The sequence below is a fragment of the Callionymus lyra genome, chromosome 7 (genome assembly GCF_982586985.1).
Source record: "Callionymus lyra chromosome 7, fCalLyr1.hap1.1, whole genome shotgun sequence".
NCBI lineage: Eukaryota > Metazoa > Chordata > Actinopteri > Syngnathiformes > Callionymidae > Callionymus > Callionymus lyra.
Window position 1 is genome coordinate 10559220 of NC_141824.1, and position 144179 is coordinate 10703398.

Below are 144179 nucleotides of genomic sequence, written 5' to 3' on the forward strand. Positions count from 1 at the left end.
TTTAATGAAAAGAGTTTTGTAAAAACAGACACTCATGATACAATAGTGTTCAACATCTATTTAGGACACACTTAAATCAACACATTAGTTGAACTTTAAAGATAAATAAATGGCTTAAGTTAGATAATTAAGACTCAGTAAGTAGGTTGTTATTAGAGTGTTATAACTATGCTAATAGCCATTTTTTGTTAGATCCTTTTTGTGTGAAATGATCGATAAATGCTGTATTGTGCGACTGTATTCTCCGAAATGTCACATTTTTTATTTGATCTTGGCACAATAGATGTGTTTAAGTCACACACCTGCCATTATCTTAACCTGGTCAAATCACATGATCAACTAAGGATGTGGAAGTTCTGACCATAACTGGCCTAAAAACCAACAAAGAATTCCTTATCGGATCATTTTAACAGTGTGATGCTGCGGTCACCTGTTGTGTAACCATTAATAATAAACCTCCTTCTCTTGGCAACAGTCCACGTCGTCGGATCAAAGTGCCCGGGTCAGCAAAAACTGGTGTCATGATTGCATCCATTTATCGCTAATAGACGATTGGATGGAGGGATGCGCGGTGACCAGGAGAGCAGCTTAAAGACAAGCCATGTTGACTTGACTAAATAAAGCCTGGAGAAAGTGCCTGCAAATGCTGTTATAGGGACGAAGAGAGGATTGGAAGAGAAGCCTGATCGATACAGAGGAGCTCCCAGATTGAAGGAGCGGCTGGAAGGTGAACGAGGGATACATGGAGGTCAATGTGGAACGAGAGAAAAAAGGAAGAAAAGGGGATGTGTATCAGCTGACAAATAGGAAGATGTTGTCACAACATGATCTGGATGATTTTGTGTCTTCTCGTCTGGACTGTTGTAACAGTTTGTTTTCTATCTAAACAAGAAGGATCTGTCTCGCCTGCAGTTCATACAAAACTCTGCAGCGAGAATTCTGAGCCGCTCTAGTAGAAGAACTCACATTTCCCATGATCCATACAACTCTTCACTGGCCTCCAGTTTATTTCAAGATCAATTTTAAAATTCTGGTTCTTACTTTCAGATCTTTTCATGGTCAGACCTTCCATCAGTGATCTGATCCAGCCTTACACCCCAGCTCGGGCTCTGAGGTCTGTGGATCAGAATCTACTGATGGTTCCTGAACTTACGGACCAGAGGAGAGAAATCCTTCCAGGCTGTTGCTCCTAAGCTTTGGAACCATCTCTGTGTTTAGGTAAGGTAAGGTAAAACTTTATTGATCCCTGAGGAGGTCTCCTTCGGGAAATTGTTTAATTGTTTGATGATCTACTGACTCCTTCAAGAAACATCTTAAGACATTTTTATTCGTGCTTTTCCTCGATTTTCTAGAACTCCTGTGTTGTTTCCGGTGTTTCTTGATCTTTTAAGTATATCTTTTATTCAGTATTGTTTTGATTGTTTAAACACAAGCGCTCTATAAATATAAATTACTTACTTACTTACAAGTCGGTGAAGACCCAACAATGACTCGACAGGTCCTTCACCCGTGCATGAAGTCCACCCGTGCATGAAGTCCACGAGTCCGGACCGGCGTAAAAAAAAAGCTTCTTTTAACCCTCGCTGGACGGGTCTTCATCCGGACGCCGCATGACGCCCGGTCATGTGGTTACTGTACTTAGTCATCTGAGCCCGAGATAAAGCAGCCACTGGACGTGTGTGTGTGTGTGTGTGTGTGTGTGTGTGTGTGTGTGTGTGTGTGTGTGTGTGTGTGTGTGTGTGTGTGTGTGTGTGTGTGTGTGTGTGTGTGTGTGTGTGTGTGTGTGTGTGTGTGTGTGTGTGTGTGTGTGTGTGTGTGTGTGTGTGTGTGTGTGTGTGCATCCATGTGTGCGACGTCCTTCCTTCCAGCTTGTATTACGGTACACTTTAACAGCCGGCGTGGACATCAGGAAATAGGATTAGAGCACATTCATCCACTCCGCTCTCTACCCTCCTATAGCATCGCTCCAGATGTAAAGTACCTTTAATGTGTGTAATATCCGCCGCTGGATTAGTGAAATACTGTCTCTAGATTCAAGGCTTACCTCGGGATCGCCATCGTGGCTGTTTTTTTTTTGGTAACTTCCCTGTGAGTGATTTACACGAACAATGCCGCTGGACGTTCGCCGCCAGAGCACATTAAAAGGCCTTGTGGTGTGTTAACACCCGGCGGCGGGGCATTAAATGTCGATGAGAGATGATACGGCTAATACGTGTTTATGTTCTGTCGGACAGCTCGGGCGCTGGTGGTGTGTGTGTGTGTGTGTGTGGAAAGGGAGAGTGGGAGTGAAGGCGAGGGCGTGAAAGCCCACCATCCAAACTATGTCAGCTATTTAATTCCATCCCCTCAGAGAGCCAGGACATCTGTCAGAGCCTCATCCAGCTGTCCTTGGCTTTTCAAGTTTTCCCAGGACTCCACGTCTGCCTGCCCACCGTGTGCGCCGCTGTGACTCCACTTCTGGATCCGCATCCACTTTTTGCCTGGTTTACGTTAGAGGCTCCGAACTATCGTCGACTCGGTAAATTTATTTCTTACGATGTCGAGAGAACCATCATGAATCCTAAGAAGAACCAAAGCAGGAAAGATGTTGAGGCTTTAATTTTGGCGATTTCACGCCAAAACTTCCTGTTGATTTTTTTTTAGTTGAACGAAGTAACATCGAGAGAATGACTGGGTTAAAATAATTGATCAATTTGTTATAAGTGTTCAGACAAAATGAACACCAGCAGCTGATCCGCTCTATTCTACAGTTCAACAAAAAACAATATATGGCGTCATAAAGTTAAACTGAACTTCTCTATGTTTAGAAATGTTTATTCTTTTTCTTTTCCATTACATCAATTTACAGTATAAGTTTTATACAAAATATGATGTATTAATTGTTTTATCGAATCATACATCAAACAGTTGAACGGTATTCAAACAATTTTCAACTAAAATCAAACTATTTTCAACTATAATCAAACAATTTTTAACTATAATCAAACCATTTTCAACTATAATCAAACATTTTAACTATAATCAAACAATTTTCAACTATTATCAAAAAATGTTAACTATAATCAAACATTTAAACTATAATCAAACAATTTTAACTATAATCAAACCATTTTCAACAAACATTTTCAACAAACATTTTTCAACTATAATCAAACAATTTTCAACTATAATCAAACAATTTTCAACTATTATCAAAAAATGTTAACTATAATCAAACATTTTAAATATAATCAAACAATTTTCAACTATAATCAAACAATTTTCAACTAAAATCAAACAATTTTCAACTATAATCAAACAATTTTTAACTATAATCAAACAATTCTGACTGAAATCAAACATTTTTCAACTATAATCAAACAATTTTCAACTATAATCAAACAATTTTCAACTATAATCAAACAATTTTCAACTATTATCAAAAAATGTTAACTATAATCAAACATTTTAACTATAATCAAACAATTTTCAACTATAATCAAACAATTTTCAACTAAAATCAAACAATTTTCAACTATAATCAAACAATTTTTAACTATAATCAAACAATTCTGACTGAAATCAAACAATTTTCAACTATAATCAAACAATTATCAACTATAATCAAACAATTTTCATCTATAATCAAACAATTTTCATCTATAATCAAACTATTTTCAACTATAATCAAACAATTATCAACTATAATCAAACAATTTTCATCTATAATCAAACTATTTTCAACTATAATCAAACAATTTTCAACTATAATCAAACTATTTTCAACTATAATCAAACTATTTTCAACTATAATCAAACAATTTTCAACTATAATCAAGAAATAAAATGATACTGTAAAGTTTTTAAAATGTTTTCACAAATTGAAATGGAAATACATTCTTATATCTTATCTTTTTTATCTCTGTGTTTTTCATCTTTTACCAAACCTTATCTTATCATGAATCCACTTTGAATAAGAATCACATTCAAATAACACTTAAGTCTGAACATTATTATCTACAACTATATGTGACGTTGACTTTGTTTAGAGTGAAATTAAAACTATAATGATAGCTTCCTGTTTTCAAATCCAACACCTATTTCACTGACATTTACCAAGTACAAAAGATGCCGAGCGCACTCAAAAATCTGGAAGGTCGTCCTTGACAACTGGCATCACTCGTCGCCTCTGAAAGCCTCACTTGTGTTGTTTGTGTAATCACTCCGTTGTGTTTGGACGTGTGTGTTAAACAGCAGCTTCTTGTAAGCTGCACTCTATTCCCCCCATAATGCTTCGCTGTCTTTGTTAACAGGGTTGTGTCTCATAACAGTGATTTGTCGCCCAAAAGGAACAGGAAAGCGAAGGAACGATGAGTTCGTCTCGTGTGCGACCGGTTGCGACGCGCGGTGACTCACGGTCACGGAGGACGACCGGGGTCAGACACGCATGTGTCCAGGGGATGATGACTTCATTACCGCGTTGATGGATGGATGGAAGCAAAAGCCTTCGTCCTCTCCTCGAGACTGGATAAGTGAAAACCTCTCGGAGGACCAAACAGAGGGAAATATCGAATCACACTAATCACAATCCGGCATTTGTTTTGGCTCGACCTTATGATGGGGACTCCGCGGGGTGTGCTTTGTTTGCCCGGGCCATTGATTTACTCTCATTGTTTTCGACAACCTCGCCAACCTCCGCGGGCCGCCCGGCGAGCAGAACAAGAGACATGGATTTGTAATAATTCAAAACACCAGTATGGATTTCTGCTTTAACAACACGCTCACTTGTGGAATCGAGACGCATCGATCCGACTTCCCTCGACGCGCCCTCGCCGCTAGAAAAGAGCATCAGAAATCATTTGGTCGAGAACGAGCCATTTCAAAGTTTCACTTTTACTTTCCCCCCATTTTTTTTATGTGCGACCGTCTGGATCCGAACAAAAAAAACTACGCTCGCCCCTTAATCCCTCCATCACGCCCCGTTATTTACAACCGACGGCACTTTGGCCAAGGACTTTTTAAACAATGATATTCGTGGAAAATACCGCAACGTTTCCAAGAATTTTAAAAAACCCTTTCGCTGGCACAGAAGCGAAATAAATGTTTGGATATTATGACAGAAAGAAGCAAACACTGGATGAAGTCGAGATGAATGGATGGAGAGATGGATGGAATTTGGGGTTTTTTTTCCAACTACTGATGCGTTTCATACGTTAAAAGTTGACCTTGTTGCTGTAAAGGAAGTGACTTGATGTCAGGAGGTTTATTGAACTGTTTTTAATGAGGTTTTTTCCAAAGATTTATATCCAGTTTTCTACAGCGAGTAAAGTCACAAGTTATTGAACTTGTCGTTTTCCTGGATTAAGATGCTCGTCCAGAACTCCTATCAATTATTTCTGATAAGCCATCAAAATGACTGGAGTTCATAAGATAAACATGATACAGAGCACGGGTGTCCAAAGGTTTTGAGAGGAGGACCACCTCAGATGACCAGTGACTAAGATACCCGTTGGGTAACCACGGTTCTACGAATGAATGCGAGGCCCTCCTTGATCTATCTCTCTATCTATCTCTCTATCTCTCTATCTCTCTATCTATCTATCTATCTATCTATCTATCTATCTATCTATCTATCTATCTATCTATCTATCTATCTATCTATCTATCTATCTATCTATCTATCTATCTATCTATCTATCTATCTATCTATCTATCTATCTATCTATCTATCTATCTATCTATCTATCTATCTATCTATCTATCTATCTATCTATCTATCTCCCTATCTATCTATCTATCTCCCTATCTATCTATCTATCTATCTATCTATCTATCTATCTATCTATCTATCTATCTATCTATCTATCTATCTATCTATCTATCTATCTATCTATCTATCTATCTATCTATCTATCTATCTATCTATCTATCTATCTATCTATCTATCTATCTATCTATCTATCTATCTATCTATCTATCTATCTATCTATCTATCTATCTATCTATCTATCTATCTATCTATCTATCTATCTATCTATCTATCTATCTATCTATCTATCTATCTATCTATCTATCTCCCTATCTATCTATCTATCTATCTCCCTATCTATCTCCCTATCTATCTATCTATCTCCCTATCTATCTATCTCTCTCTCTCTCTCTCTATCTCTCTATCTCTCTCTCTCTCTCTCTCTCTCTAACGAAAAAAGTGTAATTGAAAAAAAACCTGCCTAATGCAAGGATGATCAAATATGTATCTGATGAGAAAACTTCAATCTTATTACTGAGCAGAGAAATTATGACTGAGAATAATCACTGTCTATGTTTAAATACATGAAGACAGTATTATAATAATGAAAGAAATCAAGTTAAAAGCCATTCCTCATAAAACAGAATCAATAAATAACTATGTTAAAAGTGGAATCTCTTCTTCTCTGGTAATCACCTCCAGTTCACAATAGCTTACAGGTACGATGTCTTTTTTGAAATTGGAAAAAATTAAGCAAATAATGAGAAAAGTTTTTCAAAAAATGGCAAAGATTTATTTCTTATTTTGTACCTTTTTCTTTTTGTTTATTTAATTGTTCTCGTCATATGACTGTTTCTAATCTCGACCCACCTTGTTGTTTAACTTTAAACATTTGTTTTATTTAATTTTAATTTAGTTTAGCTATAACTTTTTATGTATGTATTAGCATTATTTGTTTTTTTAAATTCTAATTGATTTTCTTGTATTTTAGTTTTTCAGCATGAGACTATAGTAGCTGTTTTAGTGCCTTTTACTTATTGTATTTCCTTTAATTATATTTTCTTTGTTTGTGTTTTAAACTGTTATTGTGTGCAATGTTTTACCTTCTCTTGTTTAAAAGTGATATATAATAAAGTTGAGAAATGGAAAAGTGAAATTAGTAACTTAATTCACTGCACATTAAAGGAATTATGTATATAATATATATATACATTTATTGTACTTAAATGTATCGCATTCTTTCACCTTTTTGTCTCTGAATCTACCCTTTAAAAAACAATACATACAATATAAAGTAACATTTGTTTTTTAAACCTCAAACCCACAAATGATAAAGGAAAAATAAAGAAAAAAGAACCTAAATATGACGATATTGCTCCCATTATTTTCATTTTTTTCAGGTGAACAGAGACTAAATAATTCTTAAACTGCAATCTAAATTTAGGAAAATGATGTCACAACATGATCTGGAGCTTATAATCCATGAGTTTCTGTCTTCTCGTTTGTACTATTGTTTATTTTCATGTCCAAACAAGAAGGATCTGTCTCGCCTGCAGTTGATACAAAACTCTGCAGCGAGAATTCTGAATCGCTCTAGTAGAAGAACTCACATTTCGCCGATCCTCGCCTGCCAGTTTCTTTCAGTCTGGAAAAGTGCTCTACAAATATAAACTACTTACTTACAAACTTACTTGTGCATCGATGCTGCTACTTAGATATGAAAACAGAATCTTGAGTATCGCTGAGAGTCCGATGTGTTCGTCTCTCTCACTCCACCCACAGCGACAGAAGTGAACTTTTGCTTGTTCTTGTTGACAAATCTGGTGATGTTTTTTTTCCTCCCAACTAGCAGCGTGACACAGCCTTGTGTGTTCCCGTCTGCAGGCATTGTTTGTTTTTGCACAAAGAACAGCAGGCGCAGCTTCTCTTCCGTTGAACATGCAGAGTATGCAGTAATACAGCATCAAGATACAGGACAACAAATCAATCGTACCAGAGGCCAGGATTTTAACCACAATCAGGATCAAGAGCCAAAATATAATGTACTATGTATTTGTTTTCTAGTCAATAAATGACTCTTTTAAAAAGAGATATGATATATTGTGATTTCAAATTATTTCATGCTGATAAATCATACATTTTGGCCCATAGAGGTTATACTTTCTTCATCTTTTTACATTTAATTTAATTTAAAATGTTTATTTTAATTTATCCTTTTTAAGTTAAAAAAAATTACTGGTTCGCACACAAAGAAAGTATTATATAAGTAGAAATATAGTTTAAGTTCTATTGCAGGGGCATTTCTTCAGGGGCCACATTTTATACACTGGCTGCTGTAAGGGGCCGGAAAAAAATAAAAGGAGCAAAAAGCATGAAATTAAATAATAAAATAAATCAAATATTATTATTTTTTAAATTGTATTTTTATTTAACTTATTTAACAATAAAATAATTTGATATGAAAGCACTTTTTTTTCAATACATTTTTTATGTTCACTTGAATATTTTTTGGGGGTAAATAAATACAAAAAATTACAAAAGAGGAAGTCAAAACTCATATTTAGAGAGAGGTAATAAATAATAGAAATAAATACGATACAAAATTGTTAGTTTCTACATGAACTTTGACCTCACGAGGGTCACATAAAAACAATCAAAGGTTGTTGTTGTCAAGACGCTCGTTTCAGTCAAGTTTTACTAAAAAAAAAAAAACCTTTAAGCTAGTGAAAATTACCTCCATTTTAAAATAATGTATTTTTACCGTTTTTATTTATTATTTATTTTATTTGGAGGTTGGTCCGCGGCAGTGACGGCTAATGAAAAATATTCTAGGTGCGGCTCTTCTCCACTACATTTTCTTGCCTATACCATTGAAAGCATCAGTTGAAAATATTCTTATATTAAACTTAGACAATATTAATTACATGTGGAAATCAACAGTTGACAGCAAATAATGAATAATAAATATTTATTATTCTTCTTTGAAAACTCATTTTAATAATACTATAATATAGATCATACAGAATAAAACTAAAAAACTAAAGGTAAACTATTAACAACCTGTCCTCTGCACCAGGATATCAGAGATATGTTCTACTCACTCATCAAAAACTGACACAAAGACACTGCAAATAACAAATAATTATATTTTAAAACTAGTAAAATTGTCGAGAGCAGGGATCGAACCTCGCTTCCTTAAAGTAAAAAAACAAAACAATGCGTGTTACCGTGTGAACTAACCGAGCTACTGACGAAGTGTGAAAGTTAAACCTTCTGTATTTCAACTACCAGGGTCGCTTTTTCCAGCACCCCGAAATCATATTCAAAGAAGGCGCTTTTCTGTTACATTTGCGGTGCATATGATCTACAAAAACGTGATATCGAAGAAGGGCTCTCTCGATCCCTAGGTACACGGATATGACGAATGAGATAACAAACCAAGATCTGAATATATATCAATGGAAATATAGTTTATCAATGTGAAGAATTCTATAAACATGATCAACGTTGATGATTATTTTCAAACTTAAAAAAGGATCAATTATAATAAAGAATTCAAATTAAATTAAATATAAAAAGATAAAGAAATGAAAAATCTGCCAGATGGGTGTGAGTGTTCTGCAAAAAAAGTTTAGGGATCCCTGCGCTAAAGGAACCTCGCTGTACAATCAGTAACACTTTTGAACTTCCCCCCCTCTATTATCTATTTAAGCTGCATCTGTCCGAAATTTTAAAGTCCAAAAATCTTGCCGAACCAACACCGAGATAATAGATAATCAAGAGAATTCTACTGGACGTGATAACAGTTTAGTTCCCCCCCCGAAAAGAGGATCTCATTCCCACTCCCACTGGAACACATTACCATTCGGTAAAAAAAAAAAACCCATTCCATCTTGTTCACCTGTGAGCACGAGGTCAGGAAGTAACAAGAAATGTGGCATCAATCCGACTCCCCCCACCAAACCACCACCACCTTCCCCCCGACTCCGTAAGAGCGAAAATCACAGCGGCCGTATTGGCTTTTCTGGAGCGCCCGTCAGCTGTGAAAGGGAAGGTCACCCACGGCGCCGACAAGTGAGATTCAATTTAAAAATCCGTGCGGCTCGCCGAGGAGCGCTCGTCCTGTGAGGCCGACACCGTTGCAGTGCACTCCGGTTCAAAATCCTGATTGGACGGCGGCTCGTAATGAAGGCCATTCAGATATTAGTTGTTGTTACTCGTGCACACAATGGCGCCGTCTGGGGCTGCTGGGTAACAGGTAGCGTCGGGGGGGTTTTGGGGGGGGTGGTAGTTACGCTCGACCCACCAAGGGGCCGGTGGGGAGATTGTCCCTCTCGGGCCAGGAACCTGCCCACAAAGACAGGAAGCGGAACCCTTCCATCTGATACGACGGCACCACAGTAGCGCCTCGGGGGGGAAATATTTCAGCGTGACGCCAGTGATGGATTAGCTGCTATTTCCCCCCAAAAAAAAGAACGTGTTTACCTCGCAACGTATGCTGGTGACTTGCAGAGTAATACTCGATGACTTACAGAGTAATACTACAGTGACTTACAGTGTAATACTACAGTGGCTCTTAGAGTAATATTACGGTGACTTATGGAGTGATGATATGGTGACTTATGGAGTAATACTACAGTGATTTACAGAGTAATACTACAATGACTTACAGATTAATACTACGGTGACTTACGGAGTAATACTACAGTGGGTCGCAGAGTAACACTACGAAAACACGCAGAGTAATACTACAGTGACTCGCAGAGTAACACAATAGTGACTTGCAGAGTAAAACTACATTGACTTACAGAGTAATAGTACAGTGACTCGCAGAGAAATACTACGGTGACTTACGGAGTAATACTACAGTGATTTACAGTATAATACTACAGTGGCTCTTAGAGTAATATTACGATGACTTATGGAGTGATACTAGAGTGACTTACGGAGTAATACTATGGTGACTCAGAGTAATAGTACGGTGACTTATGGAGTAATACTACAGTGATTTACAGAGTAATACTACAATGACTTGCAGATTAATACTACGGTGACTTACGGAGTAATACTACAGTGGGTCGCAGAGTAACACTACGAAAACACGCAGAGTAACACAATAGTGACTCGCAGAGTAAAACTACATTGACTTACAGAGTAATAGTACAGTGACTCGCAGAGAGATACTACGGTGACTTACGGAGTAATACTACAGTGATTTACAGTGTAATACTACAGTGGCTCTTAGAGTAATATTACGATGACTTATGGAGTGATACTTGAGTGACTTACGGAGTAATAATACAGTGACTTACAGAGTAAAACTACGCTGATTTACGGAGGAATATTACAGTGATTTACAGAGTAATACTACAATTACTTGCAGATTAATACTACGGTGACTTACGGAGTAATACTACAGTGGGTCGCAGAGTAACATTACGAAAAACACGGAGACGTACCGCGGCAAAGACGGCAGCAAAAACCGAGACGAGAGTTTAGCAAACAAGAGCGAGGATTCTAAAGGAAGGCGAGTCGCGGGAGAGTCGTCAAGGCTTTGTTGTGGGGTTGTCAGGTGGGATTAACCCTTTCATCTCCTCGAAGTTTCGCACTTCAGCGACGGCCCGGTTTCATCTGCTTTTCTTCTCCCCCCCCCCCCCACCCCCCACCACCACCACCACTACCCCTTCGCTCTCGCTTTGATGCCATTTCATTCCAGCAAACAAACCCACCGTGTCCTTTCATCAGGCGGCAGCGTAGCGTGGAAGGCGGCGCACCGTGGTATGCGTCGGGCGAAACATGAACCACATACCGTACCGCCACCAGATCCTTTTGTCAGCCGCTCACCTCGGGTGGTTCCAACGACACGTCGTCGTCGAGGCAGGTGAGCGGTTGAAGTGAAGCGCAAACGAATCAGTGTCGTTGCGTTGTTGTTCAGAAACTGTACGGATGTTGTCGGACAAACGTTCTCGTCAGTAAGTATGTCAAGTTATTCGCTGACATACGATGAAAGTGTTGGGAATGTTTGGTAACGTGAGAAGAAACTGAAAGAAAATGAATAGACACTGATCCAACTCATACTTCCTGTTATAGACAGAGGTTCGATTTTGTTTAGTCGTCTACAATGTAAACTGTTTGACAATCTTTAAAAGAGTTTAAAATCACTGGACTGTCAATAAAGTTTTGAGACTTTGGCAGCGACCACTCGCTAGCTTCCATGAAAGATTGTTAAAAGATACGACAAGTACAACAATTGTTGTGTTTATTATACTTGTACAGGGTTTAAAATTATGGATAAATAAAGATAGTGCGGCTTTGTAGTATAACTCTGTGGCGTACTACTATGGAACTTCATGGAGTGATATTATGGTTAATTGCAAAGTGTTACTAAGACAATCGCGTAGTAATACTTCAGTGACTCGTGGAGTAATACTATGTTTACTTGGGAAGTAATACAATGAGAATTGCGTAGTAATACTACAGTGACTGTCAAAATAATACTATAGTGACTTACTGAGTAATACTACAGTGACTCACAGTGTTATACTACAGTGACTCACAGTGTTATACTACAGTGGCTCGCAGAGTAATATTACGGTGACTTATGGTGTGATACTAGAGTGACTTACGGAGTAATGCTACGGTGACTCGCAGAGTAATATTACGGTGACTTATGGTGTGATACTAGAGTGACTTACGGAGTAATACTACGGTGACTTGCAGAGTAATAGTCGATGACTTACAAAGTAATACTACAGTGAGTTACAGAGTAATACTACGGTGACTTGCAGAGTAATTATACGGTGACTAACAGAGTAAAACTATGCTGACTTACGGAGTAATACTACAGTGACTCCCAGAGTAATACTACGGTGACTCGCAGAGTAATACTCGATGACTTACAAAGTAATACTACAGTGAGTTACAGAGTAATACTACGCTGACTTACGGAGTAATACTACAGTGACACCCAGAGTAACACTATGGGGACACGCAGAGTAATACTATGGTGACGTACGGAGTAATACTACCGTGACTCGCAGAGTAATAAAATGTTGACTTGCGTAGTTATACTACAGTGACTCGCAGAGTAAAACTACATTGCCTTACCGAGTAATATTACAGTGACTCGCAGAGTCAGTGACCTACGGAGTATTACTACAATAACTCACAGAGTAATATTACGGTGATTTACAGATTAATAGTACAGTGACTGGCAAAGCAATACTACGGTGACTCACAGAGTAATACTACAGTGACTTATGTATTATTACTACAAAAACTCATAGAGTAATACTGCGGTGATTTACAGATTAATAGTACAGTGACTCGAAAAGAAATACTACGGTGACTCACAGAGTAATACTACAGTGACTTATGGAGTAATACTGTGGTGACTCGTAAAGTTATACTCAGTGACTTACAGAGTAATACTACAATGACACGCAGAGTTATACTACGGTGACTCACAGAGTAATAGTACAGTGTACTTTGACAGAAATCTGGCCATTTAGTTAAGTGGTCTCCAGGTCCAGGTACCAGTGCTGGTCCGTGAGGTATTTGTTTCCAGGACGCACAAAAATAAAACGTATATCATTTCTGTTCTATTGATCATTACTGTCTGAGATGTAGTTTCTCTGAAGTAACAGTAGCGAGTGACTCTTGACACGTCAAGACACTGGTTTTCCTCCGACGCTCACTCGTGTTTAACATCACATTTGTCCTTTTTTTTTTTTTACTTTCCACCGACATCTGCAACCTTCCCCTCGTCTCTCCGTCGTCTGCAGCGAGTCGTACAGTCTGCTTCTATCTCAGGAGGCTCAGACAGGCCTGACCTATTTACCAAACACTTTTATCCTCCTCTCCTCCTCCTCAGACCCGCCACACTCTCTCACTCCGGAGCGCCGTCCGTCCATCCGTCCGTCCGTCCATCTCGGGGTCTTGTTTCGCTTCTAGACTTCTCACCGATTTAGATTTTGTTCGACTCGTTTTCGAGCAGACGCTCCGCAACACACTCAGGCATGCATGGTGTGACCAGCGACTAAAGATAGAAGACAGCTGTAGACGAGCGCTGATAATAAAGACACAAATCTCGGCGGAGACGAGGAAAAAAAAAAAAAAAGACGTCGGGATGGACGTCGAGTGTGTGTGTGTGTGTGTGCTGGGAAATGGAATCAAGAGTGACACACACACACACACACACACAGCAGGCTCTACAGAAGCCAAACACACTTGAGGAAATAGCAAAACAAGGAAATTAGAATTCATGCCGTCACTGGAGTGTTGGTAAGTGTGTGACGGAGTGAGCTCTCCAGACTGAGGCGGTACTGACGGCCCAACTTCATTAGCGCGTCCCGTTCGTGCGACCGGACTCTGGTCCTCGCTCCACGAAGCGTCGTGAATCCAGATTATTTTCGGCGAAACCTTTAGTCCAGTGTTGTCCAAACCTTTTTTGTTTGTTCGAGAAGGGCCACATTTGATGAAGTGGAAACACGTGGGGGCCCTATGCGGACATTGACATCATAGCAGTAGTTATCGCATTGAGAACTTCAAAATAAAAGCTCTTTATAAATAACTTTTTCACAAAACATTTTCGGTATTTATGAATTACCGTATTTTCCGTAGTTTGGCCGGGGCTGCGACTTATACTCTGGAGCGATTTATGTGTGAAATTGTTAACACATTACTGGTCTCGAAAAGCCTATATAAATAAATATTACTTACTTACTTACTTACATTATTATCGGTATATCATTTCACATGTAATTTTCACTTTAAACCGCAAGAGGGCGCTCTAGGCCTGTGTTGATTATTTCAGAAGAGGAAGCGCCGCATCTTCTACCTCCGGAGTTAGCGGAGTTGTTTAAAAGTGACACCGAGGATGAAGATTTCATTGTATTTTAGTTATTTGGAGTTACACGGATGGTTTGGTAAACTTCTTAGCATGTTATTTATGCTATAGTTCTCTGAATAACTCTTAATATGTTATGTTAACATACCAGGTTCTCAGTTGTGTCATGTAACGTAACGTACAATTATTCAGCCTGTTGTTGCCTCTATTCTATTTTTATTTTAAATTGTCTTTCAAGATGACATGTCTGTTCTTGGTGTTGGATTTTATCAAATAAATTTCCCCCAAAAATGCGACTTATACTCCAGTGCGACTTATATATGTTTTTTCCTTCTTTATTATGCATTTTATGGCTGGAGCGACTTGTACTCCGGAGGGACTTGTAGTCTGGAAAACACGGTACAATCTACAATCTACAATTGGCAGCGTCACTTTGGGGTGCTTTTATTTGACTCGTGATCTTGTGGGACATTTCAAAAGTACTATATTTACAACTTAAAATGTTGTGTATCTTAAATTCTCCAATTGGGCCGCGTGAAATCTGCAAAGGCCTAAAAATGACCCACATTCTTGACATAGTCATTCCCATTTGTGCAAATTATCACTAACACAACCTGATAGACACACGCACACGCACACACATATATGCTCACACACAGACAAACACATTCTTACACAGACACACACATGCTCACAGACACACATGCTCACACACACATACATGCTCACACAGACACACACATGCTCACACAGACACACACACATGCTCACACAGACACACAGGCTCAAACACACACACATGCTCACACACACACACATGCTCACACAGACACACACACATGCTCACACAGACACACAGGCTCAAACACACACACATGCTCACACACACACACATGCTCACACAGACACACACACATGCTCACACAGACACACATGCTCACACAGACACACACACATGCTCACACAGACACACACATGCTCACACAGACACACACATGCTCACAGACACACATGCTCACACACACATACATGATCACACAGACACACACATGCTCACAGACACACATGCTCACACACACACACATGCTCACACAGACACACACACATGCTCACACAGACACACACACATGCTCACACAGACACACATGCTCACACACACACACATGCTCACACAGACACACATGCTCACACACACACACATGCTCACACAGACACAAATGCTCACACAGACACACACATGCTCACACACACACATGCTCACACACACACATGCTCACACAGACACACACACATGCTCACACAGACACACACATGCTCACACAGACACACATGCTCACACACACACACATGCTCACACAGACACACATGCTCACACACACACACATGCTCACACACACACATGCTCACACAGACACACACACGCTCACACAGACACACACATGCTCACACAGACACACATATTGCTGTTTGCTTAGGAAAAGAACTTAATAAAGCCTTACATCTGAGAAAACACACCGGCAGCACAGTCTAGACGTTGACTGACAGGACACACACTCACACACACTCATACACACTCACACACAGTCCACAGACCCTCAATTAGCCGACCCTCGGATTTACACACAAACACAGCCGCACACAAACACACACACTATAATAAGACTTACAAGATATAGAAATTAGCTGGAATTTATGACGAAATAACGACACTGTACAAACGCACAATCACACTACTTTTTTTAAACCACCAACTAAAAGTTTTCATTTATGAACTGAGCTAAATATAATTACCAATAATTTATTTAATTCAGGTAAATATGTGAGGTTCATTTTTTGGTTTTGGTTAGATTTTTACTTTTCCCTTGATTGATTGATTTTTTATGTTTTTAATGCAACAAAGGATGAAACGAAAGTTTACTTTATCCATAATTAACAAAGAATAATTTACTTTATTTCCATCTTTGTTAGTGAATGAATGTCTGCTGTTTAATTCACTAAAACATTGGTTTCATTATTGATAAATAATCATTAAAAAACTATGTGAAAACTGTGGGAAGTAAGTAATTAAGTAAGAAATCTCTATAAAGATGAACAAATATTGTTAGCGTGACAGAAAAAGACAAAAGAAAACACAAAACAGAAACTGAAAAAACAAGAAAATCAAGATAATTAAATTGATCAAAACTATATATAAACACCTAGTGTTTATAGAAATACTATTAAATGGGAAAAAAGGAAATATTTATAGAGGAAAAGTATAAAGTTAAAAAAAGAAAAAAACACAATATTTAAGTGCAGATAAAATATTTCCAAACTTCAGGACTGATTTCACAATCTCACCTCGACCACAAACCTTCTTTCAGTCCCTGACAGACTCGTCCTCCTAGTGCGTCGTCGACTGTCCTCCCTGCTCTGAGCGACACAACTATCAGGTTAGCATTGATTTGTCAAGTGTCTTGTTTGAGAGTCAATTAATCCTCACGATCCCAACGTGACGAGACAAGAAGAACGATCCAGATTCTGAGCGTGTTGCTAACATTACATAAACAACATGGATTAAAAAAAAATCATTATATATAATACAGAATTTTTATCCATGTTATTTATGCAACACGTTATAGCAACATGGTATATATATATTTATATATATATATATATATATATACCATGTTGCTATATATATATATATATATATATATATGTTATATTTATTTATTTTATTTTGTATGCCCACAGTAGCTTAAAAATAAAATAAAAATGTTGCTAAAAATAAAAGTATTTACTGTTTACTTTAAGGCAACATGATTGAATGAAAGTTTCAGTTTTATAGCAAATATTTTTTTTTTAAATGTCAAGAATTAACTCAGATCAGAATTTAAAAAAAGTTCAGAACGCAATAAGAATTCTAGAGAAAAATATCAAGTAAACTTAATGGATTCATGATTATATTATTATTATTATTGTTATTATTATTAATTACATAGATTTTTTTATTAACTAGGCAACAGGTATTCAGTACAATTCTTTCTCCCCTGATCCCAGATTGCAGTTCTTTTTGCCCTCTGTGGGATTGAGTATTAAACAGTACATGTTTATGGAAAAGTATTTGTCATTCATTCAAAATAAATACAGTTTTAGAGTTTGATTGGATATGATATTATATATGAGTAAAAAAAAAAAGGTAAAAAGTTGGACCAAGTTCATAGAAAAGTATATATTCCTTGCATTATTCAAATTTAATAGCATTAAGAATAAGATTTTTATGTTTAAATCTAAACTAAAAATAATAAATTTAAATAAATGAAAGACAGCTTTGGACTAAAATCACTGCATAAAACTAAGTGGAGACAATAGCAAGACTAAAACAAAATGAAACCAAAATCGACCTTGTAACTAAACAATATTATACGTCAAGATAAAAACTTACGTCATTGAATAAGTTATGATGGATATATATTATGTAAAGGCTCCTCTGAACTTATCTGAACTATATACTCAAGAGAGAGACTCCTGGGAAAAAACAGGACATTTGAGAGGGTCATTCCAGATCTCTGACGTCAGAGGATGACGTAGAAGTATCTCCACAGCTCTGACCAGGGAAAGTTTGCATTAATGTAAGTAAGTAATGAAGTCATTTATATATGTGGTTATTTGCAAACGTTTGCTGAGCTGGACGAGTCTGAGGATGTAACTCACCAGCCCACAGTAATGTTGGATAAAATCCGATAAATATAGAATAAACTTCAGAAAATATCTTCTCCTGGCATTTACTGCAGTAGTTATACTTTTATGACGTCGATATATGACGTTTAAAAGGCGATTTTTCATGAAGACTGGTTTGAATTCATCAGATAAGTTTTTACAACTTTCGAATTGGGTTGAAAACAGGACATATCTTGTGTTTATTTACTGATGGGATTAGAGATTTATTTTGGCTGAAGTGAAAAAAAGATCGAGTGACGGTCGCACTGTGGGTTACATGGAACTTTGCTGCCACCATGCGGGTAGAAAGGGTATGACAAAAGATTTGACTAAAAAGCCTTTAGTTTAATAAAGACTGTGGAGCTGATTTATGGATAATTCGCAATAATACCGGTTTATAATCTAAATATTTGAGCACTTAAATTTTTTTTTATAATAATTGCGTAACTATAAACCAAATTAAAGTCAGTTAAATTATACATTTTTGTGGTGCATTCAATCTTGTGGGACACGTTCATTATCACAAATTTAACTTCAATCTGCATAAATAATAATTATTATCTTTTTATTTTTTCATAATCACATAGCAAACCAATGCATCTTTATCTCTCTGTCAACACGAGGATATTTATAAGTCCAGTTTTTAATGGAGAGCTCGGTTTTTTTTTTAATTCTTGTACCTATTTGTCCTACTTTTAAAGTTGCACCTGAACGTAACCCTTCAGCCAAACGAAAGATGAGCAGAAAGATCTGATTGGTTGAAAGTAATGAGCTGATTAATCATTGGTTGAAATCTTAACGAACAGCCGCTCATTCGCTAGTACCTTATGACGTCAAACTAGCTAACATGATGTAGCATTAGCATGTCACCAAAGTATCAGAGCAAAGTATCGCAATTGTTTGGTGAGTAAACTTGTTTGATATCTTTATTTTACTGATCAGAAATAACACAATAGTAGTGTTTAATTTTAGGTAAAGATTGAAACAAGAATTCAAGTTGTTTTTCCAATAAAACCAGATTTACTGGTTTAAATAAATATGTATATATGTAGTCACTATATGTATACGTTTTGAGATAAGCAAGTGTTCTTGTCTTAAGTTATATTTTTTAATAATATGTTCAATCTATTTTTATCCTAATATAAGCAGATTAAGTTAATTTATGAGCTTTAAAAAGCCCAAATTTAATTTCAAAAGATGTGTGGTAAACTATTCTACTAAACAGGAAAAAATGTGTAAAATTAAAAGAAAAAACTGTAAATAATACGTTATTAATATAATGTTGTTGTTTTTCTATTATTATACTACACTGAGGCATAGAAATGACATTTTGTGAGTTTTAAAACAAACACTTTTTAAATTATGTTGGGTAAAGGAATGTATAAACATGATACTCCTGGTATCAATTAAAATGTTAAAGTTCTTAAATTGCATCCGTCACGTAAACCAATAAATCGACAACTATTTATGAAAACAAACCACAATTTTTATTCAAGCGTCTCATTTGTTTTATTATTCGACAGCAGCATAAACTGGCCCGTACCAATGATACGAATGAAACTAGTCCCTGTTCAAAACTAAACCATGTGTAAAACACTGTGGTGACCACTCATGTTGTGTCAAGTACCGTAACCGTAATATTGTGTAGACATTATTGCAAACGATGACATAAATCCAGCATTCGTTCCCCTCTTGTTCCCTTTTGTAGTTCATATCTTTCCGTCCTATCGAGACAGTGGAATGTAAGATTAAAGTGCCGTTCAGCAGCTGGGAAGGATACATAAAGAAGCATTATTCTCAAGTTAAGACTGTTCAGTACAGCTAGAACTAAACGAGCAGTGTGAAAGTGCACCATTGTAAAGAAGTGGGGGGATCATCCTGCCCCACTCTACGGAGTTCCATGTTTAGGTAAAGCGTCTGGAACAGGCCTCTAGGTATGAAGTCGCGTCCATGGAGCCGAACATGTCTCTCCGGACGAAGGAAAGGAAGTTCTTCAAAGGGCAGAGGGGTTGTCTGGAGTGGCGGTTGTGCGTGCGAAAGAAGGTCGTGTGGAATGTGACATCTTCGCCATTGTAGAGAACCCTGACGAACATCTCCCGGTCCAACACCTCCGCTTTGGTGGCCCGCTTTCTGAGCTGCTCGTGGGGCTCGGGAGGACTCCTCCACAGTTCGAACACCACCCTAGCCGCGAAGCGAGGGAACTTGCTGTCCTCCAGCCCCAGGGCGCTCAGCAAAGGAGCCACGGTGACGTCGTGAGCCGAGGAGAGGCTGAACACCTCTTCGCTCCGTGCTCGGCCGGCGACGCTGGCTCTGGCCACCTTTTCCATCTTGTTGGCGGTGCGGTTGAGATACGGGTGCATTGCCAATATGGCATATTTGTGATAGAGTCCCACCTTTCTGCGGTCCACCTCGTCCTCCAGCTGCTGGCGCCGGATCCCTGCGAACTGCGCTTTCGTCAAACATCCGCCGGAGCCGTCGTCGCCCCGGGTAACGCACGGGAAGGCGAGGCCGTGGCACAGGTAGCACTGCAAGGAGTCGATCGGGTTCGACGCCCGCAGGAGGCGGTTGGGTACGCCCAAAGTACGCGCCATATCGGCGTAGTTCCTCTCCAGCTCCACGTCGGCCACCCGGAGACGGTACTGGCGCCTCTGCTCCTCCTCCAGGTACCTGTTCCTGGCCGGACAGTCGCAGGCGGCGCCACAGAACAGAGTGCTCCACTGGTGCCGTACGGTCAGCTTGGTCCAGTCGTAGTCGGGCGAGAAGCCGTAGAGAAGGGCCAGCCCGCTTTGAAGGGTGCGGCTCCGCCCCGTGGTCTCCACCCACACCTCTCGTGGCGACCAATCGGAAGCGAGGAGACCGTGATGCCTGTAGGCCTGGCGCAGGAGCTGCCCGTTGCGAAGATGTTGCACCACACCTGGAGTAAAACCATATTCAATATCATAGAAGGAACAACCAAAAGTCATTCTTGTAGGTGTCCTACCTGTCTGGGTCAGCTCACCCATCTCACATGCACTGTGATTAGGAAGGCGAGACACAGAAGCCAGCGGCGACTCCCAATGGCCACGACTCCCTTGACCCATGTGGTTGATGAAGGAGGCCAGCAGAGGGTGCGACGGCTCCCTGCGACCCAGCAATGACATAATTTAGCATCTTATTTAAAGCTTCGATGAGGATCAAACTACAGTCAATACCTGCGTTGTTTATTGATCGCGATATGTGCCATCGCTATTTTTGTACCTAGCCCAGGGTGTTGAATTCAATCACACGAGGAACAAGAAGCTTTCCACTGTTTTAGTTGCGGACCAAACATTTTATATCTACCAAACTGTCTTGTGACAGGAAGTGTGAGTTATGATATCTTTGATTATTATCTGTGTTTGTTCTACTTTTATTCAAAGTCTCTGTACAATTTTTGACCTAGAAAGTAAGTAAGTAAGTCATTTGTATTTGTAAAGCGCTTTTCCAGACCAGGGTCACAAAGCGCTTAAACAATCAAAACTTAAATAAAGTATATACTTTAAAGGTCAAGATAACACTGAGAAAAACACAGGAGTTCCAGAAAATCAAGGAAAAACCTGCACGAATAAAAACGTCGAAAGAGTCAGTCGACTCCATCAAGCGCAGTGAGAGGAAGATCGTTCCAAAGCTTAGGAGCAACAGCCTGGAAGGATTTCTCTCCTCTGGTCCTGAACCGTGTGCGAGGAACCATCAGTAGATTCTGAAGCACAGACCTCAGAGCCCGGGCTGGCATTATCTTCAACACTGACAACCTTACAGGTCACAATATCAACATTAATTGTGTAAATGCTGGGAAGCATTCACACAATTGAGATCCTGTTTTCCTCCGACCTAAACTTTGTGCCGCTTCCCACAAATTTGATCCGATTTTAACCATTCAAACTTTTATCAATTAGCTAGTTTCCGAAATGCGGGCTATGTTCTAGCTTTCTGTTATCTCTTCCACTTTTCCTTTTATTCCTCTTTTTCTACCCCATTCATTTCAATGGGGAAAATCTTCTACTACTACTTCCACTACTACTACTACTACTACTACCACTACTTCCACTATTACTTTTACTACTACTTCTACTACTACATTTACTTTTCTACTACTTCCACATTTACATCTTATTCCACTTCTTCTACTTTAACTACTAATTCCACCAATACTTTAACAACTACTTCTAATACTACTACTGGCACAGCAGGGCCAGCATTCACACTGCATTTTCTTGTGGAAATGCACTCTTTCTAGTTCCACTAGATTTGAGGAAACCATCGGGCGGGCCACAATAAAGACTTGAATTGAACATTTAATTTAGTCTCTTAAGCGATACTACAAGTGAGACTCGTGCAAACGGACCAAAGGTACAGACATGAAAATTAATTCTGGGACACGAAACAATAACGATAATCCCAGATTCAATTTTGGATCCATCCAGATACAAAGTTGTGATCAGAAACTGGAGGGATATAAAGATTTAATCCTTTAAAATCTGCAGGGGATTGAAATGTCATTGTGTCAAGTAGTGCAAACATTCGTTTGAAAATTCAACTTCAATACCATTAAGAGTAAACATTCTCCTTTAGAAAGTTTGATCTACGCGTTGATATCGTTCTTTAACTACCTAATTGTTGTTAAGAATCAATCAATATGCGTTAACAGGCTGTGCTTTTCTACACAGAAAACTGCACTTTGCACTTTAACCACCAGGTGTCACCTTCAGTCAAAGTCAGTGGTGGGAAGCAGCTTGAAAACACGTGGGTGGGAATGAGAGGATCATTAAACAAAAAGAATACCATGAATTCCCACATACAAAAACCTGAACTCTGCATCAGAGGACTGACAATGCAGGTTATAAAAAAACAGCCTTTCATCCAGTATAGGACGGAGATTACGATTTCATTCAACTAATCTTTAGGGGATGAATCCCAGAGATTTAAAAGGAGAAAAAAGATTGACGGGGGATTTGATGGATGCTGTCCATAGTGACCACTGGGTGGGTCACTGATAGTACCTTCAATTAAAGTCATACTGACCAAACAATTTTCACCAGCTTTTTCACATTGAATGCTCCGTTTAATAATTCAACCAGAGGGTTCCATATGGATATGGGATTAAGTGCAACTACCAAAATATTGCTCCCAGCAGTGCACTATTGTGCCGAGTCAGCCACTGATGGTATGGTGGAGGTCTGAACAATCTCAATTTAATTGGCTGCTTTGGACAGGCGGGACGTTAGCAGTCAGTGGCGCTTGTGTGGAAAGTCAGGCTGTCTGAGTTCCTCACCATTAAGGATCCCAATTCCATTAGGCAATACTACAGGATAAGGAATAGGGAAGGGATTAACAAGGCATCTTAAGAGAGGGGAGGGTCGTCCTCAAATTACCGAATATATATTCGTTGATAGAGCAGCAACGTTCCCCCTCCCTAGTTACCGATGGAGAATGAGGGACGACCGAGGAGGCGTTCCTCCCCGATGAGAGTGCAGTAAACCGCAGATGGAGACAGTGGGTCTGCAAGCTGCTGCCGGTTCATTCACAACACACATCCCGCGGTCGAGAACCAGGGTATACATTACATTTGCAACTTTAAATTCCCCACACAATCAAAATAAATTGAATGAAACAGGGGCCGTGCTAATGGCTTCAGTGAAATGTACTTTTTAACAGCAGAATACTTTTCTTTTAAAGATGCAGATTGCACTTGGTCTTCTCAACATCTTTTTTTATTTAAATGCAAACTCCATTCAGAATTCTTAATCATCCCCAAACAGACTGTGTGCATCGGTATTAACTCTTAAGGTCTCTTAATACGTTTTACCACTGACTGTGCTCCATCTCTTAAGGCTAACCCAGTAAGAACCTCATTTTATGGTTCCAGTCAGGAACAACAAAAAATGGCCAAACTTGAAACAGAACACTTTATAAATTGTATTTTTAATCAATAAACGTTTGTTTCTATCCACTTAACAGCAGTAAACGACAGAAAACAGGATTGAACAAACATAGCGTCTCAAAGTCTGATTAATTTATCCACCAACACAGATCTTAAACTCTATATTATGACCTCTGTATTTTCTTTTAGATAGAAAGATATTTTATGTAATTTATAATGTAGATGGTGAAGAAATATTCAGTCAATTGTTACTAGGATGTAAACTACTGACCTCTCATTAAGTTTTTAAGGGGGATGGAAACTCCTTCAGGTCATGGAAAAGGGGGCAACAACAAGTTCAAACATGTCATTTTTGATGATATACAGACCATAAATGACTTACAATTGAATATGGATAAGTTCCTTAATTTCGTTTGCATAATTGCTTAATCATCCTTTGTCATGTATATGTTGTCGTTTCTAACTCCTTCCCTTCAGACCCTTCTTAAAGCAAACCTATTTTCCTGAAGTACCCCAAGTAGCTTGTATAAAGATAAAACTTGGTGAGGGGTGTCTTTAAAAATATAGTGTAAAATCAACTTTGGATTCTATAACAGTCTAATAGTATTACTTTAAATACACATTAAACGTTTTATAATAACATTATTTTTACTTTGTATTTACAATTACTGAATCCTACATCCTTAAACTTGATACATTTTTTTTCACAGCTTTACCAAATTCTACTATTCATTGCATTCAAATTTCACTTTGTATGCTTCAACTATAAGAATCTCCAAAGGAAGAGCACAAGTTTTAGTATGTATAGAATTGTATTATTCCCATCCATCCCGGTAACACTGAATTTCAGGTCTGAATTCTCTCGGGTGAATTAAAACGTTCAAGGACACTAAATGTTACCAATAATCAAAACGAGATAAGCGGATTGTGTCGCGTCGCAAGATTACAGACCAGATGCGCAGAGATGGCGAGGAAGCCTTTGGGAAAAGTTTCCTGGCTTCATCAGGTTAAGAGAGTTAATTAAAAAATAAATCATTATCACACCTTCCTCTGATGCATGATGGGATGAGGGACCGGGGACACAATTAAAATACCCAGAACATCTGCCAGCAACACTCACTTGTTAGTAGACAGCGTGCAGTCGATGGCGGGACGTTTGGTTTTCGGGATGAAATACAGAGGGTAGCGATCTCCATGGCGGATCATCACTTGGACAGACAACAGCTTGTAGTCGGCGGGACTATGACCTGCAGCAGAAAATCGAATCATAACACGTCTCTAAGACTTTAGCCCTTCAAATGGCGTAGTATTCAAACTATTGCCGTTAATATATCGACCGTCACCTTCCCAGGCCTGCTCGGTGCGATTGGGAGTGTTGCAGTAGCCATAGGCCTCGGATATCGGATCGGACTCTTGGGTACGTGGCACCAAGAACACTCGCTTTCTGCTCTTCCCCTGAACCAGAGAAATGATTTCATCTGCAGCCTGGAATGGTCTCTCCTCCACTATGGGGGTGACGGGGATTAGATTCACTGTAGAGAGAAAACAGACAATTTCATATGTAGAAACACAAAAAAAAAGTACACACCAAAAACACTTTGTCTAAATCTCCATGACGACTGTAGCCCAACCCCCCCAAATCCCTGACTGCTCCGAGCATGTTGCCTGGACACCAGTGACCTGTGGTCCGTTTGAAATGATCCCCGAGGAGCAGAGGAAGCGCTCGCAACAAAGACCAAACTTACAAGATAAGCAAACCTACTTGCTCCACTTCTTAAATCACAAGCACACGAGAAATCTCCGCTGAAATCATAGAGGAAAAACTGTGCAAACATCCCGAGCGTCTGCTGAGACGGAAACTAAGGCTGGCCTTCTTCACAGACGGAGAAAGAGCCGGTTTCCTGTCGAGTAAGAAGCTTGAAGTCCACAAAGATGATCTACTGAGACTATAAGCATGGGTATTAGGTCTTGGCTCATTGAGTCTTTTAAGTACTTATTCAATCTTATTTAACTTGCAAGTATGTTGTGCTAATGATGAAAAAAGTAAGTAAGTTTTATGGTAAAAGTGGTTGATTTTTGTGATTAAAATACATTATATCATACGTTGAGCACAATTTGAAGATAAATATTGAATTACAAACTAGTGTTGTCATGATACTGACATTTTAGACTCTATAATTATACTTGGAATACTCTGTACCATTTTAGATAACACAAGGATGGAAAAAGACCCTCAAATTAAATTTATTGACATGAAAAACGTTTAAAATAAAGTAACCTCTGTTAGAACATGTAAGAATTAACAGAACAACATGTTAATATTTAAAATAAAATAAAAAACAGTTGAGCAAAAAGGAACTGCAACACTAATACCAGGTTTCAGGTGTAAGGTATTGAAAATAATAGATAAAATAAACAATAACAATTAGATGGTATTGTTAATTCTGAAAATGAGTACCTGGATCCAACCTTTTAGTATAAATACTTTTTGGGTATTGACACAATCGTATTACGACACAAAATAGCTCCTGAGACGAGTGAAGTGCACATTTAACAGTTGTACTGCCTTCCCAAGCTTGTATTAGCCACACTTTGCTATCGTTTTTTAAAGAATAAATATGCATTTATTGCATGCAAATGCATTTGATCATTAACAATTATTATTCTTATACATTTACAGAAAGATGCACTATATTCTATACAGAAAGAAAAGTTAGCATCATAAAGGCTAATCAATAGCAAAAATCTACTGCTAAAATATAAACACAAACAACCGTTAGCATTCCGTGTGTTCAAACAATCTTATTATTGCAATTTACTTATACAAAAAGTAGTTAGTATTGCAGTAAAACTTGTGGCTACACGGTCAAGTAGTCAACCAATGCTATGCTAGCAATGCTATGAGTTTAAACACCTGTAAAAACAAGACAAGCTCAAATGTTGTTAGTTTTTTTACTTAGAAGCATTTAGAAAAAAGTTTTCAGATACAGTGGATTAAAACATAATGTTGAGATCTGCTAGACACAGATCACAAACGTAACATAAATGTATCATAATGTTGACTGCAGGCATTCTCCCAGAACTTACCTACGATAAGGAAGAGAGTGAAGTCTGCAGCCACAGCGAACACCATTTTGACAACTCTGTAGCTACAAGTCCCAACTCACACTAGGGTCCATTCAGTACCAGGTCTGGTCCCCCTTCTGCTCCGTGTGCTCAAAGACTGCCACCCCCTCCTAGCATCCACACGCACACCAGCTTCAGCTCACCAAACTCCTGCAGTCTGGCTCCGGAGCAGGCACAATGGAGCTTTTGTGGCATTACCAAGTGCCTGCCCGGCAGTGGTGAGTAGGACTTACTGAAGGAATTCCAAGGTCTTACTCTCCTATGACACATTAAGTTCATTTTCTAAGATTTAACCATTTGTATTACTTTAACTAAAGCCAAGCTTTCCATAAGAGCTCAAGGACACTCTCAACATTTTCCATTATTCAATGGGTGTCTAAAACCAGCTGGGCAAATAAATGATGTCACCCCGGTTTCATTGGTGAGAAGACGCTTCTTAAACTTTAAAGTAAGGTTTTTGGAATTCACCAAATATTTATCCAAATCCATCCTGCCAGGTCATTTTTGATGGACACAGAGCAGAAGGGGGACAAGTCGATGGTTGGATCAAAATCAAAAATAGATTTATGTTGAAATGGTAATATAAGTGTGTAAGATAAAATTTAAAAAAAAAATAGAATTTCAACAATTATACAGAGAAGTACCAAGGATTGAAAGATGCTTGTGGTGCAAAGGTTTGGTACCCATGCATGATCAAAACTTGATAATGTGTGTATTATTCTGAAGAAAAACTGATAAATGAGAAAGGCAGTGAGCATCAGGTTAATTTGTCACTTCTTGAAAGCAAGTGTTTTTTTTTGCACTGGAATTTTCTTGTTTTTTTGTACTATGTTAGATGTTAATCTCTTTTTAATATAATTTATCTTGTTAAATAAAGTATTGTTCAGGAACCGGTATCCAAATGAAGGGAAGATGGAAACCTTTTGTTTTTTATTATATACTTTTTTGTTTGGCAACTTAGATTGATCTAATATTTTTGACAACCCTGCACTAAATGTGACCATTATAGTTTAGTTATAGGAAAGTCGACTGCTTATATGTGACCGTTTGGTATATTCCTCAGAAATTATGCCAAACAATGGTTCATAAAATGTTATCTAATGTTCTTTTGTTCTATCAACGTAAAAAAAGAGTGATTGATGCTGGACTATCTCTCTTAGCTAATCCATTATATAACCACTTATTGTTCCCTGAAGTTCATCAGTGACTTGGTTGTAACTCTAGTTCTATCAGTACACGGTCAGTACAGCCTTAATAAGTTGTATGTCTCAATGCTGTACCTAATATTCGTCAAGGGTTAAAGTGTAGCCTAATATTTCGCTTGGGTATACTTGATGCTCTTGGATTATCTTGCGTTTCAAAAATATCGTTAAACCCTACTGTGGAATAGGAGTGTGTATTGGCAAGAATCTGGCGATACCATACATATCACGATACAAGGGCATCGATACGATATATTGTGATACTGTAGTATTTGTAGTAGTGTCTGCTACTTGACTCTGGTGTTGCAGAATTTAAAGACCACATGACTCTTGACGAAGTTGTAACTGATTACATTTGTTTTCAAACCAAAATACGTCCAAACATCAGCTTTAAAAGCTGCTGGAGTCACTGTATCCTCTCGTCCTCAGTCATTGTTCCTTCAACTGCAGAGTACCTAACGACTGCTGCCATCTAGGGGCCTGGAAGTTAAATTGCAACCTAAAAGTGGATATTTGCATGTTAACTTGAAATTAAAATAATGTAATTCTTTTATTTTACACACAATATTAAACTTTGAACCACAAAAGAACTATGGTACCCCATAAAATATGATTTAAGACAAAAATGTAAAAAATAAATTATACGGTTGTGTCGAATATCGATACAGTATCAGAGAAAATAATAACATAACAACAATTAAACAAAAATGCTCTTTTAAATTCAAGTAATTCCCGATCTACAGTAACCTGACCTTCAAAACGACCTTGTTATTTTACCATTGTAACACAAAAAAAAATCTTTAAGTGCCTACACATGTCTGAAGAAGCAGTGGAGGAAATTATAATTTATCTAAAAGGTGCTTTTTAGTTACCGGAAGGAAAGGAAAGAAAAAACATTTTGTGAAAAAAGCCAACAGTAAAATAACTTTTCATTTGAAATTGAAATTTAACCATATTTAATTCAAAACTTTCACTCCCATAGTACTGTGTTGTGTGTCGGAATACCAAAGTGATATACGGTCAAGATAATTAATGCATAAGTGGGAAAAAAAAAAAGCTTTAAAATGTTTGAACAGAGTTTTTCGAGCGAGCGAACTCGGCATGCGGTTTAGCCTGAACTCGTGGCGGCATAAGTACACAAACCCTCCACTTCTAGAAATCATCAGTCACGTTAAGCACGCCAAATATTGACATTAAAAGTGTGCTTCATCAAAAGTGTGTTAGCTGAGCTTGTGTGTTCTGAACCAGATCTTATGTGACGGCCGTATATTTTGGAACAGCGGCGCTTTAAAAAACAATCAGTAGGAACCCAGACGTTATCAGGAGCACAGATTAACATCGGCATCAGCACATTTAATTAAGCACTAATGCGTGACAATGTCAACAAAGGCTCAGGAAAAAGCACTTTATACATCCATCCCAGTACGTTTGACCTCATATCATAATTGTGTGCATTTTCTATTCATAGAGGTTCAGAAATGAGCATTTTTTTGCAGGTGAAAATCCTCTGGATTGTTTTCCCCGGAGGATTTAGGTCTTTGAGCTTTCCATGTAAACTCTACTCTGACATAATTAAATACTGCGATCCCTCGGGATGTAGACATCATGACTGCGCTAGGATTCATCAATCTAATGATTTCCCTTTTTAATCCATTTTGTGAGCCCACGGTCGACACAAATAGGCTCAGCCCTTCAATGATACTAATTACTTGTTCAGTGGATGATGCTGTGTATTGTATGGTTTAATACAGACCTGTTCGATGATGTCGGTTTATCTCACGCACTGCTATGTATGATGAATCCTGGGTTATTGATGTACTATATTTTGTAATATGTGAGCGGCCCTGGTTATTGAGGTAGATAAGTTTGCCATAAGAAGAGTCTAAATAAAATGGGGGGAAATGTATTCACATGAATGGAGACAAATTCAAAAATGTCAAAAGAATGATGTCAAAAATTGATTTGAAATCCAAAAACTATTAGGGCGAGGAGAGGCGAGAGTCATTTCAGGAATATTATGGATCTTAAACTTGCTGAATCAATGTGGTGTGAATTTATTGAAATTGGATATATTCGCATTTTCATGGGGTTGTCTTGCCTTCCTTTTCACCCCCTAACAATACAGTTAAAAGTTAATTTAAATTGGATTTGTTTAAATGTTCCATGGGGGTTTTGAGCTGAAATTCTGGAAATCTTTCTTACTTAATATGTAATAGATTTTGCTATAATTACATCAGAATAGGATGCGTTTGGATCGATTTTTAAGGGGGGTCTTGTGCCCCCTTTCCCTTGTCCTGATTGAGTTGCCTTCCCCCCTAAAACATTCACTGAGAGGCCAGTAGTCTACACGACAATTTAAGACATTTTGTCGAGCAGTTTGTCTTTTAAACATTAAGATCAATCAGACACACACAAATATAACCAAAGAATTATGTTTGTGACCCTGGTCTGGAAAAGCGCTATATAAATACAAATTACTTACTTACTTACTTAAATACATCGATATATGGACTCATTTTCAAAAATAAATACCATTTAATTGTTATATTTATTTTATGCACTACTTCAGAACTAAAACTTGGTACTATTGTTGCAGTTTTCGCGACTGTCTCTTATTCTCAACAATGTTGTTGTTCTGTTAATTGTTACATGTTTTAACAGAGGTTATTTTATTCAAGGCATTTTTCTTGTCAGTGTAAATATTTATTTTAATTTAAGTCATTTGTTATCCTTTTAGTATGTATGGTACAGAGTTTCCAATATTATTCCAAGTATAATTATCAAGTTTAAAATGTCAGTATTGTCTCACACACACATATATATATACAGGTATATATATATATATATATATATATATATATATATATATATATATATATATATATACACACATATATATGCAATTTGCTCTTTAAACTAATTATTGAATTACATTTTCTTTTATTTTTAATATAATCTCTGGGAAAATTAAGTACTTTTTAACTTTTCCAAAAGAGTGAGGAATAAAATTATGATAATTATAAAGATTATAATCTAACTGTTTATAACAACATTTGCTATATATTTGAGTTTGTCCAGAGTCAGAACGTAAATGATTGTAGTAAGATCTATCGATTATTATTTTGAATCTATTCGTTAAAAAAAAAGAAAAAAGATGAGAATAAAGAACAAAATGATTACGTAGCACTTTAAATATGAAGCAGTCTGGAGCCAGACTAACATTTACCCTTTTATGGATTATCATCCATCACTTGCTTCCCATGGTATTAATGGTCAATGAGTAACGATTAGTTTCGCTTAAAAGCAGAAGGAAAGACAGGAGTGCAGAGAAGGGAAGTGTGCTTTTTTTTTGCAGAAAAGTGGGACATGTCTAAACGCTGAATATCTATAAAACATGAGGAACCTCCAAAGCTTTCAAGCCATCATTCTTTAAGATAATGCCTCAAATGGGTTCTCAGGTCCACAGTAAATAAGTGATGAATGTTGCCTTCGCCGTGATGTCAAAAAGAACATTTCAGACAAATTTAAGATAGTGTAGAACTGTCTGACTGTAAAGAATAACCAAATTGAAATGAATGTAAGGACTTGTACCTCGTACTGCCAGAGGCTGATACAGACTTGAAAGAAGCAAGAAAAATATTATGCTGCTCTACAGCAGAGAAACTTTTGATGAACCATTCGGTCGCCTTTAATGAGACTCTGCAGGACTGCTTCGACTAATAAAGTGAGATTAAAGGGATTTTTTTTAATGGTTAATAGTGGTTTTGAGGTTCGCTTTACTGAGGGAACGCGAAACATTACGTTCCCTAATGTGTGCCTCGCCCTAAGGTTACACTTGTGACTGATCTTTATCTCGTTTTTGCAGGAAATGAGTAAGCAAGCGGTAGAAAGAAGAACCCTGGGGCTTGCATTACTACTTTCTACAGATAAAACGGATGATGAACAATCGGGTGCACAGAGAGGTTTGCTGGCATCTCCTTATCAATCAATGAAGAAATCCCCATTGAAAATGTGATGTTCATTTTGGCAAAAAGAGAGTAGGAATTTCAAATTATTTCAGCGGTTGATCCCCGAGGGTTTTTTCTAAATATATATCGATAGAGTCTATAGCACATATACATCATTTCCATCTCTAGGTCTGGGTATCGAGCTGTAGCACCAAACTGAATCACAATTAAGGCTGAAAAAATATTGCGATATTGGCACGTGCAATATGCATATTGAAAACATGTACGATAATTTATCTTTTTTTTTATTGTATAAATCAAGCATTTCTTAAATGCACACTTCGGCCAATCAGTGTCACGTGTAAAGTTGTTAATTTGTACTTCTATGTCTTGTTGTCGTTTACGTCTCCGTCTGTCTGTTAACTGTGCGGCGTAGCTTGCTAGGCTCGGTTGATTAGCGAGGCTCAGTATATACACGGAAGTAATACTAACTTGTGATCTACTCAAACACTAGTCACGCCAGTCACTCATCCCTTTCAACCTCCTTATGATAAAGCAACATATTGTAAGAACTTTTAATCTCGTCTCAGTTGTTTACTTTTAAGATCGTGAACTTCCAAACAAGTGTAAAGCTGTCCGTCTTCGTCGTATGCTAACGAGCTAAATTGTTAGCGTCAGGTCATTTGTTATGTGTGCATGTACAAGGAGGTGGATTTGTTATTGATTTGGTGATATCGCGACGCGCCGGCGGCTCCTCTCTGAGGTCGCTCAGTTTCTGAGCGTTATAAGTGATATTTTTCTCCGATCATGTCGGCGGAAATAAACAAAAAGGGAAATATCGCATTGTTTTCCTTCTCTAAACCCCCGGACCTCCCCTACAGTACTCAAACATAGAGTGCATGAGGCCACATTTTTAAGTAAATATAAAAAATATCGCATTAATATCAATATTTCACTTCAAGACCAATATCCAATAGACAATATCGTGCAGCCCTAATCGTAATCAAAATACTAGTTGGTTTTTTCTCAATTGAAATTGTTTTTATCAAATCGTTCAGGCCTAGTTATACGTCTTTATAGTTTACTTTTGTTTCATCTTTATCTTACTACACGGTGCAAAGATGCAATAACCATGTTAACCTTAAACAAACTGCATGTATAATTTCATAAATGCGAGGTTCAAATATTTGATTGAGAAGTAAAATAGAATTTGCTCTTTAATCCCATGTGGGGAAGGATTTCATGGCGGTTCTTTGATGACTCCAGTCGGGACATAAGCAATTCAAATAACTGGAGATATATATTTTAAGCTCCTTATATTTAGTCTTAAGCAGCACCGAGTTTAGTCGGCAACGTCTCGCAGATGGTTTTAGATGTTCACTTATGTTGGGCATTGTATTCCAATACATACTTATAGGAAATGCTCAACAATGACATTATATATATATAATAGCAATGTGTGCCTGTGTGTGTGTCGGCGTCTCTTCGGGATTGTGTATCCAGAGAGTCGTATTTAGAACTGGGTTCTGTAGAAGGTCTGTAGGGAATTGAGCTTTGTTTTCAAATGAATGGAGTCTCTTGAAAGACAGCAATGGGAGGATGTCCAGGCCCACCATGTTATGTTGGCTAAACAATTATATCATTAAGGGTAAATGTGCCAATGCATTGAGGTCCAAAATAAACTCACAGAATTGCAGGCTGAGGCTAATGACGGCCAGAGCTGCCGCACCCACTACCACCAAGAGGAGGAAGCGGTTACGAGCGAGCATCTTGTCATGTAATCGGTCCACGTCCCCGTCTGCCAGCCATCCAGCCTAATGATGCCCTGAGGAGCCTAGAAAAAAAGGAGGGAAAGGAAAAAGATTTTTACAAAAGCTGTATAAAATAAAATTGAAAACAGAATCCAAAAAGCTGTCGCGGCACAGATTTATTTTTGCCACATTGAAAATAGAACTCATTTAAATTTCTCAGAAGGGGTCCCCAATCTCACTCTGGGACGGACTTCCGATAAAAACTTTCCAAATGAACAATTTAAAAAAAGTTTTTGTTGCATTCATACTACTTAACAGGTTTTTTGACGTCATAGGCCAATTTACTTTAATGGAAAATACCTTCTTTTTTTCAAACAAAACCCTTTTGAAAGTAAAAAATAATTGAAACAGAAATTGTGATATCTTGTTGCCGGTTACAAATGACTCGCCGAAAGGTTCCGGTCTCTGGACCAGGTATTGGGGGCCACTGCACAAAATGCCTGAGGCCTGTTTTCGTGCCATTTTATTCGTTTAATCCGGCGATGTTTCAAAATGCCAAATCAACCGCTCAGTTGACTGGATGAATAAAATCTTTTAGCACTCAGACTCACTGGGTGGACCTTATATCTATGGCTGGGCAACATGGCCAGTTTCAGATTATCAATTTGATTTGGATTCATAAGGTTCTGAATCGATTAATTCAATTCAATTTGTTCTCCTTATTTTAAACGGCAGTTCTACTTCATGCATGCTCTGCCCTCTACATGCCGTCATGATGGGTTACCGCCCAATGAAACCCATAGTGACATCCTGAATCATGATGGTTTAGTTCGAGCACCTGAACAAGGTCGATTGAGCCGATTGCAATTTTTACCACATAGATTATGCCATATATTAGCCAATATTTTAATTCCTAACCAGTGAAGGGCTGGTCCAATCAATCCAATCAATTGGAACTTCACAAACTTTTTCACAGGGGCAGTGTAGCGGCAATAAAGTTGGCATTTGTTTCCGTTTAAGTATGTACATTTACAAAATTGAAAACTTCTTCCACTGACAGAGACCTACAAAGGCGTGAAAGCTTGGAGACAGTCAGCAACATGCCTACAGAAAGTAGAAGGGCGATGCCAATGACGAATACAACTAGGAGAACTTGTTTGACCAGTAAAAGGTAAAATTCTTATTTGCATCGCAATCATCCAACCTTTGTCTCGTCAGTTAACAAAAGGACTGCACGGTATTAGAAATACGGCGATATTCGATATTGGTGACTTTAATCGCGATAGATATTAATGCCATATTTTATCCTTCACCTTAAAGTGTAGCCACGCGAGGTCGAGCGCAGATGGAGTACTGTAGGGGAGGTCCGGGGGGGTTAGAGAATTCTGCGCTACGGTGCCGACATGATCGGAGAAAAGAATTACTTAAAACTCTAAGTTTCGCGGGACTTGCATCGGTTTCCTGCGAAACTGAGAGAGATCAGAGAGGAGCCGCCGGCGCGTCACGATATTACCAAATCAATAATAAATCCACCTCCTTGTACACGCACACATAACACTTTATTAATGACCTGATGCTAACAATTTAGCTTATTAGCATATGTCGAAGACGGACAGGTTTACACTTTTTTGTTTGTTTGGAAGTTCACGATCTTATAAGAAAACAACTCACTCGTGTTTGAGTAGATCATAAGTTAGTTTTACTCCCATGTATATACTTCACAGACAGACGGAGACGTAAACAACAATGAGACATAGAAGTAGAAATTGACAACCTTACAGAACGTGACACTGATTGGTCGAAGTGCAGATTTAAGAAATGCTTGATTTGACTGATTGATCAATGAAAAATTATAAAATATCGCACATGTTTTCGATTATGCATATCGCAAGTGCAAATATCGCGATATCGGTATTTTTTTTCGATATATCGTGCAGCCCTAGTTTAAAAAAAAAACTTAAAACATAGCGAAGCAATAAATTAGTTGAACTTATTACTAAAGGGAGGACAAAGGAACACCTTTAAACAAAGGAATGTTTTCTTGTTTCCAAACTTTTTAATCCGATAGTACCTTCAATAAAAGTAATGAACTCAGCAAAATGACATGATCAACTTAAATCAATCTTTTGAATGATTAGATTATGCTTGTGTTATTGTTTTACTTCTCAGAAGTACCTTCAACATATTTTAGTGACTCTCTTGCTTGCACTTGAGCTCTAGTTGAAAGTATGTGCGTAAATATTTGCTGTAGAACTTGAAGTAGTTCGAAAGGTACATTCATCTCCTCAGACATTCTAACTCAGAACACACACAAAAATAACTGCTGTCAATTTGTCGCAGTCTTTTTTTTTTTTTTAGACTATGAAATTCTCCTCAATAACGATATTAATACAAAAAATATTTTTATCTTAAAGTTGTTTAAGTATTTTTTCTGTAGAAGAAAGCCCCTTTCTTAGAGTCGTCATGAATAAAAACTGTGAAACAGTGGAAAAAAACTCCAGTGAGTTCTGCTCTACTCAATATACCCTACCATTAGAAGTTCTAAAAATACACCTTCAAACCTACTCCTGACCAAAAAGACACTGGGGAAGTTAATTATGTGAGGGAAAAACTGGCACTACAATTTGAACAACCACGGGGTGCAACACTAAATATTTGGAAGAAGGTTAAGCTTCGCAGGAAGATCACACAGAATGTTTTTTTAAGTGATTCCATCACTAGTTAAATTTGATCCCAGAAAGAGTCCCAATATCACAAAGTAGTTTTTGTTCTGCTTAAAATAAAAACTGTAGAAATCCATACATGTACTAAAAAATGACTGGCGTGTATGCGATACCATATCTGGATACAGGTTTTAGATCAGACATGGCCTTGGAGGGTCACATGTGACCTTTGACTGTACCTTAATGTCGACTATTGTATTTTGTATTTATTATTGTATTGTGTTTTTCTCGGTGTTATCTTGATATTTTTAGTATATATTTTGCTAAGTGCTGGTCCCTAAGACCCTGGTCTAGAAAAGTGCTCTATAAATATAAATTACTTACTTATTCATTAACTCTAAATACAACTTGCTGAAAGGGATTGTTCACCCAAATTCCACTGATCTTCTACTCGCCCTCATGTCAAAGGGTTGGGATTATTTTCAGAGTAATCTGTTCTTTTTAGAGTTGTTTTGTTGTTGTGAACAAATGTTTGTTCATTTTAATGTAACAACTGGAACTCAGTTGTCTTCATCTTCGTCTAAAAAGACACTTAAATCATCCAAATACTTCATACTGCTCGTCTGTAACGTCCATCTTTTATTGAAGCCTCGACGAAAGGAATTGTTCATAAAAAAAACTAAATAAATCTGTATATTTTAAGTTTGTTTGTAGAAAAAGATCCAAGTCTCTCGGCTCCAACTACTAGTGACGTTAGAGTCGTTACACAGATGGCCTGAGATCTTCCTCTAAAAAATATAGACTTAAAATATATATATATATATATATATATATATATATTTATATTTTTTTTTTTAACTACTCATGTTGAGGCTTCAATACAAGATGGACGTTACAGATGAGCAGTATGGAGGTATTTGGATGTTTTTAAGATGAAGACGAAGAAAACTTCACTACGTTAAAATGAACAAACATTTTTATCTATAACTCTAAAAAGAAACGGATTACTCTGAAAATAATCCCAACTCTTAAATCGACATGAGGGTGAGCATAAAATGAGTTTTGGTTAAACTATCCCTTGTATTAAGAGTTAATTCATAATAACTACAAAATAAAACAGCTGACATCAAGAGGGCAGAATAAATACAAAAGGTCAAAAGGTCCCACATGTGACCTCTAGGTTGCACTTCTTTGCCCTCGTCTGGTCTAGAAACTACTGTATATCCATTATGAAAATGAAAATAAGTGAAGTTTGAATATCTGGTGAAGTATCACTTTAAGTTCTTTGTTTCACACTTTTTTTTTGGTCATTTCTGTCAAGATTTGTTGCGCCTTAAAAAAAATTGAATGAATATTAATTATTATTTTATGCCAGAATTGTTTATTTTCATTTTATGAACGGTATTAACATAATTCAATTGGCATGGTTATGTTTAGTATTATTTAGTATTATTTTAAACTTGTTTTTTTTACTCTGTGTTTAAATATCATCATAACTTTTGGCCCCTAACAATAGTAAGTAAGTAAGTCGTTTATATTTATATAGCGCTTTTCAAGACCAGGGTCACAAAGCGCTTAAACAATCAAAACAATACTCAATAAAATATATACTTAAAATGTCAAGATAACACCTAGAATAACACAGGAAAAGCCTGCACAAATAAAACAATATATATTTAATGCCAGACCCTTGTTCTAGACAGACTTATATACATTTAATATCACAATAACTATCAGATAATAATGAATATTGTGTTACTGTGTAAATACATGGCATCCTTGTATTTTTGTTTGTATAACTCTGTGGTGTGTGTGCTGCTGCTGGTGTACATTTCTCCTCCACTGTGTGACGAATAAATGTGTATTAATGCAATAGTAAGTAAGTAACTAGTAAGTTTAGTTAGTGTACTAGTTGAACAGTGAGTGAGAAGTTCAACTGCTAATAGTTAGCTAGCTACTTAATGTTGTGTCTCTGCAGGGACTCTGAAAAAAAAATGACGGTCACACAACAGCAACAGAAGGTCAACAACACTGTGCACAAACAAAACTAACATCTAAAAAATAACTGTTACTTTAAACCACAAACATTTTTTTCCTCTTGTTGAGCCTTTTTTAAACGACAACATTCCATTCAAACGCCACATCCACAGCTCGCACGGACGCGCGCGTGCACTCCTCGTATCTCGACCTAGACTCTCGAATATAAGATATTTCTTAAGATTTGTGGTGAATGGAGAAGGAACCGGACTCACCGGGAACAGACGCGGAGGACGCACTTGAATCCACCGCTTCTCTGTCTCCGTCGGTGTCGACGGACGACCGACTGGACGTCAGACACACGTCAAGTCACATTAGGTGTTGGAGGGACGCTTCCTGTTGGCTTTTCAAATTAAAACCGCGGCGAAACCTGTTTTCAAAACTTTATTTTACTTAAAAATGCACTCAATTTAAATGACGTAAAGCCACGCATATAATTTGCAATTAAATACTTTCATATAAAATAATAAATTGAGCTAAATGTTTATTCTCTCTACCCTCTACATTTTATAAAATCAAACTTGAATTTCACGCCTTACGTCTTTTTAGATTCAATTTGATGGATATATATCTGCAAAAAATACGCTTTTATAAAAAGACGGAAAACCTTTCTGCGTTTATTTTTTTTTTAACTTTACTGTGGAAGTTAAGCGGATCCTGTTGGCAAAGTCCAGGGAAGTGCGGGATGGATTCCAGCGCTAACTGCGTCATCTAGTGGTCAACTGGCAGTATTGCATAATACTGCTTCAATTTTAATGTTTTGTGTTGCTCAGATTCTTTAGATTAATTTTTTTCCAAGGCCAAATGAAAATCATGGTTTAATGAGTAAATAATAATAAATATATTGAATAAAAGTATAATATTAAAGAAAAAGTAAAATGTTGAATGTTCGTGGTTATATAGTGTCTTAAATAACTTTACACTTAGATAGATAGATAGATATAACTTAGATAAAACTTTATTGATAGAAACCATGACAGTATTTCCCATTGTCATAAATAGGGTGAAGGTATAAACGGATAGACAAAAAAAGGAATGTGTAAAGTATTACAAAATGAAAACCAAAAAATGCCACAGTAAGTAAGTAAGTAAGTAAGTAATTTTTATTTATATAGCGCTTTTCCAGGCCAGGGTCACAAAGCGCTTAAACAATCAAAACAATACTCAAAAAAGTATATACTTTAAAGATCAAGGTAATACTGAGAACAACACAGGAGTTCCAGAAAATCAAGGAAAAGCCTGAACAAATAGAAACGTACAAATATTTATGTTCATGGATGTTTTTGTTCGTGTTAGTGTTGGTTCTTTGGAAGAGATTGTATTGAGAAAATTCGAACAAGGAATTTATCTCTATAAATATGGGGTAAATTAAAGTAAAAGTATTTTTAAAAACGAAAAAATAATGAACCACCATAATATTAAGTTGAAAAAAACTTGGTTGTGGAAGGAAATCACTAAATCAAATTAAGAATAATCAAAAATCTATTCATTGCTCTTCTGAATAGTATTTTTTTTAATGTCATAAGGAACAAAAGTCATACACTTACTTAATCTAATATAGCACATCTTATAACAGACAATAATAGCCATTAAGTTTTTCATTTATTGTTATCTGATTCCATTGTGATCAATATTTAAAAAAAAAAAAAAAAAAAAAACGTTTAAAAAATGCATTAAAAACAAAATGTAAGAAGTTAAAAAAAAAAATAAACGGCAAGGTCAAATCATTTTAACAAATATTTGGATTCACCTCCTAGAATTAATAATAAAAAATAAGTTTAATTTAGTTTGGAAAAAAAATGTTGTTGCTTAATCAGATTAAAGCGTGATCGTCACTGGTGTTCGTCCTCTCTTTGTGAAACATTTCTACCGTCCTGACTCTGGAAAAATAACTGACATTTTTGGAATGACCTTCCTAGTCTCTTATAAACAATGAATTCTTTGCACACTTTAAATTCATGTTCTACTTGTCAACAACAAAGTTTGATATGTGACGCACGGATAAAGTCCTAGACAATTGTAAGGATATGACAACTTTACTGTAATTGATCATCTAGATTTAACACATTTCAAACAATCACTTGATTATTAACTGATTAATTCATATTAAATAATTATTGCCTCTCTTTAGAATTCATGTGCTCAGCTATTTTTCAGGTCAAACACTCGCGCTGAGAAAGACAAAACAATCTCTCGATGGCACAAAACTAGTCAAGGACAAGGACAGACATCTGCATAAGTCAACTGATAAAACAGATCCTCTCTAGACGATCAAACTGCGGTAATTTTCCACAAGTAAAAGAATAAATATTGATACGATCAAAGGAAAATGTATAATTTCCATCATTTTTAAGTCATTAAATAATTAATAAAGAATAAATATTGATACGATCAAAGGAAAATGTATAATTTTTCATTATTTTTAAGTCATTCAATAATTAATAAGGAATACATATTGATGTGATCAAAGGAAAATGTACAATTTTCCATCATTTTTAAGTCATTAAATAATTAATAAAGAATAAATATTGATACGATCAAAGGAAAATGTAAAATTTTTCATCGTTTTTAAGTCATTAAATAATTAATAAAGAATAAATATTGATACGATCAAAGGAAAATGTATAATTTTTCATCGTTTTTAAGTCATTGAAGTCAAGTGTTTAGAGTTACTGACCAATCATATATGTACAAATGACTAGAACCTGAATATTCACACTATAAAAGATACACCATTTCATTAGAACTTTGCGCTTGGCACTCGAAGACGTCTCTCAATAGTCTCTGCTTTGCCAAGGCCCATAAATCAGTTAAGTTGCGTCTCAGACTTCTGCCTGTTTTACTAAACTAACTTTTTCTCTTAAACTCATTCCTGTGTCTGTGTCCTTCTTTACCACCACCACGTATGGAGACTGGGGTAGGTTCGGTTCATCGGAACAAAACCCCAACAACTTGGCGCCGTGACCCATGACGTGGATCGGTAGTCGAAGGCCTATTCCTTGGATCCGACTTTTGATTGGAATTTAGCAAGTTATTTAATCCGTTCTGTAAATACTTCTAAAAAAGTTGTCACGATACTCCTGAACCTGCAGAATCACACGAGGACACTGGCTGCTCCAGTGTTGCTGTATTTGATCCTGGTAAAAACGTAGGAATGTAACCCAAGTAGCGAAGTGCGTGTGCTGATTATCTGTAATCGAATCCAGACGCCACCAGAGTATCAGTCGCTCATTGTCGTTACTCTAATATCTTGAGGTTGGTCAGTCGCATGACGCCAGCCGGTGAACGTGCAACCACTTAATTCTTCTTCTTGCTCTGATGGGAGTCATGGGACGGGGATGAATGAAGTGGCTGATCGGGTAGTGTCATGCAGACTGTTTGGCAATATCACAGAAATCAAGAAAAACCATACATTAAGATTAGATATTGATAAGAAATAAGATATTAAGTGCATAAAAATGCATCTAAAAGAAAAAACGCTGACTCAGCAGGAGCAAGGGGTCGGTACCTCTGCAACACGACGGTCCATAGACCGACCATTTATGTTTAACTCATTTTCTCTACTTATAGCTTTAGTAAACTTGACTGAAATTGTTGTTTTTTCAAAATAAAACACCTATCAGACAGTAATAAAGAATATACAAATTAAATGATTACTTTTTTCTGTCTGTTCAGCACAGTATCACCTTAAAGGCCGGTACTGGCCTCCGGACCTTTAGTTATCGACCACTGCATTATATTTTACAAGTCAAAGAATTTATTCTGGTTACGTTTACACTTTACTTAGGGATCAATAAAGTTTTATCTTACCTTACCTTACTTTGCAAGTGCTGGACGATCAAATCCTAACTTTGTATTAAAGGTGTTCAATCGATGATAAGATATATTTATCTCAAAGTTTTCTTGGCTTTCAATCAGGGGTCTTGACCTGATTTTTACTGCAAACCAGTTCAATGTCAGGGTTATATTCACGGACCGACAAAAAAGTAAAAATACAATAGCATGACCAGCAAAAAACTACAATTAAGTGCTTGAAAAAACACCATAACGCTGAATGAGCAAGAGCTCTGGACTGGTTACAACCAGAAGTTGTTTGTGTATTTGCATCTACTGTATGTATATTTGACTATATGCTGACGATGGTGTTATTTATGTTTGAGTCTACTAGCTTTTAGAGACTTTGTGCCAATGTTTAGCATCATTTATAGGAAATAAAGACTAAACAAAAGTTTCTAAAGAGCTTTTGTTTTACTCATTACTCAGAGAAATGAAACACCCTCCAGGCAGTAACAGAACAGGTGTTTTTTTTCCTGTGCGGTCCAGTACAAATGTTTCACGGACTGGTACCGGTTCTTTTGTAAGCAGTATATTCTTTACAAAAACTGATCTGACAGACACACCAGAAGCTACACACTCAAACTGCAGAACACAAACACGTCTAAAGGTTCAACACACACAAGTAGGTTCATATCAAACCTCTTTCCAAACCAGTCTTATAATCTTAAAACAAACCAACTTAACTCGTGCTAAATGCATCAGTTCTCTCATTGTTTTCCTTTAAATTGACTTTAAAAATGACTAGATAGATGGATAGATACAACTTTATTTATGACTCTGGAGTAGTCTTTATTATAAACAATAAACTTACTTCAACATTTTGTAAAAATAAGTGTCGTATACTAAAACATATATATAAATTACAAATAAAACAATTCAAATTTACTAAGTATTGTAATACTTGTCACAAGAACCTAATTGTCTTCCTATTACAAGCTGTAAGTCAGAAGTCTCGAAGGGTAGAAGAAAAGAAAAAGTGAAGTCAATGGGATGATTCAACACATCGAGTTAATGGAATTTAAATGATGTTTGGAATCTAGTTCTGCACGTGTGACTCTCATGGGATGAGTTCCATTGTCTGCCTCGAAGCATGAACGAAGTCAGCTGCGAGTTTTCAGAGCAAACCTTCAGTTGATATTAAAATGTTTGATTAATTGTATTTCTAAAACTTACTCACTAACTCACAGATGCATCATTTATACTCATCTTATATTTTTACAATTTGGATACGACTATTGCATTCAGGTAGTTGATTTAAATTAAGATATACTTGGATTATTTAGATTAAAACCGTTGTTTCTATACTTAAAATTCTCAGTGTGTATTTTTCTCTCAGAGGAATGTAAGAGATATTAGTCCAAATAAAAGAATCAGTGAATTGAGGTAATCTCACTATTTTCTCCTTATAGTTGTGTTCTAAAAAATATATTGTAATCATTATCATTAAAGAATAAAGTATGCTTTTGAAGCAACTGAATGGAGATGAAAACAATTGTTTGGGGGTTTTTTTAATCTTGAATTAAGGTCACTTGGTGCAATTTCCTTCTGGATTTTCAGTCATTTTGCAATCGTACCGTGACGAAGAAAACAAATCTGCTTATCATGCAAGACGGAACACAGAAGCAACTAGTAAAAAAACGTAAAATAATGGTGTGCAAGTTCACTTTTTGTTTCTCCAATTTTTTAACAGTGTAAAGTACAATCATCTATATAGAACAAGACAAGCTATGACTTGGAAAGATCATTGAAATAAGTTTGTCAATACGACTCCAGTCACAGTTTACTCACGAAAAATGAAATAAATGTTACTACTTCATGGGATCCAAACTGTGAGTAGTGATTGTTTTGTTTGTATCAAACTGGTCCAGGGTTAACGCCCAAATTCAAGTCTTTTCAAGTCATACAAAGGCATCCAAATATTATCCAAAGGTAGCCAAAAGTCATGACCTACTTCGGGTTCAATGATCAACTAAAATCATTGCAATGGCCTTAAAGAAAGATTTTGTCACTAGTTTCCCCAACATTTATGGGACTTTAATAAGCATGATATTAAGTAGGTAAGTAAGTTGAGGTTATTTGTAAAGATATTTCTAGACAAGGGTCCCAAAGAGCTGTAAGAATCAAAAACAATACACAGTTAAAATATTTACTTTAAAAGATCAAGACACATAAGACAAACATAGAGTCCCAGAAAATCAGGGAAAAGCACAAATAAAAATGTCTTAAGATGTTTCTTGAAGGAGTCAGTAGATCATCAAACACAGAGATGGTTCCAAAGCTTAGGAGCAACAGTCTGGAAGGATTTCTCTCCTCTGGTCCAGAAGTGTGTTCAGGAACCATCAGTAGATTCTGATCCACAGACCTCAGAGCCCGAGCTGGGGTGTAAGTCTGGATCGGATCACTGATGGAAGGAGGAGTCTGACCATGAATAGATCTGAAAGTAAGAACCAGAATTTTAAAATCGATCCTGAAAGAAACTGGCAGCCAGTGAAGAGTTTTAAGGATCAGGGAAATGTGAGTTCTTCTACTAGAGCGGCTCAGAATTCTGGCTGCAGAGTTTTGTATCAACTGCAGGCGAGACAGATCCTTCTTGTTTAGAAACCAAAATAAACTGTTACAATAGTCTAAACGAGACTTAATTTAAATTAAATTAAATTAGCAGACAAAAATAAATCATAAAGAATTTGTGTTTAACTAATTTTCACTCATTTACTGGTTTATTTTTGGGTAAATTCGACTGAAACGTGTCAACAGTCACAGGATAATGTTACTTCAGAAAAAGTCAGGTATTTAAAAAAAAAACTGACACATTTCAAACGATTAATAGAACAGAAATTATACGTTTTTTTCTATTCACTGTTCTATATTACAATCTACACGAGGGATCTGGCTGCATTGACTGTAATAAACTCGTCGACTGAAACTTTGACCTGAACTTACGCAATCTTTCTTCGGTCCGTTAGTGAATTACACAACAGCACTACAATAACAACCAGAACCTCGTGTATCTACTCTGTAATGGTTTTGTTCTGCATGAAGTTTGTTCGACTGAAGGTCAGCAAACATTGACTTTTAATGTTGCGTCTGAACATACATCTGGAAAAATATAATACGCAGATCGATCCAGACGGATTTGATTGTACAGTCTTACCAGGTTAAGTCCAACATAAAGGGTGCATGCACTTGAGGTTTTCCTATTTCCACTACACTACAAGGTGACCTCCTCATTTTTGTTTTGAAGGCTTTAAAATGAAAAAAAAAGGCTTGAAAGAAAGAATAAGAAAGCATAATATCTCATGATGACTTGTAACTCTGATTTATTTGTGCTAAAACACTAAAGTGAAGTTTACTTACAAAGTTGAAGGCAAGCTTTTATCTGCACAATAAATGTAAACAAAATGCAGCTAAACCTGACCTGTAGCTCGAGGGCTTTAACGTGCACACACATGCTGCACACACACACAAACACACACAACAAGTAGGAAGAATAATTTGTAAAAAGCTTCCACGCTCTTCAAAGTTATTTGCTTGCCTGTGAAAAAAAAAAGTGGCACATGATCCGTCCTGGTTAAATGGATTCCATAATTAAGGAATTAGGTGGCGTGCTTTTAATCTGTTGCACAAATTGGAAAATGTAATTTAGTCTGAGTGTCTGGTGCCAACAGTGAACAGACGCACAAGAACATAAGACACTTCAATGGAGTTCTGACCTATATTGTGACCAAGTAAGGTAAGGTAAGGTAAAACTTTATTGATCCCTCAACATTTGGAGGAAGAAAGATGCGGAGTTCAATTGTAGGGACAGGTATGATTGTGTCGTTGCGATATGATGCATATCATGATGCAGTATATACTTGTAGTATGGTCGAGTACTTGACTCTGGTGTTGCAGGATTTACAGACCACATGACTCTTGACGAAGTCGTAACTGCTTTCATTTGTTTTCAAACCAAAATATGTCCAAACATCAGATTCAAAAGCTGCTGGAGTCACTGTATCCTCTCGTCCTCAGTCATCGCCAGGATCACAGTTCATTTGTTATTGTATTGATACTGGGCTGTGCATTGGCAAGAATCTACCGATACAATACATTTCACGATACAAGAGCGATGAACGATATATAGTGATACTGTAGTAACAAGTATATATCTGTAGTATTGTCAAGTACTTGACTCTGTTGTTGCAGAATTTACAGACAACATGACTCTTGACGAAGTCGTAACTGCTTCAAACTGTATTGAAACCAAAGTATATCCAGACATCAGCTTTAAAAGCTGCTAGAGTCGACCGTATCCTCTCGTCCTCAGTCATCACTGGATCTCACAGGATTTCATTGTTACTTTAGCTGCAGTGGATTTAATGACTGTTGCCATCTGGCAATTGAAAAAATGCTGTGAATTTTAGCATGGTAATTGTAAAAAATGTATATATATATATTTTTTTTAAACACGCACAGGTGCACAAATGCTCCTCCCATGATGCAACACTAATATACTCAGGGACATATTCATTCCTTATGCTATTATGTTGTTTAATTCTTAGTTTGGGGGCAGGAGTATAAAGATGATATTCTATGTTAATCTTTGTATCCTTTGTCTTTGTTAATTTTCTTTGATCTATGTTCTTTATCTTTAGACTTAGATTGTGTCATCTTGCACTTTCTTTTTATTGCACTTTGTTCTTGTTTCATGAATCTATCGTCTGTGTGGCTGTGTGCTGGAAAAATATCAATCCAGTTTCCTGGAAAAGAATATTGCGATTTATCGCTGTATCGATATTTTCAAAGACCCCTTGTGAGCAGAGGGCTGCGTTGCAGCCTACTCCCGTCAATGTGTGAATGGGTGAGGTTCTGTTAATAGCATTTTAATTGCTGAATAATCAGAGATAGCCCTTGAAAAAAGTATGAACCACTTGTTTGGTTTGGTGACTTTTCCTGGATTTTTTATTTAATCCTATTTGTGATTATCAACAAAGGTTATGATTAAAATCGACAAGTATTTCCTGTTCAGTACGTCTCAAGAAATGGTCGGCAGAGGCTATAGAAGACGCAACGTGAGGGACAGAGAATCACAGTTGAAGTTATTGGATTCCCATCGTCTGCTCGGTTGTAGACGATCTGGCCAGACTACAGAAGCTAAATTGATTTAAGCTGTATAATGATAATAAATTTTATTTAAATGTGCCTTTTTGAACACACAAGGTTAAAAGATATCATCTATTTTTTACATTTTATTATTGTTATTATTATTGTTTTTAAAGATTATGGGGTTTTTTTGGGAGGGTTGGGGGGAATTTTTCTTTAATTATGGGTATGTTGGATGTACATTAAATTATGTAGGAAAATACAATAAATACATGTTTGATTTTACTCATTAGAACAGAAGAAAACGGCAATAAGAAAAAGTTTATTCTTTAAGGAAAAGCCTGCAAAAATATTTGTTTTATTTGTGTTTGTTTTATTGTAATCTCAATAGCTACCTGTCCTTCCTTCTTCCCAACATTAATCCCAATTCTCCCTTGTGTTACCTCTGGGTCAAGGTGACCATAAAACAAAAGAGTTTGAGGTATACATTGTGCCAAAGTAAGTAAGTAAGTAATTTTTATTTGTATAGCGCTTTTCCAGACCAGGGTCACAAAGCGCTTAAACAATCAAAACAATATTCAATAAAGTATATATTTTAAAGATCAAGATAAAACTGATAACACAACAGGAGTTACAGAAAATCAAGGAAAAGCCTGAACAAATAAAACGTCTTAAGATGTTTCTTAAAGGAGTCAGTAGATCCATCAAGCGCAAAGAGAGAGGAAGATCTTGTGTATCTTGTGAATCTTGTGTATTTCTGGAAGCCAATGTTGGTGGTTGACCTTGACCCAGAGACAACACAAGGGTAAAACTTTCTCCTTATTTTTTGTTTTTACTTTTTGTTCGAGCGGAAAGTTGCTGTCGATGTTACTAAAATGTAAAATCATTGCCTTGTTTTTAAATAAATTGCTTGTTTATTTTCCACTTATCTTGCCTTTATTACCACATTTGTGCAGTTGAAAAAAAAAGGAATAAAAGGTGACGGAAATTATTTTTATTGACTTGATGACGTACAAAGAAGGTGGTTCTTATATAAGTATTAGTAGTACTACGCGATATTTCTCGCTGAACGTCAATCCAAAATAAAACGATCACGTGACGAAGTTAGTGAAGAGGGGGGGGCGGGACCACGAGAGTCCCTCGACCAATCAGCGAGTCTGTTTAGCGACGGCGGCGCACTCGACGATAAACAGTGAGCGCTGCTCTTCAGAGGGCATTCAGTCACATTCAGCCTCCACGTTACACGGCTGGAAGGACAACCGGAATAACTCACCATTACATTTTTTTTAACATTTAAAACAAATATATATATTAATAAATAAACCCGGAGCTCTTTTTTTTTGGTTTCCCGCAGCGTCCCCAAGATATCCGCGCTGGATAGCGTGCTAGCTTTATGCTAGCTGGCGTTAGCCGTTACACGTTCCACGCAGCTGACCTCCACCAGAAAAAAACACAATATCACTCGTTTTTTGGACTTTTTTCCTTCAAGCCGGTGATGTTCGGTCATCGTCCCACCACGTCCTTCCCCGTCGTTCCCGTGTCCAGCTGCCGAATATGAGACAGAATGAGTCAAAGAGACACCTTGGTTCATCTGTTTGCTGGAGGGTGAGTAGATGCTAGCACATCTTTGCTAGTAGCATATTATTCAATATCACGGATCGACGTTCGATCCGTTGCTCGGTGAAACTTTTAAAAACATCCTCTCTTTTTTTATATTTGTTATTAAAAATAAATAAAAATAAGATGCATTACGTCCCTGTTTTACCTTTTGAGCTCAATGTCACCAGCTCCAATGACATTTGGATGTGTGGCGGGTTGTGTGGTTGGTATACAATTGTGTAATTGTGAGATTTTTCATAACTTTTAAGCCTAAAAGTTGTTGTTTTTTTTTAATAGAAACATTAGCTGGTACTTCAACCCTTTCTAACACAAATATGTGCTGTGCAGGAATTCGACTGATGCAACATTTTGCCTGCATTGTTATGGCTGTAACCCAAAAGTATAACTTGAATTAAATGGCAGTATTTCTTCATGACTTTATACAATTACTTTATTTATTTAAATGCGATAAGATAATACCCTTTTATTTGTCCCACAGTGTGGGAATTTGTGTTGTCACAGCAAAAAAAGTCGTAAACATACAGAGCACATATCAAAAAGTAAATACGATAATACTGTTAAATTATTACAATATGGGAATAGTTTGTATGTTTTCCCTGTGTTGCGTGGGTTTACTCCGGTTTACTCTCGCAGCCCTAAAACATACAGAGGTTGATCGATAACTTGGGGAAATTGTCCGTTGGTATGAGTGTCTGTGTGTGAATGATTGTATGTTTTGTGTGTCCTGTGACAGACTGGCTCCCTTTCCAGGGTGTCCCCTACCTTTCGCCCAAAGAAACTGGGATAGACACCAGTCCCCATAAACTTCCATAAGGGAATAAAGAGTAGAAAATGAATAAACACATAGGGCTCGAGCAAAGAACTTACAATTACAAATCAACTTATAAAGAGTTTAAAGAAATCAGAATGTAAAAATGTCAACTTCATGGAGAGCTTGGCTTCTGATATAATTTCAACTAGTTTTGAACGATTATAGAAAATAATCTAATTGCGATTATTTTCCTCACGTTTGTGTCAAAATATGCACTTATTTTTTAATGTCATCTTTTCATCGATTTCTTTCTTATATAACACATAGTTATTATTACAATTAAATGTATTTTTAGGTAAAAGTAATTAAGTAATAGTTAAAATGAAAGCAAATAAAGCTTAGATTGGAATAAATTGAGGTTTATTTATTTAATTAAATTACAGTTGTAAACAAACATGTAAAAATAATAATAAATATAATTATAAATCTCCTGAAAAAACATGGTAAAAAGTGTGTTTACCAATCAGTAATGAATCCCACAAACTGCAGTGCAACTTAAACAAAAGTGCAAACACTGTGTCGATCATGTCTGCCTTTTTCTTGTAGCTTCAACATTTTTATGCATATGTCATCCTTAAGTGCATCTCCTGTAATACAAAATAATGGATTGTAATTCATTCATGAAGTCAAATTACCACAAAATTAAATCTCAATCTTTTCAATATGAAAGTCAACTTTTCTTTTTTAAATTGTGATTATATCACAGATGCTTCAGATTCAGGCCTAATTTTAACCGTGCAAAATGGATAGAATTGTTAATAGTTTCGAATCTACATGAACTATCATAAAACCCAGTTCCAAACCGAAGAAGAAAAGAATCCTGTTTCAAGATGTTGTTCATTACCATTGTTTTTCCTTTATTTCCACCAGATGTGGCGGCACTGTCGGAGCCATACTCACTTGTCCACTGGAAGTGGTGAAAACTCGCCTTCAGTCGTCTTCCATCACGCTCTATGTATCTCAAGTCCAGCTCAGCACCGTCAACGGTGCCAGCATGGCCCGGGTGGCACCTCCTGGCCCGCTGCACTGCCTCAAGTGAGTACTTTAGTTTGAGTTTCTCTGAAAGTAATGCTTTTCTGTGCGAGTGGTGAACCTGTACAGATTGAATTTATAACACATAAATATAACAATAGTTCAATGTCCTTATATGCCCTATCAGAGTCAGTCAGTGATATGAGTTATATTCTTTGTGTAAACCTTTTGTCTTATGACTGACTTGTATAACTCATCAAGATCCACCCTAACACTATGTAAACACAACCCAGTTGATTCTGCCTTCAGCTTTGGCCTAAGGTTATGGAAGAGTCTAATTCAAAATGAGTCCTTGAATCCACTTTCATTTCAAGATTAGTTTGTAATATAAAACAAAAAGCCAAGAAATCTACTTTTAAACAACAGTTAGTTGCAGTTCATTTCAGGATTGTTTATATGCTGTAATTGTTACGGTGCCATTAAGCCATAAACTAATGAAGAGATATTTGATTTCACTATTCAGATAACTTCTTTATGGATGTTTTCATATTGTGGAATATAGCACTACTGTACTATACAACTGCATAGTTTTTGAGGAAATGTACAACAAGAAATGCATTCTTTAAAAATGTATTTTTCTTTATTGATATACCTTTTATTCTGGGGGTCATTTGAGGACACACATGCAGTATTAAAAAAAGTTAATAAATAAATGAATAAAAAGAATGAATAACACATTATAACCAATTCTTAAGATGGATAGATACCGTAGATGATAGATAAAAAACTTTATTGATCCCTCTGGAAGTCTCCTTCGGGAAATTGTTTTTCCAGCCACACAACAACACATACGATAGACTCATAAAAAACAAGAACAGTTTCTATAAAAAGAAAGTGCAAGATAACACAATCTAAGTCTAAAGATAAAGAACATGGACCAAAGAAAAAAATAAATGGCAACAATAAACATTTATAACAAGACAATAAATTCCACAACTTTTCTTATTAACATTTTTTATGCACACACTATATAACTATTGAAGAATTTTGTCTCATGCATGTCGCACATAATTTATTAGAAAGAGCAGAGTCTAAAGAGAGAATAGAAATCTGAGACTAATGGCTGACTGTGTATTTAAGAGGGAAATGAAATGAGCCATTTTGATTCATGACCCACCACCAAGACATTAACAATGTATTAACTTGTGTGTTTTTCTTTTTAACTTTATTCAGATTAATATTAGAGAAGGAAGGACCTCGCTCCCTCTTTAGAGGCTTGGGTCCAAACCTTGTTGGCGTCGCACCTTCTAGGTAAGACAACTCTACAGTACTTGTTTATGAATTGATTTGTTTCGTCTTTTATACAGAAAGTAATGAAGTCATTTTGTTGCAACAAAGCATGTGTGGCAGCTGATTGGGTGAAAGATGTGGGGCGTTGTGTTACACCGGAGGTTTCCTAGTTACAAAAAGCATTTGCTTGACAACTTGCAGCCTTATTTATCTACCATGTCGGCTTCTAATGGAAGTGTGTCCCGTCGGACGCGTCCGCGGACTCACTTACGGCTCATTTCCCCCAAAAAAATCTATGAAACAAGACTAAAAGTTAGGTAATGTCACCCCTGGTCATCAGTCAACCTGCAGCGTGCAGTTGAAGGTTCCTAAGTGACGCTAATGACCAGCGGCGAGCAGACCGCCGTGCTTAGCAAAGCAACCGTGGAGGTAATGAGCCTTCTGGTTCACTGACATGGATTTAATCATAGCACGGTTGAACACCTTCCCTTCGGTGTAGCTCAAAAAGAAAGTGTGTCTGTTAATATATTTGGTTTTAATACTAATGTTGCTGTTCTTTTGTACATTTGTCTACATTTGTCAAAATCAGGGTTGCTGATGCACTCGGATGACATTCAGATTTGAAACAATTGTGTTATCAAAAAAGAATACAGATTAACTGACTGTTGACTGTTACACACCCATATATATATATATATATATATATATATATATGTCACAGTACAGATTGGAATCCAGTAGGATAATCCGCAATGGTCCAAATGAATAAGGTCTATGACCTGGACCAGACGGCTGTCCCCATGGTTACACTGTGTATTGACAGAAGGGTTATCGGGTATCTAAAATATGAAGTAATTCACCTTAGATGGTAATGGTGAATGTAGGCTTACCTACGCTGAAATTTTAGGTGTGAAATGATTCAGTCTACTTTCCAAAACATTTTTCATGTAATCTGAATTTCTCCTATTAGAATTGGAGATTGTCCTGGTAGAATTCCCATTTGTCCTAGGACTGATTGGAATTCTAATATTCAGATGCCAGTTCAGTAGTAGGATTCCAACTGTACTGTGATATATATATGTGTGTGTATATATAATAAAATCACAACATCTAAGCTCAATTTTCACCCTAAAACTTGGATATATGTACCAGAATAAAATAAATAAATAATTTGTGGCAAAATATAACTTATTAATAATACCCAGAATGCTCAGCTCTCCGACCTTAATAGATGGCCTCTATAAAGATGCCAGTGTTGGAGAGAAGGTGAAAGACGGATTGTGAACTTGTTTGGTTAAAAATGAAAAACGCAGAGATGCATACGTGTATTAAATAAAGATAATTAATACTCTAAAGAATGCAAAGACAATGTCAATATCATACTTCCTGTAATGGTAAATTGGTCTTTTATTTGGCTGGCAATTTAGACCGAAGGATTTTGGTTCCGTTGATTAAAAGTATTACTACTTTACTACCTTGTGATAATCCAACACAAAGGGAAACCTTTTTATAAATAATGTCATCATCCATGGAGAATCAGTTAAAGAATTTGAGTGATGATTTGCAATCGCAGTTTCTCGATTATTGCCCAGCTTCAAGTTACACCGTCCATGTGAAATGAAATTAAAGCGAGTGAAACCAACAATCATGAGATATCTGACATGTACTTTTGACTTGTGTGTCTCACAGAGCCATCTACTTTGCCGCTTACTCCACTGCCAAAGAGAAGCTTAATAGCGTACTGGAACCCGACTCCACGCAAGTCCACATGGTTTCTGCTGCGATGGCAGGTAACTTGTTTTTGTATTTGTGAAATACTGAATCAGATGCGTTATCTCACCACGCAACGTTAATATTGGCTCATTTGGAATCTCGACACTTTCCCTGTAAATACAGCTCGTCTGGTCTCTGGTGTTTTGTGTGTCAGAGAAGGTCAGCAGCAGCGCTCCTGCCGCTCTGACCCACTTAGCCTCACGATGTGGGTCAGAGAGGTGGTGACGACGACAACTGCGTCCGTGTAGTTCATATCCAGCTGTGTATTTATACGAAGGAGCGTTTGGCTAAATATTCACCGAGCCACATTTAGCTCGCGGCTAAGTCAAGGTCACCGCTTGTGGCCTGTGCGATTGAAAAACAGTCCAGAGGAACCCATGATCGGTGTCCAGCAGTGTTGACAGAATGATATTTTAACTTTTCAGCACGGATTTATTTACGTCATTGGCTGGAGCTGCACAAACGGTTGTGTCTTCTAAACACTAAAGTACTTCAGAGGAACGGTCAACAACTTTTTTTTACTGACCGACGACACCAAGTTTGATAAAACTAAATAAAAACCAAAATGACCAATTTTGAATAATAATAATAATAAAGATGGTAGTTATCATAAAATGTAGTGCTAAAACAGATAATTTTTTCACATTTACATTATTTTATGCGTCAGCTCTAACTTTAGAAAAGACGTCGATCAAAACAATATTCTTTTACTATACACATACAATGTACTTTTATTCTTGGCTAAATGTTGTTCCCCTTGATAAGATTGTATTTAAGCGTATTATTGAAAAATCTAGATATAACGATGGTCTGTATGAGTCACTGTGAGTAACGGCATAACTTGACAAAAGATACGAGCCAAGATGCACTTTAGATGTTTTCTGATACATTTATTACAATAAATTACAACAAAACAGCACAACCGCAAAACAATACACAGATAAAATGTATATTATAAAAGGCCAAGAAATATAAGACACACACAGTAGTCCCAGAGAACCAGGGGAAAGGCCGGCACGAATAAAAATGAGAAAGGCGCTTTTCAAATAACTATTACTTACTAATGTGAAAACCCAACTCTTCTGATTCACTCGCATGTTTCAAATGTTGAATCTTCTTCTCCAAGATGCAGTAAGTTCCTCATCGTGACCATGTTTTGAACTTATCACTTGATAAAGATCTTCCCCAGTCTGAAATCTGGGCGAATGAGAGGTTACGAGAGCAGAGTCCATTATGAATTATTAATGGGTTCACTCCTCCTACAGTAGCAACAAACACAGTACTTGCCCTTTAAGCTCCATAAAGCTCTTCCCTGCCAAGAGGGTGGATGAACGAACGAGGTTAGGAAACAGTGGTCACTCTGTGTCCAGAGCTAATCTGCTTCACTCGCTCAAATAGAGGGAGCCTCGGCAAATAAGTTTACAGGTCCAATGTGACCTTTTTTCTATGTAACCTAGAAGGAGAGAATGAGTACTATTCTTTCCTCAAGCACCACCTTAACTTTATATTGACAATTATGCATCATGACGTGGTCGATGGGAGTATACTCGCACTTCTAACTATATCTCAAAACCAAAGTACCTGCTCTACAAATGTGCATATTTTTCCTTTCCCCAAGTATCTTTCACTTCTGTATAATCTCAGAGGGTTTTTTGTGAAATACTTCTGGATGGTGGTGGAATAGATGCTTGTTACTTTGCTAGACACACACACGCTTGTGTGTCATCTGACCGACTTGTGTAATTCCTCATGATCCACCCTCGCACTATGTAAACACGATACAGTTCTTCTTCAGCTTTGGCCTAAAGTTATAGAATTGTCCAATAAAAAATGGTCTTTTGCTTTAAAAAACACTTTTATGTCACTTTTTTTTTTTTCTAGGCTTTTTGTTTATATTACTGAGACGTCTTTTCAGTCACAGTTCACTTTAGTATTGTTATATAAACAATCCTTAAATGCTGTAATTGTTATGGCGCCATTAAGCCGTAAACTATAGATAATTGATTTGACTTTGCAGTTAAATTCCTTCATATATTACAAAGTGCAATATAGCACTAAAAAAACTATAAAACTGCAAAATGTTCTAGAAAATTAACAAAGAGGAAATTACCTATTTATTTATTTATATACATTTTATTCTTCCCACATTGGGGAAAAGGTAATGGTAAGTAAAGATGATGAACCAATACAATAATAATGATAATTATAAATAAAGCAATAAACTTAAAACAAGTTTTCTAGAACTAACTTTTTTAAATGCACACCATAGAGGTTCAGAAAAGCAGGGGAAAAAAGAATGTGTGTTTATATTATTAAGTAAGTTAGTAAAATGGTTGCATGCCCGTCACTTTGCTACACACACACTTGCATGTGTGTCTGTTTTAGGCCTTTAGCTCTCATGAGACCCCCCCACCACCAGGGGTCTCTAGCTGCATCTGTGAGGAGTTGCTTTGATCTGAGTGAGTACTCACCACAGATCCTACTTTAATCTATCTGGCTCCTCTTCCTTCCTATCTCCTCCTTTCTACCCTTCACTCCCTGCTCATCCAAGTCGAGGGATAAGAGTTTATTTTACCGCACTGCTTGTTATTCGTTTCTCCTTCCTAGCAGTCGTGTAGATTACAGTAGGACTCTTTTGAAAATTGCACTTTTAAAACCTACCTTGTCCTTAAAAAAGCTGTACCTGGTTTATAATATTCTCCCCTTTCCTGAAACGTTTCCTTTTTTTAAATATATTGTCAGGTTTCTACAGATGTGACAAAACAACACGTACACACACCTCGTATCATCGACATGTAACAGCTAGAGATGCGATTAAAATGTTGGATCCTTTGATTCCATCCCATAATTTCTCTTGGTTATTTTGTACAATTAAAAAGCCCTTTGAGAAACTCCAGTATCATGAAAGTATTATTTATAGTGTTCAGGAACCATCAGTAGATTCTGATCCACAGACCTCAGAGCCCAAGGTCTGGATCAGATCACTGATGGAAGGTCTAACTATGACGGATCTGAAAGTAAGAACCAGCATTTTAAAATTGATCCTGAAAGAAACGGGCAGCCAGTGAAGAGATTTAAGGATCGGGGAAATGTGAGTTCTTCTACTAGAGCGGCTCAGAATTTTTGCTGCAGAGTTTTGCGTTAACTGCAGGCGAGACAGATCCTTCTTGTTTAGACACCAAATAAACTGTACTAACTTTGGCGAAAGCTTTGTGAGTGGTGAGGTGAAAAGGTGCCTTTTGTTTCTTGGATACACTTATTTAATGATAACCCTTACACATTGTGATATTTTCTAAGTCATAACAAAGTCGCCCTTTTATATGATGGACTTTATTTGATCCTGGTCTTGTTCAATTCTACAGGTTTTACAGCCATCACAGCAACCAACCCCATATGGCTCATAAAGACTCGTCTGCAGCTGGACGCAAGGTACAGTTCCAGCCTATTATACCTCATGAAGTCACAATCTCAGTTTGTATTGCAGCATATGAGGGTTAAAGTGTATATTTACAAGTATTATTTAGTCTTAAACGTCCTCTTTCTTGGAAGTTCTGTTGATGCTAATCATGCTAGTTAATTTTGTCAGTACAGTATATTATACAAGATACCATTTTTTTTTCATCTAAGACTTGCTGGAAGATTTTGGGCCCTTGTGTGATAGAGTTTGACACGTCTGGCCTAGATTTGTCTGCTGAAGATGGCAGAATATATTTGTTGACTTAACTCTAAAGACTGCCAGGTTTAGAATTTGCGGTGATGGTTATTTTCTAATGCAAAACGTGTGGATTGTCAACAATATATAACGTTTAGTTTAATCAAGAAATCGTACAAATACTTCATAATGAGAATCAGAAGCTTCAATGTACATTATGTTACATGCTGTTCTGAAAAGCTTCTTTGTGCCCGTAATCTGACCCGTAAACCTCCGTCATCAGGAACCGAGGGGAGCGACGCATGAGCGCGTTCGACTGCGTGCGGCGGGTGTACAAGTCGGACGGCGTGCGGGGGTTCTACAGGGGCATGTCCGCGTCGTACGCCGGCATCTCAGAGACTGTCATCCATTTTGTGATCTACGAGAACATCAAGCGGCGTCTCCTGGAAGCCAAAGCGCAGCCGAACCTGGACGACATGGAGGAGGCGTCGAAAGACGCGTCGGACTTTGTAGGAATGATGCTCGCCGCCGCCACTTCCAAGACCTGTGCCACATCCATCGCTTATCCTCACGGTGAGACTTACACACACGTGAACCACACATATTTAAGAGTATGTCATTTGAGTCCCATTATACTTGATAGTCCTTTAGAATTTGCATCAGAAGAACATGTACTTTTTGATACTCCTTTTAAAGGAAATATCATCAATCATTTTTGAGTGCTCCTTTTTGGGATACGTTTGTATTCTGTGCGTATTGTAAGGGCTACGATATGTATCACAATACATTCAAGATTTAAAAGCAGCTTTATTCGCCGGTATATATTGGTACTTATGTATAATTATACATGGAATTTTCCCTTGTGGACGACTCTGGAATTTGTAACAAAATTAGAATAGGGATAAACGATGTGTACAAAATATAGAAGAGAAATAAATAATAATAATAGACACAGTGCAAAAACCGTCAAACAGTGCAATGAATGAAGTATAAATGGCATTGTGGGAATTTATTGTTCTAGAGTGAGATGGCGGAGGGGAAGAAAGAAATACAGAGGCAAAGATATGATATATTGTGATACTGTTGCAACAAGTATATATTTGTAGTACTGTCGAGTACTTGACTCTGGTGTTGTAGAATTTACAGACCACAAAATGCGTCCAAACATCATCTTTAAAAGCTGCTGGAGTCGACTGTATCCTCTCGTCCTCAGGATGTTCATAGGACTTGATTGTTCCTTTAGCTGAGTAGAACATAACGACTGCCATCTAGTGGCCTAAAGTTTAATTGCAACGCAGAAATTAATAAAACGCTGTGAGTATTTTAAATGTGAACTGTAAATTTAAAACCAGAATATGTCCAAACATCAGCTCTAAAAGCTGCAGTATCCTCTCGTCCTCAGTCATCACCTCTATCTTGTTTTATTGTTCGATACTTCCCGACTGCTGCCATCTAGCGTCTGGTAGTTTAATTCCAACACAAAACTGAACAAATTCCATGAATATTAACATGTTCTTTGTAAATAAAAAAAAAGATTTTATTCTATTTTACACACACTTTTTAAAAATATATAACGATAGAATAACTATGATTTGAATAATGTGATTAAAATCCGAAAATGAATGAATAAATGCATTAAAAAAAAAAAACGATATTAATAATGTTGTTGTTGAATATCAATACAGAATTTTGAAATAAATATATTGCGATATTTATTAGTATTAGTATTTTCTCACACCCATAGTGTAGTTTCAAAATACACTCGTTGTATCCGACATGTGACTCTTGACACAAAAGAACAACTGGCTTCATGAGGAAGATTAACTTGAACAAATGTCAAACTGAACGTGGAAAGAAAACGTTGCTTTAAACGCATACATTGTGTTCTAGATGTTTTTTGTTCTCCATTCACCCTCGCTCTCCTCCTCCTCTCTCTGCAGAAGTGATTCGCACCCGACTACGAGAGGAAGGCTCCAAGTACCGCTCCTTCTTCCAGACTCTCACCACCGTGGCCCGGGAGGAGGGATCCCGCGCCCTGTACCGCGGCCTCACCACACACCTGGTGCGACAGATCCCGAACACTGCCATCATGATGTGCACCTACGAGCTGGTGGTCTACCTTCTGAACGGTTAGAAGCTCCTCGGACGGGGGTCACACACACACCTTAGGTTCACCTGCTGCCCGCGGACGAGAAGAAAGAACGTTGTTGACAATGAATTGCACAGGAAGGATAAAAAACAGAAAAGTTCCTCCATTTTTAATTTTGGGAATCGTTTATTTTTTCAAATGAACCTTTATTCTCTCGTATCCTGCCTTTTTATTCTGTCGCTCTGCTCCGAGACAAATCTACGCTTCATCTGACGGAAAAAAAAACGACCCCGAAGCGAAAGCACAACGAAGCTTCGTTCTTCCGATGAAACGACGAGTCGCTCGCTGCTCCTCGTTCGGCGGCGGGAAAACCAACGATCGGAGATGTTCAAACAAACGAGTCCGACCTGAACCGGTTCTGAACATGTGCAAACAATTGTTGTCGTTTTTTCGCCGAGTCACTCGTGTCCAACACGTGAGACGCCATTTTAAACTACTAGAATGTCCAACACTGACCCACTTTTATAACAAAGTAAATCTATTATTTTAACGTTCAATAGATGGCTATATGGAATTTATATATAAATATAAACGGTATATTCATAGATACCTTATGTGATCTCGTGGCATTTCTTCTTCATCATCTTCTGATTTTCTTTTTTTTTGTCAAAGCACTTTCTGTCACATGTCAACCACAGACTCGACAATCCCTTGCAAGTGTCACTCAAGCATCATTTTTCAATTCAGTGGTTTCGTTTGGAAAAAGTGTTTTTAAAGCGGTCATTTTTTTTTTAAACCCGAGTCCATCTCATGCTCACACATATGAGAAGTTTTCGGTTGTTTTTTTTTTTACACAAGACATCAATTGAAAGACGTCTTATTGCCTCGTGTATCGTCCTGTCGTTCCGAGGTCTCTAATAATGTCAACCATGATTAAATACTGACATTTTCAATGCCAATAATGAGTGCGTTAATTCCTCCAGTTCTAGCATAAAGGTTGAATTTAAGACGAGCTCATCAAAATGTATTTGGTCCAGACCTCTGTTGTCGTATTCTGAAGTCTTGTTTGTTTTTTACACCTCTTTCTCTCCATGGTCATGTTTCTGTGTCGGCATGATGGTCCAAAGTGAGTGACGTGAATGTTTTGCTTCCCAGACAATCACCCTCTTTTTCATGTTATTGTCATTGTGTGTGTGTGTGTGAGTCTGAGAGAGTGTGTATGCAAAGTTTCTCCCGACAGTGTTCTCATCTCTCCTCGCGTTTCTTTTCCATGTCCGCATCTGACGGGTTTCAGCTCAAAAGTCCGCCTCCTTTTATGCATTCTGTCAAACAAAAAAGTAAATAAAATGGAAACGGTGCAAATATATATTTTGTTGGTTTTTGGTGTCTCGTCTCTTTAAAAAATGACCACAAAATGTCTGGTTTGTGTTTAGGAAAAAGTTGTCGTACAAAAACATTTAAATAAGGCAGCGACAGTTGATGGTCTTAGGAGGAAAGGCTGTATAACAAATTGTTACTGTATCCTCTCGTCCTCAGTCATTGATCTCGTTTCCATTTTTCAGCCTGGGCGCGCAGATACCTGTCTGCAAAGTAGGGGCCTCAGATTGCAGCTGTGCTTTTAGTCTACACCCACTTTATTAAAATATAAAACAAAAATATGATACAAAAAAGGATTTTAAACTTAAAAAAACAATAATAATAAACATTTTTTTCAACAAGATTTTTGCAACATAGATCAGACCAGATGAATCTGTACCAGTTGTAACTATGTGGACGAATATTCAATGTCGGTTGTGATGTCATAAGTGAGATTTTTTAAATGTTTCTTTCTTTTTTTTGTTCAACCAACAATAACTGTTCAAACAAAGAATCCCCAGAATCTATTGACTATTTCATTGAACCATAATCTATATTTAAACTAACATTTAATCACTTATATATAACATGTATGTGCCAGTAGGTGGCGGTATTGTCCAGCTAAATCCTCGACCCTTTTCCACTGGCACCATCTCACTGACTATTTTCTTTTTCCAAAGTTACATTTCCAGATAAAAATGGAACTCGTTTTTAATAGCGTGAGATTTGTAGTCCAACTATCATTCGATCAAAACAAAGCAACATTTACAATCAATTTTATCTGCTTTTTAAAGCGCATTTTCAGTTGGAAAAGTCTTAAAAATGTGAGATTTTTTTTATTTTTTATATAAAGTCCTTAAAGATTTTTCTTATTTCCGCACTGGACCAAATATACCAACAATTGCTCACTCATTTTGACAGAAAGACTCCAAGACAAACCATATCCTTGGTTCCTGGTCAACCACAAAAACATCAGTCATGGTGTCTTAGGCGTTGGTTCTTAACACCGCAGAACATTTCTCCACAAGAGAGTTATATAATAACTTTTGAAGCCCTGCAGTTTTTTTTTACAGCCCACTAGATGGCAATCTCTGCTATACAATACATTGATGAAGTATTTTGAATTGAGGGCGCCACCTACTGAGTTAAAAAAATAATATAATGTTTCGTGAAGCTTCATCAGACCATCACACCTGACTTTGGCTGTTTCTGAAGCTTTAATACAGATCGTTTTTAGTTGTATTTTACTGTGTATATCTCAACAAAATGTAACTTATCATGAAACACAAATTAGTTTTTAGAGTTGAATTATTGTTGTTTTTCATCATCTCCATTTGTCAACAAACACTTTCAGCTAAAAAAATGTCTCGGATTTTACTCCGACACGCAAATGCAAAACCACACACAAAACAATCACCTTCGTGCGACTAGAAGTTCAGCCAAGTCCAAAACAAAGACGTCCCATTCATTTCCCCCCCTGACTCTTGGGGGATTCGGTGACATCGTTTCTTGTTTTTTTTTTTCACCGTGAGGACAAGTGCCGACTCCAAGTCCGAGCGGGAATGAGCAACGGCGCGCGGACGTGGCTGGACGCGAGCTGGGAAGTGGACAAAGAGAACGGTGAAGGTGGTGAGTTACAAAAAAGAGTGTCGGTCAGTGGATTCGGGCAGGATATCAAATGTGCAGTGAGTGGGAAGTGCCAACACCACGTTTGCACATTTGTGACGGGATGTTGTTTTCACTGCGGGAGAGACGCCAGTGAGCAGGAAAAATTCCCCGTTTTTTCTCGTGTGCACGATAGAAAGTGCAGCTGTGAGTTACATTAGTGGGTGAAATTAAACTGTGAACCAGTGCTAGAGTTATATAAACAAGAGTAGTGATGCATTATGAGGATACAATGTCCACATTTTCAAAGGCCACTAGATGGCGCTCTCTTCGCCATAATCTTTGCTATAAACTAGTGATGGTCCGAAGAAGCTTCATGAAGCAGTGTCATGTTGTTTAGAGGTCAGTAGGTGGCGCCAACAGTATAAAAAAAAGATGTGCTGCTCCATTAGAACGGTTGTTCCAATGGGAAATAGTGCAGAGACCGCCATCTGGTGGACTCTGAAAGTAATGACACAATTTCATCAAACCATCACTAGTATAAATCACTTGTTTACAAACTGCATTTTGAATTAATACGACACTGTATCATGAAACCTCATCAACCCCCAAAACACTGTAGATATCAGTTCCCTTTGTATACTTGACACTCAAATGAAAAAAGCTTTTAATTATTAATAGTTAATTTTTTTTAAATATATATTTTAATCCTTACACCAAATCCTGTTTACAGTTTATGGCTTTTGAGTGAAAATAAGTGAAATATGTGATTATTAAACCGGTTTGCTGTGCAAAAAAAGGCTGTAAAAACCCATTTTTGACCATATTTGACATGGTTCCTTAAAAGGAAAATAATCATATTTTATTTATTTATTTTAACATTAGTTTAGTAAACAAATCTAAAATACAATTAAATCATGTGTTTATTGACATAAACAAGAAGTTACATTTTAGAAGCGGCCATTTTGTGCAGTGCTTTCTCTGGTGTTCCCTTCAAAAATGCTTTAAAAAATAGGCATACTTTTGATGCAACACTTTTATTACATGCAACAAAGTTCATTCATTCATTTTCTTTACCGCTTAAACCCTTATGGGGGTCGAGGGGGGAGTTGTTGAGTCTGAAATCCCCTTAAATGTACGACTTTCTGACGAGTTCTAGTGTTTCCTGCCATTTTGTAAAACTTGAAAATCCATCCAGGGAGATGGACGATGTAGGACGTCAACCGTTGTTACATCTCAGCTGTTCTGATCTTGTTCCCTAAGGGAACTGAGCAACTTCTCTATCTTGGCCAGTTCAGCTTCAGGACCCTTTGGCATTTCCTGGCCCTTTTCTCCCTTCGGCCCCTTTCTGAGATTTGGAGAAAGCTTGAGGCTGGTGACGTAACTCCGATTGTCCCCGACGATGATGAGCGGCTCCACCGGGTTAAACTTTATGGACGTCAGTTTGATCTTCTTGGCTACCACCTGCTGTTGGCAGATGGGATCGTACTTATTGATGCTAAGATCATAAACGCTAACTTTGCCATCGATGGTGACGGCAGCAAAAACAGTAGATGAGTACGGGGCCCAGGCCACGTTAGCGACTGCAGAACCAAGGTCAAAAGTAAGCATTGGGGTGCTGATGGTGTGGTCCCAGATCTTGATGGTCCAGTCTGAGCTGCATGATATAAAAACCTTGGGGTGGTAGTTGTTCCATTTTATTGTATCTACTGGCATACTGTGGGCCTCGTAGGTTTCCAGAAACTGGGTGGAATACATTTTGGAGCACATGTGTATTTTACCTTCTTCAGTGCCAACCAAGAAGAAATTGTCAATTACTTTGTGGAAGTCAAACGCCGTACCGCGGACATTGGTGATGGTCTCAGCATCCTCTGGGCCTTTTGCAAAAGCACCATCCAATGGAAGCCTTATGATGTCCCTGTAGGCCAGTTCATTCTTCACCAGCGTCCACGAGACCACTCTTCCGTCGGCCGATATCGAGCAGAAATTAGGGTTGTCGGCCAAATCGTCAGCTTGCCAACGGACCTCCCAAACTGGATCGGTATGTTTCCCATTCTCAGGAGTACTTTTATACACAGGCTCCATCCCCTTCTTTTGCAAGTTGTAGACTGCCACATAGCCATCATAGAGGCCCACTGCCACAAGGTACGACCTCTTGGGATGGATGTCCAGGTGCAGGACACTAGAAGTAGTAGGGAAGATGTACTCTGGAAAGGTGGAGTTCTTCAAGGTATAGAAAATAAGCATGCCATTGCCTTGTTTACCAAAGTCATCTGAGCCCATGGCTACTCCAAACAGGTCATTGTATTTCTTGTTCCAGCAGACGGCCGTCACAGAAAGTCTTCTGGCTTTGTTATAATGGAACTTCCACAAAGGAAGGAGAGTCCCTTCCTGACCCTTGAAGTCGTCAGCAGCATCCTCGTAGTATTTAAAGTCCTGTGCTAGGTCGTCAAAAGTATTCTGGTGGAGCATTCGTTCAATGGTTTTTGCGATCTTGGCCACTCTGTTGGAGTTATAGCCCTTCTTCAATAGAGCTTCGACATCCTTCATCGGCTCTTTGGCTTTGAGCTTCCCTTTGTCGCTCTGTTTCTTCCGGTAGCAACTGTAGGCGTGCTCGATCTTCCACTGGTTAGCGGTCGCGGCGAAGACGAGGCATTGAGGAGGTAATATTTGGCAGCCCTTATCCCTCAGTGGGAAATGTTGAGTTTGAGTGGCCCTGTCAATCACTGGCGGCGGCTCTTTTTCAATAGAATCTTCATCTTCCTGATCGTCCCCTTCTTCCTCTTCCTCGTCGCCAGAGTCCGCGTTCTCCTTCTCTTTATCATCTCCCTCTTTTTCGGCCTGAGCGTCCGCAGCACCTTCAGAATCTTCTGAGTCCATTTTCGCAAGTTCTGTTGACTACACAAAACTAAAGAAAAATGTTGGGTTTGCCTTCAATCAAGCACCCCTCATACTACTGTACCTGACCAGCTCCATACTGAATTTTTAAATATTCCAACATGAAAGCCAGATTATGAGAAACAAAGACAAAAAGATAAAAGGTCATTTTAATGCCTCACAGCCTTTGAATGTACTTGTCTCCATTATCTCTGGGCTGTGACATCGTTTCTGGCAATAAATAGACACATAAAAACAACTGTCTAATAGAAATTAGAGTGAATCTAGCGTGTCCTGGGTTCCCCCCCAGTTGTATCCCCCACCTCACAAGTAAGGATTTTAGGGACTTAACCGATGTTCAGGACATCTCAAGTGCCCCCTCTCAATGTGGAGACTCTCCCGGTTGACCATCCTCCTCACCCCATCTCAAGCCACTTGTACCTCCGATCATGTTTTTCTGAGCACCACCCACCACTTGGGACCATAGGTGAGGGTAGGAACGTATGTAGATGGACTGGTATACATAAAGCAGGGGTCTCCAACCCATCCGGAAATGGGCAAAGGTTTACCAGTCAACACACATGAGTTAAGGAACTTAACTTATCATAGTCTTCAGACGCCTGATTGGTTCAATATATGTGCTCGACCAGTTGGATCCAAAACCTACACCTGGGGTCTCCGAACTGGTCCTCAAAGGGCCGGGGGGTGGTGCAGGTTATTGTTCCAGCCAATCAAGAGCACCCCCTTTAACCCAATCAGGAGCCTTCAGAGTGTATTCAGCTGATTTTCAGTCCGGTGTTGCTTGTTTAAGCTGAAACCTCATTGGTTAAACTGTACATGCTTGATCGGTTGGAACAAAAAACCTGCACCACCTCGGGGCCCTTTGAGGACCGGTTTGGAGACCCCTGACCTACACCATCTTCTCCGGCATCTTAAAATACCTGACATAGAGATCTTCCTTTTGGCTTAGCTCTCTTTCCAACACCAAAGATTAGTGCAGCGTTCTAATGACTGCTTACTGCCAGGGATAAGAACCAGACGCTCGCAAGTCCACGTTTTTTAAGCAGTCAGCGTAAAAGGTAAAGGTGTATTCTCATTCCTGCCCCAATTGGAGGACTGGGGTTGGACTAGGTTCTTGTTCATGAGTGTGGAATGGATGGATCTTCTGGTGGATTGTAGATAGATAGATAGATGGATGGATGGATGGATGGATGGATGGATGGATGGATGGATGGATGGATGGATGGATGGATGGATGGATGGATGGATGGATGGATGGATGGATGGATGGATGGATGGACGGACGGACGGACGGACGGACGGACGGACGGACGGACGGACGGACGGACGGACGGACGGACGGACGGACGGACGGACGGACGGACGGACGGACGGACGGACGGACGGACGGACGGACGGACGGACGGACGGACGGACGGACGGACGGACGGACCGGTGGATGATTGATGGATGAATGGATGGAATATGGACAGAGTGGTAGAAAGTTGGATGGATGGATGGACACATAGATGGATAGATGGATGGATGGATGGATGGATGGATGGGTGGATGGATGGATGGATGGATGGATGGATGGACGCATAGATGGATGGATAGATGGATGGATGCATAGATGGATAGATGGATGGACGCATAGATGGATGGACGCATAGATGGATAGATGGATGGATGGATGGATGGATGGATGGATGGATGGATGGATGGATGGATGGATGGATGGATGGATGGATGGATGGATGGATGGATGGATGGATGGATGGATGGATGGATGCATAGATGGATAGATAGAGGATGGATGGATGCTTGATGGATGAATACATGGAATATGGACAGAGTGGTAGAAATTTGGACAGAGTGGTAGAAATATGGATGGATGGATGGATGAATGGACGGACAGACAGACAGAATTAGGAATTACTACATGACATCCTAACAAATATAATATTCGGATTTATTTATTTATGTTAATGAAAAGAAGAGTTTTTAATATTTTCACCAATATTGGGACAGTCCAGATGATACTATAGCATGTTCAACTCTTTAGATCAGGATTGTTTTGTATTTATTTATTTTCCTGTTGTGTAATCTGACACTAGTCACCTTCTTGTGATCCCGAGCCTGCAGCCAATCAGCGCGCGTCAGGAACACATGCAGGCGATAATATCCGCGGCTGCAGCAGGACGAACAAAGAACGCTTCGGCTGTTCCAGGGTCTGTTCCAGAGTCAGCCAGAGTCGACAACACGGATCTAGAACTGCTCCTCCATACCTACTTTTTATTCTCACCACTGGACTTTAAACGTTTTAAACTGTCTTTGCTTTTTTTTTTGTACGTGGCTGTTGAAGGGAAGGAAGTCGACTTCGAGTTTCCTTCGGATGTTTAAACTGCGGTAGGTTTTTATCTTTTAAACTGACTTTCTAAACAAAACGACAATATCAATAAGTCTTTAAGAGGATGTTTAAAGTCTTTTTTTTTTAATAAACTTTTGTTCTTAAACAGGGAAACGTTGCTCCTGATCTCCACCCCCTTTTTCCAGGGCAGACCTCGTTGTGTGTTTTTTTTTAGTTTTTTCACTAACAAAAGTAAGAAAAACCCTCGATAAAAACGCATTTAAAGTCTTTATACAGTCTTGTATTTTAACTAGTGTTTGGTTGAAGTGTCATAAACTCACTTGTGTGTTTTAATTTGAATTTAAAGAACTCACAAACCACTGATCTTCTTCTCGTGTTGCGTTCATGGTCCCGTGTGATTTTTTTTTTTTTTTGATGCTGCTTTCAAGTACGTTTGCTCTCTTTTGAACGAGCTCTTGGTTCGAACACACCCTTCAGACAAATGTGCTCAGTCCTGTCTGCTCGAATCCTCGTGGGTTCTGACGTGAATCTGCGTGGATGTGGGTGGACAAGAGCAGATGGTAAGATGGTGACTTGATCTGGTGGTTTTTTTTTACCAACTCCTGGTCAAAAGTATTTGTTACTGAACCCAATGGAAAGAAAAAAGGAATTTATATACTTTATTTTCAATTGATTATTACTTTGAAATTTGTTTACTTTAAAACAAAAATGATGGTATTTTCTCTGAAGTAACAATAGTCAACAATACTCTGGTATACTGGTTGGAGTCAATAGTAAGTAAGTCATTTTTATTTATAGAGCGCTTTTCCAGACCAGGGTCACAAAGCGCTTAAACAATCAAAACAATATTCAATAAAGTATATACTTTAAAGCTCGACAAGACAAGATGCTCGATTCAGTGAAGTTTTACTCGCAAATATACTTGTAAACTTGAAAATAAGTTTATTTATTTAACCTTTTTTGTCTGACTTTAACATAATGCCCACATTTAACCGGTTCACGGGGCAAATAAAGGTAGGGGACCCTTGTTTAAGACCATATTTAAGATGATTTCTAAAAAGATGGAGGAAAAGTACAAATAAAGAAGATTTAAGTGTTTAGTAATACCATAGTTTTTCATTTTATCCTCACATTTGATTGGTGAACGGATTTCAAGTACAATAAATTCAGACCTAGTGTTTGACAAACCTTGTCGATTAAATAAAACAAACAACTGATTAAGATGAGTCACTATTGTTTGTTTTTTTCTTGGACCAAACCCCACAATAATATAGTTTATATAGTGATAACGGTATAAAAATGTATTTCCATATCAATGTATAATATTATATAGAAGAAGTTGATATAGTTCCACCGGCTCATTGGCTAGTAGGGACTAAGTACATGTGGGTAAAACTGGTAACTTTAGGATGTATCTAAATATTATTGTCAGTTCCTAAAATAGTTTATATTAAAGTGTATACCTGCAACAAACTTATGATGATCCTTTAACAAAATTTATAAACTTTTTGGTAACTCTTTTGAATTCATCATATTTTTTCCCGCTTTATTTTAGTGGAATTAAGGGGCCCTGGGCCTGACTCGAGCTACTAGGGGTGAGAGGGTCAGGGACCCCCTGGACTGTTCGCTCATAAAGCCACTCATGCCTACAGGCATCAATTAACCTCTGTGTGCCGTTTTGCTCCGTGGTAGGAGGAAACCGATGCAAGCTCAGGAAAAAAAAGATAGGAATTCCACACAGACCTGGGTCGCTCTTGGATCAGGGGTTGTCGAACTCGACCGTACTAAGTCTTGGGGGCCCAAGAAAATGTATATTTCTCTATCAGGACTTAGAATTCCGATTATAATATCGTTTTTTAATTCATTGAGAACATTTTCTTCTTGATGATCGACTCGTGTAGAACCCCAACTCTCCTCGACTCACTCGCATTTTTCGAATGTTGTAGTATTCCTCTCCCAAGATAGATAGATAGATGGATAGAACTTTATTTATTTATTAAGATGCAGTAAATCCCTCATCATGACCATGTTTTTAACTTTATAAAGTTTGTCCGAAATCCAGGCAAACGAGAGGTTACAAGAGCGAAGTCCATTATGACTTAGTAATGGCTTCACTCCTCCTCCAGCCAGCTGTAACCACGCCCCGCTTTGTTAACACAACGAGTGCCTTGGAGGTGGAGACTTCCTGGATTAATGATGTGCAGTGACAACCCCCAAAACTTGAAATGAACATTAATCTACTTTTGTTAGTTTCCGGTAAAGTTTCGCCACCTTCATACAGTCAATGATTAAAGTTTTAAAGTCCTAATCTTTTCAATAGATGTCTTAAAGGGACGATGTGTTCACACTAGCCTTCTTTTTCTTCTTCTTCTTCTTCTCACCCACACATGCGCTCCCTTCTTCCCAGAGTGCCCCCCCCTTCCATCTCCCCGCCCCCTTTTGCTAAAGCCAAGCTCGTCTGACGCTGACTCAGCAGACTTGTTTGTTTTGAAAATCCATTAAGAGCTTTTGTGGTGCCGAGCTCGGCCGTGCCTGGTTTTGACAGGACAGTGGGTCACTTTAAAAAAGAGGCCTGACCAATAGTCGTGTAACACAACGTAACATCTCTGTCCACAGACGCCAGATTCAATTGGCTTTTTTTTTTTTAAACGACCAAACGACTCGAGAAGAAGCTTGTTTTGCTTCAGTAATTATACGGCCAACATGTTGTCTCATTTATACCAGCTTTTCCTCCCCTGGTGAGTCAAAGATTAAATCACTATACTGTGAATAAAACCGGGGGTACGTAATGGCGAGTGCTTGTGTTTTTGCCAGTCTGGCCGAGATATGATTGGCGTCAAATCGCCAGAAGACTGAAGGATAATGACAGCATTTGCGATGGTTGTTATTTTTTTTTCCTCCCAGGAATCTGACACGTTCAGGGACAGAAGTGAAGAAGCATTAGCATCATTCTGTCAGTATCGATTACAACAGCCCTCAGATCTCTTTCCAGTGGCGTTCCGGAGTGGAAAGAGTAGTTCCTGTTGGGTGAGCGTCCTCGTGGTACTCAGATACATGGCTGCTTCGCAACAAAGTTTATACTATAAAATAAGTATAATTTTCTTTTCTCTGAGCATATGGTTTAAAGCAGGGGTCCCTACTTTATTTAATACTTGAGTAGGATTGAGTAGTAGTGGTGTCAAAATAAATCATTCAATGGGCCTAAAATCTTTAATAGCCGGACAAAATCTACGTTTACCCAACTGTCTATGACAGGAAGTTGAAGATCATTTTGTGACTATTGTTATACTTCCGTTGTACTATAAACACGAAATTATCTTTTCGTACTTGGTTACTTTATTATCCCACAGTTAATCAAAGTTATTTATGGTTAAATCAAGTTTATTCCTAAAACCATGTCATCTTTATACGTCACAATGTGAACCATTATGGGTGGGAATCTTTCACCATCTCAACCTTTTTGAATTGCTTCTCATTTTTGGGGCCCCTGATTCGATTACAATTTTTTTTTGTGATTTTTCTGACTTATTAAAGTACAAATATGTTGAACACAACCTTTGTGCAAATGCTAACAATTTATATTTGTCAGTTACCTAAAGAAATAGTTGGAACAAAGTGTTCTTAAAAATGTATTTATTTTTTGGACAATTTTATTACTTCTGAATCGTAACAAGTTCTTATGAGTATTTGTATTTTTAAAACCCCTATTGAACCACTTCGCTTGTGTACAATATCCGAAAGGTCCATATAAAATGACTTGGTGGACCAGGTTTGACCCTCGGACAGTGAGTTTGACGTGAGGTTGCCGTTATTTTTAACATTTAGTAAAAAGCCAACGCAAAGTACATAAAAAAAATGTATCTCAACATAACGATGAGTCAACGTTGTCCCTGCGCTTGTTTCTCACCAACAAGAAGGTAGATTCTCATTTGTGTTTTGTAGTTTATGAACCTGATTAAATCATTATATTTTAGTTTTTAGGCTTTAATGATCAAAACGATAGAAATGGGATGTTTTTTCTTTCTGTGCGACCCACTAACAAATACCCATACGGCCCCTGGTTTTTGGATCATTTGTGAAAGGGACCTCATAATAGTCTATTTGAGAGTTTTCGTAGAAAAAAGCTGTTATTTAATATTCACATGCTTTCATTTAATTTTGTATAATCAACTACTTCAGTGATGACCAACATTGATTCACAAAAAACACAACTGAAGGTCAATTATTCTGTTTTGAGAAAGTAGTTTCTACTAAAAGTCATGCTTTGATTTGCTCAAAAGCTTCCGTTCCCAGAGGACCGTCTCAGAAATAAGGACGGCCAATGATAGTGTCCATTTTGTTGACGATAATCACATTGTAAAAATTAAGCCGGCGTAGAAAAACAATCTGTTAAAGATGAATGAAGGGGCAACTTGTTTTTTAGGTTTATTGAGCCAGAATTTTCTCATGCCTCTGAAAATCACTTCCCGTCTGAACATTTTGTTTTAGCTTTTACGATTTAAATGGGTTAAATTTGAATCGGAACTTGGATGGAGTAAAACATCAAAATGTGCAAATTATGTTCGTCTACCGTCGGAGCGACAGTTGAAATTCAATTATTTATTATTTCCAGAGTAATCTGTTCTTTTTTTAGAGTTGTAGGCAAAAATGTTTGTTCATTTTAATGTAGCGACTAGAGCTCAGTTGTCTTCGTCTTCATCTTTGGCCTAAAAGACAATTTAAAAACATCTAAATACCTCCGTACTGCTCGTATGTTACGTCCATCTTGTATTGCGGCCTCTACATGAGGAATTGGTCTGAATTAAATTGAAAAAATCTATACTCTAATCTTTTTAAGTATCTTTTGAGTGAACCATCACTTTAACGGATCTTTAATTGAGTAGTTGAGGATACCTGGTTGGATTGTCAAAACCCAAGACTAGACTAGATGCTTGGTCCAGATAAATGGATAAGCGCTATATAAATACAAATGACTTACTTACATATACTTAATTTCCAAATTCTGAGGTCCTTTTACATTTTATTTCTCAGCAAAATGTTCACCATCACTGTGAAACTGTTGCATTTTTGTTGGACTATAATGGACAATAAATGTATATTCCTTTTTATTGGGTAAATTTGATCTATCAGAAGTCAATTTCTGAGTAACGACTTTCCATTTGTGAATTCATGATTGTTTGACAACTTGTTTTACCGCCAAAGTGATGTCTGTCAACGCAAAGAAACTGACAATTTCACGTTGCTGTTTTTTCTAATGACTTGGAGATTCCCTACAAGGTCGTTCTCCACGTTGGTCCAATTTGTTTATGGTTATCCTGAAGTAAACCGTCTTGTTCACTGGTTCCTTTTTGTGAAGACCCCGCCGGCCTGTTTATAGAACCCAGTGTGTTCTATTGACAAAATATTGTCTTACAACTGTAGTCAAAGTTGTTTTTCCAGCCAAGCCTCGTCGTCAAATTTGATTTGAAAGCCGGTGGTCGGATTATCTCGGGAGCTTCGCCGCCAAAGATGTGATATTGAGTCGGATGAAAATACAGGCCTTGATTAAAGAAAAGATGAATAATTGGTTTCTTGTGATCAACGGGGATTAAAAAAAAAAAAAAAAAAGTCCATTCATTTCACAGCGATATTGAGGTTGCAGGAAATTACATGCTTTTCTTCACCAACGGCCGCTTTCAGCGTCACCTCCTCCTGTTATTTCGGGTTTTTCCTGCCAGGGCGCCCTGTCACGCTAGACAATGAGCCGAATGTACGGTCATTGTGCGGCCACAAGCCTTGTGTCTTCCCTGGTGTGAGCTTGGACAGTTTGTTTACTAAATGTTCTGTTTAAAGGAGAAATCAAACTTGCAACTATTTAAAAAAAAAAAAAAAAAAATGCTTGGCTGTAAATTCCCTGTTGTTGTGACAACAAAAAGTATGGCTCCATTAGCCCTATTTTTGTAATAGTTAATGCATCATCGGGGGCTAAGAAGTGTAAGATAATAGGCTACGATTGCGTGCCGAGGCAAGAGGCTCATGGGAAGTAAATGTGTTTTTTCTAAATAAACCATGAGGCCTCTGTGCGACACTGTCGGGCTCGTTTTACTCGTCCACGTTTTGATGTCGTTTACGTGCCGGCGACAACATTGTTAATTCTCTCGTGAACTCAGTCCCTGCATTTTAAAACTGGTTAAACTTTTTCCTTAATTTCTATTGTACTCTTTGGTTTTTACACAGAACCCGTTAACTGGACCTCACCTTGTTTTGTTGGCCCACTGCTTCATGGCTCATTATACATCGAAAAACATACTTTATTTCGTTAACACAAAAAGTAATGACACACTTATTTGCGTCACAACTTAATTGCTCGACTCGCTAGAAAAACTGGATGTGCAACTGTGTGACCTATAAATGGCTTCTACGTAGGTGTTTGAATTAGTCTTGATTTCCCATGGTTCTTTGCTGCCCTTTGTGATCCATTGAGCTGTAGCAACTTCACATTAATGGTTTATTAACCTCCCTGGCCTTTGACCTTAACCCTGAATCTAACTGGAGAAAAGTGTAAACGGTCCCTTGAGGTACAGGTCGTGCAGAAAGAAAAATTGATATCATTATTTTCTTTTATTGATTATTACTGTGTGAACTGTTTTGTTTATTATTTTTCTCTGGAGTAACATTAGTCTGAATGATTTTACTGAAAAATAAACCTATAAACTAATGAAAATTTCTGAAATACAAACTCTATATGATTTATTTGAACTGTTTTTTGTTACCAAGATCAAGTCAGTTTGAGAATAATGCTGAAAGTAAACTGGTCCCACGGTGTTGACGATTCAAATACGGTTAAACAACGCATGTTTCAGCTCTTTTTATTCTACATTCTACAAAAATTGCAACCTTTTTATAGCCTCGCGTCTCATTTCCAACCCACGTTTTGTTTTCCTAAAGTCGCATCAGCCGACGACATCGTACCATTTGTCACACGCATGAATAATTGAACTTGATCTTGTTGCTTTACGAGCGTCTCGATGTGTTCTTGTGGTTTTATGACTCCTAACTGTAAAGGAATTCTTCTGACGACTCATTATCTATTCCTTGAAATCATGGCGATGTTCTTTTTCACGCTCCCTTTTTCTATGGCACCGATAAATAATCACAGCAGTTAAATAATCAAATTCTAGGAACTGCATTGCGACACTAATTTCACCATGAATACCGAAGCATGACTTCTGATACGATCTTTGATGTAACTTGATAAAGACCTAAATGCAGAGTCGGCAAAAGTTCCCCCAAATGTTGTTTAAGATAAAGACGTCAGAAGATTGATGTTGATTATTTAAAAGAAAAGTTCAACCACTATATTAAAAGTCTTGATCTGTCACTATGGAAGTACATCAGTGCCATCAGAATATTGAATTGTTGAATTTATTTTTTCAAATATTTGAGAGGTTGAAATCATTTCAATTATTAAATATTTTTTTTAATTTCAATTATTCAATATTTTTTAATTCGTAGCCTTTTATATTCAATATTAAAAAATGTGAGGCATTTTAAATTCAATATTAATAAATTCGAAGCATTTTAAATTCAATATTTAAAAAAAAAAAAAAGCCAAAACCAAACGAGTACCGAGCTACTGGATCATACTTGCATGAGGTGACGTCATCACTGCAACATCAGCTTAGATATTTTCATGACAAAGTAAAACCTTTGTTTTAATGTCTGGAGTTTAAACATCTGAGATGTAGTTTATCTGGTGGCGCTGTAATGCTGAATTTAAAAGGCTTTGTATTTTTTTAAATAATGAATTTAAAACACTTCGAATTGTTTTATATTGAATTTAAAATATAAAAAATATTGAATAATTTATATTAAAATATAACATATTGAATAATTGAAATGAATTCAACCTTTCAATATTAAAAAAAAGTAGAAAATTCAACCATTTAATATTGTGATGGCACTGATCTACTTAAATTTGTCACTAATACAATTTAGTTAATTGATGCATAACTTCTCCATTCGAGAATCCTCTCCTGTTCCTGTTAGTACCGTATTTTTCTGACTTCACAAGACGCAATATCAGTGTTTTTATTATTTTCATACAAAAGGCAAACTGGATTATTAAGTAATGCTCACCATAGTTGCCCTAAAACATTTTTGATAGACTTGTATCTTGTTTTGAGATCAGTAAGCAAAACCAGAATTGCAGTAATGCAACAAAAAAACGAAGCTTAGAGTCGGATAAATGTATAAAGTAAAATACGTTAGGAATTCCCCAGAATTTGTTGGAATAATGAGTCATTATGGACGAATTTTATTGGTCAATTTCTACTATTTTTAGACGACTGCATTATTTGGCAACTTGCTCTGATTATGTCACCACAGGGTGCCAAAGAACGAGCAAATGAAAAGGGATGGATGAATAAAACAACATTTTCTAGCCGATCATGTTTGCAACGTGATGCCTACAAACTATACTGATACAAGGGTAGGATGAGCAGTAAAATGGTTTATGATGTGCACTTATGTCCGTGCTCTGAGCAGCCTGAGAAGGTCAGTGACTCATCTTGTGCGTGATTAATGTTGTGTTAAGTTGCTGCCAAAAACTTCCCACTGAAATATTGATCAAATCTTTCTGCCAGATGATCTTTTATTTATCAGAACTTTGGGCTCAAATCATTACACTTATTATTTTGGCTTTTTTTGTTTCCATCACATGAAGTTTTTAAAGCTTTTTCTTCATGTTGGCAATTGCCATTCTTACGTGTTTCTATTGTTGATTTTTATCTGGTTATTCAGTGGTTATGCTAATGCTAGCTGGCTTTCATAATGCATAGGCAATTGTTTTCACTCCATTATGCATTTCAACTTTCTTGGCTTCAATCTGTATTTTTTCAGACTATAACGCTTTTTAAGTATTGTCCAAAATGTATTTATACTATATTTATAATTAGGTACTCTTTATATGTGGATTCATTCGGGTTGTGTTTTCTGACCTAGAAGTGTTTTACGCCACTTTCCAGCTTTTAAACTTTGACACTGAATATATATATATATATATATGTATATATATATATAAAGTAAGAATTTGAGGGATTTGTGTACGTGAAATGAACTGTAAATATTGTGTTTTAGATGTTATAACGGAACAATTTCAAGTTATTTCGAATACTTTAATGTTTGATGTTGAGTTTTTATTTTTTTTACTTGTTCCAGCTGAACAAGGTTGAAGTTATTGTGAATACATTTAATAACGTTTGATTTACTGACTTATAGATGAATATAAATGGAGAGATAAACTTTATTGATACCCCTGAGGGTTTCCTTCACGAAATTGGTTTCAGGCACACAGCAACACAGACGATAGATTCATAAAAACAAGAACAAAGCGCAATAAAAAGTGAAAGATTATGCAATCTAAAGATAAGGAACATAGATCAAAGACAAAGGATACAAACATTAAAATGGAATATCATTTCACTTCACTCCTGCTCCCGAACTCAGAATTAAACAGGGACTCAGTCATTCCTCGTTCTTTAAAGCTGAGTCTATTAGTGTTGCATCATGGTAAGGAGCATTCGTATTTATTCATTTAATTAACTTATCTGAATTTTTTTTGTTTTCCTTAATTCTCCTTATAATCCAGTGTGCTTTATATGTGCTGAAAATGCGTTATAACTAAATGAATCCCATGAGAATTCCTTTAAGAAATTGTCATGTACAGCGATAAGGCATCAGCTATACACTGGAAAACAAGTTTAAAGCTGTATTCCAGAACTAACTTACAGAACATAAACGGCTCATTGTTCTCCTTTGTACCAATGACTTATCTTTGTTGCTGTATCTTGATGGTCATTTCATTTGGCTCATCTCAACACCAGTAAAAAGACCCTTTTGATAACAAAAAAAATGACACATTCAGTGTGACTCCATCGCTTCCTGTCACACTGTAGCACTTCAGATGGAGCCAAGATATTTTCTTAATCTTTGTACGTTTAAAAATGTGTGTAATGTATCAGAAACTGTGGTAAATGAAGGTTTTTTTTTTTTCTTTCTTTTTGACTCGACACAAGCCTGAGTGTTTGGAGACGATGTGTTACGGCCTCGTTGACCTCACCTACTTCCACAGGCATGACACGCCACCACCCCTTTCAATGTTTAAACAGTCGTGGTCTAAATTTTTGATGACCATTAAGATTTCACAGACCCGTGAAGATCTAACAGCTTGACTTTTCTTCTTTTTTTTTTCCACTACCCACTGCTATAGAAATATTCTTGTTCTCACAAGGAGTAAATTGTATATATTGTTATAATTATAATTGTTCCAGTTGTTAAAATGGAAAAGATAAAGTACTAAATAAACAGTTTGTTGCTGTATTAAAACAGTTGAGGCTAAATCTTGTCCATTTAAAATACTTTACCTTGCATTCTTTCAGTATCATTTTGAGGTTAAATCTTTAACATCTATCATCTATTAATATTCTGTCAGTAATATTTTAGTGGTTTAAAAATAAAAACTTGACGTTTCTATTTGTTCAGGCTTTTCCTTGATTTTCTGGAACTCCTGTGTTGTTCTCAGTATTATCTCGATCTTTAAAGTATATACTTTTTTGAGTATTGTTTTGATTGTTAAAGCGCTTTGTGACCCTGGTCTGGAAAAGCGCTATATAAATAAATATTACTTACTTACTTACTTACCTTGTTACATTGTCAGTATTTCATCAAAGCTAAATTTGGAAAATTTAAAAAAATCTTGATGTTTCATTCTGTTATTATTTTTGAACAAAAAGCTTAAGCTTGTTCGTCTAATACTTTGTGTTGCATTCTGTCAATATTATTCTGAGGCTAAATCTTATCTGTTAAGTTATTTTTGGGGATAATGTGTCGTATTGAAAAAGGTTTCATTCTGTTAATATTATTTCGTCCATTGAAAAGGACTTTGTGTTGGGTTTTGTCAGTATTCATTTGGGGCTAAATATTGTCCCTTGAAAATGATGTCGTTTACATTCTATCAAAATTATTTTGGGGGGAATGTGTCGTAATGAAAAAGGGGTTTTGTTTCATTCTTTAATCATTGTTTTGTCCATTGAAAAGGACTTTGTGTTGGGTTTTGTCAGTATTAGTTTGGGGCTAAATATTGTCCATTAAAAATGAAAAATGTATCAACTAATTCAAGTTTCTCTTTTCTCAACAGGAGCGTTTGATGTTGTGACTGCCCCCTGGTGACTTGGCAGAGATGTACGTTTCCAAAGAAACTTGAAGTCAAATGGATTAAGAGGGGTAAGCGTTTAAGTCGACTTTATATTTATATATAATATATATTTTTTTAATTGTTAATACTATAATGGTGACAGTTGTTGCCCGACGACTGTAACCAACGGACAAAATGTAACAGATCGTCTGTTCGCTAAATATTTCAACAAGTACTTAGCCTGAAAACAGCTGCTGTATGGAGTTTCTCAGCTTTCATCCTTTGTTGTAGATGTTATTAACCTCGTGACCTCAGGCCACACAAACGGAGGCACACACACACACACACACACACACACACACACACAAATAATAATATGTTATTATAAATAATGCTAACATCTACAGGTAAAAAAATGACATACCTTGATAAATAAACACAATGTTTATTTTCCCCATTTTTCCCCATAATAAGTTGAATAAAGGGCAGTCAAAATGGAAAACACAGTTAATTAAAGTCAAAAATAGGGACAGATGTCGGAGGAAGGCACTGTGACTATCGTGGATCTGTAATGTAAATCGTTGTAATCGCATCAAATCTCCCGAGTCCGTGATGCCGTCGCAGACTGACGAGTCAGACGCTGCTGCTGCTTATGTGATAGAAATCTAAACTAAGATGGATTCTTCCGTCATTTGCCGACATGTTGGAGCCTCCTTTAGCACGAGCGCAAAAGACTGGTGACCTACGAGACGTCCGTCATGTGATTCTCTCTCGACGCAGAAGCTGTAGATGCCGTTTTTATTTTCTCTAAACATATGTAACATGTATTGTCCAAGTTATACTTCACCAAAAATTCAAACTTCACTAATTTTTCCACTCGCCCTTATTCCGACTAAGGGTTGGGATTATTTTCAGAGTAATAAGTTCCTTTTTGTGTAATAGACAAAAATGTTTGTTCATTTTAATGTAGCGACTCGAGTGGTGACTCAGTGGTCTTCCTTGTTGTCCAAAAAGACACTTAAAAACATCCAAATACCTCCAAACTGCTCGTCTGTAACGTACACCTAAACTTTTACGTTGACACCTCAACTAACTAACTTCAAAGTCTATATTGTAAACTCGTTCCTACACATGGTACACAGACAGGAAACGCAATTTCGATGTTTACCCAGAGTGTTTCCTGTCTTCGAAATGGTTTCGTTTTGAAAAAAAAAAGGATTTTCTCCGAAGTAACATAACTGAAACCAGTGTCTTATATCATATCATCAGTTAACTTTACTCAAGAAAAATAAAGCTATAAACTAGAGAAAAATGAGTGAAACACAAACTTTATACGTTACTTTTTTTAATCTGTAGTTGGTCTGTGAAAATAATGTCTACATTAAACCAGTCCACATGGGGGGAAAAAAAGTTTGGGGACCCATAGACATTTAAGAAGTGTTAATGATCTCTTATGGATTGTATTAATAGATTCCATTTCCTCTCTTGTGTGTGGTCTTTCTTCTCTGAATAGTAGATTAAATTCTTAACAGGTTTTCCAGCCCCTGACTTTATGGACAGATAAAGTAGTGTTTCATTCTTTGAGCTTGTTTATTTTGGTGTGAAATCTAAACGTTAATGGTTTTGTGTCAAGTACTCTGCCTTGTGGAACTCCACACTGTTATTTTCAACTTGAAAGTGGTCAGCCAGGACGATAACTGTTTTTTTTTTTTTTTTTTGTACTTCAAAACCATAAAAAATGAAAATGAATTGCAACTTTAAACTATTGAGTGACTTGTCAGTAGCATCTCTGTGCTTAAAAAAATATACAGTATAACGTTCAAACTTAATCACCAAGGTTACTGGATTTTGTGCTTAAAGATTCAATCAATTTTACCTTGTTTGGTTTCGTTTGACACCTCTGTCTTAGAGCCTGTTTTAGAAACCGTTTCCATTTTTTTTACTGGTAGTTAAACGAAGCCAAAACCAACTAAAACTATTTGTTCCACCTTCTTTTTGAATCCGAGTCTTGCACTCTCTGCCCTCCGCTCACACTTTTCCACGAAAATCTGCCTGTCTCCTCTCGTCACACAAGCGAGTTACCTGTCTGGCTTCTGTTGGGTTCAGACACCAGGAGGAGGATTCTCAGACTGTGTGCATTGGCTCCTGCCTCAGACACACTGTTGCCAGCAGTTTTCTCACTTTGGAGAAAATGCAGACGTTGAGACGTCAAACTTGCAACTCGTCTCAGGCTTGAGTGCTGGAGTCGGATGTCAATCATGGGATAAATGAGTTGGTTATTGACCGACGCTCTCTGAGGATCACTACACTCTTTTAGTCTTTTCTTTCTTGATCAAGCATTTTTTATTGGTAATGGCTTAATGGATATTTACAATTGTTTCCTTGACATTTTTCGCCTACGTTTGGCAATTATTGTTGCTTTATAAATACAAGGTAAGGGTCTTCATGAATCTAAGTCAATTTAAGATTTGTGGTGCAGGAAAATATTATTTTTTCTTTGGTGCTCTTTACAGTCAAAATATCTTGAACTGCGTTGCCATGATACTAAAATTTGACTTGATACCGTTAGTCATGAAAATATTCAATACTCTGACCCCAATTTATTTATTTATTTTTAAGTTTTTATTTGCAGGAATGCACTAAAATAACCTCTATTACAACATGTGACAATTAACAGAACCACATGTTAAATACGTGTGAGAAACCTTTGTTTAAGATGCAAAACTAATGCATATGGAAAAAGAAAAAATTGTTGATCACCATCTCTATAATTGAGAGGCATTTCAATGCAGGTCTTCATGTTTGAATCACACAAAACCCAGGTGCTATGAATGATCTCCTTTAGGTCAGTTGGTCCTAATGTTTCATTTATCTAAAGACTTAAAGTGAGAAAGAAATGTCTCAAAAATACACGGATGGCAAACTAAGGTTATGACTCACTACTTCTGTTGCACATTTGAACATTTCATTTGTTAAGAACACAACCTTGACGCACACTTGCATATGTTTTTTATATATACAAATATCTTGAATGTTATTTAGATATGATGGTTTTTTGGGTTTGCTTTTTGATCATTTTACAATTACTTATTCAGTGAAATACTCCTTCATTTATTTATGGTATACATTTTTATTATTTTAATGCTTGTACTGCTTGTACCACAAAAAAAATATATTGCCTTTACAACAAAGACCCTCTTTATCGTGACCCCAATCACCCTGGCTAAAGGTTTGTGTGCGTATTGTCAACTCATGGCTACACTGGCTGATTGTAAGAGGCGACGAGATGTACAAGTGGTGTAAGGATTGTAAAGAAGCACACTTGACCACTGCAGGTCGTTTGCTACTGAAGTATGTAGAAGTGGCTGCTGCAGAATGTTGAGGAGTTTTTATCATCCAGAGAAATGGCTCGACAGGCTTGCAAAACCTTGAAACTCCAGCTGCAGAGAAAGTACCTTCTGTACTAAATCCTGGAAATATAACTATATATATATATATATATATATATATTTCAAGTTTTTATTTAATCTTGAGTCATGCATGTCTTACAATAATGTGAATTAAAATGCTTTTCAAGATTCTAACTAGGGCAGGACAACATTTATCTTTTCGATATTTTTACCTGATATCCCGATCTTGATATAGTTTAACTGGTGAAAACCAAACATTTTTCACAAAAGTTAAAACTTAATATGTGAGAAAGTAAATTGTTACTGTTACGTATTATTGTTACTCACTGTCTGTTATAAACTGAGGTAGATGTCAATAGTTTTAGTCGGTGGGAAGTGAAACAACAGTGCAATATTTTTAGTCTTCAAATGACATTATTTATCTTATTTTTTTTAATGAAAAATTGCTGTATTTGCTGTGGATAATTTGGAAAAAAAAAAAATTCAATATCAATAAAGTTCTACCAAACCTAACCTAACAATGTAACAACTTGACTTAATACACTTTTAATGACGTGTTTAGCACTGTTATATGTGATAGCCTTCTCAACAGGTTAACGTCCTCGTGTCTGAAATGTATCTCCATATTATGGATGAAATCTGTCTTTGCCACTAAATCAGTTCACGATGCTGGCTGTATCATCCGCTCATGTCGATAGTCTTCGCTCTGTGTGCGCCAGAGTGTGTTCCCCTCGGGCATCGCCGTTAGCTGGCGTCAGCTGTCAATCAACCGCAAAGGAGGTTTTTGATTGGCTGGAATGGCGGGTGCAAAAATGACATGCAGGATCAGTAGGGATATCGACTATACTTCATACCATCGTGGACATTTATGATCTTTCTATTGCAGTTGCGCTACATTGCCACCAGAGGGGTTCTGTCTCGGCTCAAACATCTTTTAATCCCATTACGTCAAAGCCCTTCCAATAGTTATCGAACAAAGTTCTGGGATTTGTAAGTAAGTCATTTTTATTTGTATAGCGCTTTTCCAGACCAGGGTCACAAAGCGCTTAAACAATCAAAACAATATTCAATTAAGTATATACTTTAAAAGGCAAGATAAAACTGATAACACAACAGGAGTTCCAGAAAATCAAGGAAAAGCCTGAACAAATAAAAACGTCTCAAGATGTTTCTTAAAGGAGTCAGTTTGTATTTATCTATAATTGAGTACCCATTTAAAGCGACACTACAATTGGTCGTATTTTTACGGACTATGAGGCGCAATTCAAGTTAATTCTTCGTTTGATTCTGGTTGTACTTACTGACCGTTTACTAATTTTATGTGGTCTTAATCTGTCAAAATTTGGAAGGCTACATGAGTCACCTAAGTATTGCTGTGCGGGATTTATTACTATGGATGCTCGCGTAGTAATACAACGGAGCCCTACGATATTTATTTTGTAATTCATATTACATTATTATTTATAGACATTTATATTGACAAACCTAGAGGCTTGTGTTATCACCGTTTGAAATTATCATGTTTAATTTTTTATGGCGCTACTGAAAAAGCGAAAAATCTATTTTTTTCTTTTTTGCATTTTCAACAAACGTCTGTTATACCTGGAGAAAAGCGTTCATGCATCAGAGGCTTGAGAAATGTTGTTTCTTCCTTCAAAGAAACGGATGAGTCTTGGAGTGTTTATCCTCCATGAGCTGTGGAGCTTTCATGGACACGCATCCAAGTGTTTGCCTACGCATGATCTGTCGGGTTCAGCTGTGAGAGGAATTCAACCGAGCTACTGTTCCTCACGAAACGAGGACACGTTGAACAGCCATATTTTCTTTAGAAAGGCGACGGTGCTTCTGTGAGAGAGTGGGTGTTTTTGAGTAGCGCTTGGAACTTTATGCGGTCGTTTCATCTTCCTCCTCCACTTCCTCTCTTCCTCTCTCCTCCTGGCAGCTGTTTTTGTGTCTTCGCCGCTCACCGGGCTGTTGCTTTCCTCGTCCTGCTGTCTCCAGGAGCGACTGGTCACATTTACTGAAACGTACTTTTACTGTGCTGCACTTGCACGGCTTGTTTGAAAGTATCATGACCTCGATCGGGAGTACAGACGGAGGACCGATGAGTTTCTTTGCGGCTGCTGCGTGTTGACTTTGCTGCGTGAGAGGCGCCTCGGGGAAAAAATGCCTTCTTGGTAAGATGCGACTTCACTCTTTCAAGATCGCTTTTGTTCAGTTTTCTGGGACTAATTTGTCTTTCACATGTCTTTACTAGCATGAAAACTGGACGACAGTAGGGATGCTTTGTTCTACTACTTCAGATAAGCCACATGCATGACCTCAATTTAAAAGAAAATTGTTTGTCTTCATGCTAGTTGTCTTGGTTAGTATTATCTTTTATATTTGACAGTGGTGAGATTGAAGTGTGTGCTTGAATGCAAAAAAATGTGTTTTCTTTTAAGGGGTGTAAACGAAGCAGGGCGGGATCACAGTTGGCAGGAGGAGTGATGCCATCATTGCATCATAATGAACTTGTAACCTCTTGTTCGCCCAGATTTCAGACCAACTTTATAAAGTAATAACATGGTCATGATGAGGGACTTACTGCCTTTTGTGAGTGAGTCAGGAGAGTTGGGTTAGTTGATCTTTAAACGGTGATACAATATATCATGATACTCTAGTAACAAGGATATACTTGTAGTATTGTCGAGTACTTGACTCTGGTGTTGCAGAATTTACAGACCACATGACTCTTGACAAAGTCTTGACTTTATATCTTCTATTCTATTTAGATTTTTTCTTTTCTTTTTAATATTTTATTTCTGGGTGTTTTATTTTTCTTCTGGTATATTGCTCTTGCTGTTTGTTAAAAAGAATTTCCCCTCGCGGGACAATAAAGGGATTCTGATTCTGATTCTGCTTTCATTTGAAAGCGAAACATGTCCAAACATCAGGTTTAAAAGCTGCTGGAGTCGACCATATCCTCTCATCCTCAGTCATTCCAGGGGTCTTGCGGGATAACATTGCCTGCACGTTGACTTAGCGCGGCTCAGTATATACATATACATGTTTTCATCGTTCTTTTAAGATCAGCGGACTTCCAAACAAGTGTAAACCTGTCCAACTTCGCCGTATGCTAATGAGCTAAGTTGTTAGCGTCAGGTCATTTATAAAGTGTTATGTGTGCGTATATAACAAGGTGGGATTTATTATTGAATTGGTGATGTTGCTCAGTTTTGCGGGAAACCGATACAAGTCCGAAACTGAGCGTTATAAGTAATATTTTTCTCTGATCATGTCGACACCGAAGCGCGGAAATAAACAAAAGGTAAATTTAGCATTGTTTTCCTTCTCTAAACCCCCGGACCTCCACTACAGTACTCACTCGTGCACATGGCTACATTTTTAGGTGAAAGAAAAAAAATATCGCATTAATATCGATCCTGCAATTCAAGACACCAATATCTAATACCGCACTTATTTCCAATATCGTCCAGCCCTAACGGGAAAGTAAACCTTGTTTTGCTAATAAATAAACATGCCGTTTGTGGCAACTACGCAACAGAAGAATTGTGACATTGCAGTGATACTACCACGAGGGGGAGCCTTTGCGTTGTGCAAAATAAAAATGTATTTAAGCTAAAAAGTCATTCCATTAATGCTTATTTATTTCACTCTAATCAAGTGGAAAACGAAAGTCACGCTTTTTGCCCTCCTTGGTCGAAAACAAAAGGCCACCTGTCAAAGTTTGGAGTCTGTTTATCGCGACTTGGATTGTGTTGTTGGGCTGCTCCAACATTTGTCATCGACTAAATCCATGTGTCACGAGTGCCTGGAGTTGATGTTCCGACTGTATGTAGATAAGTCAGACCGAGTTGATTCTTTAAAGTCGCTTTCATGTCTGCGTCCCTTCTTCCCCAAAACTGTGTGCGTTTTAGTTTGGTCGTGTTGGTTGTTAGATTTGACGAGGATTGATAAGAAAACAACGGTTGTCACGATGCTAATTGCCTTCCATGTGTCACACTTGTCGCAGTTCAATGACAACCACATGGTTTTTCTGCTTTTAATCTGCTCCTCCTGACACGAAGTCCTTCAAGATGAACATCTTAAAAGAATGAAACATGGAGATTTAAGTAAACCAATCACACTTGTTTCTTCATAGAATATTGTCACATTTATAAAATCACCTTTAAAAATCAGATATTTAAATGTACAATCATTTAATTTTAATTAATATTCTTATTGATTATTTAATATTTATTTATTTAATACTATTTAAAAAAAAAAATATCGCATTTTCATTTAAAATGAATGAATTTACGCACAGGAGGAAGTAGAATAAAATGATAAACTTGTCAGGATATTTTCTTCCTGCCTGCGGAGAAACTAGAATTAAAACACGATCCGAAAGAAAATCCAGTTAATTCCTGACACTATATATCCTGACATTTGAATTCTCCGTATATCCCGAGCGCTAAAACCCCTTTCTTAATACACCATTTGTCACCGTGTCACATGATTTACCTGATATAAGCAGACTCCTCAATCCCTCATATTTTATACAGGATAATCCACTCCCCCCCTAAAGTTAACTGTCGCAATCTGAAGTGTTGCAGTTACTGCATAATTCACATCCTTCATTTTTACCTCCATCCCGTTCACACTTGCTCGAGCGCCCGATCAGCATTTTTCCGACTCATCAGTTTGCTCATCCCTCCTCCCTTTTGTCCTTTCATCTGCCACATCCTGCATCCCAAACATCTTCAGTTCAGATTACGGTCTATCCTTCTACGTTGCTTTCCAAAGATATATTTACAGATTTTTTTAAAAAGTGAAATATTTGGATGAAATTGCTATAATTTAAAGTTCCTATTTTAGTAAATGTCTAAGAACATGGTTAATTAAAAAAATAAATGTGTGTTCTACTTGGCCTAAACGAAAAGTCCATTGAATGGAGGAAGGAAACTGGTAGAACCATATTTTTTATCAAACATCAATGTCATTCTTTAGTAAAGCAACTGTGTCAGAAACTCAACTCGTGCTCCCAGTGACTATATTTGAAGACGATCTGTAGTTTAAAGATGCATTTCAATGTATTGCTTTTAATGTTTAAATCACATGGATTTCTAGCGCTGATTCTCTATTTAAATACTCTCTGGCTTGTCAACTATTGTACATTAAATGTTTCTGCGGTCTTTATGAATCTGACTTTTATAAGTTAAGTTAGTTTCTTAAGGACCGTTAAGTTATTAAACCAAGTTTTGGATTAATAAAAGTACCAAAGATATTAATACATAAATTGACTTTACTTATCAGCACCCATGGCTAAAATAATCCATTAAAGATCATTTATATTTTTATTGTCATTTTACATTTTACATTTTTTATATATTTATTTTATAAAAAAGACTGGTTTTCAAAAAGTTTGAATCTCACTTTTGAAAGTTTCATACTGTGTCAAAATGGGGAAAAGAAAGGAAAAAATAACTTTGTCTGAGGACGTCAAAGCTTATCCAGGCAAAAATCAACAAAGGTATCCTTATTTATTATTTTTATAGGGACAAAACCGACGTTTTTTAAAACTTATAATGTTACAATGTTTGTAGGATTGGCCGATAGAGAAGTCTTATGTATATAGCCTTCATTACCACAATCACTTCCATCTTTTTTTTCTTGTTTAAAATGAAATATTAAAGTAAGTGATGGGTAACCATTTTTCTTATTTTCAATGTAAGATATTTCAGAACCCCAAAAAGGGATACTAGGATCCACCATTATTTTAGAATCTTACAAGACTTACTTACAAGAGGACTAGATGACCAAACCAAACAGGTGTAGGGAATTAAACACGCCATGTTATTAGTGCTGACCACTGAAATAAAATCATTTCGTCAAATCCCTCAAGTCTGTTAATTGTTAACAACTAGTTAAGTCGTTTCCTGTTTTGTGTTGCAGGATCTTAAATCAATCTGGCCGGGGAGACTCTCTGCATCCTTCCTCACCGGACACATTCTCTTGCGCCCATGAGGTAACGTCGGGTTCGACTACGACCTCGTTGCCACCCCTCGGTCCATCCAGTTCCTCCCCCTCTGCCCTCGCCTCTCTCTAAACCATGGGTCAGAAGATCTCCGGCAGCATCAAGTCGGTGGACGTCCGTGGGGAGCCCTCTTACAGACCGGTGAGGCGGGAATTACGTGGCCCGGATTTCTGCCGCCCCCCACGGTTGGACCTGCTTCTGGACATGCCGGCGGCCAGTACCGAGGCACAGCTTCGCCACGCTTGGAACCCCGACGACAGATCGTTGAATGTTTTTGTCAAAGAGGACGACAAACTGACCTTCCATAGACACCCGGTAGCACAGAGCACAGACTGTATCCGTGGGAGAATGGGCTACACCAGGGGTCTGCACGTCTGGAGGATAAACTGGCCCGCCAGACAAAGAGGCACACATGCGGTCGTGGGAGTGGGCACCGCCGAAGCACCTTTACACTCGGTGGGCTACACCGCCCTCGTCGGCTCGGACTCCGAGTCGTGGGGCTGGGACTTGGGTCGCAACAGACTATATCACGACGGGAAGAACCGACCCGCCTCGGCGACGCCTCCCACGTACCCCTGTTTTCTAGAACCGGACGAGTCCTTCGTTCTCCCAGACTCTCTAACGGTGATCTTGGACATGGACGATGGAACGTTAAGCTTCATGGTGGACGGACAGTATCTAGGAGTCGCTTTCCGAGGATTAAAGGGCAAAAGACTATATCCTATTGTTAGTGCTGTATGGGGCCACTGCGAAGTGTCGATTCGCTACGTCAACGGACTGGATCGTAAGTACCACACGTTAATGCACACATTCATCAGTCACGAGTTAAGACTGGATGTACTGTATATATGCCACCAGTATATATATTCCTGCATTTTTAAGTGCTTTTTATTGACCCTTTGACCTTTTAAGTATTTATTTTATTGGGTATTTTTTGATTGTTTAAGCACTTTGTGACCCTGGTCTAGAAAAGCGCTCTATAAATACTAATAACTTACTTACTTAGCAACTTTTTCTCACGTGTACATTTTCGTCACTATGACACTGACGGATGTAAAACCAAAAACTAGGACTGAGTACCAAACTTCCGAAAACATTATGCATCTTTCAGTGCAAAGTTTCCTTTCCCAGATCAAAAAGATAACTTCCGATGAATCCAAAGTGTTCTTTTACTTTTTACCTTACTATGCTAGTAAAGTTTACTAACATCTTTTATTAGTAAGTTATAAAGGACATTTAAAAATGCATATTTTATGCACCAACTTTAACTTAATTTTAAAATGTACTGCTATAACGTAATTTCAAAAGCATGGGTTAAGGAAACGGTGACATTTCTTGATTGATACCCAGTCCCGACCAAAAACATAGTCCTTTTATGCAGATAACATTATTAACCTAATTATTACTGAAAACTGAGAGCATAAAACGGAGACCAATATTGAGTTACTTGTATCACATCAAACCTTTCTTTGTTTGGTAGTATCAAGCACACTGCTTTCCCAGTAAAGTTTATGACATGCCTGATCAGAATTTGATCATTTTAAAAAGTAATTTCAGATTTTTACCCTGCTTTAAGGATCTGCTGGCTAAGAAGGTTTAACTTCTTAAGTATCTTTACTAAGGTTTGGTTGCATTATTTAGCAACACAACTATCCCTTTAAAAAAAATATCCTGTCATGCTGTAGCAATCCGATCCGAGGTAAAGTTAAGAATTGAGGTCAAGTCTCACCATTTTTTCTTCTAACCTCGAATATCTCTTTCGGATTTTAAAACATGGATTTGTTTTTGTATCAACAGAGAGAATACATGATCTTCTCGTATTGCATCTGATGCCAGACGAAGCCGACAATCTCGGTCAATGACTAGCCGTGTTCCATTGATTCATTCTCACGGCTCCAGACTTGTTTACCGTGCGATCCCTAAACATTGAGTTTTTGAGTCGATTTGCATCATGAAGTACTTACTTCTGTGTCTACACGGCTTCATTCACGATTAGGTGAGACTCCTTCAAGATGGTCATCGATCTATTGGTCCTTCATGGAAACAACAAGTCATTAATGTGACAGAAATATCTTTCCCCGCTCATGTTGAAAGCATCCACCTCTTCCAAAATGTCACCGTTGGGAGGTTTTTATAGCCCCTCAGATTATGTAATTCCGTCTGCCTCCACTTTCACAAGGATTTCTTGTTGCGCAAACACACCAATGCAAGCTGGGAGTGTTCCCTGAACACCGTGTCCATGGCTGTGAGCCATACGTCTGTGTGCTCTTGACAACAAGCCAAGAGGAGATATTCCCGGTGTGCCAACGGACACGAAGTCTACCATCTACAATTGTAGGACACTCCAATTCCAGTCTGGGTGCTTGTCTAGAGGTCGCTCATCCACTGGATGTATTCAGGACACTCATCAGATTCAGGCAGACGGTTTTAATATATGTTGTAAATTAAAAGGTTTAATTGGGGACACTTTGTTTTAATGAAACTTTTTTCTTTTTTGGTCTATCTTAAGAACACATTGTGTTGCTTAATCAAGATTGAGTGAGGAAGATGAGTTGGTTGATAGAAAGACACGAGTACAACACAGCAGAAAACTGACCAGAAACTGTTTCCTTGAACTGAAAAAAATCACTTAACTTAAAGAAATGATGTCACAACCAATCTGGAGCTTGTAATCCATGCGTTTGTGTCTTGTTTATACTATTGTAACAGTTTATTTTCGTGTCTAAACAAGAAGGATTTGTCTCGCCTGCAGTTCATACAAAACTCGAGAATTCTGACCTGCTCTAGTAGAAGAACTCACATTTCTCCGATCCTTCAAACTCTTCACTGGCTGCCAGTTTCTTTCAGGATCCATTTTAAAATTGTGGTTCTTACTTTCAGATCTATTCATGGTCAGACCTTCCATCAGTGATCTGATCCAGACTTACACCCCAGCTCGGGCTCTGAGGTCTGTGGATCAGAATCTGCTGATGGTTACTGAACATGTGTACTATGATCCAAAAAAAAGGAACACAATTTTATTTTGTGTTGCTCCGAATTTGTAAAATTTAAAACAGAAAGGACTTGTTATTTACTCATAAAGGCGTTTTTCTGTTATCGCATGGTGCAATAAAAAAGGTGTAAATTCACAACTAAATTTTAATATATCTGGTGTTTAAATTCAACCGAAAAAAGTTCAATTCATATTAAATATATTACCTTATACATTAAAATAGTCTTTAAAAATGTCGTCCCTTAGAACGAAATGCAATTATATTATTGATTTTGAGTTCTATACATTATTATATAGATTCTTGGAGATTATGAATTTCTTTCTTAGAAATGGCTACAGATTTAGATCAAGGAAAGTCCAGAGGGAGAAACCAAAGTGTTAAAAGGAAATTAAGTTTTATTTGCAGTTAAACCATACATTGTTAAATGGTAATGCAGTAGGATTGAAGCAGCATCGTGTTCTATACCAGGGGTGTCCCACTCTATTAAACAAGGGGCTCAAATTTTTCTGTAGTCAAGGTCCTGGATCGAACAAACCGTTTTAACGGGTTATATAAGTGTTGTATAAGGCGGGCGACGTTAAATTACTTGGTTGCCTGGTTGGACACATGTTCCCTGTACTGTAATTGAACATTTAGATATATTTTAACTCTGTCCTTGCATTAACTTTTATAACGTATCTGATTTTGAGAGAAGGTGGATCTCCTTCTCCTTTTTGTTTTTTTGCCTCCATTTTCCCTTTAATATTGTGACATTTATAGTCCTCTCATTTTACCTCATTTCCTCGAGCACATGCTGGTTTTGCTGTCTGATCACTAACTGGATATATTCTTTTGCAAAGAACAAAACCATCAGACTCGTACACCCTGCTGCTTCTTCCAATCTTTTCTGGGCTTACAGTACTTCTGTGGCCCAGTCGGCCTAATGGTACCATGCTGTGCCAAACTCATTTACACCTGGAACTTACAGCGCAGTGAAAGAGGAGGTCTTTCTTTTCCCCCTCATGTGCAAATCACTCTTTATAACTAAAGTGATGCAGGCAGATTGTTTACTCTTGGTTTTTCTGCATTCATCTGGATCAGCCTTTTTTTTTTCCAACAACTTTCTTATACATGTGATCCCAAGTAAACTTGGGAGATTAGGTTGAGTTGGATTATGGCCCTTACAATTGCAGAAAGAAGTTGAAACTTTGGAAATATCTCTTGGTATTCATCACACATGGTAAACATTTAATTAAAATTGGACTCGTCCTTGAATCTAAGACGTCAGTGGGATGCATGATCATTTTCGTGATATTTCGTCGAGCGTTTGTGAGTCTATATCGGAGGACTTCTCATTTACTGCGGACCGGTTTAATGATACAGATGAAAACGACTCAAATAAGATGGCAATACCCACAAAAAACAAGAAGTTAAGTGCATAAAAATGAGTAGATTTCACTATAATGCTGAATCCACTGGAGCCACCGACCGGTTTCTCTGCATATAGAGTTGGTATTTTACTCGTTTCGCTTCTTTATTTAACTTTTGATTCAATTTGCACGGAATTACATCTTGACATTTCAACAGTCGCATGCTAATATGGCTTAAAAGAAAATACCAGGGGCGTTAAAAAAAACATTGATACGCCAATCGCTGTATTTCTTTTCACAATACCGAAGTGCTATTTCGACAGCACTGCATAGTTTTTTTTCCTCCAATGTATTCAAAACCTTTCAGACAGAATTGAATCAATAAAAAAATCAATAAAATATGTATTTTCTAGGGCTGTATATTGGCGAGAATCTGGCGATGCGTATCGTGACACATGTGTGACCATACTATATTTTAATGATATATTGTGATACTGTAGGAACAACGATATATTGTTTTTCTGACTTTTACAACAAAGAGATGAGCAAATACTTTCTCTAATCAAATGTGAAAGTGTTTGTAGGAAAGTGCTTGTAAAATATGAACAAAAATGTAAACTTATATTAACAATGACGTGCATTAACATCTCAAACAACCTGGAGCAACATTGCAGTGTCCAGAATCTGTCGGTGTTTATTTTGTTTAACTTTAAACTTTGTTTTAAAGACAAAATGAGTCCAGCATTTAAAGTTGCTGGACTCTGGTGTATCCTTTATTCTCCACTCATTGCTGCCATTTCGCCGGTTTTGTTACTTTGGCATGAAGGAAATGAGGAACTAGTGGCCAGAGGTTTAATTGCACCACACACATTAATAAACACTGTGATATTTGTCTTAGTTTTAAAATACAAAATACAAAATCTAATGATTTTCTTTAATGCACACACAATTTAACTATAAAATCATAAAATAATTGGAATTCAAGTTAAATGTTATTTCAAAGGTAAAAAAAAAACTATCATAAAATAGGATTATATTCGCAATATAATGTTATATTGATATTTTCTTACACCCCTAGTATTTTATTTTTTTTACAAATACTACTAGACACCTGCTATTTTATATATGAAGATGATATATAAGGGCTCATATTGGACCTTTCTTCTTACTTTGTTTTTTGTTCAAACTAAAGTCAAAGAATCAAAGTCTAGACTTTAACATGTACATTTACATTATTATTTGCATATACTGTCTAATTCAGTTACATTGGGGGAAACTTTTGTAATAAACGCAAAACTTCATAACTACCTTTTTGGTGCCCTTTAACCGAATGTTGGCAGTGGATGGTTTCCAAGAGCGTTCCTGCTGTGTCTTTTTATTCAAGTCATTAGAAAAGTTCCAGACCTCCAGAACCTCTAGTTCCAATTTCATTTTCCACAACAAGAGATGAACAAGTTGAGTGCATTTGTTATTCATTTTTGCAAATGGGACTCCCTCCTGCTCCTGCCACTGTCACTTTATCCATTTCAGAGCAGCAGGATAGTGTGTTGTTTACTAGTTCGCTCCAACAATCGATGGATGCACAGACTCCGGAGGAAGAGCCGAGACTAAATTGTGGACCGTCTGGAACTCGTATAGCTTTCGCGGTGCAGAATAATGGGCAGTGGGATAATGTCAGCCGGAGGATGCTCTCGCCGGCAATCGATTTCAAATGCAGGATTCAATTTGAACACCTGCATTTCTGATTGGACATAGTGGCGCTCTATTTCTTCCTTCCTGTAGACGCCATTGTCTCTTTTGTTCCAATTCTGTCTCATTCTGGCTGTTTTAAGCCCATTCTTCTTCCTAACCTTTCTGGACATGTTGGAACTGTTGGGGCGCTGGCTAAAGGTGCACATGCACCATTTAAAAGTGGGTCAGACGGCCCTCAACGCTTATGCTAATGCACTAGATAAGCTGTGTGTGTGTCGAGCCAGCGCCGTCTCCAACCATTAACAAAAGCGTAAGATTCTCAAAATCAACTATAAATTGGAAATATGCGAGTCACAAATACAGGCTATCGCTTGTGTACGTGCGGTTATTCATGGTCGCAACTTTTCCGAATTCAAATCTTCCCTTCCTCGCTTGTCCATTAAGTGCTGGGAATGTGTTTTTCGTCTGCCTTTTTTTTTTTTTTAAGCAGACTTTCCCACAATTATCTCGCCCTCCTTCACCGTGTGCCATAAATCTGTTCAAACCAGTCTACAGCGCTTACCAGCCACGATAAGAAAACCTTCAGCTGCCAGGCTGAAAAAATACAATTGTTTGCAGCTCCTTGTGTAAAAAGTTTTGGAATGTTTTTCTCAATATTGTGTTCATTAGCCGACAGTTATTAACTCTGCGCTGCGATTTAAAAGAAACACAAATAAACATAAAGAATAGAATAAACACATTTGTCATGCACAAAGCTGACCAATGCAGTTTTTCTCCCCACAATCCAAATAAAATCTTACTTTGGACAAATTAGGAGATTATGATGACTATTATAGTAAAGTGATGTTAATCTTTTAGAGAACGCTTGATGTATGTTTGTGTGTAAAGAAGTTTGAGATTAGAGTAGATGGTTTGGAACTGCTGGCTTTGGAAATGGACTTCAATTTTGTTTGTTCTTTTATTAAAAAGCTAGATTTGTGAGTTTGATCCATAATGAACCCACATTTGCAACAGATTATTATAATTTACTCCATCAACCAAGATGGCAAACATGTTCCCACAGTCACTGTTTGAGCATTTTTAATATTCTCTTATTCCAAGTCGGATCTCTTTGAAGTCGCTGATGTAACTTAAGTTTGCTGGTTGGGGAAAAAATAAATATATAATGCAATCATTTTTAAACTGGAATATGGAAGTTGGTGTGGAATGGCTGAAAATGAATGAAAAGACGGTGTTCTCCATTGAATTGTTGAAAAACTTTCATCTTGGGTATCAGTTTCTTTATCAAACAAACATTCTTAGTAATTCTTCTGCATGAAATCATGTCGTAAACTTCAGTTTAAAAAATGTCTTTGTGGTGTTTTTTTGTCAGACATGAGAAACTTGTGTTAATGGTCTTTCTTTCTCATTAGTTTTATTTATTGAATCGTTTTTTGTTTTTTTAAGCCCAATACTTTTTGCTTATATCAGCCACTTTAAAACCAAACATAACAAATGTTTTCTGAATAGAAAAAAAACTTACATTGAATACATTTCCTTTTTTTTTGGCTGAAAAAAATAATAGAAATCATCTGGAGCCAATTAGATTATTAAGGGATTAAGATAGGATGTGTTGGAACAAGCCAATCCAGGTGAAAATTACAATTGAAGACACGTGTATCTTCCATTCAGAGTTTAATCCAAATTATCTATAACCCTCTAATACTGGGGAAATAAATACTCAAATTATTTGAAAACAAAACCAAGAATTTATCATTGTTCGTCAGGAACTTTTTTAACTCCATTTCAAATTACTGTTTTCAAAGTAACATCATTTTTTTCAATATTTAAGATTTTTTTTTTCTCTCCAAAAAAGATGTTTGAATGGTATGACTCAAAAAATGAAACGTTTAAATTGAATCGATTCATTCCTATTGCAAAAAAAAGGACACATCTTTGGCCATTATGTAAAGTGAGATATCATATGAATTTGTAATTGCTCTCAAACTATCTGAGCGAGATTGTATCGTCAAACTAACGCAGTCGTCGTGGTCTGATCTGAAAGAATGATGGTAGGAACACAAGGTCTTGTTCAGCAAAACAACACCACGGTTGTCACACGACAAAAAGTGTCGTCTGTATGCATGTGATGGCGAGTCATGTGATCTGAACCCCATGATTTACAAAAGAAAAGTTTCCCAGTGCGAGCAAACGCAGAATCTCATGTCGTTGTCATTTTTTAATATGATTTGAAAAGCGAGATCTCGTCAAAAACAAAACGTTTAATAACTATTTAAGACAAATACCTATTTAATATAACGATGAATGGAGATACGATGCATTTAAAAACTCTCCATTAAGCATTACACGAGCCTTTTAATTAAAATAACTCAAGCCAGTTGATTGACAGTTTCTCTTCCGTTTCTTGCTCATCACCATTAGCTGGCAGGGCCACTTGTCGCCCCGGGCAACCCTTACTATGGAGACCAGTGTATGTCATCGGGGATTGGTCGGTTCTTCAAGTTTGTGGCGTTGTCGTGTCTTTTGTCTCCCCAAGAGAAGCAGCAGCAGCAGCTTCTCAGTCGAATTAACAGACTCTTAACAGAGTTTTAAAACCCCTGACTTGTTACTTTTATTTTGCTTGACTCTTTAAAAAAAAAAAGAGAGAGTCGGCACACTTCGGTGCCGTCGAGGGTATTGCGAGAAGCGCTATTGCGTCAAGATTTCGTAGATTCTCAACGGAACAATCGTGGCTAATGAGCCACATACGTGTCTGACGGCGACTTCACAGCATTACTGTCTCCAGTCGCTGCTTATTTGGGGGGAAAAAAAATCCATGTGTGGAGGCTGCTGAGGATGAAGTGATTGATTGATGCTGTTGGGCACCGACGGAGGGAACATCCATCTCCGGGGGTGGCGTGGGTGTAGTGGTGCGTGGACTCCTCGGCGATTGTCTGTGATGTTAGCAAACGTTTTTTTGTTCAGATGAGTAAACTTTATAAAATTAACGTCCCTTCAGAGATTTCGTCATTTTTGCAGTTTCAGAATCCCAACATTTCTGAAGCTTGAAATTGGTTTATGAATTTATAAGTGCAACTCTGTGTAGATAGTAGGTCTGGCTACTATACATGAAACAATACAGAGGTGATCATGCACTATGTTGATTTTATATTGCAATACTGTAGTAACAAGGATATATTTGTAGTATTGTCGCGTACTTTACTCTAGTGTTGTAGTATTTACAGACCACATGACTCTTGACGAAGTCGTAACTGCTTTTATTTGTTTTCAAACCAAAATATGTCCAAACATCAGCTTTAAAAAGCTGCTGTATCCTCTTGTCCTCAGTCATTGCGGGGAGTTTGCTGGATTTTTTTTTTTATATCAATTTAATTGCTGATGACGGCTGCCATCTAGAGACTAGAGGTTTTTTTGCAAAACAAGAATGAACAAACTGAATATTTTTGCATGGTAATTGTAAAATAATTACTGTTTTATACAACATTTATTGAAAAATATACCTTATAAGCCCTTTGATACGAATTAAATATGGTTTGAAAGCCAAAACAAAAGGAATACAATGCTGTCAAATACCGTTATGGTACCACGATCGAAATATTGCGATGTTAAGTGTTGGAATTGAACTTGTATAGAGATGCTAGACTTCATGCTGATCATGTTTTATTTTGGAAAGAGAAGGCAGTAAAACTGGGATCATCTCTCTGCTTGATCTTCCTATTCCTGAATAACTTGTCCTGCAAATTACCGCTGATCAGGCGAAACCGGTCGTCAATCCTTAAATACCAAAATCAAAAAAGGGATTGAAAGAGAAGTCCTTGTATGCACTTTCTAATAATCTAGATCACAGGATCAATTTCCAAAACGAGACTTAAATACTTGCTTAGAGTCGAGTCAAAACTGTCTAATAAGACTCATTTTAAGTCACATTCACTGACGTTTCATGTGAATCTAGCCAATCATTAAGTCAAAGCTATAGTTTTTACTAGGGGTGTAAGAAAGAAAATCAAGAAAGCTAAATAAGGCGATTATTTATTTTTTTACAATACTGTATTAATACTCCAGTAGCTTTTAAAGCTGATGTTTGGACATATTTTGGTTTGAAAACAAATTAAATCAGTTATGACTTCGTCAAGAGTCATGTGGTCTGTAAATTCTACAACACCAGAGTCAAGTACTGGACAATACTACACATATATCCTTGTTACTACTGTATCACAGTATATGGTGTCGTTGTTCCTTTATCGTGATACATATTTCCAGATTCTTGCCAAAACACACACCTAGTGACAAAGGTTACTTCACCTGATGATTATGAATTTAACAACACCAGAGTCAAGTATATATGTGTAGTATTGTCAAGTACTTGTTTCTACAGTAGGTCAATAAATCATATCATTACCCCTGTATCTTGATATATCATGATTTCCCCAGATTCTTAATACACAATACAAATCAATATTCTTAACCCATTAAGAGAGGAAAATACTCTCCTGATCCAGCAGAAGGAAAGGTTTTTCTACTGTAACTACCGTATCGTGGTAATCTTTAGCTTATCTTATCTTTAGCTAAAGAGATGCTGAAAATGTTCCCCCTATATAAACATGCCATGCTCGGTCTTCTGGACCCACGAGAGAATCCAAAATGCAGTTTTTGTTTTGACACCTGTTAGCAAAGGTTAACGGTTCAAGCCACTCTGAGAAATGGCTGCCAGCTCTGTGGAGGGCGGGTCAGAAGGTTGAGTGGCAATTAGAGTGGAAATGTTGCAGCTTCAGCTCGGAGCTTCTTTAGCAGAACTCCAAATTGGTCTCATGAGTTTTTAGGACTTGCACACCGGTTGCTAACTTTTCTTAAGCGTATGTCCGGATATTTGATACTTGTATCACTGCAGGGATCCATCACCATCATCCTGGTTCAGTGATACTTCAAGCTTTGTTTTCCTTTATCCTGAAAAAGATTCTGTGAGGAGTCATTTACTAAACTGTCAACAGAAAGTCTAGCGATATGATTTGATATGTTCAGTTCATGATTCGTAACGTTATATTCAAGATATGATAGGATGTATTCAGTTCATGATTCGATGAGATATATTCAGTTCATGATTCGTAACGTTATATTCAAGATATGATAGGATGTATTCAGTGCATGATTCGATGAGATATATTCAGTTCATGATTGGTAACGTTATATTCAAGATATGATAGGATGTATTCAGTTCATGATTCGATGAGATATATTCAGTTCATGATTCGTAACGTTATATTCAAGATACGATACGATATATTCAGCTCACAATACAATTCAATATATTCAGCTCATGATTCAATACGATATATTCAAGATGCGATTCGATATATATTTAAGATACGATTTGATATATTCAGCTCATGATTAGATACGATATATTCAGCTCACGATTCAATGAGATATATTCAGTTTGTGATTCGATGCGATATATTCGTGATTCAATGCGATATATTCATGATTCAATGCGATATATATTCAAGATACGATACGATATATTCAAGATACGATACGATGTATTCAAGATACGATACGATATATTCATGATTCGATGCGATATATTGAAGATACGATACGATATATTCATGATACGATATATTCAAGATACGATACAATATATATTCAAGATACGATACGATATATTCAAGATACGATATATTCAAGATACGATACAATATATATTCAAGATACGATACGATATATTCATGATTCGATGCGATATATTCAAGATACGATACGATATATTCAAGATACGATATATTCAAGATACGATACGATACATTCATGATACGATACGATACATTCATGATTCGATGCGATATATTCAAGATACGATACGATATATGCAAGATACGATATATGCAAGATACGATATATTCATGATTCGATACGATATATTCATGATACGATACGATATATGCAAGATACAATATATTCAAGATACGATACGATATATTCAAGATACGATACGATATATGCAAGATACGATATATGCAAGATACGATACGATATATTCATGATTCGATACGATATATTCAAGATACGATACGATATATTCAAGATACGATACGATATATGCAAGATACAATATATTCAAGATACGATACGATATATTCAAGATACGATACGATGCATTCAAGATACGATACGATACATTCATGATACGATACGATACATTCATGATTCGATGCGATACATTCAAGATACGATACGATATATGCAAGATACGATATATGCAAGATACAATATATGCAAGATACGATATATGCAAGATACGATATATGCAAGATACGATATATGCAAGATACGATATATGCAAGATACGATGTATTCAAGATACGATACGATATATTCAAGATACGATACGATACATTCATGATACGAGACGATACATTCATGATACGATACGATATATGCAAGATACAATATATTCAAGATACGATACGATATATTCAAGATACGATACGATGCATTCATGATAGGAGACGATACATTCATGATTCGATGCGATATATTCAAGATACGATACATTCATGATACGATACGATACATTCATGATTCGATGCGATACATTCAAGATACGATACGATATATGCAAGATACGATACGATATATGCAAGATACGATATATGCAAGATACGATATATGCAAGATACGATATATGCAAGATACGATGTATTCAAGATACGATACGATATATTCAAGATACGATACGATACATTCATGATACGAGACGATACATTCATGATACGATACGATATATGCAAGATACAATATATTCAAGATACGATACGATATATTCAAGATACGATACGATATATGCAAGATACGATATATGCAAGATACGATACGATATATTCATGATTCGATACGATATATTCAAGATACGATACGATATATTCAAGATACGATACGATATATGCAAGATACAATATATTCAAGATACGATACGATATATTCAAGATACGATACGATGCATTCATGATACGAGACGATACATTCATGATTCGATGCGATATATTCAAGATACGATACGATACATTCATGATACGATACGATACATTCATGATGCGATACATTCAAGATACGATACGATATATGCAAGATACGATACGATATATGCAAGATACGATATATGCAAGATACGATATATGCAAGATACGATGTATTCAAGATACGATACGATATATGCAAGATACGATATATGCAAGATACGATACGATATATTCAGGATTCGATACGATATATTCAAGATACGATACGATATATTCAAGATACGATACGATATATGCAAGATACAATATATTCAAGATACGATACGATATATGCAAGATACGATATATGCAAGATACGATACGATATATTCATGATTCGATACAATATATTCAAGATACGATACGATATATGCAAGATACAATATATTCAAGATACGATACGATATATTCAAGATACGATACGATGCATTCATGATACGAGACGATACATTCATGATTCGATGCGATATATTCAAGATACGATACGATACATTCATGATACGATACATTCATGATTCGATGCGATATATTCAAGATACGATACGATACATTCAAGATACGATACGATATATGCAAGACACGATACGATATATGCAAGATACGATATATGCAAGATACGATATATGCAAGATACGATATATGCAAGATACGATGTATTCAAGATACGATACGATATATTCAAGATACGATACGATACATTCATGATACGAGACGATACATTCATGATACGATACGATATATGCAAGATACAATATATTCAAGATACGATACGATATATTCAAGATACGATACGATATATGCAAGATACGATATATGCAAGATACGATACGATATATTCATGATTCGATACGATATATTCAAGATACGATACGATATATTCAAGATACGATACGATATATTCAAGATACGATACGATATATGCAAGATACAATATATTCAAGATACGATACGATATATTCAAGATACGATACGATGCATTCATGATACGAGACGATACATTCATGATTCGATGCGATATATTCAAGATACGATACGATACATTCATGATACGATATGATACATTCATGATTCGATGCGATACATTCAAGATACGATACGATATATGCAAGATACGATACGATATATGCAAGATACGATATATGCAAGATACGATGTATTCAAGATACGATACGATATATTCAAGATACGATACGATACATTCATGATACGAGACGATACATTCATGATACGATACGATATATGCAAGATACAATATATTCAAGATACGATACGATATATTCAAGATACGATACGATATATGCAAGATACGATATATGCAAGATACGATACGATATATTCATGATTCGATACGATATATTCATGATTCAATACGATATATTCAAGATACGATACGATATATTCACGATACGATACGATATATTCAAGATACGATACGATATATGCAAGATACAATATATTCAAGATACGATACGATATATTCAAGATACGATACGATGCATTCATGATACGAGACGATACATTCATGATTCGATGCGATATATTCAAGATACGATACGATACATTCATGATACGATATGATACATTCATGATTCGATGCGATACATTCAAGATACGATACGATATATGCAAGATACGATACGATATATGCAAGATACGATATATGCAAGATACGATATATGCAAGATACGATGTATTCAAGATACGATACGATATATTCAAGATACGATACGATACATTCATGATACGAGACGATACATTCATGATTCGATGCGATATATTCAAGATACGATACGATATATTCAAGATACGATATATTCAAGATACGATACGATATATGCAAGATACAATATATTCAAGATACGATACGATATATTCAAGATACGATACGATGCATTCATGATACGAGACGATACATTCATGATTCGATGCGATATATTCAAGATACGATACGATACATTCATGATACGATATGATACATTCATGATTCGATACATTCAAGATACGATACGATATATGCAAGATACGATACGATATATGCAAGATACGATATATGCAAGATACGATATATGCAAGATACGATGTATTCAAGATACGATACGATATATTCAAGATACGATACGATACATTCATGATACGAGACGATACATTCATGATTCGATGCGATATATTCAAGATACGATACGATATATTCACGATACGATACGATATATTCATGATTCGATGCGATATATTCAAGATACGATACGATATATGCAAGATACGATATATGCAAGATACGATACGATATATTCATGATTCGATACGATATATTCAAGATACGATACGATATATTCAAGATACGATACGATATATGCAAGATACGATATATTCAAGATACGATACGATATATTCAAGATACGATACGATACATTCATGATACGATACATTCATGATTCGATGCGATATATTCAAGATACGATATATTCAAGATACGATACGATATATTCATGATTCGAAGCGATATATTCAAGATACGCTATATGCAAGATACGATACGATATATGCAAGATACGATACGATATATGCAAGATACGATATAGTCAAGATACGATACGATATATTCAAGATACGATACGATATATGCAAGATACGATACGATATATGCAAGATACGATATGATATATTCAAGATACGATACGATATATGCAAGATACGATACGATATATGCAAGATACGATACGATATATTCAAGATACGATACGATATATTCATGATTCAATACGATATATTCAAGATACGATACGATATATTCATGATTCGATGCGATATATTCAAGATACGATATATTCAAGATACGATATATTCAAGATACGATACGATACATTCATGATACGATACGATACATTCATGATTCGATGCGATATATTCAAGATACGATACGATATATGCAAGATACGATATATGCAAGATACGATATATTCATGATTCGATACGATATATTCATGATACGATACGATATATGCAAGATACAATATATTCAAGATACGATACGATATATTCAAGATACGATACGATATATGCAAGATACGATATATGCAAGATACGATACGATATATTCATGATTCGATACGATATATTCAAGATACGATACGATATATTCAAGATACGATACGATATATGCAAGATACAATATATTCAAGATACGATACGATATATTCAAGATACGATACGATGCATTCAAGATACGATACGATACATTCATGATACGATACGATACATTCATGATTCGATGCGATACATTCAAGATACGATACGATATATGCAAGATACGATATATGCAAGATACAATATATGCAAGATACGATATATGCAAGATACGATATATGCAAGATACGATATATGCAAGATACGATATATGCAAGATACGATGTATTCAAGATACGATACGATATATTCAAGATACGATACGATACATTCATGATACGAGACGATACATTCATGATACGATACGATATATGCAAGATACAATATATTCAAGATACGATACGATATATTCAAGATACGATACGATGCATTCATGATAGGAGACGATACATTCATGATTCGATGCGATATATTCAAGATACGATACATTCATGATACGATACGATACATTCATGATTCGATGCGATACATTCAAGATACGATACGATATATGCAAGATACGATACGATATATGCAAGATACGATATATGCAAGATACGATATATGCAAGATACGATATATGCAAGATACGATGTATTCAAGATACGATACGATATATTCAAGATACGATACGATACATTCATGATACGAGACGATACATTCATGATACGATACGATATATGCAAGATACAATATATTCAAGATACGATACGATATATTCAAGATACGATACGATATATGCAAGATACGATATATGCAAGATACGATACGATATATTCATGATTCGATACGATATATTCAAGATACGATACGATATATTCAAGATACGATACGATATATGCAAGATACAATATATTCAAGATACGATACGATATATTCAAGATACGATACGATGCATTCATGATACGAGACGATACATTCATGATTCGATGCGATATATTCAAGATACGATACGATACATTCATGATACGATACGATACATTCATGATGCGATACATTCAAGATACGATACGATATATGCAAGATACGATACGATATATGCAAGATACGATATATGCAAGATACGATATATGCAAGATACGATGTATTCAAGATACGATACGATATATGCAAGATACGATATATGCAAGATACGATACGATATATTCAGGATTCGATACGATATATTCAAGATACGATACGATATATTCAAGATACGATACGATATATGCAAGATACAATATATTCAAGATACGATACGATATATGCAAGATACGATATATGCAAGATACGATACGATATATTCATGATTCGATACAATATATTCAAGATACGATACGATATATGCAAGATACAATATATTCAAGATACGATACGATATATTCAAGATACGATACGATGCATTCATGATACGAGACGATACATTCATGATTCGATGCGATATATTCAAGATACGATACGATACATTCATGATACGATACATTCATGATTCGATGCGATATATTCAAGATACGATACGATACATTCAAGATACGATACGATATATGCAAGACACGATACGATATATGCAAGATACGATATATGCAAGATACGATATATGCAAGATACGATATATGCAAGATACGATGTATTCAAGATACGATACGATATATTCAAGATACGATACGATACATTCATGATACGAGACGATACATTCATGATACGATACGATATATGCAAGATACAATATATTCAAGATACGATACGATATATTCAAGATACGATACGATATATGCAAGATACGATATATGCAAGATACGATACGATATATTCATGATTCGATACGATATATTCAAGATACGATACGATATATTCAAGATACGATACGATATATTCAAGATACGATACGATATATGCAAGATACAATATATTCAAGATACGATACGATATATTCAAGATACGATACGATGCATTCATGATACGAGACGATACATTCATGATTCGATGCGATATATTCAAGATACGATACGATACATTCATGATACGATATGATACATTCATGATTCGATGCGATACATTCAAGATACGATACGATATATGCAAGATACGATACGATATATGCAAGATACGATATATGCAAGATACGATGTATTCAAGATACGATACGATATATTCAAGATACGATACGATACATTCATGATACGAGACGATACATTCATGATACGATACGATATATGCAAGATACAATATATTCAAGATACGATACGATATATTCAAGATACGATACGATATATGCAAGATACGATATATGCAAGATACGATACGATATATTCATGATTCGATACGATATATTCATGATTCGATACGATATATTCAAGATACGATACGATATATTCACGATACGATACGATATATTCAAGATACGATACGATATATGCAAGATACAATATATTCAAGATACGATACGATATATTCAAGATACGATACGATGCATTCATGATACGAGACGATACATTCATGATTCGATGCGATATATTCAAGATACGATACGATACATTCATGATACGATATGATACATTCATGATTCGATGCGATACATTCAAGATACGATACGATATATGCAAGATACGATACGATATATGCAAGATACGATATATGCAAGATACGATATATGCAAGATACGATGTATTCAAGATACGATACGATATATTCAAGATACGATACGATACATTCATGATACGAGACGATACATTCATGATTCGATGCGATATATTCAAGATACGATACGATATATTCAAGATACGATATATTCAAGATACGATACGATATATGCAAGATACAATATATTCAAGATACGATACGATATATTCAAGATACGATACGATGCATTCATGATACGAGACGATACATTCATGATTCGATGCGATATATTCAAGATACGATACGATACATTCATGATACGATATGATACATTCATGATTCGATACATTCAAGATACGATACGATATATGCAAGATACGATACGATATATGCAAGATACGATATATGCAAGATACGATATATGCAAGATACGATGTATTCAAGATACGATACGATATATTCAAGATACGATACGATACATTCATGATACGAGACGATACATTCATGATTCGATGCGATATATTCAAGATACGATACGATATATTCACGATACGATACGATATATTCATGATTCGATGCGATATATTCAAGATACGATACGATATATGCAAGATACGATATATGCAAGATACGATACGATATATTCATGATTCGATACGATATATTCAAGATACGATACGATATATTCAAGATACGATACGATATATGCAAGATACGATATATTCAAGATACGATACGATATATTCAAGATACGATACGATACATTCATGATACGATACATTCATGATTCGATGCGATATATTCAAGATACGATATATTCAAGATACGATACGATATATTCATGATTCGAAGCGATATATTCAAGATACGCTATATGCAAGATACGATACGATATATGCAAGATACGATACGATATATGCAAGATACGATATAGTCAAGATACGATACGATATATTCAAGATACGATACGATATATGCAAGATACGATACGATATATGCAAGATACGATATGATATATTCAAGATACGATACGATATATGCAAGATACGATACGATATATGCAAGATACGATACGATATATTCAAGATACGATACGATATATTCATGATTCAATACGATATATTCAAGATACGATACGATATATTCATGATTCAATGCGATATATTTAAGATACGATACGATATATGCAAGATACGATATATGCAAGATACGATACGATATATGTACGATACGATATATGCAAGATACGATACGATATATGTACGATACGATATATTCAAGATACGATACAATATATTAAATACGATGCAATATATTCAAGATACGATTCTATATATATTTAAGATACAATTCGTTATATTCAGCTCATGATTCAATATATTCAGCTCACAATTCGATGAAATGTATTCAACTTACGATACGATATAGTCGGCTCATGATTCAATACGATATATTTAGCTCACGATTTTAATATTTAATGTATTTGGTTCAAGATAGGATTTAATTTATATTCCGCTCACGCTCATTCCGTCACTAATTTAAGAAACGTGTGGTGATTGATCCACTTTCTTTTATCCCCAAACTTTAGCTGTAAAAGCTTCTGTAGTCGACTGTATCCTCTCGTCCTCAGTCATCCCTTAATTGTTCCTTAACCTGTGGAGGTGAAATGACTGCATCTAGTGGCCAGAAGTTTAATTGCAACACAATAATGTAAATATGTGTATGGTACATTAACCTTTTAAAAAAACAACCTTTCACACACTTTATTGAAATATAAAATAACTTTTTTTTAAATTAAAGTCAGTAATTGACTGAATGTGTAAAGAATGAATAGAACATCTGTCTAAATTGTGACATCTTCTTTGAAAAACATGTGTTAAATATTGTGTCAAAGTTGTCGTCATGGTCGGCCTCAGATTAAACACGTGAAGACCTCGAGGCTTTAAGTCTGAACAACGTTAATGTGTGCGTTTGTGTTGTTCACGCAAACAAATGAGCCGTAAATAAACGGCAAATTACTGATTTATTCCGTGGACACGGATGGACCAGAAGCAGATGTTGCTTTTCTAAACTTTTAATGTCACTTTAAATCTTACCAGCCACTAAATCATCAACAGTCGACAATCAAAATGTGTTTAATCAACTTCGAGTTAAATTTATGTTCCTTACATTGAACAGTTTTCCATTTAAATTAAAAAAAAAAGAAGGTAAAATCAAGGTTCGTTCAACAAAGTACTTTTTGCTTTGAAAGGTTTATGATAATGTTTGTTCTCATGAAAATATTGTTACTATTTGTGTAATATGTTTCAAACTAATTTTATCATAACACATTTTTTAAACAATTATTTAACATAAAAATCATGCTTTTCTTAAATTTAAGAATCATCAAAATGCAATGATAACTAATGAATGTTTAATGCATTAATGAATGAATATTTGAACTTTACTACATTTGAAATTGTTATTATTATAGAGGGCTTTTCCAGACCAGGGTCACAAAGCGCTTAATCAAAACAATACTCAATAAAATATATACTTCACTGTTCCTTTCCTCTTTTCATGTTTCATGCAGATTGAGATTTAGGTGAAAGATTAAAAAAACATCAGTATTGTTACCACAATACTGGACACTCATGTATTCGCACTTACTCCCAGTATCGTGAAGCTCCATTGTACTATTTCCACTACTATTACTATTTCCACTACTACTACTATTTATACTTCTATTCATAATACTACTACTGTTTCCACTACTACTACTATTTATACTACTATTACTATTTTTACTACCACTACTACTATTTCCACAACTACTATTATGTATACTTCTATTTCCACTACTACTACTATTTCCACAACTACTACTATTTCTACTAATACTACTACTTCCAAACATACTTTTATTTCCGCTACTACTACTACTACTACCATTTCCACTAATAATACTACTATTTCCACTACTACAACTATTTCTACTACTTCTACTAATACTACTACTATTTCTACTAATACCACTATTTGCAAATGTACTTTTATTTCCACTACTACTACTACTACTACTACTACTATTTCCACTAATAATAATACTATTTCCACTACTACAACTATTTCTACTACTTCTATTACCACTATTACTTTTTTTCTATTTCTACTACTAATACTTTTTCCATGACTACTACTATTTTCACTTCCACTACTACTACTTTTTCTATCTTCTCTGAATGTATTTTTCAGGTTCAAGACAAAAAGAAAAAAAAAACTTTTTTAAATGAAATTTTAAAGTTTATTTGAAATAAAACTTGTGTGTAGTGAGTAAAAATATCAACTGCAGGGAATTGATGGTAAATGTAGGAAGTAATGTATATGAATTAAACGGTATCAAAATCGGACAAAAAAACCATCAGTTTTTAGTGTAAAAATGAACGTGTCAAAAAATGAAACTTGTTAAATAAACAATCAAATCATTATAGTTCTACTATATTTATATTTTCTAGTTGAAGTATAACGTGTCTTCAGCCTGATCCTGACCTTGTCTCTCCTCCTCAGCCGAGCCTCTGCCTCTCATGGATCTGTGCAGACGTGCAGCTCGACTGGCTCTGGGTCGAGATCGCATCCATCACATCGAGGCGCTGCCTCTACCGCAGACCCTCAAGAACTACCTCCAGTACCAGTGACCTTCGACCCCGCCCTCAATCACCACCATGGACGAAAGCTTCAACTACTTGACGCGACGTAGCCGATCGACTTTCAAGAGTCGAAATTTAGCTATTTATGTTCATTTGCACACGGCGGGTCATGGGTTCGAGTCCCAGCTCTCCAATCAAACAGCGAGGCTCACACTTTATCGCACGTCTTTAGCGGTCGTCGCCTAGCAACCAAATATTAAAATTTAAAAAACAAAATCCCCTTTTCTTTTAGATTTTTAAATTCTTCTGCTCTCCAGCTCCTCTAGTGTTGGTGCGGGGAACTGCATCATCTTCAGAGACCAGAACATGATTTTTAAAAATGCTGCTTTTCTATCCTTTCTTCCGGGTCTTAAACTCAAGAGGGATTTTTTTTTCTCCCTAAAAAGTTTCTTGAAATATTTTTCAAAGTTTCTTTATTTTCCTATAGACTTTTAAGATTTTTTTTTTTTTGGGTGGAAGAATGTCTTAACATGTTTTTAAATGTGAATAAAGGAAACTTTGTTGAAATCGTGCTGCTTTTTTGTGTGGTTGTACTTTTAAATATTTATATTAACTACTTCACTCCTGTCTTAAATACTTACTTACTTAAATAACACTAGGTGTTTAAACTTAAGTACATTTTCTTGTGACAAAATAATGATTTTATTACACATTTAATTTAGATATTCTTAAATAAATTTGACTATCATAAAGATAACTATGTGAATATTATATATATATATATCGCAATATTTTTTAAATTTGTATCGTTTTTATGTATGTATTTTTGTCTTCAAATGGTATTTTATTTTTTAAATAGTTATTTTATGGTTTACAGTTAATGTAAAGTAACGAATAGATCTGGCAGTGACTGAGGACGAGAGGATACAGTCGCCCTCCAGCAGCTTTAAAAGCTAATATTTGGACATATTTTGGGTTTGAAAATAAATGAAAGCAGTTACGACTTGGGGTCAAGGTGAACCAAAGGCCCGAAAACAAATGTGTTTGTGGTATCACTTGTGTTATCTCAGGGTCAAGGTGACCCCAAAGCCCGAAAATAAACAAGGTTTTTTTTGTTGCAGTTAAACTTCTGCCTGCTAGAGCAGCAGGTATTACGTCATCCGTAGCTTAAGGAAGAATAGAATACTGCTAGATCCCAGGGATGACTGAGGACGAGAGGATACAGTCGACTCCAGCAGCTATTAAAGCTGATGTTTGGACATATTTTAGTTTGAAAACAAATGAAAGCAGCTACAACTGAGGACGAGAGGATACGGTCGACTCCACTAGCTTTTAAAGCTGATGTTTGGACATATTTTAGTTTGAAAACGAATAAAATCAGTTACGACTTCATCAAGAATCATGTGGTCTGTAAATTCTGCAACACCAGAGTCAAGTACTCGACAATACTACACGTATATCATTGTTACTACAGTATTACTTTGTTATTCCAATAACTAAATGAAAGCCTGAAACAAAATATATAATTCAAGGTCATTTTGACATCTGACATCATCCATTTCTTGTTTGGATCTGACGTTGATGATGATTCATGTTGAACATATTTATGATTTCAACGTGTATTTGTTCACACTTTCAACGATGACCTCCTCAGTCATGGTTTCTTCTCCAACCATGTGACGGAGGCTCTGAACTGTTTACTTTAGTGACTCATCATAGAAGAAAAACACATTTTGTTACTTGTACCTGGAAGCGTAGATGCTGCGTCGACTGAATGTTGGTCGTGATCAGAGACTAAATAAAGCTGGATTGAAATATTTGAAAGATTAGAATTGAAAATAAAAATATTGGTTCATCAAACAATGTTGGAATAAAATTGACAGAAAAAATCGCAGTCAAAATACAAAAAAACATTCTTAAACTCTTTCTTAAATTTGAAATATTTTTGCATTCTGCTATTTCTACTACTACTTCCACTGCTACTTCTATTTCTACTGCTAGTACTATTTCTACGACTACTTCCAATCCTACTTCTAGTTCTACTGCTAGTACCATTTCTACTACTACTTCTATTTCTACTACTATTTCTACTACTACTTCCACCACTACTTCTATTTCTACTACTAGTCCTATTTCTTTTACTACTACTTTTTTTTTCTACTATTACTTCCACCACTACTTCTATTAATACTACTAGTAGTATTTCTACTACTACTTCTATTTCTACTATTACTTCCACCACTACTTCCATTTCTACTACTAGTACTATTTCTACTACTACTTCCAGTTATTCTTCTATTTCTACTGCTAGTACCATTTCTACTTCTATTTCTACTACTAGTACTATTTATTCTACTATTACTTCTATTTCTACCAATACTTCTATTTCTACTATAACTTCCACCACTACTTCTGTTTCTACTACTAGTACAATTGTACTACTACTTCTATTTCTACTACTACTATAACTTCCACTACTACTTCCATGACTACTTCTATTTCTACTACTACTACTACTTCCATGACTACTTCTATTTCTACTACTACTACTTCCATGACTACTTCTATTTCTACTACTACTACTACTTCGCTACAACTTCTATTTCTACTACTACTACTTCCATGACTACTTCTATTTCTACTACTACTACTACTTCGCTACAACTTCTATTTCTACTACTACTACTTCCACGACTACTTCTATTTCTACTACTACTACTACTTCGCTACAACTTCTATTTCTACTACTACTACTTCCATGACTACTTCTATTTCTACTACTACTACTACTTCGCTACAACTTCTATTTCTACTACTACTACTTCCACGACTACTTCTATTTCTACTACTGATTAGTAGTATCTCGCAGTATGATACAAGACAAGTCCATCAGAAGCCGTTGACGCTGGTTTAACTCAAATGTGAAGCAGATCAAGTTGAAACTGTGGTTTTGCTCCTCATGTGACCTGGATCCATGCACCAGATCATCCTTTCTCATGTTAAGAGGTTGGAACAATAGGTGAGGAAATGGCGGCGACTACCCAGATGCCTCAGCACCATAGGCCTGTATGGTCATGGAGAACTCTGGCTGCCAAGTTCAAGCTGGTGGAGGAGATTCTAACACAAGAGATGAACCTCACAGGATCCTTTGTCAGAATTAATGCTCGCACCCTGACAACAAGGAGGACATAGAGGCTGTTACAGCAGAGGCACTGTACTACTATTACTACTCTTATTTCTACTACTACTACTACTGCTACTATTTCTACTACTACTACTATTTCTACTACTATTACTACTCTTATTTCTACTACTACTACTACTGCTACTATTTCTACTACTACTACTACTGCTACTATTTCTACTACTATTACTACTCTTATTTCTACTACTACTACTACTGCTACTATTTCTACTACTACTACTATTTCTACTACTATTACTACTCTTATTTCTACTACTACTGCTACTATTTCTACTACTACTACTATTTCTACTACTATTACTACTCTTATTTCTACTACTACTACTACTGCTACTATTTCTACTACTACTACTATTTCTACTACTATTACTACTCTTATTTCTACTACTACTACTACTGCTACTATTTCTACTACTACTACTATTTCTACTACTACTAATGCTACTATTTCTACTACTATTATTTCTACTATTTCTACTACTATTAATAATACTATTTCTACTACTATTACTACTTCTATTTCTACTATTACTACTACTACTATTTCTACTACTACTACTATTCTTACTTCTACTAATTCTACTATTTCTACTACTATTACTACTTCTATTTCTACTACTACTACTACTACTATTTCTACTACTACTACTACTACTACTATTTCTACTACTATTAATAATACTATTTCTACTACTATTACTACTTCTATTTCTACTATTACTACTACTACTATTTATACTACTACTACTATTCTTACTTCTACTAATGCTACTATTTCTACTACTATTACTACTTCTATTTCTACTACTACTACTACTACTATTTCTACTACTACTACTACTACTACTATTTCTACTACTATTAATAATACTATTTCTACTACTATTACTACTTCTATTTCTACTACTACTACTACTACTATTTATACTACTATTTCTACTACTATTAATGCTACTATTTCTACTTCTATTACTACTTCTATTTCTACTACTACTACTACTACTATTTTTACTACTACTACTACTACTACTACTACTACTATTTCTACTACTATTAATAATACTATTTCTACTACTATTACTACTTCTATTTCTACTATTACTACTACTACTATTTCTACTACTACTACTATTCTTACTTCTACTAATGCTACTATTTCTACTACTATTACTACTTCTATTTCTACTACTACTACTACTATTTCTACTACTACTACTACTACTACTATTTCTACTACTATTAATAATACTATTTCTACTACTATTACTACTTCTACTACTATTACTACTTCTATTTCTACTACTACTACTACTACTATTTATACTACTATTTCTACTACTACTAATGCTACTATTTCTACTTCTATTACTACTTCTATTTCTACTACTACTACTACTACTATTTTTACTACTACTACTACTACTATTTCTACTACTATTAATAATACAATTTCTACTACTATTACTACTTCTATTTCTACTACTACTACTACTACTACTACTACTATTTCTACTACTATTAATAATACTATTTCTACTACTATTACTACTTCCACTACTACTTATATTTCTACTACTACTACTACAACTACTATTTCTACTACTACTACTATTTCCACTACTATTACTGATACTATTTCTACTACTATAACTACTTCCACTACTACTGCTACATGCTGCTTCTAATATTTCGAGGCCTATTTCTACCATGTTTTTCTCTATTACTACTACTATTATTACTAATACTTCTGTATCTTGCTGCTGCTGCTACTCATATTTCTACTACTTTTCTACTACTTTTACTACTGCTACTACCACCACTCCTACTACTACTACTACTACTAACACCATTGCTACTATTTATAATGCTGCAGCTAATACTATTCATACTTATACTTCTACTGCTACTATTACTAAAAACATATATATTAATTAGAACAACACCTTCTCCTGCTAATACTGCTGAGAAATACTTCAGTTGATAGTACCACTTTGTGTGAATAGTTTTGTCTAAAAGTACCAAACTTATACTCTCTTGACACTTTTCCTCCTAGTACTCCCACCATATATTCAAACTTTTATATTCAGGCCCCGCTTGTGTTTTGTATTTCTAAATATCCCTGCTGCCTCCTGGCTCAGCTCACTATTCTTCAAGTCTATTGTTTCATTTAGGTTGTTTTTTTTTTGACATTCAAACCTCAAGACAAAGACGTGTGTTTATATTCAGAGAGGATTCACCGGAGAGTTCTAATAAAAGCCGACTCCGTCTCCTGTTGCCCACGGGCAGAGGCACGTAGAAATATCAGCGCCGGATCTGAACCTTCATCCTTGACGCGCCGCAGGAGCGAAGCTCGTCTCGACTGGAGAGAAGAGCAGCTCACAGGGGGTTTGAATGTGACTCCAGAGCTCCAGTCATCAAGTCTTTTTAGTTTTTTATGCTTCGTTTATTTAAACCATTTTTAGATTTGATTGTTTACACTGAAGCTTAATGAAATAAAAGCTTTTTTAAATCTATTTAAAGTAATTCAAATGTCATATTGGTGCCTTCAGAATATTGCAAACGTATAAACATTTTTTATTATAAAAAAATACCAATAGAGTGTCATGTGATTGTCTGCGAGTCACATGGTGGCTCTTTTATATTTTATATTGAACTCTATTCTAGTCTACGAAGTAAAAAATAAAAACAGTTACAAACTCTGTGTAAAAAAAACATGAATTATAAAAATATTTCACATTTTTAAAATTCAATTATCACAAAAATCCCAAACAAATGATTAAATTTCATTATTTAATAAAAAAAAAAAAACAATATTTCAATTTAGAAACGATTAAACTCAATCATTTAATAAATAATGAATTTAAACTTTCAATATTGAAATTATTTATAACATTATTTACAAAAAAAACAACCAAAAGTCAGCTGTTCAAAATACAAATAATTACTCAATTAAAATAAATTGAACTTTTCAATGTAGAACTTAATCAATAAGTACAAATTCAATATTGAAATTATTAAATAAAAGTATAAGAAAATGTGTATTTAATTTTAATTATTCAATAAGAACCAATACAAACTATCAATATATAAATTATTCAATTTAACTGTTAAAACAAAAACATAAAAGGCTTAAAAAACAACAACATTTCAGTAAAATTAATTCAAGTTTGAACATTTCTCTGGAACTCAAACTAAGTCCTGACTTAGAAAAGTTCTAAAAATAAGAATGAATTGGATCATAATCTAAGCAGCATCTGTGAACAAACTCCCTCCATCTCTGAACACACTGTTCTCTCACTGGAACCTCCAGAAACTGGGAAAAGAAGAAAGAAAAGATGAAGGAGAGAAAAAGGAGGAGGAGAAGTTAATGTGGAGTCAGGAGGTTTGATGAAGGCGTGGAAGGACGTGAAGGTATGAATGAGTCACACTTAGAAACTCATGGTGGGAAGACACGACGTGACTAACTTTCTTTTTTTATTTTTCTTATCTTGCTTTTATCAGTTTTCTGTCTCTGCCTCGTGAGCTGGACTGACATCAAGCATCCGTCGCTGCTGTCATGAACCAGATCTGTCTCCTTCTCACCTCCATCTTTTTCAATCTTTTTTTTTAAACGGGTCAACAACTGGACCGAGACTCATAACGACTCTATTTATAGACGAATCTACGGCGACACGACTGAGGCCTGACGTCAGCGGACGAAGTCACCTGGACGCTTATGTAACCTAGACTTGACCACAGTATTTTAATCACTTTAGTTTTGGACATTTTTCCTCCAACAATTGTGTATTTATTATTGTTTTACTACAAAATAATACTTTCTTAAAATCTTTGTTTTTCCTCCTATTTTTTGAAAATGTCTATAATTTAAGTAAATAGAATAGATTATATTTAGAATAAATACAACTAGAAGTATTAGTAATAATAATACTAGTAGTAATAGAAAAAGAAACGGTAGAAATAGGACTAGAAATATTTGAAGTAGCAGTAGTAACAGTAGCAGTAGTAGTGGAAATAGTAGTAGTAGTGGAAGTAGTAATAGTTGTAGAAATAGTAGCAGGAGTGGAAATAGAAGTAGTAGTTAAATAGAAGTAGAAGTGGTAGTAGTAGTAGTAGTAGTAGCAGAAAGAGAAGTAGTAGTTGAAGTAGTTATAGTAGTAGAAATAGTAGCAGTAGTCGTGGAAATAGTAGTAGTAGTAGTAGAAATAGTACTAGTAGTGGAAATAGTAGCAGTAGTGGAAAAAGAAGTAGTAGTAGAAATAGTACTAGTAGTGGAAATAGAAGTAGTAGCAGAAAGAGAAGTAGTAGTTGAAGTAGTAATAGTAGCAGTAGTCGTTGAAATATTCGTAGTAGTAGAAATAGTACTAGTAGTGGAAATAGAAGTAGTAGTAGTGGAAATAGTAGCAGTAGTGGAAGTAGTAATAGTTGTAGAAATAGTAGCAGTAGTGGAAATAGAAGTAGTAGTATAAATAGTACTAGTAGTAGAAATAGAAGTAGTGGTGGAAGTAGTAGTAGTAGTAGTAGTATAAATAGTAGTAATAGTATAAATAGTAGCAGTAGTTGAAATAGTAGTAGTAGAATTAGATGTAGTAGCAGAAATAGAAGTAGTAGTGGAATAAGTAATAGTAGTAGTAGTCGTTGAAATAGTAGTAGTATTAGAAATAGTACTAGTAGTGGAAATAGAAGTAGTAATAGTTGTAGAAATAGTAGCAGTAGTAGAAATAGTACTAGTAGTAGAAATAGAGGTAGTAGTGGAAGTAGTAGTAGTTGTAGTAAAAATATTAGTAGTAGTAGAAATAGTACTTGTAGTGGAACTAGAAATAGTAGTAGTGGAAATAGTAGTAGTAGTGGAAATAGAAAAAGTAGTGGTAGAAATAGTACTAGTTATATATTTAGAAAAAAAAAAGATATTTTCTTTCCAACTGTTTCTTGTTAACAAGTTACTACATATTTAAGTTTATTCTGCGTTATATCTTCATCAGAAAAAAGTCTTGTGTTGATGAAGCTTCATGAAGCCTCGTCTTACTTTAAACAAAGAGCTCAGCAGGAGGAAAATGAAGAGAGGCTTCAATAGATGTTCAAAGTAAAGATATTTTAGAGCAGTGAGCGACATCTAGTGGACACTGAAGAAAAGATCGGACGATGCTTCATGAAGATTCATCACTTCCTTATACAAGCGATACAGCTGGTCAAATACACCGGTTTTGTAAGAATTGTAGGAAAAAAACAACTCCATACTCTTCTTTCTTCTTTACCTGTCTTCCATTCTTTCCATCACGGCAGCTCACAACACTGAGTCTGGTTCTGCTCCAGGTTTCTGCCTGTTAAAGGGAGGTTTTTCTCTTTTTACGAGTGTCTGGGACCTTTTTTCCATCCTCTTATGAATTGTAGTTTAAACTACTATATAGTGTCTTAAGATAACTCTGTTAGGATTTGACACTTGAAATAAGATTGAATTAAAATAACTTTCATTAAAAAAATGGTATTTAACTAATGTACAGATATTTTTCTTGTGCTGATGATCAACTTTAGACGATTGTTTCTGCACAAAGATAACGTTTTTCTTTCTAAAAATAGTTTTTTGTTGTTGACAATATTGCTGTTTATCCATTGCTTTATATGAAACACACGACAAAAAATAGTTCAAGGACAACAACTTAAACTCAACGTTATTTTTGGTTTCGTGTGTTTGCTTCACTGCTGCCATCTTGTGGTCAAAAGCTGCCATCACTTTGTACATGTCTTTTTTTTAATTCTCATTTTGCTCAAATTCAGTAAGTCCAGTGAACTATTTGAATTAAATTTAACTCACACAGACATAAAGCAGATTAAAAGTATTTATTTCTCCACTAATTGACTGGTTGTTTTTCTCGGGTCCACCATGGCTGCTGCCCGGAGTAGCTGGGATTGTCTCCGTCCTCTTTCAACCCCATTAAAGGAATACAATAAAATAAATGAATATACATATACATCTATATATACATATATATATAGATATATATGTGATATTTCTGTTATAACACTGTTTTTTAATAATATATTTATATATATATATAGAATATTTGTATTTGTATTTCAGCCACTAGATGGAGACACAATGCAGATAATCACAACCACAACAAACAAAATAAATACATGAATAAAACGATAAGAAAACACAATGTTGAATGAAACTAAAACAAACGAAAATGTATTTGTAGTTCAACTATGGTTTAAGAGTTGAGATATCAGCGTGTATTGTAGATCTTGTAAAACTGTTTAACATGTTATCATTTTATATTATATTCCAATTCATTATACTTGTTTTTTTCTATTGGTAAAGTGAATATATTATTACTGTTTAAAAGTATTTCCCGCCTTGAGACGACTCACGACTTTGCAACCAGCTTTAAAATAATAACAATCTCTGACATGTAACTCTCACTCTGCTAGACTCACTCCCTCCCAGTGAATGCATCCCTGCAGCTGTGAGCTTTGAGCACATGTTTACTTAATCGATTTCCTAATAGAATTCTAAAAGACGTATAAACTTATCCCTCGAAAAGACATTTACTTGTGTTAACTTGTACATAAAATATATCTAAGTTTTCTGTATTTAGGATCTATTTAACTTGTAAAAATGTTATTAATAAATATTGTACATTTTAATATTTTTGGACTTACATACATTAAGTATTTTTGAAATAACAAGTTTTTCCTGTTTAGAATTATATTTATATTGTATTCTTATTTAAGTATTCTATTCAGTTTTTGTTTTGTATTTGTATTTCATCTTTATTTTTCAATTTCATCTTTTTTTTTATTTTCCTTTTTTTAAATAGTTTTTATTTATTTATTTAATCATTATTAATTTTTAATTTAATTTAATTCAATTATTTTTCTTCTATTTTTTTTATTTGTATTCCTCTATTATTATTATTATTATTATTATTATTATTATTATTATTATTTTTTTAATTTATTAATGTATTTATTATTATTTTTTTTTTTCACCTGATCCTGCTGTAAACAAAAAATGTTCCCTTGTGGGACTAATTGATGAAACTCTAAATCAAATAATCCCCGACAGAATAAATCGTCTGTGAATTATTTTTTATCTGAAGTCGTTGATTTGAAATGTTTCTTAAGGTTCATCCTTCGAACAGGTTTCCTCAGACACTGATTCTCCTGCCAAGTGTTCAAGTGTCGACAGGAATCTGACAAGTCGCTCGGAATCGAGGCGTCGACTCTCACCGTCGGGTCGTAATGGAGCGAGAGAAGCGAGTGAAGACGAGAGAAAAAGTATTGGAGGCGTTTTTTTTCTTTCAATATTTTAGCTTTCTTCGCACCGTCGATCCCACCGAGAGGTGATGGAAGTCCTTTGAAGCGTGATGTTGCTCAACTCTTTCTGTCCGTGTGTTTATTCATCTCATCCCTTCATTCGCTCCGACGACGACGAGCGGCGAGATCAGGGAATTCATTTCTTCCTGGAAAAAAAGACGAGGAATTCTGACGTTTTCACGACGAGTTCATCCGCGTGGAATCGTTGTTTTCTCTCCGACACGATCACGTGAAAAAAACATGTTTGCGTTGAAGAACTCGAGTAGAATCCCTTGTTCTCTGACAAGTTCAGTCTCTTAGAACTACCTTCAGAACTAAACACCTCAGGATTTCTCCGCCTACGAACCTCGACTCTAGAGCCACAGACGAAATAGTATATAAAATAAATCAACACGATCAAACGTTCCTCTGATTGAAAAATCTTGTTTATCGAGTGAAGAATCGAGTAAACAAGAGAGACGATAAACAGAAGCTGTCGAACGTGGCCTTCAAGGAAACCATCACGAGTTAATGGAGCAGACGGGAACAGATAAAACAAACGACTGCTGGAAATATCATTTTTACGAGATGATAAATACTCGCGCCCGCAACATCGTAAAGTAAACATAAGAGGCTCTCATACCGCCTCGGAGGGAACGCGTTCGAGAAACCCCCCCCCGAGTTAGTTGTTCTTTAACTACAGGTTCTACTTCACAGTGCTGCTGCGCCCCCTATCCTAGTGACGTTCAGCTAAAGGGGGCGGAGCTCTGTGAAGTAGAACCTTCATCACCAGAGATGGATCAAGGCTCGGGCGGACAATCTGTGATCTGGTTCTAAAAAAATATCTAAGTAAGTAAGTAAGTAAGTAATATATATTTATATAGCGCTTTTCGAGACCAGGGTCACAAAGCGCTTTAACAATCAAAACAATACTCAAAACAGTACATACTTCAAAGATCAAGACAACACCGAGAACAACACAGGAGTTCGAGAAATTCAAGGAAAAGCCTGAACAAATAGAAACGTCTTAAGATGTTTCTTAAAGGAGTCAGTAGATCCATCAAGCGCAAAGAGAGAGGAAGATTGTTCCAAAGCTTAGGAGCAACAGCCTGAAAAGATTTCTCTCCTCTGGTCCTGAGCCGTGTGCGTGGAACCATAAGTAGATTCTGATCCACAGACCTCAGAGCCCGAGCTGGGGTGTAAGGCTGGATCAGATCAGTGATGTAAGGAGGAGCCTGACCATGAATAGATCTGAAAGTAAGAACCAGAATTTTAAAGTTGATCCTGAAAGAAACTGGAAGCCAGTGAAGAGTTTTAAGGATCGGAGAAATGTGAGTTCTTCTACTAGAGTGGGTCAGAATTCTCGCTGCAGAGTTCTGAATCAACTGCAGGCGAGACAGATCCTTCTTGTTAAGACATGAAAACAAACTGTTACAATAGTCCAGACGAGAAGAAACAAACGCATGGATTACAAGCTCCAGATCATGTTGTGACAGCATTTTCCTAAGTTTAGAGATTTTTCTCAGTTGAAGGAAACAGTTTCTGGTCAGTTTTCTACAGTGTCGAACAATGTCTGAGACATGTCTTTATCAAATACAACACCCAGGTTTCTCAGGCTCAGTTTGACAGACTGACCTAAGTCACCCAAGTACTGACTCAACCCTGGAATCGTATCATCAGGAGCAATCACCAGAGTTTCAGTTTTGTCCACATTAAGCTGTAAAGTGTTTTCACTCAGCCATTGTTTGATTTCTAGCAAACAATTGACTAAGCTGTTCAGCCTTTGGGGCTCAGTTGGGTCAAAAGAGCAGTAGAGCTGGATGTCATCAGCAAAAATATAAAAAATATAATATAAAAATCTAAATCACAATACTTGACATTTCTCATGCTTATATTTATTTAAATTCTATATTTTTATTATTTTCTCATGAAAATGAATTCAAATACATTTAAATCTGGAGTTTTCTCGCTAAACTTCTTGGTAAATTCCCTAAACGCCAATCAGAAGAAGGAAATAAACTTCCAGCTTTCAAAATAAGAACATCAACGCAACACTATAACGTCTGTTTTGTGGTCCTTTATTATCATGGTTACTCCTGTTTAAAATGCACGTTTTTTTAATTTAAGTATTTATATTTATTATAATTCTTTTTGACATATCTATTGATTGATGTATCCAAGCATGTTTTTTACTGGATTACATTTGTATTTGAGTGCTTTTTCGTACTTGAGTAGTTTTTCTCTGAACCTGAGTACGTGGCTCTGGCCAAGAAGTACTCGGGTTCAGAGAAATGGGAGTATTACCTTTCCATACTAGTATTTTTTGACTCGCATGTTTATACTAAAGTAGCATTTTATTTATAATTACAATTAATACGTTTATATTGCTTTTTATTGCTATACTTTAATATATTCATTTATTTATATTCTACTTATTTGATTTTTCGTATATATCTATATCTATAAATATATAAAGTATATATATACTATATATATATATATATATATATATATACAGTCTATATATGTATATAAATATATATACATATATAGATGCCAAATAAGCGTTGTAGCCAAAATATGATGTTTAAATGATCAATTACTCTATAAATCTACCTTAAAATGTTATGATATTTTGTGATATAATAGTCAATATATATAAGATACTGTATCTATGGCAGTCGTTGATTGAAACGCAGGAAACATGTTCATTTATCGCATCTTAAACCATAAACCAAATTAAACCATATTAATCTCAAGTATGATCTTGTCAGTGACGGTAAGCGTCATGATTATTTACAGTACGAGGTGTTTTTTGTAACCAATCATCTTTTTGATGCTAATATCTATCAGTTCAGACTATTATTTGCGGTTCTTAATTCTGTTTATTTGTGTACTTGGTGTTTTTACTTGTTATTATGATATTTTTTTCTGAAGTAACATTAGTCAAGACACTCGTTTCAGTCAAGTTTAGTACAAAAAACAAACATGTTTACGAGTGAAATTGAGTGAAACACAAACTCTATATAATTTATATTTTACTGTCTCATTCCACCCCTAGTTTCTTGAGGAGATTCCACCTCTTTTCACTGTCCAATTTAATATTCTCTTTTATTTAACATGTGCAAATTATCTAATATATATATATAAATAAATGCAACCAAAGGGAGTATTTGACAATAAATGGAATCATAAATGAACCAGATCAAACTGGCATAAATAAACAAAAAAAAGAAGCTAAATCTTGTTTCCAACAGACAAGAGGGTGAGCAGCGAGGAAAACCATATCCGCTGTCACGGTTCGGTGGTCCTGGACCCACTGGTGGGCACAAGTGACGGGATTGAACCTTCAAACCCGTCACATCTTGGCCCGGACTGCGACCATCTGCTGGTGCCGGAACCAAATCACTTCTCAGGGAAACAGAAATGACCGTTTGTGGATCATTGGTTTCAGAGTCGTGTGGAATTGTAATCCTCGACACAGGTTTTTTTTTCTTCCCTCCTCAAGCTATTTCATTTCTGAATAAAATAAACAAATCGTAATGTTTGAGTTAATAATATGCAGTAAAATATGAATCCAATAGATGGAAACAGAGTTTAAACAATCTTACCTCAACATAACCTTAAAATAAAATAAAGAAAAAGCCTTTTTTTTTCTTCTCAACAGGAGGTTGTAAAACTGTTCACACGAGATAGAAATTATGATCCAATTTTATTATCCAATAACTAAACGCCCAATAAAACCGTGAAGCAACAGCTGCCGTCATTTGCAACCTGTTTTTATTCCAGTGAATATTTCTTTAATCGAGCATCGTCGCATCAAAGTCAGCGACTAACCTCTTATGATGCTCCATAAAAAATAATGAAAAGTCAACGTTACGTTTCATAGGATTCTTTTTTTGGTTCGTGCTCTTGGTAGAATTTAATGAAATGGCAGAAAAATGTTAAATAAAACCGCAAATGTTCTCATTAAATCACCAAAAACATTTATTTTATTTAATGCTTTACTAGACAAAATATTTTTTGTACTCGCACGATTGTCCTATTATTTATTAAACTATTAAATAATTGATTTAAAATCAATTTTCTTACAGTATTGACCCCCAAAAGTCAATTATATTTCAATTAAACACTATCATGTATTCTTGTAATGTTTCAATTGAATCAAAGTATGTATTTTTAATTGCGTATTGTAACTTACTATTTCATAACAAAACTGCATGTAAACTATGTTTTCTTCCTATTATATATAAAGTATCTCTTCATATATAACACTACAAAGATAATGTATTTTTTATTTATCCATGTGAAACTACTACTACTACTACTGTTGTAAAATTCAATCTGTTTTTATGCTAATACTACGTTCCTTCAGATCAACATAGTTCAGATTAAAAAACAAAGCTGATTTAAACACATTTAGAATAATCGTGAGAGCAGGTAGATCTTGATAATACCATCATATTCTAACAGCCGCGTGTTGACCGCTATTGCTGTGTTTTGAAAAACTTCACTCATTTTGATTAATGGTGACTTTAGTTTTACATTTAAACTGCAGTCTTTGCTTAACTCAACAGTCTATTCACACGTTTATGTTAAACGTGAGCATTGAAAATACTTTTGTGTCTGGATTCTAAAAAAATTGAGAAATTTTTCCAACATTCAAGCATCAAATTTGACTTTCAATCCAGGTCAAACTCTAAAAGGAGGAACATACCTGTGCAGTATTGACTGAAGGTCCAAGAAATATTGTCCTCGTTTTTGAAGGCCACCAGATGGCGCTCACGGATCTATAATATTAGTTTGTGGAGCAGAAAGTCAGTTGATCCTCACATCATATTTAAACGAGCAAGTCAATGATCTCAGAGATAAAATTCAACACAACATATTAAAAATGACAATATTTGTTGTTTTTTATCTTAAATGAACTATTATGATATACCACGTAATCTAGTTTTTATACTCTTTATACTGGAATACTTTTGTATCCAAGTACTTTTTCGTACTAGTATTTTTTATTTAAAAACCTCTGTTTCAAAGTATCTTTTGCTATTTAGAATTTTAACTTGACCTTTTGTATCTGAGAACTTCTTAATGTACTTGAATATTTTTACTCGATTACCTTCCTATCCAAGTATTTTCACTTATTTATTCTATTTATCCTTATTATTTAATTTTTTACATTTATATTACTTTTCATTTCTATAGTTTAATATAACCAATTATGATTATTCTATAATATGTATTTTCAATTATTATTATTATTTTTTTTTACATTTTTTATCTGAGTACTTTTACTTGACTACTACTTTAAAAGAAAGTTTGAACATTTTTACTAATGTATTATTTTATTCACCATATATTTTATGACGTTTATAATGAATTTTTATTTATGTATTTTAATACAATTAATTATGAATATTCTACAGTAACTATTTTATCACATTTTAATTTCTATCCGAAGATTTTTTGTTTTTAAGCATTTTTACTCCATTACATATCTTTACTGGATTACGTTTGTATCGAAGTACCTTTTCGTCCTTGAGTATTCTTTCTCGATTACCTTTTTTATCTGAGTACTTTTTGACTGATGTATTATTTTTATTTACAATTACCTTTATTAAGTTAATACTCCTTTTTATTTTCATATTTTAATTATTTGTTTTGTATAAGCCTTGTTTAATTTCTTTAATATATATATATATATATATATATATATATATATATATATATATATATATTGCATGTTTTGGTATACTTTTTTTAAATTTTATATTTATATTTACCTGTATAATATTTCTTTTTTACTTTTTTCATTTAAAACAAACAAATATATATATATATATATATATATATATATATATATATATATATATATATATATATATATACAATTAATAAAGTATTTTTTAATTTTTTCAGACACGACCTGCCCAGTTGAAAAGTACTGAGTCATGTCCACCTCAAGGAAACACATCCTCTCATGTACCACACACAAAAAAAAACTCAAAAAAAATTGCCGGAAGTACAAAAAAGACAAAACAAAACTTTAGATTCCAAAACAAGTTTTATTGGCCAATTTACAGAAAGTGCTGTAGTGACCATTCCAAAAAAAAAAAGAAAAAAAAAGAAATCAGACCAAAAAAGTCCAGAGAAAATTTCTTTTTTGGAACTTAATAAAAAGTTTTACACATTTTACACTTATTTATTTCACCGTCCTTCTGTTTCTAAAACAAAGAGCAGGACAACATGGTTGATGCAAAAACTCCACCGAAGGTCTAAAGGGATGAAACGATGTCACAAGACGAGCGTCACGCTGGACGTGGAAACATTTGTGTTTTCATTTTTTTTTCATTTTTTTTTTAGAACATGAACATACAGTCGAGATGTGTGAGTGACTTTTGCTTCGCGATTAGGAAAATCTCGCGCGAAAAACGATTTATTTAAACCCAAAATATAATCATAATTACTCACTTATTTTACGTGTAAGGTGTTTGAAAAGCTATTCATATATTAATAGCTATTAATAGCTGTTTGAAGAGCCGCTTCTGCAACATAACAAAGATGGCGCCCACCAAAAGAATTTCTTTCTCCACTTAAGTCTTTAAACTATATAAAACTCTATAAAAAAAAAAGCAAAGAAAAGTGAAATAGTATTTTTAAGAATCTCATAGTCTAAGTTTTAGGATGATATAATAATAAATATGGCAATTATCTTTATTTATGTCTCATTTAAAATATATATATTTCACAGTGTTGAATCAAGGGGAACAAATGTAGGTCGTCAGCGTATAAAGAAAATCCAATTTACTTCAGAATTCAAATGAGGTCCAAATGCCAAGGTGACCCGGAGGTCCTAAAAAAATGTGTTTGTGGGATCCTTTGTGTTATCTCAGGGTCAAAGTGTCCCAAAAGCCCGGAAACATGTGTTTGTGGTATCCCTTGTGTTATCTCAGGATCAAGGTGACCCAAAGGCCCGAAAACAAATGTGTTTGTGGAATCCCTTGTGTTATCTCAGGGTTGTGACCCAGTGGCCCGAAAATCAAATGTGTTTGTTGGTATCCCTTGTGTTATTTCAGGGTCAAGGTGACCCAAAGGCCTGAATACAAATGTGTTTGTGGTATCCCTTGTGTTATCTCAGGATCAAGGTGACCCAAAGGCCCGAAAACAAATGTGTTTGTGGTATCCCTTGTGTTATCTCAGGGTTGTGACCCAAAGGCCCGAAAACAAATGTGTTTGTGGTATCCCTTGTGTTATCTCAGGGTTGTGACCCAGTGGCCCGAAAATCAAATGTGTTTGTGGTATCCCTTGTGTTATTTCAGGGTCAAGGTGACCCAAAGGCCTGAATCCAATGTGTTTGTGGTATCCCTTGTGTGATAATTTTCCAGGATATTTTTAAACACTAGCATATCAGGAGAGATTATCGAATATTATTTTGCCTAAATAAACAAACAAAAATACCCTACATGTTTATGGAAAAATATAATTAAATCGAAAAATTGCAATTTTAAATAAATACATTTGATAAATAGTTTTAAATTAATTACCCAAAGCTACTTGTGGTTTTGGTTAGTTTTTTAAATTGAACTGTGAAGGTTTACGTCCACATTTTTCAACATGAATGATATTTTAACGTGATCTAATCTGCGTTTGTTTTACCAAAATCAAGTTTTGCATGTTTTAAAAATATTAGATTACCTTTCAGTGAGTTTGTACGAAGAAAGAAAGAAAGAAAGGGAAGCGTCGGTGAAAACAACTAAACTTTTAATTCGTTTTTATAACTTGATAACTTTCCTTTTGGACTGTTGTGCTGAGGAATATAGAAGATGGACGTCTGGACTCTAACTAACCCGGACACTGGACCCGGCACTCGTGCGCTCTCACACTCACGCAGGACTAATGCAACGACGTCTACACGCTAGAGTGTGTACATACATGACGATGTGTGTTTTTGTACAGTGTGTGTGTGTGAGATGAGGTTCGGTATGAGGGTGGCGGGGGGGGGGGCATCTATTTTTTTTTAATATTTACACTGAAGGAGTGTATAAAAATGTACAGGCAGACTCCGACCTTACCTCGGACCCCAGGACCTCGACCCCCCACCCCCCCGACGCGTGGACTCAACACGACATATTAAACACGACTTCCACATTTTTTGTTACGCTTTTTATCGTAAATAAACTATTTCTGTAAAACCGTCCGACCGTATCTCTGAGGCCAGATCGAAACTCGTATATGTATATAAAACAAAAAATAATCTTTAGCAACTCAGTTTTGAAGATCTTGCATCAGAAATGTTATGTAAAAAAAAGTGCAGGTTTAAACTGACAAACAACTTTTTGAAGTTAAAGTAAAGCCTGTGTTTGTGGCGAAGGTTAGATCGTGACGTAATCCCAGCGCCGTCCCTTTAAGAAGATAATTGAGACGGCGTAATCTACCAGTAGGGGGCGTTAAATCCTAATTCATAGAGTTTTCCCAAAGCAGTCTTGAGATGGAGTGTGTGTGTGTTTTTTGTGTGTCTTTCAGTAGGTGAGAGTCGTTTTGTTCCAGTGCGGCGCCTTCTTGTTCTGCGGTAGCTGGACGTCCACTTCCTCCTCGCTGTCGTCCGACTCACTGGACATGTCCTCTTCGTCCTCATCGTCCTCCTCTTCCTCCTCCTCCTCCTCTTCCTCCTCTTCCTCGCTGACCTCGGTTTCTTGGGTCGGAACCAAAGTCTACAGAGATCGATTGAGAGTTTTACGATTTTGAGTCAAACGTGTCGATGAAGCTTCATGAAGCAGTTTTTTTTCAGAGTCCACTAGATGGCGCTCTCTGCTCTTATCTAATGCTTGTCTATTGAAAGCATCATTTAAACTTAGGGCGCCCCCTGCTGAGATAAAAAAAATGTGACACTGCATCATGAAGCTTCGTCGACACATGACTGTAATTTAAGTGTCTTAGATATTGAGAAAACGTGATACACAGATAGTTATAGTACTTTTGTATCCAAGTACTTTTTGTTATCTTGTTTTTACACTCGAATACTTTTGTATCCAAGTACATTTAGACTCGAGTATTTTTAAGTATTCGTTCTACTTTCTACTTCAACATACTTACTTGTTATTATAACTAATTGTGATTATTCTATAATATATATGTTTTATTCCTTTATAAAATATATTTTTCTTTTTCACTTTTGTATCCAAGTACTTTTTGTAATCTACTTTTTACACTTGAATACTTTTGTATCCAGGTATTATTTCATATTCAATTAATTCAATTTGATAACCTCTGTAACCAAGTACCTTTTTGTAATTGAGAATTGTTACTTCATACCTTCTGTATCCTTTATCGTACTTGGGTATTTATACTCGATTACCTTAGTATCCAAGTACATTTGGACTTGAATATTTTTAAGTATTTGTTATACTTTCTACTTCTACTTATTTACTTTTTAATATTATAAATGATGATTATTCTATAATATATATTTTTTATTCCTTTAAAAAAATCTTTTTCATTTTTGTATCCAAGTACTTTTTGTAATCTCCTTTTTACACTTGAATACTTTTGTATCCTGGTACTATTTCATTCTCAAGTATTATTATTAGATAACCTCAGTATTCAAGTACTTTTTTCTAATTGAGAATTTTTACTTGACACTTCCTGTAACTGAGAACTTTTTTAGTACTTGGGTATTTTTACTCGATTACCTTCCTATCCAAGTACACTTTTGTATCCAAGAACTTTTTGTAATCTAGTTTTTACACTCAAATACTTTTGTATCCTGGTAAAGAAAGATTGTTTCAAAAAAATCCAGCTGATCTTGAAAACTGTGAACTCCAAACTCTTAACGTGGATCGACTTTCAGATAAAAAAACAGAAAAAAATAAAAATAGTATAAAGTTTGCGTCATTTTCACTAGTTTACAGGTTCATTTTTGGAGTAAACTTGAAATAAACGAGCGTCCTGACGTGTAAAGAGATTCTTCCTCTGTCTGGCCCGGTAATTAAATCCTCACGGACCGATACGGGTCCCTGAACCAGTGGTCCCGACACGATAATCCCGCCTCACCTCCATGGGGTTGACGGTGATGGTGAGCGCCGAGTTGTCCCAGCTCTCTTCGGATTCTCTCGGCATCTCCTCGGAGAGCTTGACCTCTTGCTGGTGCGTGAGATGGATCCGGTAAATGCCGACGACCACGACCACGACCAGAGCCGCGATGCACATCACGATGACCACGGTGGCAGCGCTGGGTACTCCTGACACACAAGGACACATGGTTACTCACAGTGTTACCATGGTAACATGATTATACAGGTATGGTTTTACTGGTCCTTAACCCTTGTGTTATCTCTGACCCAAAGGCCCTAAAAGAAATGTGTTTGTAGGATCCCCTGTTTTATCTCAGGCTCAAGGTAACCTGAATGCCTGACAACCAATGTGTTTGTGGTATCCCCTGTGTTATCTCTGGCTCAAGGTAACCTGAAGGCCTGAAAAACAATGTGTTTGTGGTATCCCCTGTGTTATCTCTGGCTCAAGGTAACCTGAAGGCCTGAAAAACAATGTGTTTGTGGTATCCTTTGTGTTATCTCTGGCTCAAGGTAACCTGAAGGCCTGACAACCAATGTGTTTGTGGTATCCCCTGTGTTATCACTGGCTCAAGGTAACCTGAAGGCCTGAAAACCAATGTGTTTGTGGTATCCCTTGTGTTATCTCTGGCTCAAGGTAACCTTAAGGCCTGAAAACCAATGTGTTTGTGGTATCCCTTGGGTTATCTCTGGCTCAAGGTAACCTGAAGGCCTGAAAACCAATGTGTTTGTGGTATCCCTTGTGTTGTCCCTGGGTAAAAGTGACCCAAAGGCCTGAAAACAAATGTGTTTGTTGTATCCCTTGGGTTATCTCTGGCTCAAGGTAACCTGAAGGCCTGAAAACCAATGTGTTTGTGGTATCCCTTGGGTTATCTCTGGCTAAAGGTAACCTGAAGGCCTGAAAACCAATGTGTTTGTGGTATCCCTTGTGTTATCTCTGGCTCAAGGTAACCTGAAGGCCTGAAAACAAATGTTTTTGGGGCATCCCTTGCATTGTCCCTGGGTAAAAGTGACCCAAAGGCCTGAAAACAAATGTGTTTGTTGTATCCCTTGGGTTATCTCTGGCTCAAGGTAACCTTAAGGCCTGAAAACCAATGTGTTTGTGGTATCCCTTGTGTTATCTCTGGCTCAAGGTAACCTGAAGGCCTGAAAACCAATGTGTTTGTGGTATCCCTTGTGTTATCTCTGGCTCAAGGTAACCTGAAGGCCTGAAAACAAATGTTTTTGGGGCATCCCTTGCGTTGTCCCTGGGTAAAAGTGACCCAAAGGCCTGAAAACAAATGTGTTTGTTGTATCCCTTGTGTTGTCTCTGGGTTCTAAAACATTCACCTTGAGCCAGAGTCTGAGATACCACAAGGGATAAAGTTATTAATAGAGAATCATTTGTATTTAAAAAAAAGTTATCTGGATCAATTTTTGTAATAAGTCCATGACCAAGCCTACTTTGGTGCAGAGTTGTGTTTTCTTTTTTTGTGTAAATTTAATGAATATAACTTCCCTATCTTTTCCTAAGTTCTTCTTATTATACTTTTTGAGTTCTTGTCTGGTTATTTAATTATTTATTTCTTTTATAATTTTGCGATTAAAGGGGGTGATGTTGTTTAGTTAGTCGGTTAAAACACAGTTTACGATTCTAAATAATTAAGGATTTGAGTCCAGAATTTTTTGCCACAAAAATGAAAAACAAGAGCATTTTCTGTCTGCGACGTTTCATTGTTTTCTGTTGTAAGATGAACATCTTTATCTGAAAAGAAGGTCACCATTGGATTACATTTTTTATATCGTAGTTTACATTTTTTTTTTGATGCAGTCAAACTCCTGGCCGCTAGATGGCAGCAGATATTACGTCATCTGTAGCTAAAGGAAGAATAAAATACTGCTGGATCCCAGGGATGACTGAGGACGAGAGGATACAGTGACTCCAGCAGCTTTTAGAGCTGATGTTTGGACATATTTTGGTTTGAAAACAAATGAAAGCAGTTACGACTTTGTCAAGAGTCATGTGGTCTGTAAATACTACAACACCAGAGTCAAATACTCGACAATACTACACATATATCCTTGTTACTACAGTATCGCAGTATATGGTATCGTTGCTCCTGCCTCCTCATACATATTTCCAGATTCTTGCCATATATATATAGAAAGCAAGTACTTTTAAATAAGGTGAAAAATCTACTTAAACTTAATCACGTAATGAACAGAAGTAGCTGAACCATAAGAAAATGTACAGTCAAAACATGATAAACAGAAGGCCAGTAATTACAATAATTGTGTTGTTCTCGTCACAAGATCCACACGGATGATACGACAACAGTAGTCGATTTTAATTGTGTATAGACGGAGCTTTAGCAATGTCAACTTCAAACCATGATCCCTCAAACGTAACATTATTTCCACACAGATCAACTCATCCGTCTAGTCTTCTTCTGAAAAGTCAAAAAAAAGAAACTTTTTATAAGGAAGCGGAATATCTGACAGGGTTGTGCGTTTGTCTGCGTCCAAGGTCTTTTCAAGCTTTGATTCTGACAAATAAAGCAAACGCAGAAGAACGTCAAAGACTTCACTTCAAGGAAAGTGCAGCGGATTCGGTCTCTGGGCGCAGCAGCAGAAATGTAGCGTGAGCTCGGCTTTTGTAGTCTGGAGCTCAGAACACCCGGGGAGGGATTTCTCTTGATGTAAATGTTTACTTCGTCTGATTGTCGCCATCACTGCTCGCTCTAGGATAGTGTGTTTAATGACGGCGACACGGGCGCCTCCGCAGTTCATGTCCCAGATAAAACTATACACGTGTTTGTACAGGGGAAACAATACAATATATTATGATACTGTAGTAACAAGTACATATATGTGTAGTATTGTCCAGTACTTGACTCTGGTGTTGCAGTATTTACAGACCACATGATTCTTGACGAAGTCGTAACTGATTTCATTTGTTTTCAAACCAAAATATATATCAACTGCATCCTCTCGTCCTCAGTCATCACCGGGATTTTCACAGGATATATATATACAGTATATATATATAAAATAGTTTATTTCAACAATGTTAAAAATGATGCGTGATATTCAACATATTTACTTAAAAATAAACAATACATTTTGTGATCAAAATAAATTCATAATCTAGATTGTGTTCAAATTCAAAACAAATGTTAATTATATTAAAGACATAAAGGCTTATTTCTTTCCTCTTAATACATTAAACAAAATGTTAGCAGCCACTATAGAACAGATGAAAAACACACAAACACACAAGAACACCCAAAACAAAAAAACAACAACATCTATCATACAATATTTTTCCTGTTGACTGAACATGTATTATAATGAATAAATAATCTGAATATTTCCAGGCTTATCTCAGTAAATGAAAGTTAAATTAAATTTCAAATCACTGTGGGAAGATTAAAGGAAATCTCATTTTAAAAACTACTAAATCAACACTTTTTCTGAATTATAGTATGATTCACTGAATACAAATATTTGAAACGATTGTATACTAAAGGGTGAACGATTAAAAAAACAGTTAAATTAACTTTTTTTGTTAAAATAAAGGAATTATTAGTGAGTTTTATTCTTATTAAACAGCAGGAAATGATGTCACAAATTAAGGAATCGGCCACACAGGAGGGAAAAGTTAAGTTTTTGTTTTTTAGCAATTTAAGTCGTATTAAGTATATATTTACTAAACTGGTTTGAATCTCTAAGTTTGTCTTCCTTCCCATCGTTTTACACCAGTTTTACTCTTATCAGAAGTGAATATTTGTTGACGTCCTTATCTTACCTTAAACTCTGGCATCTCTATACGTGAGTAAGTAAACAAGTTTTATTTGAAAAGTCACCATAAAACATTGAACATTCATCGACTTTGAAACGATAGGCCACAAAAATGCCTGCCTGTAGTTTTAAACATTTTAAGAATAAAACAAAAGCGACATGAAGCTAAAAAGCTAAATAAGCTACTCCAAAAAAAACATAAATAAAATAAAACAACAAGTATTCAATTGACTTCAATATTATTTTTGCAGGAAAAACCACTACTCACACAAAAGGATAAATTACAAAGAAGAAAAAAAGATCATATGTTGTTTTTAGATGTTGAAATGAAATATATATATATTATAAGATTTTTTTGTTGTTTTTAAGAAGAAATAAAATAAAAAAACAATCATTTTGATCTTAATCTTCACGTAAAAACTCACCTGGTGTGTGAGCGGGATACAGGTCATAGTTCGAGGACGGATGGTGGAACATCTGCATGTACTGCGGCGGCGCCACCATGTGGTTGACATGCTCGCCGACCTCTGCGCTGTGGAGGAAGCCCACCTTAATAAAAAATAAAAAAAGTTGTTAGATAAACAGTGACGGGGGAAAAAAAAAGCACTTGCTGTGAGTCACCCAGAGAACGAGTCTGGAGGAAGCAGGAATATATTCGTGTCTCAGGGTCGACTCGGTACAAGGAGGTGAGATGTAAATCCGAACCCACAAGACCTTGAAGAAGCTACAAATACACCTTAAAAATAAAGAGACGCCCCCGTGAACAAGCGTCCCGTAAACACTCCGTCACAGGAGACACGTCTAAGGTTACAGAATCCTCCGACAGGCTCATTTGCAAAATGTGCTAAAGTGTCGGAGGCCGGTTGTTGCCAACGAGAGTCGCTGAGTCAGCGCGGGCGTCTGCCCGTTAAGCACTTTGCTGTAGTTGGCTTTTCTGCTAATGAATGTTCAGACATCCTCATATTTGGGAACGGACGTCCTGCATAATGCAGCGGCGTGTCAACCCCCCGCAGAGAAAAAGCAACTTTTAATCACGACCGGGGCGAACTGGGTCGGTGGCCATTAGGACTTTGGACGGCTTTGGCTTCGATTGTGTCGCTCCTTCTGTCCGAGGAATGTGTTTTTTAAGAGCTGGCGTTTGTGTAAATGATTCTTAAAAGGCTCTCTTAGGAAGCTAAATTGATTTTAGAGCGGTTAATTAGAGCCGAAGCAGTAATTCTGTTTATGGTGCCATGTGACGTTTCAGTCAAGTCAAAGACTAAAAGTGCGACAGGTGATTGTTTTTATCTTTAAATTTGTTGCCTTTTATGAGCAAGTAAGACAACTTTTCACGGTTTTATCAGATGACTTGTGACTAAGGGCGTTAAAATATACCCTTTCTACGATAGTCTTTCAATTATAAGACTGTATACATTTTTTGCTGTGTTACCATTGTTTTTTTTATGGTTTACAGTTCAATAAAACAGAATTCACGCTGGGTTCATTTTTGTGTCACAATTAAACTTTCGACAGCTAGATGGCAGCAGTCAATACGTCCTCCGCAGCTAAAGGAACATTGAAATCTGTGCAAATCCCGGGCATGACTGAGGATGAGAGGATACAGACATGTAAACCTGATGGAGTCAAAACAAATGAAAGCTCATTTGTTTTGTTTTCACCAAGAGTCAAGTACTCGACAAAACTGAAAAATATATCCTTGTTCCTACAGTATCACGATATATCGTATCGTTTCCCTTGTCCATGACTGAGGATGAGAGGATACAGTCATCTCCAGCAGCTTGTAAAGCTAATTTGTAGACATATTTTGGTTCCAAAGCAAATAAAAGCAGTTATGAGTACACCAAGAGTCAAATACTCAACAATACTACTAATATATCCTTGTTCCTATAGTATCATCATATATCATATCGTTGCCCCTGCCCGTGACTCCAGGAGCTTTTAAAGCTGATGTTTGGACATAAAGTTTTACCTTACCTTACCTTACCTTACTTTGGTTTTAAAAACAAATGAAAGCAGTTACGACTTTACCAAAAGTCAAGTACTCGACAATACTACAAATACTACAAATATATCCTTGCTCCTACAGTACCACGATATATCGTTGCTCCTGACTGAGGACGAGAGGATACAGTGACTCCAGCAGCTTTAAAAGCTGATGTTTGGACATATTTTGGTTTCAAAGCAAATAAAAGCAGTTACGACTTCATCAAGAGTCATGTGGTCTGTAAATTCTGCGTCGAGTACTCGACAATACTACAAGTATATCCTTGTTACTACAATACCACTATATATATATATCGTATCGTTGCCCCTGTATCGTGAAGCGTATGGTATCGGCAGATATTCCTCAGCAAGCTCACCTCCAGGTTGAACTCGTTACTAGTGTAGCGTCCGTTGAGTTCCGAGCACGTGAGGCGGAACCTTCTCTCTGTGAATTCTTCGGGCCTCCAGTTGTTGTAGCGCACCTGTCGGATCACCTGTTCGTAGTTGGACATGGAGTCGACGCCTGGAGGAAAAGAAACAAAGAGGTAAAAGCACAGACAACAGCTATAATGGAGGATTTTGAAGGTATTACGGTTCAAAGGTTTGAAATAACATTATTCCATCGCTTGGATTAAAAGTTATTTATTTGCTCATTTACTGTATAAGACAAATGTTACAGTTTCCTATTATACTTATGGAAAGTATTGAGGTATAAACATTTTTACTGGTATTTCTAGATTGTTGGTATTGTGACAACCATAGTCTTTGATATCGCAGCATCTTAAACATGAGCAATAATTAAGTGATTGATATAAATAAATAATATAAAGTAATGTTTTTTTCATATTAAATAACGCTGTGTTGATATAGACTTTCTTTACTAATTCAAGTAACAATGAATGTCTAACAAATAAATCATAAATAATAAGTGGTGAATTAATGCAGCTGATATTTTTTAAATCTAAATAAAAAAATCGAGACAAAGTTGATTGACATGGTTGTCGCCTCGCTCACCATATATGGACATCCCAGATGTGGAGTTGGTGGCGTCCAGATGTTTCCCGAGCAGAACGCTGCGCTGGAGCTGAAGCGACTCCTGGTCCGGGTTCAGCTCGTCCCCCAACACCAGGATGTCGCAGTAGTCCAGGTTGTGAATGATCTCTTCCAAAATTCCACCTCTGTGAGCTGCAAACACACACATGGACCTTTAGTTTGATCACGCTTTTCACGTTTAAAAAAGAGATATTAAAAATAGTTTTTTAAGTTTCGTTTGGGGTATCTTTTCTTTTCCCTTTTTTTGGGTCATTTTGAAACTGCAGAACACCTGATATCAGGTTAAACCCCTGTGTTGTCTCAGGGTCAAGGTGACCCGAAAGGCCCGAAGACAAATGTGTCCCTGGCTTCCAGAAATACATGTGCAGTGGTGGATGTTGTTCAACTTTACTCAGAGACAACACAGGGGATACTACAAACACATTTGTTTTCATGCCTTCAGTTCACCGCGACCCTGAGATAGCGCAAGGGATACAACAAACGTATTTGTTTTCGGGCCTTCCGGTCACCTTAACCCTGAAATAATACAAGGGAAACCTCAAACACATTTGTTTTTTAGGGCTTCGGTTCAACTTGAGCCTGAGATAACACAAGGGAGCCCACAAACATATTTGTTTCCCGGTCACTTTGACCCTGAGATAACACAAGGGATCCCTCAAACACATTTTGTTTTCAGGCCTTCGGGTCACCTTGACCCTGACATAACATAAAAGATCCCACAAACACATATGTTTTCAGGCCTTCGGGTCACCTTGACCCTGAGATAACACAAGGGATACAACAAAAACATTTGTATCTGGGTCCCATTGACCCTGAGATAACACGAGGGTTAAAATAGAGCGATGAATGAAGTCGCTTCATCGGGTATGTAACTTCTCTTTCATTAAATTTGTAATTTAATTTAATAAAACAAATGACAGATGACATCCGTAAAGATGTACCAGGCGAGATAAATGTTGCCATTGCCAAAACATTAAAAAGAAGTAACAATGTTGGGTGTCGCTGTGAAGGCCACTTCACCAGCCTCTGGGTTATTTTCAAGTATTTTCCTCTGAGGCCTAAAAGCAGCCAAATAGCACGAAAAATCCATTCCTCTCGTAAGAGAGTGGAAGAGCAATTTGAAAAAAGAAAAATGGAGCACGCTGAGTCCAAAACACGAGCAGATTGTAGTTGAAGGGAGAATTGATGACCTTTGTCGAAGCCCGGAGAGGATGTGAGCCATGAAGAAGAAGAGAGGAAAAAGCACAGAAAAAAGACAAAGCAGGGATAAAAGAAAGCCAAAATCCACTCATTACATGTTGTACAAAAGATCTGTGCAGTTTCATTCACTTCATCAAAGCCTCTTGAAAGCAGATTCTAGCTGTTATGGATCCTCAATGCAAGTCTCTGTTCATCTCGCTGTAGCCACGTCTGTCTTTGGCTTCCAGCTAATCTCTGCCCCCAGATGCACTTTCACTTCCCTCCACTCCTGGAAGACATGACACTTCCCTCCATCTTTTCTCGCGTTACACTCGACGCAGCGAGAAACTATACTCATGTGGTGGTAATTGGTAAACAGATTGTGACGTGTGAATTGAGAAAAGTGTTTAGCTTCAGCTACATGTCTGTTGTCCCACCAGGGACACCGTACGATGTTGAAAATGATGCTTAGTGAGGATTTTTATTTTTTAATTTGGACACTTGACACTGAAGGGATTTTTTGTGTTTGAACAAATACCCACAAACTCCGAAACTGGTCCAAAAAACAACTTTTGGGATTTAAGGTCACGTAATAGGGGGCATAATTGAGTCAGAAGACCCCCATCATATATATATATATATATAAAATTCTTTGTTTCATAGAAGGGGAAATTTCCACAATTTTAGTTCCTTTTGACAATTGTAGGGGGGCGGAAAGGAGGGTGAAAGCCCCCCACGTAATAATTTCTATCCATCCAATTTTGATGACATTTATACCATTTGTACATAAAGTACTGAGTATAAGAGATATCTACAGAACTAAAAAAAAAAAAGGAAGTAAATTGTAGGGGGGCGGAAAAATGTTGGGCAGAAGACCCCCATGAAACTCCAATTCATCCAGAAGACCCCTATAAAAATAACAAAAGGTCATATCGCTTGAAAATTGGCTTGAAAATTGGTATCTCATAATGCTAGCTGGAAATTAGCATCTCGGTGAAGGGTTAAGGGGGGCAGGGGCAACTCCATCAGGCCAAGGTGGTACGAAGGGGGGGCAGAAGAACCCCATGAAATAAAAAAAAACATCCAATTTTAAGAAGATAAAATTGCTTGAACAATAGCATCTCAAATTGATGACTGAGAATTCTCATCTCAGAGAATGTTTTAAACCTTGTGTTGCCTCTGGGTCAAGGTGACCCAAAGGCCTGAAAACAAATGTGTTTGTAGTATCCCTTGTGTTGTCACTGGGTCAAGGTGAAAAAATCCACCACTGCATACGTATTTAGGGTTCACCAGAGACAAGACAAGGGTTAAGGGGGAGGGCAACTCCATTAAGTCAAGGGTAGAGCGGGTCAGACTATTCCCATGAAAATTCTTATACATTTTTATTAAATGAAAAACATACGTATTTAAAATATATAAGATCTATTTCCAGAGTTTGAATTAAGTGTAGGGGGCTTGTTAGCCCCTTTGTTTGAATTCATGGGTACAAATGGGTTGCACCTAGAGGGGGTTGGAAATGTAAATACATCAAAGTATTTAGTATATTTAAAAAACATGTTCAACCTAATATGTTAAAAAGATTTCCTGATTTTTTGGTCAATTATAAGGGGGCGGAAAGAGGGGTCAAAGCCCCCTAGCTAAATTCATACACATCCAAGATTTCCTCCCCCTCTCTCAGCTACTAAGATATAAAATATATACATTTTAATCTTGTGTCGTCACAGTCGCCTCACTTTGAAGTGTTTGAAGTCTTCCATCAAGCTGGAAGTGAACCTGCAACCTTCTCGCTCTTCACATCTTAAATATAAAGAAATATTTTCCTTTTTTTGAGAAGCAACATGAGGGTGAAGAGTCAACGTGTCTGAGCAACAGTTACAAACAATGACTTATGAAAAGCTTCATCATTTTTTCAATTCAACGCTCGACATATAATCCATCTCTCTGTTCCTGCTCTGAAGCTCTTAATACTTCCTGATGCTCCAATCTTCCCCTAAAAGGTTTGATTCTAAACTCTTGGTGAATTGGAAACGACAGATGCGCGACGTTTTTTTTTTTTTTTTTTTTTTCCCGCGTCGAGGACTCATTTCGTTTGAGTCTTGACTTCAAACTTTCACACGAGAGCAGACGAGCAGGAACGTCGCCTCGCCGCTGATCTGGATTCTCCGGAGACGCCGGGAATTGTTCTGCCTCCCCGAGGGCTGGTGACGCCTGTGAGCAGGTGACACGGCGCAGGATATGAGACTTATAAATGAGTGAACACTTTATAAATATGGAAAAACCTCTGAAATATTCAGTCGGGCGGATTTTTCGACAGCTGCAGGGAGATGACTCACATCTGTGTGAAAGACTTTTTTTTTGTTTTTCATCTCCTTAAAAGTTCTGTTGAGCTTCAACTTTTTGATCAGAGGTTGGTGATCACCTGTTGAATCGATGGCAACTCCATCAGGTCAACGGAAAGAGATGGAAAGGGGGGAAGGAGACCCCCATGAAAATTCCAAAACATCCAATTTTGAGAGTGAAAAAAAGGGTAGAAAATTGGCATCTCAAAGTTATAATTGAACAAGGTTTTTATGGGTGGGGGGTGAAAAGTAAAAATGGAAAGGGGGCGGAAAAGGGGCCTGAAGACCCTTTTTAAAATAAAAAAAGAATATATTGTCAGGGGGAAGGAAAGAAAAGGGGGATGGAAGCCCCCATGCAAGGTCAAATATGTCAAATTTCTTACTTTCTTTCACCTCAGTCTTTTTTTAAAAGTTTTTTTGGGGGGGTTATTTGGTATACACATGTATTATTTTATATCCAGGTATTTTCGTATGTATGTATTGAATTATTGACGTTTAGAATTTTCATTCTGAGACAAATAAGAAAAAAAATGTCTGTATGTTTCCATCTTCACACTATTTATTTATTTTATTTTTTAGAACATAACTTTTTGATCAGAGGTTGGTGATCACCTGTTGAATCGATGGCAACTCCATCAGGTCAACGGAAAGAGATTGAAAGGGGGGAAGGAGACCCCCATGAAAATTCCAAAACATCCAATTTTGAGAGTGAAAAAAAGGGTAGAAAATTGACATCTCAAAATGATAATTGAACAAGGTTTTTATGGGTGGGGGGTGAAAAGTAAAAGTGGAAAGGGGGCGGAAAAGGGGCCTGAAGACCCTTTTTAAAATAAAAAAAGAATATATTGTCAGGGGGAAAGAAAGAAAAGGGGGATGGAAGCCCCCATACAAGGTCAAATATGTCAAATTTCTTACTTTCTTTCACCTCAGTCTTTTTTTTTTAAAGTTTTTTGGGGGGGTTATTTGGTATACACATGTATTATTTTATATCCAGGTATTTTCGTATGTATGTATTGAATTATTGACGTTTAGAATTTTCATTCTGAGACAAATAAGAAAAAAAATGTCTGTATGTTTCCATCTTCACACTATTTATTTATTTTATTTTTTAGAACATAACTTTTTGATCAGAGGTTGGTGATCACCTGTTGAATCGATGGCAACTCCATCAGGTCAACGGAAAGAGATTGAAAGGGGGGAAGGAGACCCCCATGAAAATTCCAAAACATCCAATTTTGAGAGTGAAAAAAAGGGTAGAAAATTGACATCTCAAAATGATAATTGAACAAGGTTTTTATGGGTGGGGGGTGAAAAGTAAAAATGGAAAGGGTGCGGAAAAGGGGCCTGAAGACCCTTTTTAAAATAAAAAAATAATATATTGTCAGGGGGAAGGAAAGAAAAGGGGGATGGAAGCCCCCATACAAGGTCAAATATGTCAAATTTCTCACTTTCTTTCACCTCAGACTTTTTTTTAAAACGTTTTTTTGGGGGGGTTATTTGGAATACACATGTATTATTTTATATCCAGGTATTTTCGTATGTATGTATTGAATTATTGACGTTTAGAATTTTCATTCTGAGACAAATAAGAAAAAAAATGTCTGTATGTTTCCATCTTCACACTATTTATTTTATTTTTTAGAACATAACAACTTTTTGATCAGAGGTTTGTGATCACCTGTTGACTCGATGGCAACTCCATCAGGTCAACGGAAAGAGATTGAAAGGGGGGAAGGAGACCCCCATGAAAATTCCAAAACATCCAATTTTGAGAGTGAAAAAAGGGTAGAAAATTGGCATCTCAAAATTATAATTGAACAAGGTATTTATGGGTGGGGGGTGAAAGGTAAAAATGGAAAGGGTGCGAAAAAGGGGCCTGAAGACTCTTTTTAAAATAAAAAAAGAATATATTGTCAGGGGGAAGGAAAGAAAAGGGGGATGGAAGCCCCCATGCAAGGT

The 144179-nt window shown here is 36.4% G+C and overlaps 5 protein-coding genes across 7 annotated transcripts in view; 2 read left to right on the forward strand and 3 right to left on the reverse strand.

Moving 5' to 3' along the window:
• Positions 1–19774: 19774 nt before the first annotated feature.
• On the reverse strand, positions 19775–39222 carry pxylp1 (2-phosphoxylose phosphatase 1). 2 transcript variants are annotated; one of them, XM_087796281.1, is made up of 6 exons: positions 39119–39222; positions 34140–34286; positions 25521–25709; positions 25298–25424; positions 21259–21398; positions 19775–21192 (listed from the first exon to the last, which is right to left on the reverse strand). In XM_087796281.1, the coding sequence occupies exons 2-6, from the start codon at positions 34219–34221 to the stop codon at positions 20183–20185; spliced, it is 1548 nt and encodes a 515-aa protein (XP_087652407.1). In that variant the 5' UTR covers positions 34222–34286; positions 39119–39222; the 3' UTR covers positions 19775–20182. The 2 variants fall into 2 exon arrangements, with proteins under 2 accessions (XP_087652407.1, XP_087652408.1); XM_087796282.1 differs by lacking the exons at positions 34140–34286; positions 39119–39222 and adding an exon at positions 27265–27482.
• Positions 39223–48555: 9333 nt separating this feature from the next.
• Positions 48556–61395, forward strand: LOC148075022 (solute carrier family 25 member 36-A). The gene is made up of 7 exons (XM_087795667.1): positions 48556–49427; positions 51124–51288; positions 52459–52536; positions 54205–54305; positions 57651–57717; positions 58224–58513; positions 59881–61395. Exons 1-7 carry the CDS (start codon positions 49387–49389, stop codon positions 60072–60074), a joined length of 936 nt encoding a protein of 311 aa, XP_087651793.1. The 5' UTR covers positions 48556–49386; the 3' UTR covers positions 60075–61395.
• Positions 61396–64067: 2672 nt separating this feature from the next.
• On the reverse strand, positions 64068–66340 carry LOC148075023 (dynein axonemal intermediate chain 1-like). Its single transcript, XM_087795912.1, has one exon. It carries the CDS (start codon positions 65868–65870, stop codon positions 64227–64229), a length of 1644 nt encoding a protein of 547 aa, XP_087652038.1. The 5' UTR covers positions 65871–66340; the 3' UTR covers positions 64068–64226.
• Positions 66341–68034: 1694 nt separating this feature from the next.
• LOC148075024 (SPRY domain-containing SOCS box protein 4-like) lies at positions 68035–112041 on the forward strand. 2 transcript variants are annotated; one of them, XM_087795913.1, is made up of 4 exons: positions 68035–68276; positions 79415–79500; positions 88759–89624; positions 111236–112041. In XM_087795913.1, the coding sequence occupies exons 3-4, from the start codon at positions 88916–88918 to the stop codon at positions 111361–111363; spliced, it is 837 nt and encodes a 278-aa protein (XP_087652039.1). In that variant the 5' UTR covers positions 68035–68276; positions 79415–79500; positions 88759–88915; the 3' UTR covers positions 111364–112041. The 2 variants fall into 2 exon arrangements, with proteins under 2 accessions (XP_087652039.1, XP_087652040.1); XM_087795914.1 differs by lacking the exons at positions 68035–68276; positions 79415–79500 and adding an exon at positions 84816–84998.
• An 18293-nt stretch (positions 112042–130334) lies between these two features.
• Positions 130335–144179, reverse strand: part of LOC148075025 (calsyntenin-2-like) — a 308567-nt gene continuing 294722 nt past the window's right edge. The window contains exons 13-17 of the mRNA XM_087795355.1: positions 138664–138834; positions 138027–138172; positions 136092–136215; positions 131870–132057; positions 130335–130530 (exon numbers count right to left, since the gene is read on the reverse strand). Coding sequence (XP_087651481.1) covers positions 130339–130530; positions 131870–132057; positions 136092–136215; positions 138027–138172; positions 138664–138834 — 821 coding nt within the window. The 3' untranslated portion in view covers positions 130335–130338. The remainder of the gene's footprint in view (positions 130531–131869; positions 132058–136091; positions 136216–138026; positions 138173–138663; positions 138835–144179) is intronic.

Bases quoted from the DNA above. Each gene is read 5' to 3' on its own strand.
- LOC148075022 (XM_087795667.1), top strand. From the start codon at position 49,387: ATGAGTCAAAGAGACACCTTGGTTCATCTGTTTGCTGGAGG. The intron at 54,306-57,650 runs GTAACTTGTTTT...TCAATTCTACAG, and splicing joins GGTTTCTGCTGCGATGGCAG to GTTTTACAGCCATCACAGCA. The intron at 57,718-58,223 runs GTACAGTTCCAG...CTCCGTCATCAG, and splicing joins CGTCTGCAGCTGGACGCAAG to GAACCGAGGGGAGCGACGCA.
- LOC148075024 (XM_087795913.1), top strand. From the start codon at position 88,916: ATGGGTCAGAAGATCTCCGGCAGCATCAAGTCGGTGGACGTCCGTGGG. The intron at 89,625-111,235 runs GTAAGTACCACA...TCTCCTCCTCAG, and splicing joins CTACGTCAACGGACTGGATC to CCGAGCCTCTGCCTCTCATG.
- LOC148075023 (XM_087795912.1), bottom strand. From the start codon at position 65,870: ATGGACTCAGAAGATTCTGAAGGTGCTGCGGACGCTCAGGCCGAAAAA.
- pxylp1 (XM_087796281.1), bottom strand. From the start codon at position 34,221: ATGCTCGCTCGTAACCGCTTCCTCCTCTTGGTGGTAGTGGGTGCGGCA. The intron at 25,710-34,139 runs GTGAGTTTATTT...TTCTCTCTACAG, and splicing joins TAGCCTCAGCCTGCAATTCT to TGAATCTAATCCCCGTCACC. The intron at 21,193-21,258 runs GTAGGACACCTA...GTTTTACTCCAG, and splicing joins GGGTGAGCTGACCCAGACAG to GTGTGGTGCAACATCTTCGC.